General features: G+C 47.8%; 1 protein-coding gene across 1 annotated transcript; it reads right to left on the bottom strand.

The window, feature by feature from the left end:
• Positions 1 to 1903: 1903 nt before the first annotated feature.
• Positions 1904 to 100338, bottom strand: LOC146832976 (phospholipid phosphatase 3-like). The gene is made up of 6 exons (XM_085600520.1): positions 98665 to 100338; positions 75108 to 75265; positions 72684 to 72964; positions 69679 to 69736; positions 16421 to 16597; positions 1904 to 7240 (listed from the first exon to the last, which is right to left on the bottom strand). The coding sequence occupies exons 1-6, from the start codon at positions 98861 to 98863 to the stop codon at positions 7139 to 7141; spliced, it is 975 nt and encodes a 324-aa protein (XP_085456646.1). The 5' UTR covers positions 98864 to 100338; the 3' UTR covers positions 1904 to 7138.
• Between the last annotated feature and the right edge of the window lie 24133 nt (positions 100339 to 124471).

A 124471-nucleotide genomic window follows, 5' to 3' on the forward strand; every position in this document is an offset into this window, starting at 1 on the left:
CCTTGTGGCCAACCACAGGGACGGTCCCTCGCGGAGCACCCTTACCCCCATTAGTTTTGCCCCCCCCTCAAGGGGTGTGGAATTCCTTAGCTCTGCGGGACATGGGGACAATGGGGGCGTGGGGGGAGGGGGCTGCCATGTGTGTGACCATGAATACACACATGGGACCGGCTGTCCTGAGCACAGAGTTGGATGCGGGAACTCGTTTATGGCCCGGCCCTGTGCTCATAAATGAAAACCTGATGCATTTCCCTGAGGAATAAAGCGAACCGTGCCCTGATGTAAGTTCTCACTCGACAATTCCCACAAAAACCCTGAGATCTCTTGTGGAAGCTACTTATTCAAGTATAAAAAGCAGAGTGCTGAAACTGAAGTCTAGAGGCCTTGAGACCACAGTATCAGAGCATTACACAACGAAGCCGGGACTCAAGACGACATGAGTCTAGAGAGCCATGCCCATACACTGTGAGAGACTAGGGCGCCAGGCCAAGGTCAAGCAAGGTCAAGATGAAGGAGGCTAGTGCTTGAGAATTCTCGACTAGGGGAAGTGTTCTTGTTACTAGAAAAGCGAGCTGGGCCTTTGGGTACTAGGAGACTAGGAAACCCGGCTTCAAAACAACAGGAATCTGGGGCGCATGGCCTTTAGATCCCAAAAGACTAGGAGGGCAGATCCTAAAACTGCAAGAACATGGATTCAGGTCTTGAGAATACTAAAGTAGAGAGTCAGTTATAGTAAAGACGAAAGGGGACCAGATCATTAGATCATAGGAGACCAGGAAGACCAACACAGCAAGAGTCCAGGAAGGCGGGCATCTGGATACCAGGAGACTAGGAAGACCGAGCTTAAACTAAAAGATAAGAGATCCAGATCTTGAGACTACTAGACTAGACAACCAGTTCTTGCAACTACAAGAAAAGGGAGCCAGGAGCTTTGATCCCAAGAATATAAGTGTTTAGGGAACCAGGCCTTTAGATCCCAGGAGATTAGGAAGCCAGGACTTGATCTGCAGTACTTGGGAGGAAGGTCTTGAGATTACATGACTAGGACAGCAGGTCTTGAAACTGCAGAACTTGCGACCCCTTATTTTAGACACAAAGAGACTAGGGCGTCAGGCCTCCAGAGTACAAGTATAGTCACAATGTCTTTAGACCAGGAGACCAAGGAGCTAGACATTCAAATTCTAGGAGATCAGAGTTAGGGCGTAAAACTTCAAAAATCTAGGGAGCCTGGCCATAAAACCAATAGACTAGAAAGTCAAACTTGAGACTAAAAGAGAAAGTGGGGCCGCTCGAAAACTCTGTGAACTAAATAGCCACATCTTGAGATTCCAGGATCGAGATATGAACAAGAGGCCGTGACCCAAGTTTTATGTCACAAGAAGACTAGTCTGAACATTAATTTAGAACCACAAGGAGCAAAACTGCAGAGTCTTTAGGCCTATTGAGACCAGGAGGTAGAGAGTTTAGATTCAAATAAAATGGGAAAATAAGTCTTGTGATCCAGAGAAACTCTGTAGGTGGGAATTGAGGTCAAAAGAGTCAAGGGCGCTTGATCTGGGAAAAACCCAAGGACACTAGGGAGCACAGCCTTGAGAATATAAATCAATTGGAAATGCCAACTGACCTTTCTTAGTTCCAAGATCTTGGCCAGCTACTGTTCTTACTTTACCACAATCTCTTCCAACCACCACTAAGACATTGACCCTATCAACCTTCCTGAACCCACCCATCACTAACCACTCTCAGCCTCCAAATATTCACCAGCCACAGTGGATCCCCTAATCCCAACCACCCACTCTTAGTCCCAGACTTACCAACACAACATCAAAATCCCAATGAACGCTAAAATACAAGGACCTGCATCAACCTGCAATGCTCAGTTCTAAAAAATACACACCACATCATAAAATATAGGTGTTTATTGTTGCTTACTTCATGATAATGTAGTGGTTAGACACACATAAGTCAGACACACGAACACCCACACACACACACACACACATTGATTTATTGAAGAGCTTTTCCCGTGGCTCAGTCTTCACGAGGCATCTTTATAATAAGAAGTCGTCCCATTATGAAATATGGCCATATGAACATGGTGCCAAATACGGCCAAGAAGCACCAGTTTTGATCATCAGTCTGAAAACAGAGCAGGTCAGTCTTCGATTGTCCCCAAGAGCCCCGACAGAGCCACTGGTCAGAAATCGGAAATTGTAACTCACCGTTGTCACAAGCTCAAGAGGAGGAAGTAGTGCAGGTGCCAAGAATCAATTGGTCATGGTTTGCTATGTGTATGACTTACAAGAGGATGACCTAGTGATACATAACACATAGATTCAACTAGACATTGAAGATCTCACAGAATTACAACACGTGTGGGTGCAACTGTGCTGGTGGTAAAGCGTGGGCGTTGTGGCATTGCTGTACTAGTAGACATACAGGCCTGTCCCCTGACCAGTGGTCATGCAGGGATAGATGGTGTTCATGGCTTATGAAAAGTATTACGAAGAGTTGTTTTGCAGTAGATCTTGGAGTGCGGGGTTAGTGGGGTTGGTATTTGTGTTGAGCTGCTGGATTTGTGACCCTAGAAGGCTGTTATGAGGAGGGATAATCTCTCTGGTGCTTGTGAGTCCATCAGTGCTAGTGGATGGGTGTGCTGCTCTGTTGGGCATGACTAATTACATGTTGGAGTGAGATTAGGCCTCAACTCTTTCCACGCATATGGTCCTGTTGTTGGGCATGTGGTTTCTTTAGAGCCTATACGCACTACTGTCTACTTTAGGAGAGGTGAAGCACATGGGTTGTTCCTAATGACATCAATAGATTTAGTCCCTCCCCCAGAGTACCTAGGTTCCTACACTGACATTAAATGGGGGGAGGGGGTTCTGCTGTTCAAACATCCCCCAATTTCCCTCTACCTGGGACTTTCTCAGAGCCCGTGGCAGCTTTCTGGCAAGGTACTGACCACATGGAGAGAGGTCTCTCCCAGGCAAGGTCATTGACCTAATGGAAAGGGGTCCTTCTTCCATGTGATTAGGAGTGGGGACCTTTTTCCCTGAAGAAAGCAGCACCCCAAGAGCTTCTCCTCGGTTGAGGCTCTCCTGTGCAATGAGTGGTACTGGTCAAGAGTTTGCCTGTCTCTTTCTGAGCCTAAGCACGCTATGGTGTGGCTGCAGCTCATTTGTCCTGTTAGTACAATAGGGCCAATAAACCTCCCACTAGTGATATGACGTTCAATTAAAAAAAAAATGTAGTTTAAGACATTTTCAGTAGTTTTCTAATCGATATATGATACATGTTTTTGGTTCCTCATCTAGTCTGAAGTTTAATATATATATATATCTGCATTTTCGTACGTAAGATTTCCTGTCCCATTGATGGCACCCAGACTCTGTGCTATGTATGCATAATTTGTGTTTGTCAGCAGTTTCATTCACATTACAAGCCGGTTACTGCTCCACTAGCATCTTAAACGAGTTGCCGAGGCCAATGGATCGCCTGAGGCTACTAGGTTTAGAGTCGGCTTCTACCGGTTCTCTAGCAAGTGCTTTGCATTTTGAGAGTCCTCCAGCACATAAAACACACTGGAAATCTGCAAAACACAGCCACATTCCCAGCTCTCTCTGAAGGACCCACCAACTTAACTGAGTCAAAATATCCTTGGAGTGGACATAACCCCCTTGGTTTGGATACTCTCTCTAGAGCTGACACAAAGATCCCTGGAGCAGATCCTGTCCTCCCTAGAAGAGGTAGAAGCTCATTCAAGTATGCATAAGAGGGTGGGATGGACGTGGGAGGGTAGAGCGACTTTTGGAAGTAAAATTGGTACACAGGGTGACTTTTGGAAAGGAGATGAGAAAATCAGCCTGATCTAGAAAATGTCCACTTAAGGTCAACTTGGAGGGATAGAGCAAATCTTGAAGAAGACTGGGAAGGAATGGGTGGCCAATAGGGCCAACTGGAAGGAGTTGAGTGGCTCTTGGAGTGAACCTGTGGTGCTCTCAGAACACACCTTAAAGAATGTCATGGGCATCTTGGAGAAGTTGCAGGAGGACAGGGCAGTACCTCAGGCGGATCTGGAAGGGCAGGATGACTTTGGAGAAGGCTATGGGTGGAAAAGAGGGTACTTGGAGCAAACCTTTTTTGGCGAAACGACTCTTGAAGCTGAACTGGAGCATTGGGCAGTTATAGGTAAAGACTGAGAGGGACAGGCTAGAACCGGGCCTGGAGGAAAGAATGTTTCTTAGAGCACACTTGGAGGCTTCGGGATTTTGGAGGAGGTCAGAGAAAAGTGGGCGACTCGTGGAGCAGAAATTAGAGAATAGGATGATTCACGGAGCCAACCTGGAGCCCTAGATGGTTGTGGCAGCAGACTAAAGGGGACAGAGTGGCTCTTGGAATGGACCTGGGAGGAGAGGTTCGTGTTTAAAGCACAAGCTGGAAAATTAGAAAACCGGAAAGAGGGTTGAGGAAGAGGAAGGGCTGAAGGGGACTTGGAGTACAAGAGGGAAGACAAGTGAGCTGCTGGAGCAAAACAGGGAAGACCAGGCAGCTCTTCGCTTAAGTTAGATCTGAGCTACCGAATGATTGCCTGCTAGGGTCACATGGTGTGTGTGTGTCTCTGTGGCAGCACCGAATCAAGGTGATGGGCACGTTTATATTCCCATCATTCCCATGCTTTGTCTTTCCACTCCTGGCACATTCATGCCACATGTACCATTTAGTGTAAGAGTGTAGAGTGAGGATGCACATGTTACACTTAAGCCGCACACAGGGAGCAGAAGTCGGAGCAAGAGAGAGCGCCTAGCTGAAGAGGGTCTCCGAAAGTTTACAAAGAAGGGATCAGTGAAGGGGACATTAAAGGGCAGGGTGACCTCATAAGGCAGGAGGGAATCAGAAACGGAGATGCCATATGACATCAGAGAGGGAAAGAGCCCTTGAGAAGAAAGAATGGGTGTGTCTACAAAAAGAGATGGCAGGTTGAATCTTGAGAGAGCAGCATGGCATCAGAGAGTGAAGAATCCATCAGGGGTTGTGAAGGGAAGATGTGAAGAGCAGGAGTAAGAGAGTGCTGGGGTCTGCAGAGACGGAGGAAAGAGAGGAATACATGAGTGCCAGGGCTCCCGGTGGCGGCTAGGCCATGCGGGCATCAGAAGAGGGATCAGAAAAGAAAGTGGGAAATCAGAGAAGGGAGATGCCAAGAGGGCAAAGTGGCATTAGAACGGGAAGGGCAAAGGGGGAATCAGAATCGGAGAGTGCAAGAGAGCATACCCCAAATGAAGAAAGCACAATGCATATTGAGAGAGGACGATGGACAAGTAGGCACCTAAGAGAGGAGAGGGCACAAGGGCATAATAGAAAAAGAGGCTGGGAGAGAGGAAAGAGAGCTGGCATGTGCCTATCATAAATGGAAGCTCTGGATAGACGGGAGATGCCAGGAGGGCATCAGAAATGACATGGGACAACAGAGAATCAGTGAGGAGAAGGGGCACCAGGGCATCAGAGGAGAGGAGTGAACTGAAGCATAGGGGCACAGGAGAGAGAGGAGGGCATGATGCCCTCAGAGAGGGAAGAGAGCCTCAGGGCATCAGGTGGAGGGCATCAGTTTGGGTATAGGGTGAGGTAGCGAGGATGGTAATTGGAACAGTTTCTGGAGAGGGGAAGCAGATTTCACGAGAAAGGGAAGGTTGAGAAGCAATGCCACCGCATGAGAAGGTAACCCCAGCAGAGGGCCTGATCCCAGATATTAGGAGGGCAAATCAAGGTGGGCAGGTAAAAGAGATAAAGGCATTCTGAGACAGGGTGGCAGTAGTTCCTAGAAGGGGCAAAACCCCTGGACTGTAAGGCCCCAAATCGAGGACAGTATAAACCCAAATGCATGCAGAAGACACTAGGCCGCGAGCTACAACAGTGCACCCCACCCGCACGAAGGCAGCAGAGCGAGGACAGTGCTGTGCTCCAGGGCAGGCTGAGGGCCTCCCCACCCATACACCAGTGCACCCCACTCATACAAAAGCCCCAGAACGAGGACAGTGCAGTGCTCCAGGGCAAGCAGAATACACTCCCATGAATACAGCAATACACCCACTTACAGGCAGGTCCCCGGTCGAGGACCTTCCCTCCACCCATACAGGAACTGCTTTGACTGTCCATCCAGACACATGCAGGTCAGAGTTCACACAAAGCACGTGGCCGTGGGACTTCCTTCCGAGGAAGCGCCTGACATGTCCAGGAAGAGATAAGTGCCCAGGGTGTCCGGGCTGAAAAGTCAGTGGTATAGGACCTTTAGTGAAATGAAGGACTGTCTAATATCCGCCAAAATTGGCGCTTGCAAAGGCACAGGGCGGTATCATCCCTCTGAGCAGAGGCAAGGATTTCCTTCCTGAAGAGCTGGTGTCCCTCGCGAAGAAGGTGAGGCTTCCTTCCAGAAGGCATGGTGCCTCAAGTGAAGAAGGCGAGGCTTCCGCCCTGAAGAAGCGCTGGTTTCCCATGTGAAGAAGGAGAAACGTCTGCCCCGAGAGTGGTTCTTTCCCATCCTTCTCCTGGACGGAGAATTCATCGATCAGGACACCTCTGAGTGTCAAAGGACCCAGGCGGCTTTGCCAGCTAGTGGTCATCTATGATCTTGAAATTTCGAACTCCAGAGGAGGCCTTAAAGTGCTTGAAAAAGAAATGATGGACATTCGCAGTGGATCTGGGCGTCCTCCCGAAAGTCGGCTTGGCACCCTAGATAAGGCACATTGGCAGTGAAGGCTTTGAAATTGTCTGTCGCAGGGTCAAGTTGTTCGAGATTGGGGATACTATTCACAGTTGTCTCTGAAAGCCGTCATGTTTCGCGGATTCTTTGATACAAGAGTTTCTCATCCTATAAGAGAACAGTGGCACAGAGCGGAACAGATACACTTACAACATGGCCGCTGATGGCGCGGAGCCTCTTGTCTTCTGGTGAATCCCAGTACTTCTCTGGACACTGGCGCCCATGAGTGATACATTCACCGTCTCTGTGCAGCCAATCAGCACAGCAGACAACACATCACGTATAACACAAGTGATAGCTGTGAAAGAGCTCTCTTTCTGCGAGTTCACAGTGCTGGATCTGAAATGGCAGACCCCCGAGGGTCTTGGGGTGCCACAACATCTAGCAGTTGGTATGCGAGTTCGAGTCTGGGCTTTCTGGGCAAGGCGGTGGACTAGAAGTCTTGCAGGTCTTGTATCGGAACATGCCAGAAATGTGGAAGGCCTGAAAGAAACAGAAATGGAAGCAGTGAGAACAATTGTAATATGATTTTTTTGCCATGCTTGGAGCTCACATGAAGATCTGCGTCCTCTGTAACTCGGTCATGGGGAGCCCAAACAGGGCCCAAGACTTCAAAGGGTGAGGTCCAACAGTTAACATCTTAAAACATAAATAGTTTACTTACCATGTGTAACAATCCACTAAATTCGACAACACTGCTGAGACTGACCGAAGATGAGGCTATTCTGAAGGGAGGCAACGCCCTTTGAGTGAGGCTTGAAGTGTTTTCTTCCCCTTCCAATGACTGTGAGAGCCCAGCGTCTGGATTGGCATCCTCGTTGGCAGGTCAACCTCGGCTAGGGGTCTTGGAACTCTTCCAAAGGGCGTCCTCACAGAGCCTCGCCATTGTATGGCCTGCTCTGATTTCACTACTGGAACCCATCCCTCATTCCTTAATGTCATGGCATATTCCTCTCTGACCTCACTGCAATGGCCCACTCCACTTATCTCAGAGCCATGGCCTGTTTCTCTGTTACATGTTTGCCTTGTCCCATCAGCCTGCCCACCCCAGTGCCATGACCCAGTCCCCTCCCCCATTTCCCCGCCATGGCTGGTCCCTCTTTGCCTTAATGCCATGACCCACCTCTTCTCACCTCACAGCCATGACTCACCCCTCTCCTTCCTGTCTGCCATGGCCACGCCCCACCCTCTCACTGCCCAGCTGGACCATCACCCACTGCTCTGCAGGGGCCCAACCCACATCCTCTCACTGCCATGCTCTGTCACCATCAACATCAGTGCCTCGCTCCATGCCTCATTCATCTCACTGACATTACAGATCCATCTGTCACCTACCTCCCTGCCTTTCACAGGTAGCTTTCCCAGCCTAACCCCGAGACCCCTCAATGCCACGCTTTCAACCTCTGCCAAAAAGAGCTCCTCACTCTCCCTTACCTCCGTTCGCTGTACTCGCTTGGACTCACCCTCCCCACTGTCCTACCTCTTACCCTCCTGTATGGAGCTCGTTCTGTTTTGTACTCACAGAAGGGGTGGTAGGGTGAGAATGCCACTCATTCTCGCCTGTCCAATAACCACTTTCGGGTGTAGACGTGGAGAAGTCCCTTCTAGGTGGCCTGATGATACTCTTGGGTCCCTGAGAATAGAGCCAGGGTGGCGAGGGAGAGATGGGCCCTGAGATAGATCTGTAGGGACAAGCCTTTGAGATACAAGTGTCACAGAGCATTCATGTACAGGTCTAGAATACATGTCCTCTCAGAAAGGTCCTGCGAGACAGGCCTATGAGATACAGATCCTAAGGGACAGGACCTTCAAATGGATGTCCTAAGAGACACATTCCTAAAAACAGGTTCTAAAGGCTAGGCACCTGATAGTGAAATCCTAAGGGCAAAACACACAAGATGATGGACGGAATGTTGCACATTGGCCAAACCTTCACCCCCAGTCACAGATTTGGGTTTAATCCATCGTTATTTTGCTCACCACGCCACCCCAGTTCAGACATGGCCATATGCAAAACAGTCTTGACCCTGTGCCTCATGGGAACAGTCCAGCCCGAACTGCCAAGCCATGTCTTCCCTGGACCGGAATCAAGCATCCTAGGACCGGTTTCGGGGTTTCACCCCTTTTCAGCCAGGAAAGCTTGACTCCAGTGGCATAGTGAGCACGGGACCCACGTCTGGGCATACCCTTCCCACAAAGGGCGAACAGCAAAAACACAAGATGATGGACGGAATGTTGCACATTGGCAAAACATTCACCCCCACTCACAGATCTGGGTTTAATCCAACTGGCTTGACAGTTCGGGCTGGACTGTACCCATGAGGCACAGGGTCAAGACTGATTTGCATATAGCTGGGTTCAAACTGGAACGGCATGGTGAGCAAAAAATCGATGGATTTAGGCCCAGGTCTCTGTACTGGGGTGAATGTATGACATTGTTCTGCATTCTGTCCATCAACTGTTGTTTTTGCAGTGAAATCCTAAGGGACAGGCCATTGAAAGGCAAGTTCCGGGAGGCAGGCCAATAAGATACAGGTCCTAACAGAGAGGCCCTTGAAAGGCATGCTCTAAGGGACACATTCTAAATGAGAAGATTCTATGGGACAGGTGCCTTATAGGTTCTAAGGGACAGACCCTTGTGATACACGTTCTGGGGACAAGTCCCTTAAAGTACGTCTTTGTGGAGATATACTTGAGATTTATCCGTAGGGCAAGCCCTTCAGAGTCAGGTCTAAATGGACAGGCTTTGAGATACAATTTCTAAGGGCCATGCGGTTGAGAGGCAAGTCCTGCGGGACAGGTCCTTGCGATACAAACTCTAAGGGACTGTAAGGCATATCTTACGGGATATATTTTTTTGAGTGACAGGCCCTGACAATCTGGCTCTGAGGGTCAGGCTCTTATTAAACACGTTATAAGGGACAAGCCCTTTAGCGACAGATCCTGAGGAGCGGGTTGTTAGAGATACATTTATAAGATTCAGACCCCCAAATGGGCAGGCCATTGAGCTACATTTCTTGAGGGTCAAGCCTTTAAGATATTATTGATGCGAGGAACTCTTTTCTTCATCGCGCGCGGGATGGCCCCGATAATCAATAAATATAAAAAGCCCGAGGCTGCCTGTCCATTCGCTCTAGTGAGTGGCTTTATTTGAGATGCCACCCTGTAACATTGGGGGCCTCGGCTGCTGCAGCCTAGCGTGAATAGAGCAGTGCGCGCGGCCTGTCACGTCTTTCGCATTAAGCTGGGGAGGCGGGGCATGCGCAGCAGGGGCTTAACACAGGCCCCGGCATCCCCCGCGGTGCGGGGGGGCCCCCAAGCTCCAGGGGCCCCCTCAGCACAATGCTCCGGCCCGGGAGCTCCTGATTGAGCCACGAGGGGGCCCCTCCACATACCTTGCAGGGGGGCCCACTCAAGTTTCGTTACGCCACTGATGCGCAGAGCATGTGCACGTGTTATGCCTGCGTATATGCCTGCCTGGGCACTGTCGCTATCCTGGCTCGTTTTCATGTCTGCTGTTTTGAGGCGCAGACCCGGAGCCTGCACTTCGAAGTTTTCACTCTCCAGCACAGGGAAAACTATTCAGGAGAAAAACAGGTGGTGCCCACTGGCCGTCATTTGGGGAATGGGCTCATATTTTTCTCCATCATGCTTTGACCCAGAGCAAGCGAGGGAAAACATACAAGGCGACTGAAAAAAAGCAAGAGAAGTATGGAGAAACCGTGACAAAAAGAACAGAGACTCGCAGGAGTGAGACAGTGTCCATGAGTGTCCAGTGGTGGGCGAAAGAGGCCTGAGGTGGAATCAAGACTGTGCAGCCTTTGGATTCGGCCCGAGAACATTCAATAGCACCGGCTGCAGAACTTTGACCAAACTAGCTCCGGCTCTTATGCTTTCACAAGTTAAGCACTGGTTGCACCACCCATGTGTGCAGGTGCTGCTAACGGAGACGTCTTCCGAGAACCCCCAATCCCTCCCTCCCTCCCTGATCTGAACTCAAAGAGCTGAATATCCCTGTGATTGGGCATATTACTGCTGGAACCAACTCAAGAAGTTTACTTTAGGTTATTTCTTGTCAAACATTTTTTTCTTCAAGCCCCAAAACATTAAATAAATGAGACTGGCTAGGTGACCTACATAGTCATTCGTACCGTATTGAACACATAAAGCCAATTTTATATTTTCACAGTAATGGTATTTCGAAAGTGGACTTCGCTAATCTAAAGTAGTGTCATACAGGTACCTCTGCACAGTGGAGAGGCTGACTGTATGCAGCCTAACTTGATTCTATTAGTACACCCAATAATTAAACTCATAATGGCCACAGGTTCTGGGATGTGGCAACATCCTGTACCAAAAGTCCTTACAGACGCTGCAGTTTCGGATATATAATGTCACGGGAAGTCATAGGAGATGATAGCTTCGATGATACCAGCCAGACCTTCCAGGGCGGGCCTTGCTTTGAGATTGAAACCACCAGGATTAAGCACATCTTGCTAATCACTGCTTGGTGCAGTTTGTTGTGTAAATGTGTCTTCAGTAGCAAAGGCCTGCATGAAAAGCGGAGCTCTGCTAGCATCAGCATTCTCAACAAGAAATACCAAAAGCTACAAGGAAACTGCAAATTTTGTTCTGACTTTTTTTTTGTCTCAGTCCTGTGGTTGGTGCACCTCTGTGCATTTAGTGTGATAGTGATAACATTAAGGTTATGTGTGTAGTATTCCACAATTTGGATTGGGAAGAGGTGTGGCGACTGACTCTGGAGTCTGGGGATCACAGTTCAATCCCTGGCACTGGCGGCAGGTCAGCCCAGCACCATGTGACCCTGGGCATTAGCTTGCTTAATCTTCCCGACGGCCCCCAGCGCCTAGAGACCCTTACAGATGATTGTTCGCTCTTTACAAATGCGGATTTAATTGTCTCTTGACATTAAGATAATTATTGTAGTTTTACTTTTTCCAGTAATCTTTACATAAATGTGCTCAGTCCACTCCAGTATACAGTGTTGCCGAAGAAGTGTGGAAAAAGAGAAAGGCGGGGCCAGCATAGGCCCCGCCGCCATTATGGTGGTCGGCCGTGCCCCCGGATATTTCTCGTTCCAGTGGCCCCCGCATTGGCTGGGGGCCGTACTCCGCCGCGCCCCGGAAGTGATCGGATCGCTTCCGGGGCGCGGGTGACCCCCCCCAGCAAGAACCAGTTTCAGCTGGTGAAGTGAGGTAGTTTAAAGCCGGGGGGAGCGCGAAGAGCAGTCTCTTCGCTCTCCGCTCCCCTCGGCAGCACACCCGTCGTGTGTGCCTCCTCCCTCGGGAGGACCTTTAACCTTTTTTCCCCACCCACCATCCCTGAGATAGATGTTTGTTGAAGTGAAATATGTTAGTGTGTTTTTTCCCACAGGATATCAATTACGAAGACAATTTGTATGTAAATGCCTTTTTTGTCGTGTTTTAGGCGGTATTTCTGGTCAGGCGGTAAGGTCATCGGTTGGACAGACTAAATTGACTAATCTTTTGGGGCGCCTTATTAAATGGGGCGCCCAGAGGGGAGGGACATGTGGCTCTCACCTGACTCCAGGGGCAGTTACAACCGGTTGGTTGCAATGGTGCGGGGACAAACGGGGGTTACGCTTTCCATTGGCTGGTTGGCCACCCCGCACGCGGGCGTAAGTAAGCTGCGCTGTCTGCATGGCCCCTTTATGGAGAAAGTCTTGAACGCATGGGGGTTGCCTGGAAGGAACTACTTCCCGGTCAGCGGGGCCCCCTGCGCATGCGCACCCTGGTTGGGGGGCGCGGGACAAATTTGGAGAAAACTACTTCCGGGTCAACTGGGCTCCCTGCGCATGCGCACTCTGGTTAGGGTGCGCGGGACAATTTGGATAAAAGGGGGAGGGGCCAGCGTGTTGACCTTGCCGTAGGCCCAATAGGAATACGCAGAAATGTCATCAGCAATATGTTTAGACTAGGATAGGAACATTATGTATTAGAACTTGGTTAAGGCTAGGAATGAATCAAATGTACCAAATCCTGTCTTATCATTTCATTTCTGCGTAAATATATATTTGTGTGAAAATATGTTTGTTTGTTAATAAATACGATCGGGGGTCAACGACCCCCTATTCCAAAAACAAAATTGATTGTATTGGTGTCTGTCACAATAGAAGGGAGGAGGGGGCGGTAGGCCGTACCGGACCATATGTGCCCACGTCACCAGTAGGTATTCAGGGAGGTGTCAAGAAGTTCTAATCCATTCATAAGGTAGTGACTAATTTTTATTTAAACTTTTTTTGTAAGCTCTGCCCAGTCGGCCTCAGACCTTAATCAGTGATATCGATCAAAACTGTGCCCAGTCCACCCTCCCAAGACTTAGGGCCTAATTATGATGTCGGGCAGATCATCACCGACAGGCTGTTGGTGGCGGTCCATCTGACATCTGAGGCAGCAGTCCGACCACCGGATTGGGATACTGGCAGTCAGAGTGTATCGGGCAGGGGAAAAAAATCTGCCTCCAACAGGCTCAAGGAGCCCGTCGGGGCAGCGGTCGGAGCCTAATCCATATAATGGAGACAGTGCCTGCGGAGGTATAGTCGTAAGGATTAGGATGTCAGTTTCGGACAGCCTTTTCATGCTAGTCTGACTGCCATGAAAAGGCTGTCGGAAAGTGACTTTAGGGGCCCCCAGCAGGGCCCCATTACCCGTGGGCCTCCGCTATGTGGTCCAGGTGGCCCCGAAAACATCCATGCACTGTGTGCCAGGCACCACATGGTGCCTAGCACAGGGTGCATGGATGTTTAAAACATGCCATTTTCTACTGCGGCTTGTGATGAGGGCTTTTTCCGGGCCGCAGCACAAACCACAATTGAAAACGGCATGTTTACGACTGCCTGCACAGCAGTCCGATCGTAATTAAGCTGTCGGGATCGCCGACTCCTTGTGGGACGGTCTTGAGTCCAAAACAATGGCGGTCGGACGCTCGCCCGACTGCCATCGTATTCAGGCCATTAGTAGCAAAGTGTCCTAATTTGCAATTTATATTGAACTGCCAGATCAATTAATGTTCTAACCTAAATTAGTCTCCAGCTGAGATTACGAGCCCTTCATCCGCTAGAGAATGAAAATTCTCGAGTTGAGTTCCCTTTACCGGGCTCTAAACCCGTAACGTACAGGTGACACATATCTACACAGCCACAGCTCCGCCCAGTGATCTATTTTACTGTTATCTTGCCTGCCCATGTCACTTCCTCTTCAGTGAGTTTGTAATACCTTTGTCTCCAGTCGATAATGTCTCCTTCAGCTCTTCCTCCTTAGTGTGAGATATTTCTTCCAACTCTCCTCTCCATCCTCCGTGTTAATACTTCCATCCCTCCCCGCTGTGGCATTTCTTCCACCACTTCAGCTTGATATTCTTTGAATCTCTCTTCTCCCTACTCACTATAGGCTCCTTGGTCCATATAGCATCACTGAACGTATAATTCCCAGTCCTATGAGTTTCCGTAATTCAACTCCTGTGTGAACTCCTTATAGTGGGCTGGCTTTTTAATGCTAATTCCCCATGGGGTTCTCCTCTGTGATTAGAGGGTGTCCCTTTGCCTTTTTAAACTGGTCTCTCACCTCTGCCAGTACTTTATGTGCATCTTTGAAACTTCTTTGTCTCAAGTGTTGTGTGTTTGCTGAGTTCTACTGTTTTTGACTGACTGCACCTACCATTAGAACTTTATGAATAGCTTTTATGACAGTTTTGTGCCACTGACATACCTTGTACCATTTTTTGCAGGAAATCAGTGCAGTCATGCATCATCAGTTATGTAGGTTCCCCATAGTTTGCAACCTCACTTACAGATGCACCAGTACTCGAGATGCATTTTGTTGTCTTTGTATTGGGGAGGATGTTAGAGCGCACCGATCTATCACTGATTTATAGTGCCAAAAGCAGCTGCTGGAGTAGGAGGTGGGATCCAGCTAGTAATGCCATGCGGTCCCAGGTGCCAGGCCATGCATGTGTGGTTTACTTCTCAAACCCTTGCTTTACACCGTTAATATAGGCACTGTTATGGGTGCGCGTATTGACAGTGGGCAGTGCCAGTGATTGAAGTGGACAGTCCCTGCAGTAGTGGTGGCTGATGCCAGTCTAAGATTTTTTTCTAATAGCTTTTATTCAAGCCTAATAAAAATGTTAGCCCCTCAAACTCTTTTAACAAGTTAATCAACATTATTGGTATATTTCATTAGTGCCTCTTCAGAACTTCAGGATTACTGGTTCATATATTCAAAACTTGAGCTATAACATTCAGCATTTGGTATTATCTTTTTCAAAATGCTCTCAATGAATGGAGAAGCACATTCCACGCACACAGTCCACCGCTGAACGGTTTCCGAGCATCATGTCTTCAGAGTCAGGCCTTGAGAGACAGATTTTTGGATTCCAAGTCTTCATTGGATGACATTCAGAAACAGGTCAGGATGGAAAGGCCTTGGATGTACAGGTGCAGTGAGACAGATCCCATAGGTGGAGAGCCTGTGTGATGGTTACTTAAGTAGGGATTCTGAGGGAAACACCACTGAAGTACTGATCCTGAGGTACAGATTGCTAAGGTAATGGCCCTGAGGGAAGGAAAACTGAGGTACAGATCTGAGGGATAGGGCAGTGAGGTACAGGTGCTCAGGCAATGACCACTGAGGTACAGATCCAGAGTGAGGAGCAGACCGTTGATGTACACGCCCCCAAAGACAGTCCCATGAGGTACTGATCCTGAAAGACAGATATTTGAGGCACATGCCCTGAGGGACAGCCTTTGGAGTGCAGATCCCAAGAATGTCATGTGCAGCAGGCCCATGAGAGGTAGTCGTGAGTTACACTTCCCAGTGGGAAGTTCTGGGTGCAAAGAGCCTGGAGTTATGATATACCTGCCAGGCTTCTGAAGTTCATCAACCTGAACACCCACAAGTCAGAGCAATAGGCATATTTTCCATCTAGTACTGTCTGCATGTGCAACATTAGCATCAACAACTTCTACCCGAAGCAATAGACAGAGTTACCACCCAATACTGTCTGCAAGTGCTCTGCAATCGTAGTAAATGGGTACTACCCAAATCACTGGACCGCAGAGACCGCACTACACATTACGTTCTGGGATGCTTCAAATACCTAAGTGGTGCAAAACATTTAATTCTAAACTTTGCATTCAGAAGCTGTTAAGGCTTGCCTTGAAAAAGCCCTTGGCCCGCTGACCCTTTGGGCGAAACACGTGTCAGCTGTTCTTGTGTTCACTTGCATTTGAATAAAGAAAAAATACTTAGAACACAGTATTCTACTTCCTGTATCCACAACGCCAATCCAGAATTTGGGATTTCCATACCCTAGGATTTTACGTACTTACCTCTGGCACAAACCTATCACATTTTCGGAAGACTATCCAAAGCAGTAGACTGACATACCACTCAGCCCTGCCACCATGGACAGTTACCACCCAGCAGTTTAACCACCCAATATTCCCCCCGCCACCATAAAGGGGCCCTATCAGGAGCAACAGACTTTCCAATTAGTATGCTCTGCACATGCCCTGCCAAATTAAACACTCACCACCCACAGCAACAGAGCAACACCCAGTATTGACCTGACCATACGGTGCCAACAAGAAAACCCACTACGTGGAGTAATAGAAAGACTTACCACCCAATATGCCACAAGAAGGCCCTGGATGTACCCCATCACCACATCAGAAGGGTGGTGTCTATAGTCGGACACCCGCGTGAACCCGGTGTAGAGCGCCAACATCACCAGGATAAACTGCACCAGGGGCCGAAGAATCCGAGCCCCGCGCCAGGTGAAACGGGCCTGTAGGTAGAACTGCAAAATAGAAGAGAATAAAGGCTGTTAGAACAGGGCACAACGGGGCAGAGGAGAGAGAAGAAACAAGGTGAGAAGGGTAGCGGATGAGTGAAGGAGGAATAAAGGATCTAAGGTAGGATAGAGAACAAGTCTGCGTACGATTGAGACAGTGTAAAGAGTATGACTAGGGTGAAATAAAGTGTGTTAGAAGAGAGAATGCGGGGGGGTGGGCAGGGAGAATGAACAATATAAAAAGGTGAGAGACCAATAAAGAGTGAGGGAAGGATAAAGGACTTGGAAAGCAGGAGAGAGAATAATGGGAGTTCAGATGAGACCGTGTGACAGATATGAGTTTAGGGATAGAATTAAGGATCGGTAGAGAGAATAAAGGCACTGAATGTAGAGAAAATAAAGAGGTGGGAAGTGAGGAGAACGAGGAACAAAAAAGGATGTGTAATTCATGGAAAACATAAAATATTGTAAGAGAGGAGGGCAGAGGGTGAAGCCTGTAAACACTGCACTACTTGATGTACAGATAGACTGGCTGCAGACACTGCACTGCTTGTAGCACTCAGTGCAGCCGGACAGAAAAACAGGCTGTAAACAGTGACTTGATTATACCACCACGGGCTTGGGGTAGACAGACAAGCTCTAATAAACTGCTTATCTCCTGTGCTTAGAAAAGGGAGACACACAGCCATGGAAGAGAGCTATATCTCAGGATTTCCTGTTGTGCGAAACGTTTCCTTCCAGGGCTTCCAGTCACGTGACAGTCCTCCTTCTTTTTTAGTCCCTTCTTATTGCCTTAACATTAGATGATGGAATATCAGCCCTCCTCCTAGCTCGACCTAAAAGTAATTTCACAAATTTTATCTATTTATTGGAAAGATTTTATATTATCAAGTGATTGTGATATTTTATAACTGTGTAATTGTTTGTGTCTTGTATGAATTACTTTTAATTCGAATAAAGACTATGATGATGTAATTTCATACACAACTGAGCGCCACGAGTGAACCAGGCCCCTCCAACCACAGAGGTACCACAGAGGCTGGGCTGAGGCTGCAGAGTGAAGAAAGGGGCTGAGGTAGTACTCTTAACAATGTGGGGTGCTCGAGAGACGTGAAGGCGGCAAGAAGACCACCACGAGGCACATGAGACGGTCCAAGACAGCGCCGACACTCCTGAGAAATGAGATGGGCTGAAGTAGCGCTCTAATTAAAGGGACACGCTCGAGAGACGTGAAGGCGGCAAGAAGACCACCACGAGGCACATGAGACGGTCCAAGACAGGGCCGACACTCATAAGAGATGAGATGGGCTGAAGTCGCGCTCTAATTAAAGGGACACGCTGGAGAAGGGTGGAAGAGGCAGGGAGACCACCACACCGAGGCGCATGAGACGGTCCAAGACAGCGCCGACACTAATAAGAGATAAGATGGGCTGAAGTAGCGCTCTAATTAAAGGGACACGCTCGAGAGACGTGAAGGCGGCAAGAAGACCACCACGAGGCACATGAGACGGTCCAAGACAGGGCCGACACTCATAAGAGATGAGATGGGCTGAAGTCGCGCTCTAATTAAAGGGACACGCTGGAGAAGGGTGGAAGAGGCAGGGAGACCACCACACCGAGGCGCATGAGACGGTCCAAGACAGCGCCGACACTAATAAGAGATAAGATGGGCTGAAGTAGCGCTCTAATTAAAGGGACACGCTCGAGAGACGTGAAGGCGGCAAGAAGACCACCACGAGGCACATGAGACGGTCCAAGACAGCGCCGACACTCCTAAGAGATAAGATGGGCTGAAGTCGCGCTCTAATTAAAGGGACACGCTGGAGAAGGGTGGAAGAGGCAGGGAGACCACCACGAGGCACATGAGACGGTCCAAGACAGCGCCGACACTCCTAAGAGATAAGATGGGCTGAAGTCGCGCTCTAATTAAAGGGACACGCTCGAGAAGGGTGGAAGAGGCAGGGAGACCACCACACCGAGGCGCATGTGATGAGCCGAGACGGCGCTGGCCCCACAGTGAGATGAGATTAGGCAGTCAGAGACAAGCTGCGTGGGCTGAAAAGGCCCCAGGGCAGAGCTAAGCAGGTGAGACGGACTGAGAACTACTGTCTGACATGGGAGATCGCCTGAAACAGCCCAGAGCACAGATAAGCGACTTGAGCTGAGAGAGCCCAAGATCACTGCTAGACAGGCAGGTGGTCTGAGAAAGCCCAAGAGCAGAGTTAGACATGCAAGATGAGCTGGGACAGGCCCGGACTACTGCCAGGCATGCGAGGTAGGGAGAGATAGCCGCAGGCCATAGCTGGACCAGTAAAACCTGAGAAAGAAGGCGCTTTACTTTCTGTGAAAGGGGCAGAGAAAACGTACCATTCACGTAAGACACGGGGCAGAGGCGTTGTAGCTTCCAGGGAGATCCTGTCTTATCGAGTGAAGGCTTCCTTCAGTTCATGCAGGGAGTGTCCTCGTGCAAGTGTGAAGCCCCTTTCTCAGTGACGTAACCGTTTAAAATGATGTCCCCCCACAGAATGTGATGAGGGGCTTAGGTTCAATGGCCTTCGGCTAACTGCTCCCCCCACGCGCTTGGGGGGCTCTGAAGGCTGGACTTCCCATTGCACCGCGGGGCTGCACGCAGGGCAGAAGTGGGGAAACAAAAACAGCTTTGGCAAAAATACTCAAACCCAGGGCCGGCTTTAGTGCTGGTGGCGCCCGGTGCGACAATGTTTGTTGGCGCCCTCAATGACCACCTTCACCACGGATTCTCTCACCAGCACCCTTTACCAGTGACCAAGTCTCCATAACCACACTCTCTCAGATGCATTGAATTAGTTATATAGCGCCACTCATACCAGTGTAGGGTGTCCGAGCACTTTGCATCACACGCACTTTACACAGAGACAATCAATCATACCTGTGTAAATCAGTGTATAGGAAATGTTACATAAGCCAAAGGACTAAAAGTGTAGGAGTCACATGTCATCCATACTGGTAGGCAGTATAGTTTAAGAGTGCTTGGTGTGGAGAAGCACAAACGCAGAGTCGAAAAAGAAACCGCATAGTTGGGAGTTTTCTTTAAAAATAAGAATCGATTTCTAGCCAAATTAACCCATTTTAAAACATTAATGAATGTTCTAATAATGTATACTTTGCAGTGTGCATGCAGTGCAGGATGAAAGTTAATAGCTCACTCTTCTATATTAGGACTTTAAGGTATAAATTGCAAGTAACCTGCTGATCTCTTCACATCATACGCACTCTGTAATCAACTTGGTACACGTTCTTTGCAACAGGCACATTAACCCTCTGCACTAACTTCACCTAAGTCAAAACCTCAACTATACAAAATTCTGATCTCTCTCCAGGAAGATAATTAATCACACGAGTTATCTAGACATTTATGTGAGGCCTGGTAATTGCGGGGGAAAGAAACGCTGCAGCAGGTGCTTCTTTCCCTGCGCAACCTCCCACTTTCCAACCATCCACCCGTTCTCCCTCTCTTATTTCCTCCTCTATCCCTCTCTGATAGATTTCTCTCCCCCCCTTACTGTCTCTCTTGAAGCCTCCTCTGCCTGCTGCAGTTAATCTCGGGGAGCAGGGAAAGGTGACAGAGGCACCAGAGGGGCCCCGGGCCTTCAACACCGGCCTCCAAGGGCTCCAGACCACCGGGGAAATAAAATACCCGATAGAATAAAAGGAGTGTCTGGCCCTGTCTCCATGGGCCATCGCTACGAATCTGCCCAGCCCTCACCGGAGGCGCTTTGGTTCTAGGGCTCCTTGCGCCCTTGAAGGCAACCTTGCAGATGCGTCATTCTGAGGGTTCCTCCATTGCACGCGGGGGTGGCCTGCTGTCCAGACCCTGCCTGACCTTCAGCGCCATGGTCTTGGGCTTCCAGCCAGAGGGACAAGTGTCTGCAAAGGTATCCTCCTCCCCACGCCGCATAAAGCGCATATTGTTACACGCTGCGCCCAAAGTCCTGTCCCTGACGCCGCATAGCCCGCCCCAAAGCAGCACAAAAGCGGCTTCAGTGCCTCTGCCCATGGCCTGGCCGGGGGCCTCAGGGAGCTAAATGGGTTCGCCTCCATGGCAGACCGCCCCTCTCTGCCCACCGTCTTCATTGATAATTCCAGAACAAGCGCCTCCCAGGGCCTCTGTGCCAAACAAAGGCCTGACTGTTCCAGAGGACACCAGGGGGTGCCCTGCCCCCATCTTAAGACAATAGCTCTCATTCTCCAGATAGCGACAGGCGGCCTGCTCCGAATAGCAGAGTCCTGCCATGGACGGGTGGGCACCGCTCCAGGGAGACTTGAGGGAAATGCCAAGGGGGTCGGGCGAGGCCAGCACTGAGGGAGCCGCTCCAGCACTGACTTGTTTTCCTGAGGCATCGCGCGCACCCAGATACAGCACCATACTCATTCTCGACTCTAGACACCGGCACTCTACCCACCCGTGACTCTATGGTATAGGATAGGGCTCAGGGCTCCCCCTTCTTAAGGCCCAGGGCCTGCGGCACTCTACTCACCCTTAACTCTAGAATACGGGAAAAGAGCTCAGTGCTGCCTCTCTTGAGGCCACACAAATACCAACACCTGACTTTACCCTCCCTCACCATCATAGCGATGGTTAGAGCTCAGGGATGCCCTAACCACCCCTCTGAGGGTCTACGCTCACCTGAACACCAACACCTGACTCTACCCATCCTCAGCATCACAGCGATGGCTAGAGCTCAGGGATGCCCTACCCAACCCTATGAGGGTCTACGCTCACCCGAATACCATCACCTGACTCTACCCACCTTCAGCATCATAGCGATGGTTAGAGCTCAGGGATGCCCTAACCAACCCTCTGAGGGGCTACGCTCATCCGAATACCAACACTTGACTCTACACACCCTCAGCATCATAGCAATGGTTAGAGCTCAGGGATGCCCTAACCAACCCTCTGAGAGTCTACGCTCACCCGAACACCAACACCTGACTCTACCCTCCCATAGCAACATAGCGATGGTTAGAGGTCAGGGATGCCGTAACTAACCCTCTGAGGGCCTACGCTCACCCGAACACCAACACCTGACTCTACCCACCCTCAGCATCATAGCGATAATCTGAGCTCAGGGATGCCTTAACCAACCCTCTGAGGGTCTATGCTCACCCGAACACCAACACCTGACTCTACCTACCCTCAGCATCATAGCGATGGCTAGAGCTCAAGGATGCCCTAATCAACCCTCTGAGGGACTACGCTCACCCGAATACCAACACCTGACTATACCCACCCTCACCCTCACCCTCAGCATCACAGTGATGGCTAGAGCTCAAGGATGCCCAAACCAACCCTCTGAGGGACTACGCTCACCCGAACACTAACACCTGACTCTACCCACCCTCAGCATCATAGCGATGGCTAGAGCTCGGGGATGCCCTAATCAACCCTCTGAGGGACTACGCTCACCCGAATACCAACACCTGACTCTACCCACCCTCAGCATCATAGCGATGGCTAGAGCTCAGGGATGCCCTAACCAGCCCTCTGAGGGTCTACGCTCACCCGAATACCAACACCTGACTCTACCCACTCTAAAGCATCATAGCGATGGTTAAAGCTCACGGATGCCCTAACTAACCCTCTGAGGGTCTACGCTCACCCGAATACCAACACCTGACTCTACCCAAACACCAGCATCTTACCCACTCTCAGATCGCAGGAGTGAGCTGTACGACCCTTACTGAGGATCTCCGCTCACCCAGATCCCAGCACTCTACCCACCTCAGTCCCAGAGTGAAGGGCAGATCTGAAAGCTGCACTGCCCATTCTGAGGCTCTCCGCCCACCTGTGCAACAGCATCCTCCACCTCCTGAGCCCTGGGGTGAAAGCCACCTCAACTCCGCACTGTAATTGTGTCACACAATAGCGGAATTTATTTTTATATGGAATAGTGCTCAAGGTTTTGAGTGCATAGTCAATATGGAGCAAGACTCTTTTAATGTCTTCTGTATCTTCTCAGAGTGTAATGGGGTTTGGGCTGAGGTACTACAGCGAAAACCTTTGAGTGAAACAGTATCCTCGGGTGGGACACCACCCCACCCATGAATACCGGCCAGATCTTCCTACCCCCAGATTTCCTGGGTGTGGGAACACTGGCCTAGATTTAGGATTTGGCTGCAAGTAAAACCCAGCCCTGGTCCCAGATCTCTACCCAACTCCTTTCCAAGTTATGGGGGAGGTTGGCAAAGGGAATGGGAGGACGTGGCATGGCAGGGTGAGCCCCCACTCCACCCTCATGCCTGCATTAGTCCCCACATCTTCTTTAACATCTGTTAAGAGCAGTTAGCAAACAAGAGCATGAATCTTTGCAAAAGATGGAATACCGTGCGGAATCTCCCCAATGAAAAAACAAGTCTGTAAGATTATTCCAAATTCAGTGGGGATTAATTTATAATAGGTGGATTTAGGTGCTGAGATACTAGTTGAAATTGCAAATTCCGGCCACCTTGTAAACCCACCATACTCGTAATCGCGGCCTACATATTTCCAACCATCCAGACCACAGCGCACAGCAACCAACTGAAAGATACAGGTCTCCAAGGAGGAAAGTGCTTGTCTTGGAGGTTAATGTCAATCTACAGAAGCGAGTCAGTTATCTGATATAAGTCACTGCTGACTTATATCAGATGTAAATAGGACCACCTTGAATTACGCCAGGAGATAGAAGACCCTTTGTTGTGGGCTTCATATAACTTGGAATAGTTCTATCTGTGGACACCTGGAAACGGCAGCTGAATTGATTTCCAGCAGAAAGTCTCCCTTTTACAGAAAAAACACTTTTATGTTACTTTGCATTACACTACTCGAAGCTCTGTATATATGCATGTGTATGTATTTCTACACCGCAAAGCTATCCGGAAGGCTAAGAAAAGCTGTATTTAGCAGGGAAGATGGCATAGGATCTGTGTGGAAGAAAGTGGTGGAATGATTTGAATTTTATGCGCTATTATATCTGGGGGACTCCTCTCTTTATCACTGCTTGATGAGGTGGTTATCTCTTCCGAATCCCAAAAGTGAGATGAAAGCCTTATGAGTAGAGGGGTGGTATTCCAGGTCCCTGATGACTAGATGAGAAAAAAAGTCATCTACATTCTCTCTTTCATTCTCAATTTTGTCTCAAGCCCGGGAAGTCCTTTCCTCCTTGTGTTACACTGGCTTTCAAAAAAGTTCTTTTTTTTCAGGAGGCTGCTGCCTTTTTGACGATTTAGCAGGTTTTGAAGATGATGCAGGCTTGGAATGGAGGCATCTCAGAATATGCAGAAAGTGCTGTAACGTCTCATGGAGTGTAAGGAGTTTTAAGGTAGCCGGGAAGAAGGGTCAGTCTATTCACATTTACTGCTGACATGTGATCGATCTTCAGGTCACTAGTCTGAATCACAGTAAATACCAACTCATCCTTGCCTCCTTATAGTAACACCTTTTATTTATAGAACTCAGCAATGGGAAAAGTGCAGGATGAAGGGCTGCTGAGGATGGAACTTTTGTATCGAAACGTGTTGGATTACTCTGCTTGTTAATGTCGAAGCCTATAGAGAACAAAATGCACGATAAACACGAAGGAAACTGTAAAATGGAACTGATGAATACAAATGATCCGAAATCAGAAAACTAAAAAAATGATTTAAAATATTTAGGGGCAGATTTATGTTCCCTGGCGCATCCCTGCAAATCAGCATGGATGCGCCATGGAAGGTGCGTCACGCAAGTTTGCCCTTGCGCCACCGCAGATGCGCCGCATTTACAATGTGGTGCATCGTGGCGCAAGGACAAGCAGATACGTGACGCATCTGCCGGCGTAAGGTTGGCGCAGTGCTGAAGTTGCGTCGCAAGCGCGATGCCACTCCAGCACTGTTCCAACCTTTCCTATCCCTAACATGGTGCGTCAAGCCTTACGCCTGCTTCAAGCAGGCGCAGGGTTGTGACGCATCAGCGTTGGGAAAGTGACTCAGTGAAATCTTATAGATTTCACTGAGTCACTTTTCAGGGGCGCTCCTGCGACGGAACACCCCCCCTGAGTAGAAACGCCCACATGAAACCTGACGCAGGTTTCATGTGGCGCAGGGCTTTACACCGTGACGCATCTCCATAGATGCGTCACGATGTAAATGGGGCGCAACATGGCACAGGGTTTACGCCGCCGCTGCATCACAAAAGTGACGCAACAGCGGCGTAAAAGTGGCGCAAGTCCGATATAAATCTGCCCCTTACAGTTTAAAAAAAAGATGACCTCGGTAGGCTCCCATCTTAAGGGGAAAGGTCACCCGAGGTGAAGCATATGGTGTGATTGTTTCAAGTGATGCGGAAATACAAAGGGAGCACGGATAAGATATTTTGAAACTGAATTAAAGACGAGGAGCAGCAGGATAGGTTGTCATAGTGAGTGCCATTAAATTGGGTAATAGTAACATCTGTTGTTTGCAGGGCTAAGCAATAAAGGAAGCGCGGTAGGATCTGCTTCTGGGAAACATGAACCTCCTCCAATCCCCTCTAGCCTTGAAACAATCTGTCGCTGTAATTCACTCCTGTCTCTACCAAGCTCCCAACCCAATATCTTATCACTCAGGATATTGCTGAAAACTCTTTTTTTTTCAACCTCCTCCTCTCTTAAACCTGCTCTCACAGAGGTCATTTCACCAAGGGCCTCTGCACTGGGAACTGCCACAAACCAATATTTAAGTATAATTCATCCTTAATTTAAATTTTTACAGTTATTACACTTAATACATGCATTCCCCAGCGACTTTATATTTATTTATTTATTTGAAAAGTTTTATATAGCGTGAACATGACCCGTAAGGGTATCAGAGCACTGTACATAGAAGCAGACAAGATAAGCAGGTAAACGCATAAATACTAAACATATAAGAAGTTAAACATGCAAAATACGAAAAAACAAAACGTTCAACCGCTCCTCACAGTTAGGCTTAGTTGTCATATGGAACCCCTCAATTGTTCTGTTTAAAATGCGTGAGCCTTTACTGTACGGCTGCACCACAGGTAAATATTAAATAAATGATATACAACTCGTCATTGGTAATGTGAGTCCCTGGATATGAGGTGTCGATTTATGTGATTTATTATGTTATTTAAGAAGTGTTTACATTTCTCATTATAAACGAGACGTCTCTCATGAAATACGAGGGACCGTCTCACACTGGATGCAATATATCATGTGCTGTGAGGGATGTTACTCGAGTAGTTAAGGATGCATCTCACTCTGGTCTTAAATCAGTACTGAGCCTTCGGTGGTCTTAGGTGAACCCACAGTGGATCCCGTGTTACTTTACGGTGGCAGGACCCAATAATAGATCGCAGAGCTCCAATTAGGTCCAAGTGAACTATGGGGTTCCAGGTACCCTCTGTACATCACAACTTGAACTAATGTTTCACACATCAGGGCTTGATTCGAGGGCCCTACGAGTGTAAATCTCCACCTCTCCTATCTTTTCCATGCGAAGATTCTCACACATGTAAGTTTACTACTTAGGGCCTCATTAAGATGAGGCTCGGAAAGCTTTCTGAGCCTCATCGCGGTTTCAAAACTGACAGCCTAATTACAATGGAGGTTGTTTTGGAACTGGTTGGACATTCCGGGTGGCTTCCGATGGGCTCAAGGGGCCCATCTGCCAGTTGAAACCAGCACGTAATCCCTATGGACTGCGTTTTATGTTGTCCAGATTACGACGTCGGTTTCCGACAGGGTTTCCATGCTGGGCTTTCCGACATGGAAACCCTGTCTGAAAGGAACTTTGGGGTCCCCTAGCAGGGCCCCCTTCAGCCAGCGGCCTCCGGTTGGGGTCCGAGGTGGCTCCTATGGTGCCCCCCTGTCCATCCCTCCAACTTGCGGTGCTCGCCACGCGGTGCAGGGATGAATGCAAACTCCCTTTTCGGTATGTAGGCTTGTGCTGCGGCTGGATTCCGACTGCAGCACAAGGTCCCATACAGAAAAGGGAGCTTGCAACCACACCATGTGCGGTCGCATCAAAATTCAGCGGTCGGGACTGCCGACCGGAGGTCGGCCAGACCTGTATCAGCAATGGTGTCGGGCGGAGACATGTCCGCCCGACATCGAAATAAGGCCCAAAGTAGTAAATGTGAAGGGGCCAGGGAGAGTGGTTGGAAAAGGGGGATCACCTACTACTAAATGTGAGGGGTTTAAGGAGGAGTAAGGAGCGGTTTAGGGAGGGCCGTGAACCTACCCCCAAAAGAATAAGTCGATTACAAACTGCACATCTAAAAATGCTAAAGTCAAAAAGGACTCAAAACACTGGTAAATGTACTCTATCTCAGAGCTGGAGTAAGTGCAACATGACACATGGCAAACACTGATACTGAAGTGTCATCCCATAAAAAAAAATAGAGAAAGGGCCTGGGAAGAAAATGCAATTGCAAATATTGTTAAATTAAATTTGATTATTAAAACTAGTTAAACATATACATACATTTAAAATAATACTAAAATGTTTTAAAAAAAATAAAACATGTATTATTTTATTTTAAAATATTGTAATGAACCTTTTTGAATTTCAAAACTAATATAACATTAATTTGTATTAAAATATTTAACTTATTTAATTAACTCTATACAACTCTATACATCTCATATAATAATTATTAACAGACAACCAGATAACAAATATATATCAATATTACATATATGTGTGTGCGCCCAGGGTCTGTAATTCAAATGCTACTGGTAGGCCTGCAGCACTGACTGTGCCAACCACATGAGTAGCCCTGCAACCATGTCTGGGACATGCCATTGTCACTGCAGTGTCTGTTTATGCAGTTTTAAACTGTTATGTCGACCTGGCAAGTGCACCCACTTGCCAGGCCCAAACCTTCCTTTTTACTACATATAAGGCACCACTATGGTAGGCCCAAGGTAGCTCCATGGCCGGGAGCAGTGTATTTAAAAGGTAGGACATGTACTGATGTGTTTTATATTTCCTGATAGTGAAATACTGCTCATTTCGGATTTTACTATTTCAAGGACTATCTCTCCTATAAGTTATCATTGGAGCTGCCTTGTAACCCCTTGCAAAGGGAACTTCCAATTGGGGAGCAATAGAGATTTGGAGTTTAGAGTCCCTGAACACACAATATAAAAATACATGTTGTAATAAAGTTGGTTTTTAAATTGCATGTGTGAAAATGCTACTTTCAGAAAGTGGGCATTTTCTTACTTTACCATTCTGTGCCTCCGCCTCTGCCTATGGAATCCACATCTGAGGGAGGATGACAGTTGGGCTGTTTGTGCATCCACTGTAGACAGTCACACAAAGGAAGCTGAGGTGTGCCCTGCATATCCTGATGGCCCATCACCAGGCTAATGGGTCTTCCTGAGCTAGAGTAGTGTGAGGAGTTGTCACTGACACTAGGGTTGTGCCTGCTCTTGCACAAATTTTATTTATTTATTTATTTAACGATTTGTAGAGCGCCTGGTGACCCGAAGGCATCCCCGCGCTATATTGATTGTATTATCCAGAGGAGAGGGGAAGAAAGAGAAGGGACTTTATTTTGGGAATAAAAGCGTTTTCAGTTTTTTTCTGAAGATCAGATAACTGGGCTCCAGTCTAAGGGTGCGGGGGAGGGAGTTCCACCCGGCAGATGCCTTCACGGAGAAGCGTCGGCCTCCAGTCCGTGTCTTTCTGTATTTGGGGATGTTGGCCAGTCGCTCATACTCAGACCGAAGGGATCTGGGGGCCTTATAAGGAGTCACCAGGTCGCTGAGGATCATAGGGCCAACTCCATTCATCAGTTTTTGTGCAGTGCACATGGCCTTAAATTCCACCCTTTGGCGCACTGGCAGCCAGTGCAGGGCCCTGATTGCTGGTCTGGCTGATACTCTGGAGGGAAGGTTCATAAGTAGTCGGGCTGCTGCATTCTGTGTGCGTTGAAGTTTAGCCATGGTGGCCTCTGGGGCTCCCAGATAAACCATGTTGCTGTAGTCCAACCGTGCCAGTATTAAACCTTGGACTAGGAGTTTTCTAGATGTGGGCGGGAGTAAGGGGAGAATCTTGCGGGTGGTGCGCATAAGCCCGAAGCAGGTACCTGCTGTTTTGGACGCTTGCGTTTTCATTGAAAGCTCGGGTTCCAGCCAGACTCCAAGGGTCTTGATTTCTTGTTTCGGGGTGGGAATTTCCCCGAACACGTCTGGCCAGACCGATGGGGGGATAGTCGCCCATTGCTTTCCCATGAGCATAACTTCTGTCTTTGACCCGTTTAATTTAAGTGATGATTCACACATCCAACTGTGAATTTCCGTGAGGCAATTTGCCAGATTGTCCGGGTGGTCGTCCAGTTGGGATAGAGAGACGACCAGCTGTGTGTCATCAGCATAACTCACTATTTTGATCCCGAAGGGGGTCACCACATCTTCGAGAGGGGCCACATAGGCATTAAAAAGCGTGGGGCTTAAAGACGACCCCTGGGGAACCCCGCTCGTGAGGGGGAGGATGGTCGAGCGGTGATTGCCATCCCATACCTGGAACGAACGCCCAGCAAGGAAGGACTCTATCCACCTGAGCGCCGCCCCAGTGAGCCCTGCTGCCGCCAACCGATGGAGAAGGACACGATGGTTGACTGTGTCGAAGGCTGCACTAAGATCCAGGAGGATCACTGCCACTGACCCTCCTGAATCCAAAATGCGCCTTGCCTCTTCGATGACGGCAAGAAGGGCGGTGTCTGTGCCATGGCCAGGGCGAAACCCAGTTTGGGATTGCCATAAGATGTTGTTTACCTCGAGAAAATGTGACAGTTGTCCATTGACCAGTTTCTCGGCTAGTTTGCTAATGCAAGGGAGGAGTGAGATTGGCCGGTAGTTTGCCATATCTGCTGGGTCCAGCTGGGGTTTTTTTAGGAGTGCTTTAACTACTGCACTCTTCCAGCTAGCGGGTACAGAGCCTTGGGCGAGCGAACTGTTTATAAGCTCCGTGATCGTTGGTACGATGACTGGGGCTACGGTTTTGAGAAATCTGATAGGTGCGGGATCCAGAGGTGATCCGCTTTTCATTTTGGCCATGGTTACACCTACCTCGTTACTGGTTACTGCCCTAAACGTCGCTAGTTGGGGGCGCAAGCTGTTTCCTGTCTGACTGATGGGGGTTTCATTGTCCATGTGGCTTGATAGACAGGGAGGGGGAAGGGATGCTAAAATGCGAGCGATTTTGTCATTAAAGTAGGTAGCTAGTTCATTGCTTCGGTCTACCGGGGGGGTGTTAGAGGATGGAGCAGCTGGTATTTTCAGTAGCTCTTTTACGATAAGGAAGGATTCCCTTGTTGAGTTGGTGGAGTCTTTTATCCGAGTATCGTAATGGGAGGCTTTGGTGCGTTTAAGGGCAGATTTGTATATTCTCACTGATTTCTGGTAATCTTCCTTGCTATCGTACTGCCAGTCTTTCCTCCATAGCCGCTCAGCTTTCTTGCAATTTTTGCGTAGCATCCGAAGTTCCGGGGTGTACCATGGGGCGGATCCTGGTTTCCCGTTTTTATCCTCCCGGGTTCTAAAAGGGAGTATGGAGTCTAGGGATGTGACAATCCACTCTCTGAAATTACTGTCAGCGATAACAGGGTCTTCGGAATAGGAAGGGGTAGTTGCCTTCAGGGCCCTGGCCCAGTCTTCTGTGGGGAGCTTGGACCATGCCCTGTCCCTGGTATAAGTGGGAGGTTTGTGAGGTTTACTGAAGACTCCTGGTAGCTGGAAGGAGACTAAAAAATGGTCCGTCCAAGGGAGGGGGAGGGACTCACTAGTTTGCATGGTGGGGGTGCTCGTGAACACCGGGTCCAGCAAGTGACCTTTGTTATGTGTAGCTCCGGAGTTTAGGAGGTAGAGGTCGTAGGCCGCCAGGTCTGTGATCAGGTCGGCTGCCCCTGTATCTAGAGGGTCATCAAAATGAATATTCAGGTCTCCTAGTATCATAAAGTTGGTGGTGGAGTGTGCCTGTGATGCTACCGTATCCAGGAGAGCATTGGAAAAAGAGCCTGGATGACCGGGGGGGCGGTAGACTAGGAGGCCTGATAGTGAGTTCGTCGGGTCCAACTTGATCGTGAACTGAAGGCTTTCAGAATCAAGGACGTGCGCATCGTTAGTTTTGCAGGGGAAATGATCCCGATGGATGATGGCAACACCACCACCCCTACCGGAGGGACGAGGTAGGGACTGAATAAGAAAGCCCGGGGGAGTAGCTAGGACCATATCTGAGTCTGAGTGAGAGGAGAGCCACGTTTCTGTCAGGAACAGAGCGTCGATCTCATGGTCTTCTATGAGATGGTTAATTAACAGCACGTGTTTGGGGAGAGAGCGACAGTTCAGGGTGGCGAGTTTAAGGGTTGAGGGCCTATAAGGTCGGTTAAGGAGTTTGAGCTGGACTGGGTGGCAAAAGGTGCAGCTGGTGAATGGACCTTCAAGATCATGAACGTACTTACAAGAAGTAGCGGTGGTGGGTCTGAGACTTAAGAGGTCCCGACGTGAGTAGCTTACCTTAAAGGCAGCTTTGTCCGACAGGGGTTCTGGCCCTAGGCCCGGCCGTGCGCGGACGGGCGCAGACGGGCGTGCCTTAGGCGCGCCTTCGGCGCGCAAACGGCGCTCCCGCTGCGCTCGTCCGCTGCGCTGGTATGGTCGACACATTTGTAGTGAGTGTTATGGGCGTGTCCTCGCAGTGGGCGTGGCTCCGCCTTCGGACCGCGATGGCGGTATGGGCGTTTACCCTGTGTCAGCGCTGGATGTCGCTGTATCAGGGGAGGTCTAGGAGGGCTGCTTTAGCGCGTGTGAGCCGTCGCTTTCAATGCAGGTGAGGTCAATGCTTTTTGTAAATCAAAAACAGTGAAGTACAAGTTTTAAAAACAAGGAGCAAAATGCAGTCCTCCGGCTTTCCGCCTCAGAGGATAAACAAAACAATAGTGCGTCGCGCTTTCAGTCAGCGTTTTGTAGGTGTCCTGGTGGGCGTGTCCTCACAGTGGGCGTGGCTCCGCCTTCGGACCGCGATGGCGGTATGGGCGTTTACCCTGTGTCAGCGCTGGATGTCGCTGTATCAGGGGAGGTCTAGGAGGGCTGCTTTAGCGCGTGTGAGCCGGCGCTTTCAATGCAGGTGAGGTCAATGCTTTTTGTAAATCAAAAACAGTGAAGTACAAGTTTTAAAAACAAGGAGCAAAATGCAGTCCTCCGGCTTTCCGCCTCAGAGGATAAACAAAACAATAGTGCGTCGCGCTTTCAGTCAGCGTTTTGTAGGTGTCCTGGTGGGCGTGTCCTCGCAGTGGGCGTGGCTCCGCCTTCGGACCGCGATGGCGGTATGGGCGTTTACCCTGTGTCAGCGCTGGATGTCGCTGTATCAGGGGAGGTCTAGGAGGGCTGCTTTAGCGCGTGTGAGCCGGCGCTTTCAATGCAGGTGAGGTCAATGCTTTTTGTAAATCAAAAACAGGGAAGTACAAGTTTTAAAAACAATCTCCATGCACCTTTAGTGTGGCTGGAGGCAGGTCAGGGGAAGGCAGTGTCTTGTGCACTACAACACTTTCCTTTGAAGTTTGCCTACATCAAAAGCAGTAAGGGGTATAAGTTGCAGAGAGGTGGTCCAGGCCATGCCCCTTTTTACACCACTCTGCAATGCAGTTCTGAGGCGCTTACCGGAAGCACCTGGTGGGCTAGTTGTCCCCCAGGCTCCCTCAGGATTGAAGGGGAATTAATTACCCAACTTAAAATGCACCACAGGGCGTGTTTGCACACATCACCTCAGGCCCCCTCCCCTCCCTTCACCACTGTGTAAGCACACCCTGTGGCCGTTTTAAGTTGGGAGATTAAGTCCCCTTGAATCCTGAGGGTCCCTGGGGTCCAACTAGCTCACTAGGTACCTCCAGTAAGCACCACAGAGCTGCGTTGCAGAGAGGTGTAAAAAAGAGCGTGGACTGGACCACCTCTCTGCAACGCAGACCTGTGGCGCTTACTGGAGGTACCTGGTGGGCTAGTTGGCCTCCAGGGGCCATCAGGATTTAAGGGGAATTAATTCCCCAACTTAAAATGCACCACAGGGCGTGTTTGCGCACATGTCACCTGAGGCCCCGCCCAATCCCTTCACCACAGTGCAAACGCGCGCTGTGGCGTGTTTCAAGTTGGCGGATAAAGTCCCCTTGAATCCTGAGGGTCCCTGGTGTCCAACTAGCCACAGAGCTGCGTTGCAGAGAGGTGTAAAGAGGGTTGTGGCCTGGACCACCCCTCTGCAACGCAGCCCTGTGGCGCTTACTGGAGGTACCTGGTGGGCTAGTTGGCCCCCAGGGACTCGCAGTATTGGAGGGGGATTAATTCCCCAATTTAAAACGCGCCACAGGGCGTGCTTGCAGAGTGTTGCTCAGAGGGGGCAGGGCCTCTGGCACGATGGCGGTCCTTTTTTTTGAAGGGGGGCTGTGTGGCCCCCCTTCTTTTCCCTTTTTTTGGGCCCTGGAGACCACATCCCCCAGGGCCTGACCCCTTACGGGAAGGGGGCCCTGTCCCATGGCCAATTCTGTGTTTGCTACGACGCCCTGTCATAGCAAACAGCAGTGTTCCGGGGGTGGGCACCCTGGGACACTGCAGGAGCCGGCCCTGGGGGGTGGCGGTCCCCAGGGCCATCATAGGCTCCAGGAGGGGGGCCGTGCGGCCGTCCTCCCAATCTGTACACAGCCCCGGGGAGGTGGTGGTCACCCCCTAATTTACATATTAGTGCCCCGGGGCGTGTGGAGGGGCTTGAGCCCCCCACACAGGTATTTTTTTTTTAAAAGAAGCCCTGGGGGGTGGCGGTCCCCGGGGCTGCGGAGGGGGGGGCGTGCACCCCCCGCAAATAATTATTCAAGGTCCCGGGGTGTGGCAGTACCCGGGGCTTGGGGGTCCTTTGAGGCCCCCCATACATTAAAAAAAGAAGCCCCGGAGGGTGGCGGTCCCCGGGGCTGCGGGGGTCCCCCTGGGCCCCCGCAATTCTTCTTTTTGCAGTGCCCCCGGGACTTGCCCACCCGGGGACTAATTAATAATGAATCGTGGGAGCCCGCGCTTCGTTAAAAAAATTTTTTCGTCCGGATCCACGGATCCTCAGCACATCTCACGATTTACAAAAAATAAATACTTTTTTTGAGGCCCTGGGGGACCTTGTGGGACCCCTGAGCAGGCCTAGGGGGTCAGGGTGTTTCTACCCTGCCCCCTCTTGTGCCTTGGTTCTACCGATCCACAAGATGGCTGCCAACACTTCCTGGTTTGGAGTGTTGACAGCCAATTAGCATGAAGCTCGTGATCGGGAGGGTGCGCGGATCCACCGCGGCCATAGATATCACTATCTTTATTTCTTAATTTCTCAAAAACTACTGAACGGATGTACACCATTTTTAAAAAGGTCGCTTTCTGAACCAAGCAGTACTTTTTTGCCAAATGTGGTGTAATTCCGTTCAGCAGTTTTTGCTATAACCGTGTCTAAACTTTCCTATGGGAAATTGATTTTTTGACCTCTACTTTTTGATATTCTCAGGAACTACTGAACGGATTTACACCATTTAAAAACAAGCATTTGCAATGCAATAGGTCTCGCATTTACGCGACTAAGCTATTGCCATTGTAAATGACAATGCCTTTTATGTATTTTTTGAAAACAAAAACTTAATTTACAATAGCTCAAACTCACGTAAATGTGAGACCTTTTCTTTAGAAGGTCAAAACAGCCAATGTGGGAAGCTCTCTGATTCGTTAATGGTGGCCCACTTTTATTTTGGTGCCAGAGACTACTTTCTGTCCCAGTCTGACCCTGACTGGATGGCCCATTTAAACCGCATGCAGACCGCTAAAAGTATTTTACTAATGCCCACCCATTGACACATTCAGGTATTTACCTGAATGTTTATACAGCGCGTCCTACCTTGAATCTTTAAAGGTCACAACATTAGGTGTGACTATTACCCCCCAACTTAGACGTATTAGCAACTCGGCCAATCACCCGGGTTTCTAAGTTATGAACTACATGTATTCTTCGGCAGAGGCAACCTGGCGTGAAAAACCATTTAATCAGCAGTATTTTAGAAACTCAGCAGACTGGGAGATTTTAAAACGGCGGAAAATGCAACACGGCATTCAATGTGCAGACTTCGAGGGCACCTCTCAGCGTGGAACTGCAACCACCGCCATTATGGGATCAAGAGACAAGGTTTTATTAAAGCCACAGAAGAAACTGCAGTCAAAACTGGATACTGACAATATTTTAATGTTTGAGGAACCACAGGCCTCACAGTGGCGATAGATGAGGTGTTTTAGTGTCTCTTTTGAACGCCTGATTGATGTTTTGCAAAAAGAAGCACTGGCCTCAAGGTGTGTGTGTGTAGAATCCAGGGGATAGTAGGATCAGACCCCTGAGACATGGTGGACAGGGATATCAGTCTCCACTCTCAAGAGATCATAGGTCAAAGAAAAACAATAACATTCTAGAGTTGACCCTGCGCTAAATTAAGCGCCAGGCATTGGACTCTGTGGTTATTTTCTACACTCTAAAATGATATAGGTTTCAGGGTGCACTGCACCTTGTAAATATACCAGTGTGCAGTAACACTCCATTGCATAGGTGTAAAAAGCTATATTTGTAGACCAAACACTGGAAAACCCGAGAAATGCAAATTACACTGAGGCCCAATGGGTCCTAGATATGAAATCTGGCCCGTGCTTCCCAGTGCGTTTTTGATTTATAAATGACTCCAACCCTAATCCGTTCGGCCGGTGTCTAACATCCTCTTCATTTATTTACACCTCCACCTGACACGCTCCGCGCCACCATGTCCCACAGAAGGGCGATTGAAGTCGCGGACAACATCCGTCAGCAGGTGCAGCGCAATAACGATGTACAGGGCTATTCGAGGACAACCGGGATCTTTGAGACAAAAGACTTCAACAAGCCAAAGAGCAAACATGAACACAAGTTCAGCCTCTACTATCACTGGGCTGGCTCTGTGGCTGCTGCTAGCCCAGACTTCTGAAGCCACAGAAAAATCAGGTGTGACCCCGATAACCTTTAAATCGCTGCTTCATGAGTGCGCTGTCAGAGCTATGGCTTTTAGAAAAAGTAAGAGAAAGCTTAGCGGGTGCCGCTCGTGGGCTGTGACTTTGTACTCACCGGAGCAGAACTGTCCCTTTGCCAGTATCTCCAAACTAGTGGGAAGGTTGGAGTCGCCACTACAAGACGACTCGCGGCCCCCGCTTCGCGGGAGCCGCTCGTGGGCTGTGACTTTGTACTCACCGGAGCAGAACTGTCCCTTTGCCAGTATCGCCAAACTAGTGGAAAGGTTGGAGTCGCGCTGGACGCTGTGGGGGCCTGATTGCCGGGACTGCGAGGACCAGGGTTCTCTCTGCGGATATCATCGAGCACACCTGGTTGCTCTTCTCGGCCCCGCCTCCCGCCACTACAAGACGACTCGCGGCCCCCGCTTCGCGGGAGCCGCTCGTGGGCTGTGACTTTGTACTCACCGGAGCAGAACTGTCCCTTTGCCAGTATCGCCAAACTAGTGGGAAGGTTGGAGTCGCGCTGGACGCTGTGGGGGCCTGATTGCCGGGACTGCGAGGACCAGGGTTCTCTCTGCGGATATCATCGAGCACACCTGGTTGCTCCTCTCGGCCCCGCCTCCTCACGGCAATAACTATTGTCGCAAACACCCGCCCACACGCGCTAGCGGGACGCGCACGGGACGCAGCCCGGGGCGAAGACCGGGCAAAGAGCGGGCCGTTTGAGGACGTTCGAGGACGGTAGAGGTCGGTTTCGGTCAGTGACTCTGCTACTGTGCCCTCCCGTGCCCCCTGCCGTCTGCCCGAGGACAGCCTCGGAATAATGGCCAGGGAGGGAGACACGAAGTAAGACTCAGAGCGCTGCTGGGAATTCCCAATGCACCTTGGATTCGTACTTTGCCAAAGCTGGTACATTATTAATCGAGGACATTACCACATTGGAACGACGTATCTCCCAAGAAATCGAATGGGTAAGGAGATCATCGTTGGGCCCTCTAGCCGCAGCAATAACCCCGACCCAGAGACTTGATGTCAGTCAACTAATGGATGGGAGTGAGGGTCCAAAAGGAATGTCTGTGCCGGCTAGATTGTCATCCCCCATTTTATCAGGCACTCCCAACTCTGAATGTACTAGCTCATTTCAGGCTGACCTTAGCATACTGCCCCTCCCCCTCCCCCAACCTAAACCTCCACCTTCTAAGACTATTTCTAACACTTTTGAGCAACGTAGGGAGGAAAATAGCTTGGGGTCTACGTTGTCTGATCGTAACGGGGCAGGGGTGAGGGAAGGAGCCATTTCTAAAAATAGCAAGAAGCCCCAGACGTCACGGGGGAAAAAACGTAAAAATATCAAATTGCTAACTGTACCACAGACCGAGAAACCTGAGGCTACTAACAAACGCCAAACACCATTACGATCTAAAGGGCCTTTGTCATCTAATCTGCTGTTGAATAAACCAGACAATACCGGTCTAATTTCGGGGGAGGAGGACATTACACTCTCAGACATCCACAATTTGATGAAGCGACTACTTAATCCACTGGAAGTACGATTGGGGATAATTGAAACTTCTTTAAATCGTATTGCTAATGAATTGACCAAATTAACAACTGCCTGCGTTCAAGACACTATAGCCCTAGATACTGTCGCGAGTGGTGTGATGAACAAGCTACCCCCTCCAGCCTCAAACCTGAATCCTCTTACCCTTCCCTCTAAAACTCATATCCCGCCTTTTCCATGCAAATTACCAACTACCAATTGAACACCAAATAGAAGCCCAAAAAAGAACTCGCCTGTATGCGGCACTAAGGGTCTGAATAAGAGCATTAGTGGGGAACCAATGATCATTAACTTACCGCCTGAGGCTAGCCCATATACTATAATCCTAGCAGGTATTCCTGCCCTAAAAGAACCAACCCAAGAGTCAGTTGAATCGCTCAAAAATAAGGTTATCAATTGGATCACAATTAATAGACCACTCCCCGTAGGAATAAGAAGCCAGGTTCTGATGGTAAGAAGAGTCCAATGGTTGGGTGGCCTAAAGAAATCTATACAGGGAGATTGTGTCTTGGTCAATTTTAGGGACCCCAGGACAGTCTCCCACATATCTAACTGGCCATACCGTGACAGGGGAACCACAATCCAAGCTCTTCCGTTATCTTTCTTTTATCCACCTCTAGAACAAGTGCAGGGAGAAGGCGATTGGGAACTTGTACGCAGTAGAGGTTGTAGGCGGAGCTATGAGAATAGGGGTATCCCCTATACGAATGGCCAGTCACACCTTGACTACTTCCCCACGCAGAATAGATTCGGGAGTTTGGATTGGGTGGACTGACTGATTTGGACAAACAGTAAAGAGGATTGCGCCCTACTAGCCCTAATAAAGGAACCTAACCCTCCGAAGGTTGAGGCTAGGAACTGGGTAGACCACAACTCTTTATATCCGGATATCTCGCCAGTCGAGGTGGTGATCCCCATAGCTCCTGTCTCTCCTATGAGTACACCTCCAACACATGAGATGGGTAGTATCCTAGTTACAAATGAATCCATTGGCAATACTAACCCCCCTGTTTTAAAAGTGCTATCGTGGAATGTGGCGGGCCTGGTAAATAAGTTGCATTGCCCAGAATGGAACACATTCATCAGGAGCAAGGACATCTGTATGTTCCAGGAAACCTGGGCTTGTGATGAGGTGACGTATCAAGGATACGCATCATTTACCATGAAAGCAAAATGGGGAGGAAAAGGACGTCCCTCGGGCGGATTGGCAATATGGTTAGCAGCAGACTTGGGTTGTAGTGCTGTCTTACATTCACTTTCCACAGAGGATATCCTTGTGGTATTATTGGAATGGCCCAATTCTAATAGACTCATGCTGGTAAATGTCTATTCCCGCCCAGTACTCAACGGACTTGAATCCCGTACTATAGAGGAACTCGCCCTAGTTTTAAGCGAAATTCCTGTTGATACGCCTTACTTAATTGGTGGCGATTTTAACTGTCATTACGAGCCCCTTTTTGGTCTATCAGAGGGTTTAGCCGAAGAAGAGGATGCGCTTTGGTCCATACCCCCTCTGGAGGCGCCTAGACCAAAAGCATGGACACCTCTTGCGGTTCAAATTACATCACTAACCTTAAAATTCGGTTTACGGGCCTGTAATGGTCGGAAAAAATCCGATATCCCACCAAAACACACATTCAATAGGGGTGGGAGGGAATCAAAATTGGACTATATTCTTGTCCCCTTAGCATCTTGGTCTTCTAGTAAAGACTTTAGGGTTTTGCCAGGTGTGGATAGTGACCACCGCGCCCTTGAAGCAGAATATATTCTCCCCGATTGCGCGGTCATGAGGGAGCAGACCATGTCCCATCGGACGGGTCTAACACTAGTTAACAATAGACGGAGAGTGAGATGGGAAAGACTACTTCTAAACCCAGACAATCTCCCCAGACTTTATGCCCGGGCGATTCCCATATTGACTAAGGCCCTGGAAATTACTGACCGAGATGATCGCCCCGATAACTGGATTGAGTGGGGGACACTCCATACAGACCTAACCTTGGCACTATCTGATATCCTTTTTACAATACAGGAAGGACCCGCCAAACGTTTACCCATTCCCAACTGGTATAACTCTGCATGCCGCAAGGCTAAACTAAACCTCCTGGCGGCATTGAAAGAGGGTCTAGGGATTGAGGTTATCAGGGCTAGACGCTCAGCCTATAAACGTATGATTGGCTTTGCACAAAAGGAATGGGAGCACAATAGGTGGGAGAAAATAAAAATGACATTAGCTAAAGGAGATTCCCGCTTATTTTGGCGCCTTGTAAACACAGGGTCAGATACACTACCTGATGCAATTGAACCAAATATCTCAGCTATTGCATGGCGCAATCATTTTAAATCCTTATATAGTACATCAAACATACCGGAGATACCCAATTTTAATATAGATGAAATTAAAGGGCATCCCTTTACCCTAAGAGAGGTACACGAGGCGATAGATAGACTAGCACCAGGTAAGGCACCTGGCCTAGATGGTTTGCCTGGTGACTTATTTAAACATGAACCAGTCGTCTGGGCACCATACCTGCTGTGCTTATTTAATTCTATTATGGGCGGCATGGAGGTTCCTAATACTTGGTTGGGAGCAGAGATTGTCCCAATATTCAAAAAGGGGTCTCCTCTGCTCCCTTCCAACTATAGACCAATAAGCCTAATAGACGTCCCACAAAAGTTGTTTGGTAGACTGCTATTGAACCGTCTCCAAGCATGGATTGCAGAGAGGGACATATTGAGCCCATACCAGGTCGGGTTTAGAGAAGGCGTATCTACAATAGACCAGATTTTCCGATTTAATTATTTAGATTGGAAAACTGTGACTGTGGGCAGAGGCACGCTGTATACGGTCTTCGTTGACCTGCGGGCAGCATTCGACTTGGTGCCCCGTGTTAAACTATGGACAGTACTTAAAGATCTAGATTTTCCTGGCGACATCTTAACTATGCTGATGAGGCTCCATCAGGGCAATTATGCCAAAGTTAGGTGTGGTAAGGGAGGTGCTCTGACAGAGGATTTTCCTGTGGACACGGGGGTCAGACAGGGCTGCGTGCTCGCACCGACCCTGTTCTGCCTCTTCGTGAATGGTGTTATAGACTTCCTGACAGGGCTAAGTTACATTGACGCCCCAGTGTTGAATGGCAGGAGGATACCCGCAATTATGTTTGCGGATGATACCCTCCTGCTTTCAAAATCACCAATGGGCCTCCAGAGAATCTTGGATGGATTCATCAACTTCTGCGACCTCCGTGGTTTGGAGGTGAACGCGACTAAAACTAAGTTTATGACCTTCAACCCACCCCCTTCAACCCGCCCAAATCCCACTATTGGACAAGAAAGTCTGGACCGAGTCTCTACATTTGAATATCTAGGTGTCACCCTGAATGAATCTCTGACCTGGGACACGCATATTACCAGAGTAAATCTGAAACTCGCCCAACTTGCAGGTGGTATAAGCAGGATGATATCTAGGTCCACCTACAAGCCACTTGGTCCGCCTCTCCACATTTACAAAATTCAGGCTAGAGGGGCAGTAACCTATGGGGGTGAGATATGGGGACATGCAGCGTGTCAGAAGTTGCAGATAACCGAGAACAACTTCATTAGACAACTGACCGCCTTACCGTCAAATACCCCGCTCCTTCCGCTGAGATTGGACCTCGGCCTAAGACCAATCACAGAAGAATTGGGACTCAGGCCCTTGTTGTATTGGCGCAGAGTCTGGAGTTCCCTAGAGCTATCTAGTTATAGAGCAGAACTAGAAGAAATTCTGCGCTTCCCCAAGGTGCTGCAAATATCCTGGTTTAAATACATCAAGAACACCTTCGAAGTGATGGGGAAGCCAGAGTTGTGGCTTGACCCGCGGAGTGCCTGCCCAAGGATCTCTCGTAGATCACTGGCGGATGCATACCGCGAGTACAAGTTGCAGGCAGCAATTGAATCTCTCTGCCAAGACTCGCTGTCCATACATTTCATTGCCCTCAAGGACCATTACCAATTGGAGCTGGTCCTTGACGATGTTGGTCCACCTCTAACACGTAAACTGTACTTGCAGTGGCGCTATGGAACACTCCCGCTGAGGGCCCACACAGAGCACTGGCACAAAACGCAGATTACACCTAATTGCCAGGTTTGCCCTCTCATGCGAGAAGACGATTTACATATGATCTTTTTCTGTCCTGCATATGATAAACCACGTAAATACTGGCTTGCCCCACTTCTTAGGAACCTAGGCTTTAGGGAACATCGTCCTGCATACAGAATTCTAAAATCGGACCTGTCTGCCCCTATTGTATGTGCTGTAGCTAAATTTCTAACCACAGCATGGTTTATTCGTAATCGCCTCATGTCTAGATAATACTACATTTTAATGTTTTTAAGATTATTTTTATGTGTATTTTATTGCTTATGTTATGTAGATAACATACATCTAAAATGTCTTTTTTATTATGAAATGATATGGTTCATGTTTTATTGCCAATGATATTGTATTTCTTTGTATCTTTTATGGTCCATAGTGACCGAAATAAAGACTTGATGATGATGATGAAAGCTTAGCTGCAAAATGTGTGGGTGATGACACAGGGTTTATCCCGGAGAGCACAAAAAATAAGGCAAGAGCGCGGAATCTGATCCTAACAATAAACACAGAGGAGCGGGGGCAAGGGAGCTGCGCGCGCACTACAGAGCAGCGGGGGCGAGGAAGCGCAGCAGCGAGACGAACACGCGCTGCTGCGCGTGCTAGCCACTGTCAGGAATGGGCGGAGCAAAGGTGGGACATGTACCCGCCTTTGCCCAATTGCGTGCTGGCTTTCTTTTAAAAAGCACGCAAAAGCCAATGGCATCCACGGAAAGCAAAACCACAAGCACAAGCGTGTGAGCAGCTTTCAGAACCCCATACAAAGGGCTCTCGCTGCACGAGCAGTGCTACGCACTGCAACGCAGGCTCGAGCCCTAAAAAGGTCTCTTTCTGAGCCAAGGGCTACCTTTTTGCAAAATTTGGTGTAATTCTGTTCAGCAGTTCGGGCTGTAGCCTGTTCCAAAATTTCCTATGGGAAATAACATGGAGAAAACACGTTTTGGGACCCCCCTTTTTTCTTGACCCCGCTTGACGAATCACACCCAAACTTTCAGGATAGGAGCTGACTGGAGCACCCCACCAGTTTTAAAAATTTCACGAAGATTCGTCATCCGGCGCCAAAGTTATTGGGAAAAGAATGTTACGAATTTCCTATGGATAATAGGTCCTAACTATAACTACCTACTGGCGGCCGCCAGTGGGTTATATATGTATATATATACACATTCATTGAAAATAACAAAGGTTACAGGGACATTATAGTTAGGCTCAGTTTTCACTTGTACAAGACCATTGAAATTCAGCAGTACTAGTTACTTAAGCTCTTTAACTTACGCCCCCGAAATGCACTACTTATGACCTCACATATTACATCACTTATGACATGGTCATTGACATCACTGGTGACATCATTGATGAAATCTCAATTTACATCACTGATGACATCATCCAGTGAGTGTAAGTGTTTCGTAAAAGTTTCTGAGGGATACAAATATATACTAAGCTACTGAATAAGTCCAATTACGATTCGTTTTGTGCTGCTAATGAGTGATACTGTTTTTAATATATGTCATCTCAGTGGCTGTCTGTATCAGTGTGGGAGTGGGTGTCTGAGTGGTTGTTTTGGTATGTGAGTGGGTGTGTGAGTGGCTGCATAGGTGAATAAGTGGCTATGCTCACTCCTGACTTTTATTCTGCCTCTTGCTGCTAGTTTCTGACCCCTATTTTGCCTCTTGCTGCTCGTTTGTCACCTTTATTTTGCCTCTTTCTGCTTGTGGCTGACCTTTATTTTGAATTTTTTGCTCGTTTCTGCCCTTTATTCTCTCTCTTTCTGCTTATTTCTGACCTTCGTTCTGTCTCTTCCTGTTGTTTCTGACCACTATTTTCCCTCTTTCTGGTAGTTTCTGACTTTTATTCTGCCTCTTTCTGCTAGTTTCTCATCTTTATTATGCCTCCTTGCTCGTTTCTCACCTTTATTTTGCCTCTTTCTGCTCGTTCCTTACCTTTATTCTGCCTTTTCCTGCTATTGCTGACCTTTATTCTGCCTCTTTCTGCTAGTTTCTCATCTTCATTCTGCCTCCTTCTGCTCGTTTCTCACCTTTATTCTGCCTGTTTCTCACCTTTATTCTGCCTTTTCCTGCTATTGCTGACCTTTATTCTGCCTCTTTCTGCTTGTTTCTGACCTTTATTCTGCCTCTTTCTGCTCATTTATCACCTTTATCTTGCCTCTTTTTGCTCATTTGTGACCTTTCTTCCGCCTCTTTTTTCTCATTGCGGACCTTTATTTTGCCTCTTTCTGCTAGTTGCTGACCTTTAATCTGCCTCTTTCTGCTCATATCTGACATTTATTTTGCCTCTTTCTGCTTGTTCCTGACCTTTATTCTGCCTCTTTATGCTCGTTTCTGACCTTTGTCTTGCCTCTTTCTGCTCATTGCTGATCATTATTCTGCCTCTTACTGCTCAATTCTGACATTTATTTTGCCTCTTTCTGCTAGTTTCTGATCTCTTTTTTGCCATCTTTCAGCTCTTTTCTGACCTTTATTCTACTTCTGTTTGCTCGTTTCTGACCTTTATTCTGCTTCTTTCTGCTAGTTTCCGATTTTTATCAGGCCTCTTTCTACTCGTTGCTACCCTTTATTTTGCCTCTTCTGCTCATTTCTAACTTTCATTCTGCCTCTTTCTGCTAGTTTCTGACCTTTATTTAGCCTCTTTCTGCTCGTTTCTTACCTTTATCTTGCCTCTTTCTGCTCATTGCTGACCTTTGTTCTGCCTCTTTCTGCTTCTTTCTAACCTTAATCTTGCGTCTTTCTGCTAATTTCTGACCTTAATTCCTCCTCTTTCTGCTTCCTTCTGACCTTCCCCCGGGACCACGGGGGAGCCTCAAGGCCCCTGCGGTACCAGCCAGCGCCCCTCCTCCTGTGGGAGCCAGCATTGCTGCTGCATGCAGAGAGCCTCTGGAAATGCAGCTCCCTGCGTGCAGGAACAATACTTTAATCTCTTTTCAAAGAGATGAAACCTCTGCTTCCAGCTGGCGGGAGCACTCTGACAGCTCCCACCCATGGGAACCAGAGAGTTTGAATTTGCTCGGCGGGAGCTGTCAGCTCCCACCAAGCAAAAGCAAACAGCTATGTCTCAGGGGTGGGGACCCAGGACATAGCAGGAGCCAGCCCTGGGATGGGTGGTCTCCAGGGCCAATAATGGCTCCGGAATAGGGGACGCACAGACCCCCTCCTTCTCATTTCATGGGCCAGCCCCGGCAAGGTGGTGGTCCCCGGGGATGTATATGGCCTGGGATGAGGGCTTTACAGCCCCCTACCACATGTATTTTACTTGCTGCCCTGGGGAGGTGATGGTCACTGGGGCCTGGGGGTTCCATTTGACCCCAGCTAAGTATTCATATTAAGCCCCTGGGAGGTGGGGGCCCCGGGGCTCAAGAGAGCCCATTGAGGGTGGTCCGTGCGGCCCCTATCCAATACGTAAAGAAAGCCCCAGGGAGGTGTTGTTCCCGGGCTCTAAGAGCCTTAGGATGGGGGACCTGTGCACACCCTCTTAAATTTAATAAATGCCCCGGGACCGAGCCAACTCGGGGACTCTAATCACAAAAAGCACGGGAGCCTGTGCTTTTAAAACACATTTTTTTACTGTGGATTCGTGGCTCCACCACATTTATGCAGCAATTTCTTTTAATGTGCTGTTTGTACTGTGGGGTCACAGGGTAGCCCCAGGACCACAGTTAGTGGGTCAGGGTGATCCTACCCTGCCCCCTTTTATTTTAAAAAAATGTTTTTTGTGGGACTCGGCTGAAGCCAAGCCCCTAGATGGCTGCCAACACTTTCTAATTGAAGTGTTGGCAGCCAATCAGATTTCAGCACATGGACTGTCACATCCTCAGAGGATCTGCATCCTTATACATTTAAATTTGGATTTCTTTTGATATCTCAAAAACTACTGAACGGATTTACCTTTACACCAATTCACAAAAGGTCACTTTCTGAACCAACAGCTACCTTTCTGCCAAATTTGGTGTAATTCCGATCTGCAGTTCGGGCTGTAGTTGTGTTTAAAATCCCTATGGGAATTTGCATGGGGTAAACGCACTATAGAACCCCCCCCTTTTTCTCGGCCCCCGCTTGATGGATCACCCCGAAGCTTTCAAGACAGCAGCTGAAGGGAGCATCGTACTAATTTTGAAAATTTTGCAAGGATTTGTGAAATGGTGCCAAAGTTATTGCCAAAACAAAAACTGATTTTCCTGTGGAAAGAAGGTCCTAACTATAACTACCTACTGGTGACCACCAGTAGTTAATATTACACAATGGTGATTGACACTGGGTAGTTACAGTTAGGTCAGCTGTTCCATAGGAAAAATCTTTTTTGTGTTGCTAATAACTTTGGTCCCGTTTGATGAATTTCCATGTAACTTTTGAAAAAGCTGTTACTTTTTGACTAATTTGTGCATGGAAAGTTTCGGGGTGATCCGTCAAGAGGCAATTGCTGAACGGAATTATACCAGATTTGGTCCGATTGTGATTTTTGTGATGTGGTGTAAATCCGTTCAGTAGTTTTCTTTAGAAATTAAGGGTAAAAAATTATTGTATAACTGAATGGTTGAGTCCGCAAGAGGCTCGAAAGACTTTCGCGGGACCGACAATTTAAAAACAGAGCATTCTGATTGGCCCTTTATTTCCTTCAAGCAAATTTGCTCCTGCAGAAGTCAAACTCGAGGACTTAGTACCCTGTCCTGAAGTTGTAAATTATAAAAAAAATACAAGGGGGCAGTGTAGGAACACTCTGCCTCCCTAGGCCCCATGGGGGGGACCCAGAGGAGCCCCTTTTGGGACCAAATTGAATAAAGAAAAATTGGCAACTGGGGCCTTCATCTTTCATTATTTGAAGGGGCCTCCTCCTCGAGTCGTAAAAGGCCCCCGGGAGCTCATCCCTGGGGCCAATTCAATAAGGGGAGGAGTGCGTGTCGCCCCTCCCCGAGCCAATAAAAGCCCTGGGGAGCATAACCCCAAGATTGAAATTTGCATAAAAGGTGAGGGGGCGCGCAGCCCCACTCCTGAACCTCCAGAGGCCCCAGGGATCCCATACCCTGGGGGTGACTTCATTAATATACGGGGAGGGAAGGTATGTGTCCCCCCTCCCCCAGTCATTATAGGCCCTGGGAAGACCATCCCTGGGGCCAAAATGCTCCAAAAAGGGGTGGGAGACATTTAAAAGGCTCTGAGGTCTCACCCCCCAGGGCCACTATCTATAATTTACAGTGAGGGGGGCCCCTTCCTGAGTTATTAATTGCCTTGGGGACCCCATCACCCCAGGCTGGGGTTCTCACACCAGAGACACAGGGGCAGGAAAACTTGTGTTTGCTCTCGTCTCGTGGGAGCATTTTTTAATCTTGTACCACACGGGAACAAACACAAAGTCTGCTCTCAGCAGGCAGGAGGTTTAAAAATGCTTACACTGACTGGGAGAAGACTATTGATCTGTGTCCCTGCCTGCACTGATGTGGGCAGGGAAACAGATCAACAGATTCTCCCGCCCAGAGGTATCGGCACAAATAGCTGTTCCCTGCAAGTGGGAGCAATGTCGGCTCCCGCAGAGCGGAGAGCTGGCTGGGACTGCAGTGGCCTTGGGCCTTCGCCTGCAGCCCCAACAAGTGTATGGTGGGTGCTCTGGGTAAGCACCAGGACATTCCTCTTTAATTAGTGCGTGACCCGGGATCGGGCTCCCGGGGCTGTAGAAGGCTGGTGGGGGGCCATGCGGCCCCCCGCCCCTTAAAAAAATATGGCCCTGGAGGATGGGGTCCCTAGGGAGTTTTCAAGGCTTGGGGAGCGGGGCTGTGTGCCCCTCCTTAATTTTCACATTGAGCCCTAGCCAATATGGTTCCCTGGGACAAAATAGGCTTGGGAGGGTGGGCTGTGTGACCCCTCTCCCCTTAAATTAAAATAATTAATGGCCCTGAATGATGGTATCCCCAGGGCCAAATAAGCCCATTTGGTCCCCTCATCTAGTAAAAAAGGCCATGGGTGATAGGGTTCCCAGTGGCTAATAAGGGTTGGATTTGCCCCCTCCCATTTAAAAACATAAGGCCCGAGGAATGGGGTGCCCAGGGCCTAATGGGCTTAATGAGGCTTGGAGAAGAGGGTCAAGTTCGCCCTCTTCGCTTCAAACAAATTTGCAGGCCAGGCCCTGTGTCATTTGTGATGTCATAAATAATTTCATTGAACATGTCATGAGTGATGTAGTATGTGAGCCCATAAGCAGTGCATGGCGGGGCGTAATTTATAGTTAGCTCTGGTGAATTTCTGTGTTTTATTTAGTTCACTGACATATTCATCTAACTATAACGTTACTTTAACCTTTGTTTTTTTTCAGTGAATTTCTACAGACTTTTTTTTTTATTTAAAAAAAAAAGAAGATCTTTTTATGGCACCTAACTATAACAGTACTTTAAACATACACACATATATACTTTAGGAAGAACTTTTATAATTTAAACTTCAGAAAAATAACTTCAATGTCATTTTAAATTAATAGTGGTGTAGCTTTTTTATTTTGTTCTACATGTAAAATAAATGTATAAAATGGATTTGAATTGATATTTAACATACATTTGTTATAAAGTTTCATAAACTTTTTTCCTTTCATCTCTACATCAACATAATGAGATCACTGCCTATCGGGCAGAGAGCTCCCTATTGTAAAGTATAGGGAAAATATAAAAAGATGTATTTCTTAGTAAAATTGTGGTTATGTAACTATTATTGTAATTTAATTAATTAATTATGTGTGTATTTTAAATGCAGAACAACATAAAAAATGATGCAACACTATTAATTTAGTATCCTAGATAACTGCACCACTGGCTATAGAGCCCAGAAAACAGAATCCTAGACTTACAGCCCACAAAATGCAAACAACTCAACCCTGGAAACTGCTTTAGATATGCAGGTAAACTAGAGAGGGCTGACCTATGGTTCTCCATGGAAATATATAATTAGGTCCGTGCATATATAACAATTATGGCCCACAATAATGCTAAAACTGTAATATGTAGCAGTCAGCAACAAATTGTAACTTATTCCTCTTAAATCCACAAAGGACATATCTGCTATGAGGGTTTTCCATCATCAGCACCGCACAGACGAAAAAAACAGCCATCATCAAATGAAAAGGAATAACAAAGATATCTGTCACACATTGCTGGAAATCTGGAGGACTTTAGTATAGTCCATAACTGCAGATCTAAAATGTCTGTACAATCTGACATCTTCTTTACGTCTCACACAGACACTCAGATATGGGATTATAAGAGAAATACCCACCCTAACAGATCTCTTATTTTATTTTAATTTTAATTTTATTTTATGAGTTTTATAGAGCGCGAACTTGACCCATTAGGGTATCAGAGCGCTTTACAGGAAAATATAACAATAAACAGAACAGATTTAACATCAACCAGTTACGGATCGAGTAGTAGGGGACAAGGTGCCGGATACATGAGGGAGATAGGGGCATGTATTTGCAGGTTACATATCCAAATACTCATGACACAATAACATATTACAGATTACATTTACAAATGTACAAGACAAGGCTCCAAGTTTCTGATGGGGTAACTAGATAATCCGAAGGGAGGCAATAGACGGCCATAGATCAGGGCCATAGTGATGGAAGAGGTCAAGTTTAAGCTAGAAATTTACCCATAAGGAAGGTTTTGGCCTCCCTTTTGAAGCGAGTCAGAGAGGGGATACTTCTGATGTCGGGTGGGAGAGAGTTCCATATTCTTGGAGCAGCCCCAGAGAAAGCCTGATTCTAAGTTTTTTTTTCCGAAAGCACGCAGGTTGGAGCAGGAGGTCTCTGGCAGATAGGGAGTTTCTGATTCCTCCAGAGATCACAAGTTTCTGCGCCAGATATGCAGGGGATTGAGAGTATAAGGCTGTGTGCGTGATGCAAGCTGTATTCTTGCCTCCAGGGGAAGCCAGTTGAGAGCTTTCAGGTGTGGGGAAATATGGTCGTATTTCCTCGTGCCAGTGAATAGTCTGGCCATCGCATTGAGACAGGCTCTTAGAGGTGCCAGGGAGATCTTGGGTAACCCCGAGAGGTTAGAACAACCATATTCCAGTCTGGAGATGACAAGTGCTTGGACTGCCATTTTTAGGTCTGGAGCATCGAGGAAGGGTTTCAATTTCCTACGGTAGCTTGGGTGGAATCTGGCTGATTTGGCCATCGAATTGATGTGGTCCTGCATGTTCAGGTTGCTGTCGAGGGTGATTCCCAAGGATTTGGCTGAATCCACGATGGTTAGTGGGCAGTTTAAAGCTGTGATAGATTTGATCCATGATTGAATCTCAAGGTTGGTATTGGGCGGATGAGATCAGGAGAATTTTTGTTTTCTTTGCGTTGAGTTTGAGTTGATTGGATGTGAGCCATTGGACAGTGAGTTTCTAGGCTTCGTTCAGGGAGAGAATCTCTTTGATGTAGATCTGGGTGTCATCAGCGTACATATGATAGGAGAGATTAGCAGTGCGTAATACCTTGGTAAGCGGTTTCAGGTAGAGGTTAAAGAGGGTGGCGGACAGGGTTGATCCTTGAGGGACTCCAACAGTGACAGGGGATGATGCCGATAGGTTGCCATTGATAAGGAATCTTTGGGACCGGTTTTGGAGGAAGGACCTAAACCATTCAAGAATAGTGCCTTCCAATGCCATCCTGCATTTGAGGCGTTTGAGTCGTTTTTCATGGTTGACCGTGTCGAAGGCCGAAGATAGGTCCAGGAGTATTAGGAGGCAGGTTTTGCCTTGGTCAAGGGCTTGGAGAGCATCATCAACAATGTGGAGCTTGGTGGTTTCGGTGCTGTGCCCTGGTCTAAATCCGGATTGGAAGTCATCGAGCAGGTGGAAGTTGTTGATGTGTTGACCTAGCTGCTGCTGCACACATTTCTCCATCACTTTGGCTAAGAGCCGGATGTTGGAGATTGGTCAGAAGTTGTCAGGGAAGGCTGGATCCAGCGACGATTTTTTCAGAATGAGGAGGACTTGGCCGGCTTTTAGAGCGTCCGGCATCGTTCCCTGCCGGAGAGAGCCATTAAGTATTGCAGTCCAGCTAGGAATAATGGATTGGCGACGGCAGCTAGGCAGTTGGAAAGGAGCGGATCATTAAAATGGTTAATAGGGGTTTAAGGTAGATTGGATTTTAGAAACTGAGTTTTCGTCATAGACTTTGAAGTCAGTCCTGTGAGCATGGTTTTTGGGTGGAGCCTGTGGGGCGACGTGGCTGGAGGAGGAGGGTCAGGAAGTGTTTGAGGGTATGTGATGGAACTGAGTTCTTTTCCAAGAGCTGAGATTTTGTCGGCGAAGAAAGATGAAAATTCCTCTGAGGAAATAAGAGACTTGGGGGATTCTTTTGAGGTTTTGGCCAGTTTATTAGATTGGTGTTTGACCAGTTCAAAGAGCTTGTGGGGTCTGTTCATGGCCTTCTCTAGTTTAGTTCTGAACAATTCTTTTTTAGACTTGAGTATGTTCCTGTTGTAGACATTTCTGGCCTGGCGCAGGAGTTTTAAGTGTGCGGCAGAGGGGTGCTGCTTCCAAGATCTTTCAGCTTGCCGGAGGGCTCTCCTCTCATTATTGAGGGATCCCGTGAACCAGGGGTTTCTGTCCTTGATTTGGATTCTTTTCAGTTTTAGTGGGGCTAGCTCATCCAGGATGTTCGATATAGTCGCAGAGTAGTGATCGTTGAGGCCACTGACTGTTGTGATATGCGAGGGGGGGGTCGGATTTGCAGCGAGACTCAAGTTACCTGCGGTCCAGGTTCTTGGTGTCTCTGATCCAGTGTTTAGGGATCACAGGTTGCAGTGCCCTTGTCTTGTGGGTGCCAGGTAGAAGGAAGGTGATGGCATGGTGGTCAGACCAGTCGCATGGGTCTATAGAGATAAGTTTGACTGTTGATTCTTTGGAGAGGATCCAGTCAAGAGTGGCCCCTTTTGAGTGAGTTGGTACAGTGCAGGCTTGGGTCAAGGCTTGATCGGCCAGGAGGTCTTTGATGGTGTTGACATGTGAGTCCTTAGGGTCGTTTCAGTGCAAGTTAAAGTCACCCAGGAAAATATCTTTGGCATTGTTGGAACTCTTGGCTGTGATGATTTCCATCATGTGTTCATTGAGGGAGTCGTTCATGCCTGGGGGGTGGTAAAAGATGTGCAGATTGCACAGTTGGGTGGAGTTACTGTGAATAGTGAGGGCGAGGTATTCACAGGATTCGGAGGTGTCCTCCAGAAGTTCCATCACCAGAAGGCTAGAGCAGTAGATGCAAGCAATGCCTCCTCCTTTCTGGTTCGATTGTCTGTCCAGCCTTGCGATGTTGTAGGTAGGAGGGACTAGGAGGTCCAGGCATGGGGATGAAGAGTCGTTGAGCCATGATTCTGTAAGGATCGCTAAGTTGAAATTTTTGTAAAGGATGAGATCAGGAATATCTGCGGCGTGCTTAGCTGCCAATCGGCAATTGTTTAAAAGACCAGACAGAGAAGATTTGGAAGGGGATTCGAGAGTCTGGGCGGACAGGTGAACAGGCGCTAGATTACTCTTGACCACAATTCTGTTGCGGAGGGTAGCTGGGCTGTTGGGGTTGATAGTGACCATGCGAATGGCATGTTCGGCCTTTACGTCGAAAGGATAAGGGGTAGCTGGGGTAGAGTCGTAGTCCTGGAGGATGGCAAGGATTTCCATTTCAGTGAGGTCTAGTGGACTTGGGGTGGCAAAGGTAGAGTTGTAGGATAGGACAAGAGCCCAGGTTTCTTCCTCAGAGAGGCCACATGGGTGCTTGCGGGGGTGGAGATTTCTCAAGGATAGCGGAAGTGGTTGTTTAGGGAGCTCTGTCAAATGTGGGGGTGGCGTTAGGCAGGGGCATGAGGTTGGCGAGGGAGAGTTCAGCGAGGTGAAGGAGGTTCATTAGCTCCAAGATGGAAATATGAATGCTCTGGGTGAGATTGGTAGCTCTGGCGTGCAGGGATTCGATGTCCCTATAAGAGGGAGGTGCTGGAGGGCAAGAGGCCAGGGGTTCGGAAGCAGTTCTGACAGTGTGTATAGGTGATAGGGGGGAAGGACTAGTACGACCAGTGTTGTGAGCCATTGGATCTAGGATGGAGCCCCTTTGCGGGTTGGATTGAGGGCTTGAAGGGCAAGCGCGACCTTTGTTGTAGGTCATGGGGGGCGTACCGGTGATATAGTCTACTTGGGGAGCTAATAGGGAGGGGACCAAAGGTCTAGGGGTGATTCTGTTGGCAAGGCCGGGAGACGTACTGGAGTGGATAGGGTGGTCAGTGTTGGGAGACCTAAGAAGTGTTTGTGAGAGGCTAGCCACGCTGGAATGGCTGGATGAGGACACATTAGTGCGGAAAGGGCAAGCCCGACCTGTATCACAGTTCTTTAGGGTAGTACCGGTGGCATGGTCTACTTGGGGAGCTGGTAGGGAGGGGACCAGAGGTCTAGGGGTGACTCTATTGGCAAGGCCAGGAGATGTACTGGGGTGGATAGAGTGGTCAGTGTTGGGAGACCTTAGAGGCGTTTGTGCGTGACTAGCCATGCTGGATGGGCTGGATGAGGACTCATCCAGACAGGAAGGGCAAGCGCGACCTGCATCATAGTATCTAGGGGGCGTATCGGTGGCATGGTCTACTTGGGGAGCTAGTAGGGTGGAGATCGAAGATCTAGAGGTGATTGTGCTGACAAGGCTGAGAGACGTGCTGGAGTGATTAGGGTGGCCTGTGTTGGAGGACCTTAGTGGGGTTTGAGGGAGGTTAGCCGCGTTGGATGGGCTGGATGAGGACTCATCAGGGTGGGAGTTAGTTACCCTGCCAGTGTCGTGCACGTGGGTTTTATTTCTCTCTCTCTCCTACCATGCCAGCGCAGTACCACAACTTTACATTAAGTAATCTCAAGATTGGACAGCCTAGTGCAGTAATCAGTTAAGTAGACTATATCATATGAAACACCGTAAAGGAGCATGCAGAGCTCTTCAAAGCTAACAGCATGCTGAAAGCCATAAAGCTGCATGTCTGTCTCTCACACTTCACCATCCAACACAGTGCTACGTGCTGCATCCAATAACATGATCATCGTACCTCGGTGGCCATCACGCACCAGATGAGAACATCTCACACATAGGTTTAAAGCATACTACTGCAATACAATACAATAACATTAGTTTAAATATAGTAGCTAAGACCAACATTACTTTTTAAGATTTAAAAATCCCATCTAAAGCAATCTGTTTAAATGTATTATAAAGTATTACAAAATTACCTGAAATTATGAATTAATTGAAGTTAATTTTTTTTAAACTAAAGTTACATTTATTTTAAAATATTAAGTGCTTTATTCAAATATTTTGTTTATTATTTTTCTATTTTATTTACAATTTTTAACATCAAATTCAATATAAATATAGTGGTTGGCCATAAGCGGTGCTGGACTTACTACTGCTTCTTTTAGGCTTTAGTAACTTACATTTGTAAATTTATCTCCACCCCCTCTTTTAGGGGATAGACATGTAAGTTTACACTTTTGAATAACATTACTTCCGTAAATGGCGAATAGCCAAAAGTATTAAAGTTATTCAAAAATGTAAGAGTAAACATGTGTAACCTACTCACAGGTGTAAGTTACCTTTGTGATTACCCCCTAATGTTCCTGCACTGTACATATACTTGCGAGATTTAGCAAATCCTGATAGCAGGACACGTGTGGAAATGACTGAACTTTGAGATCAACTACACATCTTCTCAAACAGTGATTTTGGCTACATACCTGTAGTCAGGGCCGGCTCTAGGGTGGTGTGATCGGTGCCACCGTACTGGGCACTGACCTGGGGTGGGGGGGTCATTTTTGCAAGTATATTCTCATTTTGAAAGCACCTGTTACTGGTTCCTAACCTCCAGCAATTTTCAGGCATCAATTAAAATGTCAAGATAACTCCTGTGATTCATTGTCTTCCTGGAAAGACACTGGATGTTTGTCTTGTGGAAGTTTTGACTCATCCTAAGGTAACGCAGAGGTTAAAATGTCTGCTGCTAAGAACGTGTACCATGCAGATAACAAAGTATATATAATGTAAATATGTCAGTGGACTACTGCTTCTGTAAGAGAGCTCCTTTTGTTACTTGTCGTTTATAGGTCAAAATCCTAATATAGAACATTGAGCCATTAACTGTCATCAAAGAGCTGCATGTAAACTGCAAAGTATATGTTAGACCTATATGTTTTTTTGCCCAGTCTTTCATTATCCTAATCTTGCCAAAAGGGTTCATTTGGGTGGAAAACAATTCTTATTATTAAAGAGAACCCCTAAATATGATGTTACGTTTAAAAAACTGAATTTATGCTTTTCCAGAATAAGGACTCAAACTATATTGCCTATAAGTATCGCTGACATGTCACTCCTACACTACACCTTGCAGTCGTGTCTGATGTAACATTGCCTATATACTGATTATACACATATGATTGTCTCTGTGCAATGTGTGTGTGGTGTAAAGCACTCAGACACCTCACATTGGTACAAGTGGTGCTATAAAGCAAAATTAATCTGAGAGACAGTGGTTATGGAGACTTGAGAGGAACCGTTAAAGGGTGCTAGCGAGGGAATCCGCGGCAGAGGTGGTCATGTGGGGAGGGGCACTAACAGACATTGTCGCACAGGAAGCCACCAGTGTTAAAGCCGGCCCTGCCTGTAGTTGTCCAATATATTCTTCTAGCATATGTCTCAAATTGTTCACCACGGGCTTCCACGTATGTACTACATAATAAGACATGATGTAGAATGAGGGCTCTAACTTGAAGCCCAGTAGACCATCTGCTGGACGTTGATTGGGTAGCTGCCATCCAAGCAGCAAATCCTCTCGACAATGATGTCTTGTTCACACACTGGCCAAAATAAAGCAATCATTTGAAAGCAGTAGGTTCTGCAGACCCTAGGAGGTGTTTTCTGCTCAATGCCTGTGAGAAGTTGGCCTGGCATATGCTGGTCACTAGTTATAGTGGACACCTTGCACCAGTCCAATTCGACTCTTATGGTAGATAGGTTTAAGACAACCTTTTAAAGAAAGCTATCCTAGTGGTAGCTGTGGAGAGCAGCCTTCAGGCTAAGTCTCTGAGGAATGTAAAGCAGCTGGTTTTACCTTATAATCTCTTGAATTACCAAATGAAAGGACACCACACAGGTATATATATCAAATATATATGTATTTATTTCTAGACAAACTCTACTAATCTCTTTATGAGATTAGAAGCCAGGTACACATTCAAATGTCAACGTTTCACAATAAATTAAGCACAAATATGGCTCGAGCCCTAGGGGCGTACCAGACCATATACTAAAAAAATGGTTTAACAAAGTCGACTTGCAAAATGACAAGGCCTAGGGCCTGGGGAATCGCTGGGGCTTCACTACGGCAGTGTTAGCAGGTAAGTAACAAGCCCACAAGAGACGCGTGCAGTGTGTGAACACAGCCGCGGGTTCCCTATTGGTATCAATGGAGCAAGTCGTGGTTTGAATTTTAAAGTTCTAGGGCACTTCGAGGAAGTCTACAAGCAAGCCACTTACAAGGTAAGTACTTTGAGGGCCAAAACACACTAGGGCACCGGAGTGCTCGAATTACCTCACCCAGGGAAGCCGGGTGCATAGGTGTCTTTTGGTGTCGGGTCGAGGCGCTGTTTTCAATGGAGACCAAAGAAGACTTGCTGCTTGCGACGACTGGAGAAGTGTCCGCTGGAATCCGAAGATGGTTTGAAGATGAAGAGGGCCTGAAAATTGAAGGGACTGTGTTCCACTTGCCAGTGACCGGTGGCCAGCAAGATGGATGAACACAGATGTCGCGTTGATTCAGGTCATCGATGGTGTTTTGACTCTTCGCTCACAAGGACCAGGAAGGATCGATGATGACCACCAGCTGGATTCAGAGTGTCCCACAAAGTCTACAGCTGATGGCGGTGTCGCCAACTGGATTGGAGCCAACGAGCCTTGGCAACTGCAAGTCTTGTGTGAACTGAAGAAAGTCGATGATGCAGACCAGCAAGGTCTGATAGACTCACCCAGCAAAGGTAAGTGAGGGCAGGCCTGGAGCAACCAGGAGAGCCCTTTGAGTCGATGAGAAAGTCTTCAGGGGACCCACTAGCCAATGGGCAAGTGATCGCAAAGACGCTACCTCAGGAAATGCTTCACAGGAGCCCACGGTCACTCGGGATGGGGTAGGCAGCTGATTTTTGGTGCAAGACCTGCTGGAGGCTTGGGCCACAGATGGTCCAATGCACAAGTTCATAGAATGTTGTTTAGGGTTTGCACTCGACAATAGTGCATGGTCCCCGGGTATTGCTGTTCCTCATCACTCGTGGGGTCCACTCACCACAGCTTCGCTGGGGACTCACAGGGGCAGTCGAGAAGTCAGGAAATCCACTTCCGGGGCAGCAGGGACTTCGAACTTTGCCGGGAGCGGGAAAGTTTGCAACCATTGATTAAGGTTTTTGGTGCCTGCCAAGCAGGGGAGTCACTCCTTGACTCCAAGGGAGATTCTTCTGTCTTCCAAAGGTAGTAGAACTTCGAAGGGCCAGGATTCTTCTTTGTAGAGCGCCGTCCAGGGTTATCTGAATTGCATTGGCAATGCTTGCTGTCTTATAGTAAAGATAGGGGAGGGACTAGCTCCATGACCACTCCTCTAGGAGGGTCAGGGTAGTGGGTGGTTACACCCACTTCCCTTTGTCCAGTTTTGCACCAGAGCAGGGGCAGGTAGCCCCTGAACCGGTTTGAGCTGGCATATGCACAGAGGAGCCTACTGCTCCCCCAGTGCAGGACTTCAAAGCACTCTAAGAGTGCACCCACCCAGCTCCAATACACTAAATCCTGTCTGGAAGGTGGTGACACCTCCCTGTGACAGGATGCCTTTTGTTGGGCTTCCTCCACTGCGTGTTTCGGTCAGCAGCAGGAGGGCAGCCCAGTGTCTGTGCTGGTGGCATCCATTTTGTGATGCCAGGGCTCTTTTAGATTTCTACCGTTTAGTACAGTGGGTACATGTCATCCCCTCTAGAAGGGTGGGATCATACTCCCACACCAGTTACTGGTGTGGGGGTATGATTCCAAGTTGTTTGACACCAAACACGACATGTTTTGATGCAGTCATTCCAAAGTTAGCATTTACCGCGAGATTAAAATACACTTAAGAGTATATGGTTTAACCGCATCCACAAACAGCAGCAGAGAATAGACTCTGCCAGCTGCAGAGGGGTCCTGCTCAGGCAGAAGCACCCCCTCACATAGTAAACCAAGCACCCTGCCCTCAGGATTGATAGGGCCTGCTATAGGGGTGGCTGATAGGTTTATATGTGTGTGTATGGTGAGATATAGGAACCTATACCTCAGTGAGGAGTGCTAACACTACCTCACACAGGGTGCAGTAGCAGGCCTGTGGTGTCAAATTGAGAATGCTTCCCAGGGGTGGCATAATACATGCTGCAGCCCCTGGTAGCCATGTGAAGTACCAATGCCCTAGGTACCTAAGGTACCACATACTAGGGGCTCATAAGGTACCACAGTATCCAATCACTAGCGCATCTAATATGCACACCAAGTTGTTTAGAGAGAACAGAGAGACTGGGGCCCTGATTAGCAGGGACCCAGCCAGACTATAGCCAGAAACCAGTGTATACATCAGAAACCAAGTGGGGGCAACATAAGTGCAGATCCTACTCTCCTACACAACCCCCCCCAAACGCAGGGACATTAAACTAACCTTGACCAGTTGAGTCTTCATGTTCTAAGTGGAAATACCTTGAGAGTCCATCTGCATTTGCATGTTGGGTCCCAGGTCTATGTTCCACTGTATAGTCCATCCCCTGTAGGGAAATGGACCACCTGAGCAGTTTAGGATTTTCACCTTTCATCTGTTTGAGCCATAGGAGGGGCTTATGGTCAGTCTGAACTATGAAGTGAGTGCCAAACAAGTATGGCCTCAGCTTCTTCAGGGCCCACACAACAGGAAAGGCCTCTCTCTCAATAGCTGACCAACGTTTCTCTCTAGGGGTCAGCCTTCTGCTTATGAAAGCTACTGGCTGGTCTTGACCTTCATCATTAAGTTGAGACAGTACAGCTGCCACACCCAGCTCTGAAGCATCTGTTTGAACAATGAACTTCTTTTTGTAATCTGGACTCTGTAAGATGGGGGCAGTGCACATTGCGTGCTTGAGGTCATCAAATGCCTTTTGACAGCTAGCTGTCCAATGAACCTTTTTTGGCATCTTCTTGGAGGTCAGATCATTTAAGGGGGTCACTATAGATCCATATCCCTTAACAAACCTCCTGTAATACCCAGTCAGCCCTAAGAAGGCTCTCACCTGTGTCTGGGTGGTTGGAGCTACCCATTCCATTATGGTCTGGATTTTGCTCTGCAATGGTTGAACCTGGCCTCCACCTACAAGGTGGCCCCGGTACACAACCTGACTCTGCCCTATCTGGCACTTAGTAGCCTTCATAGTGAGGCCTTCTTTTTGCAGGGCCTCCGGTACATTTCTGAGGTGGACCAGGTGATCCTGCTAGGTGGAACTAAAGACAGCAATATCATCCAGATAAGCTGAGCAATAGGTTTCCATACCAGTCAGAACTTTATTCACCAACCTCTGAAAAGTGGCAGGTGCATTTTTCAAACCAAAGGGCATTACCACAAAGTGATAGTGCCCACCAGGGGTTGAAAATGCTGTTTTGGCCTTGGCATCATCAGCTAACTTGATTTGCCAGTAGCCAGCTGTAAGGTCAAATGTACTGAGATATTTGGCTGAGGCCAAAGTGTCTATTAGTTCATCTGCCCTTGGTATTGGGTAGGCATCAGTCCTGGTGACTGCATTGAGGCCTCTGTAGTCAACACAAAACCTCATCTCTTTCTTAGCACCCTGGGTATGAGGTTTTGGCACAGGGACTACTGGGCTAGCCCAAAGGGTACCTGAAGGCTCAATAACACCTAGCTCCAACATTTTCTGGACTTCAGTCCTGATACAATCCCTGACATGGCCAGGTTGCCTGTATATTTTATTCTTGGCAGGCAGACTGTCTCCAGTGTCCACCTCATGGGTGCACCAGGAAGTCTGACTTGGGGTCAGGCTAAACATATGTCGAAACTGTTGCAGGACGTGCCGGCATTCAGTTTGTTGATGATCAGTGAGGCTGCATGCCAAAGCAACACCATCAACTGACCCATCATCAGGGTTCTGTGAGAGTAGGTCAGGGAGAGGGTCACTCTCCTCCTCCTGGTCCTCATCAGTTGCCATGAGCAAGCCCATGTCAGCCCTGTCCACATATGGCTTAAATCTGTTGACATGGAGCACCCTAAGGGGGCTCCTGGGAGTGCCAAGATCTACCAAGTAGGTGACCTCTCCCTTTTTCTCAACAATTGTATGGGGGCCACTCCATTTGTCCTGGAGAGCTGCTGGGGCCACAGGCTCCAACACCCACACTTTCTGGCCTGGCTGATAAACTGTCAGGACAGCCTTTTGGTCATGCCAAGCTTTTTGTAATTCTTGGCTTGCCTCAAGGTTTTTAGTGACCTTCTTCATATACTCTGCCATACGGGAGCGGAGACCAAGTACATAGTCCATCACATCCTGTTTGGGAGGTTTGAGAGGTAATTCCCATCCCTCCTTCACCAAACATAATGGTCCTCTAACAGGGTGCCTAAACAGAAGTTCAAAAGGGCTGTAGCCAACCCCCTTCTGTGGAACCTCCCTGTATGTAAACAGAAGGCAGGGAAGTAAAAGGTCCCATTTTCGCCTAAGCTTTTCTGGGAGGCCTTTAATAATTCCCTTTTGGGTTTTGTTGAATCTCTCAACTAACCCATTGTATTGTGGGTGCTAGGGAGTAGTGAATTTGTAGTTAACACCACACTCCTTCCACATTACAGTTAGATATCCTGATATAAAGTTAGAACCTCTGTCAGAGATGACCTCCTTAGGGAAACCCACTCTGGAGAAAACTCCAATGAGGGCTCTTGCTACCACAGGAGCTGTGGCTGTGGTAGTCCTTAGGGGTATAGCTTCTGGATACCTGGTGGCATGATCCACTACCACCAGTATAAATCTGTGCCCAGATGCAGTTGGTGGGTCAAGGGGACCAATAATGTCAATCCCTACCCTTTCAAAGGGAACCCCCTCCACAGGTAGTGGTATCAGGGGGGCCTTTGTTGTGCCACCTGACTTGCCACTGGCTTGGCAAGTGACACAGGAGCAACAAAACTCCTTGGTGTCCTCAGACATATGTGGACAATGAAAATGTGGTACAAGCCTGTCCCAGGTCTTGTTTTGGCCTAAGTGTCCTGCTAATGGGATATCATGTGCTAGGGTCAAGAGGAACCCCCTAAACGTCTGAGGTATTACCAACCTCCTGGTGGCTCCAGGGGTAGGAACTCGAGCCTCAGAATATAGGAGCCGCTCATCCCAATAATCTTTATGGGACCCACTAGCACTCCCAGCAGCCTCAGCAGCAGCCTGCTGTCTGAGGGGTTCAAGAGTGGGGCAGCACTGTTGCTCTTTGCTCAGATCTTCCCTGGAAGGTCCCCCTGCCCCCAATAACTCAACCTGACCAGGCTCAAGTTCCTCTGGGGCAGTTTCTTCTTCAGGATCTGCTTCTCCTCCATCAGGAGGGGAATCTGAGATCTGAGGCAGAGGGGAAGGCCCAGCCTTAACCCTACTGCTCCTCCTCTTGGGTAGCATCTGGTCCATAGTTTCAGGATACAGAGCTGGTTCAGCTTTATGCATTTTGGCTTGTGACCTGGTCACAGCAAATACCTCTGCAGGTATGCCCAACATCTCAGCATGAGTCCATAATTCTACTTCAGACCAGGCTGAAGTCTCCAGATCATTGCCCAACAAAGATTCGACAGGGAGGTCTGCACTGACTATTACCTTTTTGAGGCCAGTTACCCATCCCCAGGAGAAATTCACAACTGCCAGACTATGGTTGGTCCTGGCATTGCTTGCAATGGTTACCTGGTACATTTCACCCAGGATGATCTGTGCAGGGTCCACTAGATCCTCTGCCACCATGGTGACACTAGCACCTGTGTCCCTGAATGCCAAAGCCTGTTTGCCATTTATGGTAGGCCGCTGTTTGTACTTGCCCAGAATACTGGGGCTCACTAGGAAGGACATATCAAGGTCTCCCTCACAAACTAGCAATGCCTGTGTTGGTACTCTGACTAGGCCAGAGTCCACATCAGAACCCAGGGTCAACCCTACTACACCCTTATTCTGAGTATTACCTCCACCAATGACTGCACTAGGGGGTACAGTTGCCTTAGGGTCTGGAGTGGTGGTGGTTTGGTCTTTGGACTTGGTACAATCAGAAGTCCAGTGCCCTTTCTGTTTACAGAATTTGCACCAGGGCTTCTTTTGGCCGTTTCCCTTTGCAGATTGTGACTCCCCACCAGATGCAGATTTGTGGGGCCCTTCTGAAGACTTCTGGTCTTTTGACTTATCCCCACCTTTATCTGAGCCTTTATGATCTTGCTTCTTAGTGTCACCACCTTGGTTCTGGGTTTTCTGCCTCACCCTGGTTCTGACCCATTTGTCTGCCTTATTTCCCAATTCTTGGGGAGAGGTCAGATCAGAGTCCACCAGGTACTGATGCAACAACTGGTTTTGGCAATTATTAAGGATCTGTTCTCTCATTATAAGATTATACAATCCCTTAAAATCAGTTACTCTACTACCAACCAGCCAACCTTCTAGAGCCTTGGTTGCACAATCAACAAAGTCAATCCAATCCTGAGTCTGTGCGTTCTGGGTATCTCTGAACTTCAACCTGTACTGTTCAGTGGTTAAGGCAAACCCATCTATCAAAGCACTCTTCAGGGCTTCATAATCATTAGCATCCTCCTCTCTAACAGTGAGGAGCTTGTCTCTACCTTTATCTGAAAAGGAGAGCCACAAGATTGCTGCCCACTGTGTCTGGGGGGCCTGTTGAACTTTACAGGCCCTCTCCATAGCAGTTATCCATTTGTGGATATCATCCCCACTCTGGTAGGGAGGAACAACCTTGGACAGGTTCCTATGGTCTGGAATGTAATCTCTGCCTCTAGGGACACTGTTGCTGCCACCAGGGGTATCTAACCCCTCTTTCTTAGAAGCTCTTTGGAGCTCCAAGGCTTCTCTATCTAAGGCCAATTGCTTGGTTCTGAGGGTAAGCCTAGCTTCCTCATACTGGAGCAACTTGTACCTTCTGTCAGAGGAGGTCTCTCTGGGATAGTATGAGTTCCTCTGCTGAACAGATTCTCTTCCAGAGTGATATGAATGGTCTGAGTCCCTTGAGGGGGACCTAGGCCTTTCTTCCACTCTGTCAGCTCTCTTAAGGAGAATTCCTCTGTTCTGTTCAGACTTTTCTGGGTCTGGCCCTTCAACCAAAGACTCCAGGTCAGTGGTTCCCAAACTTTTGACTCCTGAGTACCCCCATTGAGTCACCACTGGAAGCCGGGGCCCCCCAAGCAATTTGTATGATTTAAATTTCAAACATTAAAACAGTAATTCTAAGACAATGAACACACGTGTGCACACAAAACAAATACTCAAATTACTAGGGATTTTAGTGTTTTATATTGAAAGAATTTGCAAAAAATGGGAAGGTTAGTGCTGCATCTCCATGACTAAATTTTAAATGGTTTGTTTTATTTCGCAGTACAAGGCTCCTGCCACGGCCAGACTGGAAACCCAAATCAGCCCTGGCAAATGTTTTCAGACCAGTCCCCATACAGTGCACACCATCTGACCACTACAAAGGGGGCTTTGGGAGGCTCTCCTCCCAAGAAAAGTTAGGAAACAATGGTGCATTCTACAACAAATTTATCATTATTGTATCAGCTTTTAAAGAATAGTAAATGATGACCTTACTATGCACCAGTATACGACAATCTTTGTTGTGGTTCTTCAATGATTCCCTTATTATCACCCTTCAACAGTGCCTCTCATCTCTCCATAGCCCCTCTGTCACATGTATTTCATTTGTTTTATAGCATCTATCATACCATTGTAGGATGTCAGAGCACTTTACATCACACACATATAGTGGCAGATTTACAAGCCCCTTGTGCCACGGGTGTGTCACAAAAAGTGACGAACCGGTGGCGTATTTTAGTGCCCCACCCTGCGTGACTTTTCCTGGTTTTGAAAATATGGCCCAAATTGCACACAGCACTTTGCGTGAAAGGCGCGTTCCATGGGTGTTGCTGTGGGTGTTCCGACGCAACACCCATGAAACCAGACACATTTCCAGATTTACTAGAAATCGTAAATCTGGAAATGTGTCTGAATACTACGCCTCCCCAGCGGAGGCATAGCGAGGCGCAACAAGGAGAAATTTATTTATTTCTCCTAGTTTTTTTCCTCTTTCTATGCGTGTTGCGTTCTGCAGCATGCATAGAAAGAGGAAATCACCTCTGGTGATTGTTTATGTACAGGAAGGTGTCCCTTTCCTGCACATAAACAATCAGTAAAACAATTACGTTTTGCAAGTTCTATGTGTGCTAATGCAGCACACTTAAAGTTGAAAAACGCGATTTCTGGTTGTTTAGGGTTCCCTTCCGGCACATAAACAATCTCCCCACGACGCAGGCATCCTTGCACCATGGTGCAAGGGTGCCTGTGCAGGCGCATGGCAGCAGCTTGTGCTCCAGCGCAGGGGGAAGCACAGAAATGCGACATATTGTTGTAAATATGTCGCATCCCTGTGCTTTGACAGTGGCTCAGTGCGGTGCAGCCAAATGGCTTGCGGCACACACTGAGTCACTTTCCTTGTAAATCTGCCCCATAGAGACAATGATTCATACGTGTAAATCAGTGTATAGAAAATGTTACATAAGGCAAATGCGACTACAAGGTGTAGGATTCACATGTCATTCATACTGGTAGGCATTTTTAAGGAGTGCTTGGTCTGGAGAAGCACAAATTCAGGATTCAGAACATAACACAGTGGTTAGCATTGACTTTAACAATAAAAATGTATTTCCACCCAAATAAACCTTTTTAGCAGCATCAGGATAATGAAAGACTTAGAAAAAACATATGTTTCTAACTTGTATCATGCAGTTTGCTAGCAGCTCTGTGATGAAAGTTAATAGGTCACTGTGCTAGATTACGGTTGTCACTTATGAACTGCACAGTAACAAAGTTTTCTCTGACAAAAGCAATAACCAACTAACCTATGCACATGAAACACTTTTTTTAAATGCATGGTACACGTTCTTTGCAGTAGGCATATTAACCCTCTGTGCTACATTAGATAAGTCAAAGCTTCCACTGAACAAAACGCTCATCTCTCTCCAGCAGGTACATTAATCACTGAGGTTATCTTGACACTTTTATTGTTGCTGGAAAACTGCTAATTCTACAAGGAACTTTGTTGTGCTTTTAAAATTGCTGCCTGAGGACCCCCTGGGAATGTGTCACGGACCCCTGGGGGTCCGCGGACCACAGTTTGGGAAACCCTGCTCCAGGTCATCTTGATTTTCATCATCAGACTCAGAGACTATGGTTGACCCACCCCCTGATCCAGATCCACTAGCTCCTATAGCTAGTCTAAGATCATCTGCTACTAACAGATCTATCAGGTGTTGTGAGGAGGGACTCCTGCCTACCCTCAGATGTCTTTCAAAGCACAAGGCCTTCAGGTCAGTGTAGGCCATGTCTTTGTACTGAGATGGGGTGGACCCACTTGCTCCACCTTGGTAGGACATACTAGTGTTGTGCAGTGTTATACTACCTACACTAGTTGGGGCCTACTGAACATAGCTTGAGCTGTAGCAAGGGTGTGTTTAGCCCTTCACAAACAGCTCTAAGTTCAGTAGAACTTATTGATACTAAGCTTGACTTTATATGTACCTTAAGTACCTTTAGTGGTTTTCAGTTAATAATTCAAATAGAGATTTTCTGGTAAAACAATGGCAAGCTGGAATCCCACACGCTGCCCACCAATGTGAGAAGTTGACCTGGCATATGCTGGCTACTAGTTATAGTGGCCACCTTGCACCAGTCCAATTCGACTCTTATGGTAGATAGGTTTAAGACAACCTTTTAAAGAAAGCTATCCTAGTGGTATCTGTGGAGAGCAGCCTTCAGGCTAAGTCTCTGAGGAATGTAAAGCAGCTTGTTTTACCTTATAATCTCTTGAATTACCAAATGAAAGGACACCACACAGCTATATATATCAAATATATATGTATTTATTTTTAGACACACTCTACTAATCTCTTTATAAGATTAGAAGCCAGGTACACATTCAAATGTCAACGTTTCACAATAAATTAAGCACAAATATGGCTGGAGCCCTAGGGGCGTACCAGACCATATACTAAAAAAATGGGTTAACAAAGTCGACTTGCAAAATGACAAGGCCTAGGGCCTGGGGAATCGCTGGGGATTCACTACTGTAGTGTTAGCAGGTAAGTAACAGGCCCACGGGAGACGCGTGCAGTGTGTGAACACAGCCGTGGGTTCCCTATTGGTTTCAATGGAGCAAGTCGCGGTTTGAATTTTAAAGTTCTAGGGCACTTCGAGGAAGTCTACAAGCAAGCCACTTACAAGATAAGTACTTCGAGGCCCAACACACACTAGGGCACTGGAGTGCTCAAGTTAGCTCACCCAAGGAAGCCGGGTGCATGGGTGTCTTTTGGTGTCGGGTCGAGGCGCTGTTTTCAATGGAGACCAAAGAAGACTTGCTGCTTGCGACGACTGGAGAAGTGTCCGCTGGAATCCGAAAATGGATTGAAGATGAAGAGGACCTGAAAATTGAAGGGACAGTGTTCAAGGTCACTTGCCAGTGACCGGTGGCCAGCAAGATGGACGACCACAGATGTCGCGTTGATTCAGGCCATCGATGGTGTTTTGACTCTTCGCTCACGAGGTCCAGGAAGGATCGACGATGACCAGCAGCTGGATTCGGAGTGTCCCCGACGTCTGCAGCTGATGACGGTGTCGGCAACCGGATTGGAGCCAACAAGCCTTGGCAACTGCAAGTCTTGTGTGAACTGAAGAAAGTCGATGATGTAGATCAGCAAGGTCTGATAGACTCACCCAGCAAGGGTAAGTGAGGGCAGGCCTGGAGCAACCAGGAGAGCCCTTTGAGTTGATGAGAAAGTCTTTGGGGGACCCACTAGCCAACGGGCAAGTGATCGCGAAGACGCCGCCTCAGGAAATGCTTCACAGGAGCCCACGGTCACTCGGGACGGGGTAGGCAGCTGAGTTTTGGTGCAAGACCTGCTGGAGGCTTGGGCCACAGATGGTCAAATGCACAAGTTCGTAGAACGTTGTTTAGGGTTTGCACTCGACAATAGTTCACGTCCCCGGGTATTGCTGTTCCTCGTCACTCCGGTGCCCTAGTGTGTGTTGGCCCTTGAAGTACTTACCTTGTAAGTGGCTTGCTTGTAGACTTCCTCGAAGTACCCTGGAACTTTAAAAATCAAACCGCGACTTGCTCCATTGAAACCAATAGGGAACCCGCGGCTGTGTTCACACACTGCACGCGTCTCCCGTGGGCTTGTTACTTACATGCTAACACTGTAGTAGTGAAGCCCCAGCGATTCCCCAGGCCCTAGGCCTTGTCATTTTTTAAGTCGACATCCTTATACCATTTTTTTAGTATATGGTCTGGTACGCCCCTAGGGCTCCAGCCATATTTGTGCTTAATTTATTGTGAAACGTTGACATTTGAATTTGTACCTGGCTTCTAATCTCATAAAGAGATTAGTAGAGTGTGTCAAGAAATAAATACATATATATTTGATATATATACCTGTGTGGTGTCCTTTCATTTGGTAATTCAAGAGATTATAAGGTAAAACAAGCTGCTTTACATTCCTCAGAGACTTAGCCTGAAGGCTGCTCTCCACAGCTACCACTAGGATAGCTTTCTTTAAAAGGTTGTCTTAAACCTATCTACCATAAGAGTCGAATTGGACTGGTGCAAGGTGGCCACTATAACTAGTGACCAGCATATGCCAGGCCCACTTCTCACAATGCCTCTTCACACCCATCCAGCTTACAATGGTCCAGTTTTTCACGGGAGGTTCCCAGTGGTTTATATGGATAGCATTGTGCAGCAACAACAAATGGGACTATTTACAAAGCATGAGAACTCTGCAAGCTTGCTTATGGGAAGCTAAGCTCTCAGGCGCTTTGCCGAGCAAAGAAGCATTGAAACAGCAGGACATTCATTTCTGTAACCCCCAGCAAGCTGTGCTTCAGGTAGATAAGACGGAAAGACAACAGATTAAAAAAAAATAAGACAGGATAAGCAAAGTGTCAATGTCCGTCAAATAGTTACTAAGAATTTATATCAGAGTGCCCTGATCTGATTGTAAATGAGATAAAAACTGACAATTATTGATGAACTATTTAAAGTAATTTCAAATTAACTCTTTTTGTCCTGGGATATAACACTTCACAGGTCGTCATAACGAGTGGCCACCAAAATGAGCCTGATTTTCCCCACTCTCTAAGTTATCGATATTGGAAGTTCAGGTAACTGACCCATTATGAGTTAGCCCCTAGGGGTCCACTAAGAAATGAGGAATTACTAGGGGATTCCGTAATTCTAGATCCAAGTCCTCTGGTAATTCATCATTTCCCCCCAGACTTTCACACTTAGAATTTGGCTGTTTTCTCGCAGCTGAAATCTTCGTGTGAAACTAAACAAGCATTTGCAATGTAATAGGTCTCGCATTTACGCGAGTGCTATTGGCATTGTAAATAACAATGCCTTTTTTTTTTGTTTTAAAAACGAAAACAAAAATAAAAGGCATTGTTAATTTCAATGTCAATAGCTCAAACTGGTGTAAATGAGAGACCTATTGCATTGCAAATGCTTGTTAGATAAGTGAGTAGAAACGCTCCCTTTCGGCCCGTGCGGCAAAATAATTAAATAAACAAGCGCAGCTGCTAAAATGAAAGCAGACCACGCTGCAAATTTAAAAAAAAATAGTGCTTACCGACTTATGACGGAGACCGTGTAACACCACAAGTAAAAGATCCAGTCCTCATCTGAAGTAACAAATGGCGACAGGGCGGTAACAAGGAGGGACTAACAAGCCTCATTATCAAACAAAGCCAGCATTTACCAAGGACAATGACACCAGCCAATCAAAAGTATGGGGGGAGAGAATGTGAGGCTTCCACAGCATACTCGACTACTGCATGCCTCACAAAGCGAGCGATGCATGCGCGCTGCCGCTAGGCTCGACCTAAAAACAGTTCAATTACGATGGGGCCTGCAACGGCTGACACTGGCCTAATCGGAATTAAGAGGCCAGTGGTAATTAAGGCTCAAGCAAGGTTGAGTTCTGAAGGCGATACAGAGAGGCTTGTAGGTTATTGGGCCTCTGGCTCAGCAGTGAACAACTTCCACTGGCAAAATTCTAACGGGCCCTTTTCTGCTCAAGTAGGAAAGTTAAGGTGTGTTTTAAGAATGCAGACTTCAACCTTTCAATTTTTACATTGTCTTATAAAGCTTGTGGCTCTTCCATTTTCAACCTCAAGTCTATGCTTTGTAGTCCAGACCGCTTGGAAGTAGGAAACCAAATTAAAGCCCATATTTATGGCCAAGTCACTGAATGCAAGTCACTTGCTGTGCTGCATTGTGTGACAGGGAAACGGCAGGAATGGCAATATTTAAGTCAACACAGTGCATCCCTGCCTTTTACCCTGCGTTGGTGCACTTCTGGCTGCCTAGCACCTATGCAGGCAGCCTTGCACTAGGGTACAAGGGTGCCTCCGTTGTAAGGAGGATTGTTTTTGTGCAGGTTGGGGTACCTTCTGCACAAAAACAATGCCCTGAGGCTTTTTCCTCTTACTATGTGTGCTGCAGAATGCAGCACACATAGAAAGAGGCAAACACAAGGAGAAATAAAGATATTTTTCCTTGTTACATTTCACCTGGGGAGGCATAGGTTTTTGGCACATTCCCAGGTCTACTACTTCTGGTAAATCTGGGAATGCGCTAAAATCCATGGATGTTGCGCGAAAACACCCATGCAACACCCATGGAAGCGCCTCCCTGGTGCAGAGTAATTTAATGCAGCAATTTGCACTGCGTTGCATTACTCAAGGTTTAAGATGCCACTCAGGGCCATGCAAGTTGGCCTTACGTGGCTTCATAAATCTCATTTTTAAGTTGCGTTGCTCCTGCACCATGTTGCGTTTGAAAATGTAATTTGGTGCATTGGAATATCCAACTGGCTTGCAGAAAACTGCTGTTCAGTAGCAGTGGTTCTATCAGTAATCAAGGTGAGACAGAAGATTTAGCCTCTAATTTACTTAGTTAAATTGGGTTTGTACAAGAAATGCTGAGGTGAAACAAGATACTTGGCAGCAGAAAGGTCATGGGAAGGTAGGTAACTTACCACAAGGTACATCATTGTGTACATGGAGAACGATGCGTGGCCAGAGTAAAAGGACTTCCTGCAAGAAACAGAAGATAAAAGGAGTGAGTGTAACTGCACATAAATCGAGTGACACATGATAATGAAGAGTGACTGCTATGCCACAAGGCAGCCAAGACATAACATTATACATTGCTATCCACTGCTGCAACTGATGTGTTATTCCGAGGGATCCTAACATTCTGTTACCGGTCTAATTCCAGGGCTCCTAACATTCTATCATTGGGCTCTAATCCCAGGGCTCCTAATATTCTGTCACCAGGGTCTAATCCCAGGGATCCTAACACTCTGTTACCTTGGTTTATACCAGGGCTCCTAACATTCTGTCACCGGGCTGTAATCCCAGGGCTCCTAACATTCTGTCACCAGGGTCTAATCTTGGGCCTCATAACATTTTGTCACCCAGTCTAATCCCAGGGCTCCTAAACATGCTCCCATTTGGGTCTAATCTCAGGGCTCCTAACATTCTGTTACCAGGGTCCTAATCCCGGGGCTCCTAACATCCTGTCCCTGGGTCTATTCCGAGGGCTCCTAATATGCTGTCATCAGGGTCTAATCCTAGGGCTTCTAACATTCTGTCATTAGGGTCTAACCCAGGGCACCCAATTTTCTGTCACCGGACTTTAATCCCAGGGCTCCTAATATTCTCCCCCTAGGGTCTAATTTCAGGGCTCCTAACATTCTCTCACAGGAGTATAAACTCAGAGCTCCTAACATTCTGCAACCGGGGTCTAATTTCAGGGCTCCAAATATTCTGTCACCAGGGTCTAATCCCAGTGATCCTAACACTCTGTTACCTTGGTTTAAACCTGGACTCCTAACATTCTGTCACCGGACTCTAATCCCAGGGCTCATAACATTCTGTCACCAGAGTCTAATCTCTGGCACCTAACATTCTGTCGCCCGGTCTAATCCCAGGGCTCCTAACAATCTCCCACCAGGGTCTAATCTCAGGACTTCTAATATTCTGTCACTAGGGTCTAATCCCGGGGCTTTTAACATTCTGTCCCTGGCTCTAATCCCAGGGCTCCTAACATTCTGCCATCAAGGTCTAATCCCAGGGTTCCTAACATGATGTCACCTGGGTCCAGTCTCAGGGCTCATAACATTTTGTCCCTCGGTCTGATCCCAGGGCGCTAACATTCTCTCACTAGGGTCTAATCTCACGGCTCCTAACATTCTGTCACTGGGCACAAATCCCTACACTCCTAAAATTAATTCACTGGGCTCTAATCCCAGGGCTCCTAACATTCTGACCCCAGGATCTAATTTCTGGGCTCCTAATATTCTGTCACAGGGTCTAGTCTCAGGGTTCTTAACAATCTCCCACCATGGTCTAATCTCGGGGCTTCTAATATTCTGTCACTAGGGTCTAATCGCCGGGCTCTTAACATTCTGTCCCTGGCTCTAATCCCAGGGCTCATAACATGCTGTCCCTGGGTATAGTCTCAGGGCTCCTAACATTCTGTCATCAAGGTCTAATCCCAGGGCTCTTAACATTCTGTCCCTGGCTCTAATCCCAGGGTTCCTAACATTCTGTCACCTGGGTCCAATCTCAGGGCTCATAACATTTTGTTCCCCGGTCTGATCCCAGGGAGCTAAAATTCTCACACTAGTGTCTAATCTCAGGGGGCCTAACATTCTGTCACTGGGCACTAATCCCTACACCCCTAACATTCATTCACCAGGGTCTAATCTCAGGGATCCTAACATTCTGGCACCAGGTATTAATCCCAGGGATGTTTACATTCTGTCACCAGGGTCTAATTCCAGGAGTCCTATCATCCTGTCACTATGGTCTAATCCAACAGAGACCAAACTCCAACCTGCCAACACTCGGCTCTCACCTGCCAGTCACAGGGCTCCCACCGGCCAGTCACCAGGCTTCCACCTGCCATTCACTAGATTCCCACCTGCCAGTCACTGGGCTCCCACCTGCCATCACTGGGCTCCCACCTGCCAGTCACCGGGCTCCCACCTGCCAGTCACCAGGCTTCCCCCTGCCATTCACTAAATTCCCACCTGCCAGTCACAATACCCCCATTTACCTGTCCTCATTCTCCAATCTACCAGTCACAAGACTTCTACATACTAGTCTCCGGGCTCCTATTTGCCAGTCACCAGTCGCTACTCACAAAGCTCCCATTTGCCAATCCTCAAGCTCCCATCTACCAGAAACCAGGTACCACTCTCAAGCCCACAGGCACCAATTCACCAGTTAGCATACTCACATCTGGCAGCCACCATTGGCTGACTGACTATCTACCAGCCTTCCATTCATGAGCCACCTTCCCTCCATGGCCAGCCACCAGGCCCCCTTCTGCAGTTACAATGATGTCATCCACCAGCCAAAGCAGCAGGCACACCCTCACCATTAACTGGCCTTAAATCCAGCGGCCACCATCATTTAGTAACCAGACTTCCAAACACCATTCACCAAATCTATATCCTTAAACTAAGAGGTTCTAATCTTCCACTGATCAGCCTCCATCCATCCCTCGTTCGCATGACAGCAGCCCCCAAACATTTCTGAACTACATAATTGATCCTAACCGAATCTACATCGAATACACACATCTGTGTTTGACCAGCTGGAGTCCATGTCAACACCTTGATCCTGTAGAGAAGGGACATCTTCTGGAGTATGTGTCCAGCTGGTGTATGTGTGCAATTTATCAAACGCCCACCCGTAAATTGTCTGGGTGCTAATCAGAGTCCCTGTGTGTTCTATGAACAAAGTGCATTGAAACCTTGGCTTAGCGCTACTCAGGTGTCCATGTATATTTAGTGGACTACGTGACGGCAGATATAAGTGTGAGATGTACATGTGCATGCTAAGAATAAAGGCCAGCGACATATGTGTGTCTGCTAAACTGTGGTCCGTGTATACCCTATGAACAAGGAGTGCCTGGCTTGAGTACTAAGTCGGGGTCCATGTATACCCTACAAATAAGAATCTTCCATACCTTGCCTCTTTCACTGCTGAGGGACTTCCGGTGCAGTTGTAATTCTCCACATACCCCACAGAACAGTTTACGAGGGAAAAGTCTGGTTGGCACACTGCCAAGAAGTGTGGGCGGAGGCGCCCGATGGAGAGCTTGGCGATGTTGGTGAGGGACTGGCCCGCAGCGCACCCGAATAGGAAGGCGCCAACCTCTTTATACAGGATTGCCACATAAGGGTTTGAGACAAAGGACTTCGATCTCTGGTGGAAGAAGCGGATCCGGTAGATCTCTCCCAGGGCGATCTGTGAGGAATATTAAAACAACAAATGTTACTCCCAAAATGACTCTCAGCCAGGGAGATCTTGGAGAAGGAGTGGCATTATTAAGTGAATTGATACTCTCAAAACGACTCTTACCCTTGGAGAAGAAGTGATGTTAATAGGTGAAATCTTGCAATCAAAACAACTCTCTACCAAGGATGTCTTTTAGAAGGAGTATTAATTATAAGAGCTCAAATTTTACTCTCAAAAGGACTGTCACCCACAGTGATGTCTGGGGAAGAGCGCCTACTGCTATTAGCTCTCCAGATTTAAATCCCCAAAACAACTCAGTTCCTACATGATTAATAAGAGAAGGAGTAGTATTGGGAAGAGAAGGGTTCCAATACTCAAACTATGACCTTTCCACACAGAAAAAGGACTCCCTCACAGGGAATCATCACAGAAGGAGGTGGTATTAATATATCAAATGTCAGTGCCAATCAATGGGGAGTCATGGGCATTAATACTTCAACTGATCAAGGGCTCCTTTATATATTGATGAGTGACAAAGGGAGCATTAGTATTGTAACGGTTGTTGCCAAAAGAACCTTCTCACAGGCTTATCTTAGAGCGAAAGAGGGTACCAAACTACCACTGTTCCTGAAAAGGAGTATCATATGGCAATATGCGGGAGAGAGTTATTCATACTCCAGCCCTTACCCCAAAGGATTCTGTCAGAGGGTCATTTTCAGTGAAGAAAGGGTATTAATACACAAGCCATTAGTGCAAAATGGACTCTCACATACTCTTCCGTGGGGGGATGAGTTATTAAAGCTCCGCCTTCAGGGTAAAGATAGTGATCTGTCTGACACTACATGTATTCAGATTCAAAATTCTGCTCCCGAAAGAATGTCACTTGGGCAATGTGCATTAAAAGGCGGGTGTGAGGTTTCTTACCTCCAACTCTCAAACAGGGCAATCTTTGATGAAGGAGTGGTATTAATATATCGATGATTGATACTGCTGAAAAACTCTCTTAACATGCAGACTATGGAGAAGTGGGGATAGTAAAACTTCTATTGTTTCTGCCAAAAAATGTTGTCACATTGCGGTCTGCAGGGGAAGGAGGATTGTTAATACTCCAACTGTTTCTGCAACCATTTTTTCCCACAGGCGGGGCATTAATTAAGGAAAAGCCGGGCATTAATACTCTCTTATTCTGTCTAATAAATTGTATCAAAGGCCAATGTAAGGTGAGTCATTAAACCTTGGTAGTACTTACAAAGATCCCTCCTGTCATGGTGTCGGTATTGCAACTATTACATCCGACAGATCTCGCGACAGTCGTTCACGAAACAGGCATTAATATGAAAAGTATTAACTTCAGTCAGTTGCAATAGCTTTCCATGTGATCTGTGTGTCCTTCAAGAAGGACTCATATCTAGGGTGAACTGTTCCTGGATGAGCAGCATTGATACTCCAGCTGATACTCCTAGTTGGATTTTCTCTGTGCGCAAACTGTGCGGCAAGGACGGGTGTAATACTCAAAATGTGACCGCATAAAGAATGCTTGTACAGAGCGACCTATGTGCTAGGAATGTATTAATTCCCCAACTGTTTCAGCAAAAAGTCTCTTTTTCAGCACAAGGTATGCAGAAATGGTATTGATGCCTCAAGCACTGATGCGAGGAGGACATCCTCGCTGGAACATCTTTGGGAACGAGAAACACTAATACTCTAGTAGTTACTACCAAAATGAGTCCGCAGCAGGACTGACCAATGCATGCCTGAGAATATCAGTCTCAGGGGGGTTTACTCTCAGGGTGGTCAGTGCAGCAAGGGGTTAATAAACTTCCCATTGGAAGGACTCTACCTTTAGCAACCTGTACAAGGAAGAGGTATATTAGTACTCCAATTGTGATTGCCAAAAGGTCTCATGGGGAAAAGTCTTAATACTCGTTTACTCCGATAAATGACTCTTTCCAGGGCAATCTGTTGGAGGATCTAAGGGGCCTGGACACAGGCCTTCAGGCTCATTGGTGGACACATGCCATTACACCAAGCCCTGCCTGGGTATGTGTGGATCATACCCACGGGACAAGTGGTCGCAGACACCGAGTACACAATCCCACACATGGTGTATACAGGATAGAGGGTGCAGGCATATCTAACCATAGTCACTTACCGACACCGATGTCACCAGGATGCCCACGCTGATCAGCATAGTGTCGGACACGGTCTCCTGGCCTAACAGCGGGTACTTGATGCTGTCATCGTGGCAGTAGAACCCCCTGCGCACGGGTTCGATGATCCCCAGCTCACACACGAAGAGAGGGATGGAGGCTGAGACAGAGTACAACATTAGTAAATTCACCTTTTGACATCAGATTGTAATTCAGAAAAACAAGTGTTTATGAACACAGCTGTTGGCCACACACTGACCAGAAAGACACACAGACCACAGGGCCCTTCTTGGCCAGAATCGGACTTCATTGCCCAGTTGAGGAGGACATAAAGTGACCTCTTTGTCTATTTGATGAGGTCACACACTAACCCACTGCAGCACATAAACTGTACAGAGTGTTCATGCAGTAAATACACACCCTGGTCATAGTGTCCTTCTAAGGAGGTCATGTATGATCTCAGTGTCCATCTGATGAGGTCACGGGCAGGGTCGGATCGGGAAGGCGGGCATCCGGGCATTTGGCGATGGGCTGGTGCCTCTGGGTCACATGTGGACCTGTTTTTAGGGATCTGTAAACCGGCCTAAAAGACTTACTTTGTTCCCCAGTCCCCTCCAGGCAACTTTAATGTGGCACCAGTATCTTGGTCACTCCCCTGCCATGCAGTAAATTAAGGATGGAGGCAGGCGTTGCTTTAGCCTGTGGGGCATTCTCACCTCTGCGCCCTGCCTCTAATGGCCTGCCCTGCCAGTAGTAGTCATCCATTGTCAGGCCATCACGTTTAGGCCATAGTGGATGTGGGGAGGGAGGGAGTATGCAGGGACATCATAGTGGGGTGCAGGTGATGTTGTGCTATTGGCCATTCTCACCTAAGCCCTGCCTGGATCAGCAGCAATGTGCTTTTTTGACACATCCTTTGCCGAGTCATCGCCCCGAGTCTATAGTGGGCTGGGATGGGGGTGATCAAGAGAAGTGGACTCCTTAACCCGTTGAGTGCTCATGACGAGCGAAGCTCGTCATGAGTCACAGTGGAGATGTGCTAATGACAAGCTGAGCTTGTCATAACGGCCGCGGCATGCCCACGCGCGATTAATTCCTCGCCTGTGCGGGAGAATTAATCAGTGGGCGGGGTCGTGACGAGCTCAGCTCGTCATGAGCACAGCTCCACTGTGAGTCATGACGAGCTGAGCTCGTCACGAGCACAGCGGCGCCGCGGCCAACCCACCCCTCCACACTGCGGGGGAATTACCCCCGCATGGAAGGGGTTAACTGGACAGGTGTTGACACCGGAACCACAGTGTATTTTAGGCCTTGTTGGGGGAGAGGAGAGGGTTGCATAAAAATGGATGTATCGCTATGGTGAGAGCTGCAGACGGTGGAAGTAGGTTCGAGCCCCAGCGTCAGCTCAACATACTGTGATTCTGCACAAATTACTTAATCACCATACTGAAAATAAAAATGAATTAGATCTTGTGTAATGTAACTGGAGTTCATGTACATTTCTCCAATGACTTTGGGGCGAGTTCACATTGTATAAAACTAAAAAAACACATAACAAAAAATAACCGGCCAGACTCCAGTGAAACCAACCAAATGGTGATCCTCGAAATGGATGATCAGGGAATGTGGGCCACTTTTTGGGGATTGCCCGGGCCTAATTGTGATCCCACTCCGACCCTGGTTACGAGGAGACATAAGTATCTTCCTGAGAAGGGTGAAATCAGTTACTGCCTGAGAGGTGACACAGACCCAAAGTACATCTGACAAGGACACACACTGTCCCACTGTTCCTCACAGGCACCCACAAACTAACCATAGTGTCAATCAAGTCCCGCTCCTCTTTTATGGAACATGAAATCATCCATTTTCCAAGGTGATTTCAGGAGCACCATAAAAGGCACTCACCCTCTCACGCGTAAAATGGGAAATGCCTTACTTGCTGGTCTACCAATAATGCTCTAGCAGCAAACAGAGCTTTTTAAATGCAGATGCATGGCTTGTTAGAAGGGCAAAGAAATCAAACCTCATCCTGAGAGTCTGCTACTTGTTGTCCCTGAAGTCCAGAATACAATTTAAGATAACATGCTTAACCTATAAGAGCTTTTCACCTGGGCGGCCCCACCAAAAATCACAAACTGTTATTCATTACAGGAAGAAGAAGCACAAGGAACAAAGCTCATCTGATGCGGGAAATCTCAAAAGAGGGGAAAATTGAATCTATAAATCAAGTTTCTTGTCTGGCGTCTCAACTATGGAAGAATCTGCCTGAACACATCCAATCGAATGATGACCTGCTTCGTTTCCATAGAAATCTGAAGACCTATCCTATAGAATTGCATCTTTAAGAATAAAATGCTTTGCAATTGTAAAGTGACCCATTGCCCATGTGCTTGGGACTGTGCTCGTTAAATATGTGTAATAAAAACTAATAGTTAAAATAAAGACTGAGGAACATACACACTGTCCACATTGTCCATCTAAGGGCACTCACTCCTGTGAGGTTACTGGTTGGACTATCTCTTCCAGTTTGTAAAAAACTGACCCAATACCCAACTCTGGAACTCATTATTTTAATCTCGATCCACTTCCTAAGCAAGGTTGGACTGGCCTATAGGGCAATCAGGAAGTGTGGGTGAGGTAGGCTGGTCTAGTGTGTCAGCGTGTGGGCCTTTATTTAGCAGTTTGTGGGCCTGTTTTATCGGCAAGTGGGAAGGGTTTTTCTATTGATTTCTCTGATATTACAAGAAGCATTGCCTGCAGAAAACCAGAATGGATACAGGCTTCCCTACCTTAAAAAACACCCATACAGCGTGCCTTTACAAGTTCAAAACTGGTCTGATATGCAAACATGGGCCTGTTTTTCAGCTCTCTGGCATGCTAATGGGAAACACTATTATTTTGGTGCCCGAGATGATTTTTTTGACCCAGTTCGACCCCGTTCCTAAGGTCACAGACTGACCCAGAGTCCATACCAGTAGGTCACAGGCTTGACCCAGTGTTTATGTAGGAGGTCACAAGCTCTACTCATGATCCTTTTATGAGGATCACAGGAGGACCATAATTCCATCCCTGGAAGATAGACTCTGATATTAGCTCCTGTCTGAGGAGCTAAGAGGCTGTCCCTCATCCATTGAGGTCACAGACTGACTCAGTGTCCATCACGAGGTTGCACACTGACCCGAGGTCCATCTTATACATCCGGACGGTGACTGTCTAACCTCCGAGACTAAAGAAGGACGTCACTGACTGACCGCTTGACCTCATGAGATAGCAAACTGAATGCCCATCTGAAAAGTTCACACAATGGCTGCCACATCATTCCCATGTGCATACTGAATGAACCCAAGGGTCTCTCTTAGTAAGAGAACGACAGACCCAAATGTGACACCCGGACTTGCACTTGTCCATGACCATATGAGCCTGACCTACAAATTTCCAAGTGGGCACGACACACAGTAATGCCCTAGTGCCCAGCTGCCCGCATTCCATGGAGCGTCGTGTGCAGTAGTACAGTGATGGTGTTATTTATAACAAGATATTATGGGAACAATCGCGGCGGCTTCTGTGGTAAATCCCTGTGTGACTATAGTGCCTGGCAGTCCTTATCTGAGGGAACTTATGGCTAGCTCCTGAGTCTGTTTCGACACCAGAAGCCGAGAAGTGCAGGAAATATCCCAACTTGAAGCTGATCTGCAGTCGGATCGGGCCTTTTCTGAAGCCCGAGGCGGACTGTCGTCACGTTAACATCAATACCTCAGGTCGTCTCTCAACAGCTGTCGCAAACGGACAAGATTTCACATGCCTGGCAGAGTTCAGCCGAAGTGTGCAGCGCATGCGCAGTGTCCAAGTACGTCATTGGACGGGTTCCTAGCGCTAACTAGTGGAGCTGTATCACCAAATGTGCTGCCACTCACGATCCTTAAGCTCTGCTTCCCTACGTAACATCCAATCAAGTGAAATCTCCAGGGCGGTAAGAGTTAACAAACTGTATAGAACTTATCTTTTAATCTCACAAAAAAAGTATGTTTACATTTCTTCATGTGTGAGTGAACATGAAAGCGGCTGATTGTGCAAAGGATTATGGGTATGTAAATATCCCATTCTAAAGCGGTGCCCTAGTTCTCCTTGAGTTCACAGCCAGGATGATTTATACCGAATTTCAGCTCCCTTTAAACAGAGAGCAAATTGGTCCGGCAGAAAGTGTTGTTTTCTTTTTTTTTTTTTTACATCAAATCGGCCTTCGGTGGCAGTTGAATTGTACCCCAGCCCAGCACAGCAACTCCTTGAAGGGAGGAGGGTTGTGGTGTGCGTGTAATGCGAGGAGAATCATTACCGACTCGGCTAACGTCCCTCCACGTGCTGCTTAAGCCTCGGGCAGGGAATATGCCGCTAATGACCGAGTGCATACCAAGTTATTTGTTTACCGCTGTGATTTGCTACAAACCAGGAGGCGTCGCATCATCAGAATTGTTTAACCAGCCTTTCATCCTTCAGAGATTGATACATTGAGTACAACAACATCTTATAGTTGTTACACCTGTTATTGCGAGATAGATCAACTGAATAGAGTTACATCTTGCAATAATAACACCTGCTGTTTACGGTGCTTAGAAACGACAAAACAGCGGCATTGTCATAGATAGATAAGTTACTTTTGAAACCAGCCCTCCAGCAACTCGGACCCTCCAGGGACCCTCTGGGTTTCATCCATGCCTCGAGGCGTTTGTGTCTCCTGGCTCGTCCTTGCACTGTGTGGAGTCAGGGCGGCCGAGAGGTGGCAGGAGAAGCGAGCCAGGCACCAACCGCCTTCGCGCAATAATCACTCCACGCAAGGTAACTTAGCGTAAAAGGCCATTTATTAGGACAGGGTTGGACAACCATAACCAAACATCACAAAAACCCCCCAACAATCCCCAACAACATAACTTCTCATTCTTCCATTCTCTCCCATACTCCACCTACTCCATCCCACTTCACACAGCAACCGCCTCACTTATCCCATTCGCCTGAACAACCTAAGGGGGGGTCGGGGGGGGGGGGGGGGGAATCTCCCCCAAGAATTGTTTTTAAAAAGAGCAGGCAAATGGTGCATTTTCAAGCAAATTTGACAAAGCAAGAAGGTTAATAAAGTAATTCAACTGTTCGTCTGCATTAGAAGCCACAAAGCTGCAAAAGTTTACTTATTTTATTCTGCTTTTTTCAAAAGCACTACTAGAATAAAGAGCATATTAACATGAACAAATACTTAAACACAAAAAACCATAAAATTAAATAGAAAGTAAAGGACATCTGTCATCGTCTCGGGGCCCAAACAAGGGCAGAGTGGCGCTATATAAAAGCAAAGTATTATGGCTTCATATTTTGCTTCCCGATATCTGTACATTTCTCATTTTTCTCAATCCCACCTCGCCTCTTCCTCCCACTATCTCCTTTCAGTTCACTTCTTTATTTTACCCGTGCCCAGTCCCCCTCTCCATTTTCCTCACCCCATACTCCCTCTCCTCTACCAGCTCAAGCCCACGGGAGTTTGGTGTCAATCGGTAAACCCAAGGGTAGGCTTATTTGAGAAGCTTCACCATTTCCAACCCGAAGATGGTTCGCTGCATTAAATAAGTCAAATGCAAACTCATCACAATCCCCAGACCGCAAGGGCAAACACAGAATCACAACTGCTAACAGTTAAATCAAGTGCAGAACCACCGCAGCCCCAACAATTTAAACAAGCGTGCACAAACACCACATGCACAAAGGCAGAATGACCACTGCTAATAGTTCAAACGTGCACAGAACCACGTGACATACACCAGCGACGGCCCGGGTCACAGTCAGGAAACCTTAACCACCCCAAAATAAATTAAAAAACACTTACCTGACTGGTGACCGCCTCGTCTTCTCCTGGCCCGCGTTGGCGCCTCTCTGCTCCTTCAAACGGTCCGGAACACCGTGACGCAAGTGACTGGCAACCCGGCCCTCAGCCAATCCTGGCGTTGCAGCAGCGCCAGGATTGGCTGACGACACCGCCTACTCCTCGCCCGCCGCCTGCCCATTAGGAGACCGAGGGGCTCCTAATGGGCATGCGCAAGGCAGCAAAAACACAAGTACGCATGACTGGGCACGGAGTAAAAATTAAGCTCCATGCCCACTCATGCGCACTTGTGCTGCCTTTCCCCAAAGGCGTCTGACAATGATGTCAATCAACATGACGCCGGACCGCCCACGGTCCGACGTCATGCTGACTGACATTCACAGAGGAGGGAGAGCTGCGGGCGTGAGGCGCGGGCTTCACAGAGGAGAGGGAGAGCTGCGGGCGTGAGGCGCGGGCGGGGGGGCTACGCCCCCACGCCCCAATGGACGCACCGCGCCTGCTTCCAACCTCCTCCATCATCTCCATTCGTCGTAAACTGGTATGACCCACCCCCACCTTTCACCAGTATCTCCCTCCCCGGAAGGGTGAGTATGCCCGTCATGGACTCCTCCCCCCTCCCAAATCCGCTCCAAGCACTCACAACCCGTCCTAAACTTGCACGCTTATAGAAAAACTTAGCAACCCTCAATCGAATCAATCGAACGTAGGGTGGGCGGGTGGCCAAAACAACCTATCTAACCCACCCTGAGGCGCTGGGGAAAGGAAGAGGAAGGACTTCCTCTCCCAGCCCCCTTTATCCTCACCTAACGACCCCACCCCTTATCCCACCCCTTCCTTCCCTGTCCCTCCCTTGCGCAAAATCCCCGGGGGGAAGACTAGTCTGCTGACCTTTCTTCCCCCGGGGGCGCATTGTCAGGGAGGCATATGAACTGCCATCCCTGAACAACTGTCCTCCCAAGTTAGGGTGACCAGAATGTTATAGCCAAACACGGGGACAATTCCCAAAACTAGAAGAAGGAATACAATTTTACTTCAACGGAAACGCACGGAATGACAGTTCTCCTCAGCACAAAATTACAGACGAGGCACTGAGAACATAAATAAAATTCCATTTAAAAAGCTAGGAGCATGTCTGCTAATTAAATTGCCTTCTTATGACAGCTGCTAACTATCCCTGCTTTGCAAAGCATAAAAAGATACCTCCCGCCGTTTTCAGTCGGCCTTCTCTAAAAGCCGGGACATGAGCTAAATTTCCTGGGACGGCTGGCGAAAAAAACGGGACTGTCCCGGCACACCAGGGACGCCGGGTCACCCTATCCCAAGCACGCGTGGCTCTACCAAAGCAGCACGTGCCGCCCCTGTTCTGTCTCCTCTGTGCACAGCATTGTGGGCACATTCAATGCTCCCTCTGCAGCAGGCTGCCCGGACGCTCCCTCGACCCCCACACGAAGCCTACACAGCACCCGGGCTCATAGGGAAGGACCACCCTTTTGTGTGAGTTGTGTCAAGCCTGGGAACAGGGGTGTGTGGAAGTCCAGGGCCACACCCTGTCTCGAGACCCAAGAGCCTCAGCGGAAACGACGAAGCACTCACTCCCCAGGGCCCCTTCAGAGAGAAGCCAAGAGGAAACCCAGCAATGAAAACGGTTTACAGGATCAGAGGTGTCCAATGAAAAGGAAGAAAATTAGATATGTAATGTCTTGCACTTCATTGGTTCGATTGTGTGTGTAATTACACCAATAATCACCATTTATTGAACATACAAAACTGACTGAACTCATATTTTGGCACTTACTAATTGATGTTAAGTGGGACTGAAAACAATGGCGCACATTTTATTAACAAAGGGGAATGAAATATTTTGTAAGTACCTGCATGGGTATAAACATATGCCCTCTGTGTTGCTTACAAATGTTTGCAGTGGGTACACTATGCACTGAGCTATCTTACTAGGATAGAAACGCGTACCTGCAAATCAGGTTACACAAGGATCGCGACAACAAACACATCAAGCCGCTAAGTTATTTTATGATGATACACACCTGTAACTTATCACACAGCTCTCTGTAGTAAGTGCATTAACTTTCTCAGTTATCCGGCCAGTATTGCACCCTAAGACTCGATAAATACACATACATCTCTGAAGCAAGCGACTCAGCACCGCGTTATTAAAATATGGACTGTTTGTGGCCAATAAAGTATGTATTATTATTACACAGCCATGGGCCAGATACAAAAAGGTTTGTATTCAGCACTTTATGGCACAGATTTACAAATTTTTCAATGCACACCCAAATTTGTTGCATTCTGTTGTGCAAGGAGGTGCTCAGCGCAGAGCCATGTCTACTGTGATTGGCCTAATGCCGATGTCATCCCCTGCACCGGTGCTCAAACATGGTTCTCTTGTGTAATGCCATACTCACACCATAGTGCAAAGGTGAATGTTCATTGTCTAGCATAGGATTTGTACTGGAAGCATGCCCATCTATTGCAAATTCCAATTGGAAGACAAACTCTTAAGTTTCCCACGCGCTGGATATGTGCCGTGCACTGCAGCACATATGACATGCGTTGTTCTTTTTCGAGAATTTACTACATTTCTTTTTTGTTTGCTCCTACTTCAAGTAGGCGTTGGTTTTTGACAGGTAGCCCAGTCTGGCTATCTTAGAAGAGTGGGTTTTGTGTCACAACCTGCAGGATTTATCTCTGAAATGCCCCGGCAACGCCCCCTTGATGCAAAGTGATACAAGGCAGGGCAAAGTTGGATCTGTGCTCACAAAAAGGGCACCTTTCCAACATAAAACACTTCTTTTCACTGGATTTTAATAGCATTTGCCGCTTTGCGCTGCTTAACCTCGCTTTGTGTTGATGCATAATCCTTAGTTCATCTGGGCCACTATGTCCAGAGCAATAAAAAGCACAATCTGTGGTGAAAAAACGTTTTACCACTATATCACAAAAAATGGTTCACAAGAGAGGCATTGTGAGGCAGTGATATCATACCACAAAAGCAACACAGAAAAGCAGAGCCACATAAAAACACAGCATCAAAACACAAAATCATGGGGGAGGAGCCTAGCGCGCAACCAAGATGGCCGCGTAGGCTTGTGGCTCCCGAGGGCCTCCGCAACCTCCCACGTCTATCCTGTCATAATCCTGATTTTTTCGATGGGCTTCTGTCTATGATCTTGCGCTGAGGTGCCACTCGTTTTCCGAATCGAAATTGGACTCCGGGAACGTGTTTTTTGGCGATCTGAAGTTTGTGGCCTTCTCCGGCCTTGGTGCCGAACTTGGGTTGGTGAGGTGCCCGGCTGCGAATTGAACAACAGCGGCATGCCAGGCTGGGCCTGCCCCGGGCCCCGTGCTTTCACTTTCGGTTTCGAGTTGAGCCACTGAAACTGAAGCGTGGGACGTTGGGAGAGCTGCGCGGGGTACGGAGTGCAAGGCCTAGTCTTGGGCTGTAAACGGACCTCTCTCAGCTAGCGGCCCGGATCTTTTGGCCCTCCTCCGGGTGCTGGAGGGTGCTGAAGTTGCTGATCGCTGACGATGGCGACGAGAGTGGACGGCGACAAATCCAAATCCAAATCTACCCGGAGGGGAGCCTATTCCCAGGCCAACAATATGGACCGCTATGCACAGCCAAAGGGATCCCCCAGTGGTTCGAGCAAGTCGCCTGAGCCGCCCAAGGAGGCCTCGGGCGCCTCATCCGAATTGACCCTGCTGGATGTCATGGGGGCCATTGAGGAGATGAAGGTGACTGTGAACCAGCAATTGGACACTCTGGATAACAAATTGGACTCGGTGCTGATCGATGTCACCTTGGTCAGAGCGGACCTGTCGAAAACCAATGACCGGGTCGACTCATTGACCCAAGCGGCCTCGAGCCTAACGGTAGATGTGGCCGCCTTGCAGACGACGGTGCGACGGCTGCAGCTCGCCAGTGACCTGACCGATCGTCGCCTTGAGGACTCCGAAGGCAGGGCCAGACGGAACAACGTCCGCATTATCGGCGTGCCCGAACGGTCGGAGGAATCTGCTGTGGATCTTTTTGTGGAGGATCTGGTGGTGACTCATCTAGCACCCAAAGGGCTGAGCAAGTTCTTTGCTGTGGAACGGGCCCACAGGACTCCGGGGGGTGCGCCCAAGGTGGGTGCCCCCCCGCGGCCTATCATTGCCCGACTTTTTAATTTTCGGGATAGAGACGCTATCCTGCAGGCGTCGAGGGTGGCTGGGCCACTCCGATTTGAGAACTCTAATGTCAGCTTTTACCCAGACTTTACACAAGCGGTTCAAAGGCAACGGATGGGGTTCTCGGCCATCAAACGGTGCTTGAGAGACATGGAGTTCAAGTATGCGATGCTCTTCCCGGCTAGGCTGCGGGTCGAGTTGGATAGTCGCTCCCACTTCTTCGACCGTCCGGAGGCGGTGGTAGAGTGGCTGGATGCCCTGCCCAAGAGTCGGGATCGGGAGGGTCGGATGGCGGAGAGCGGAGAAGGTTGACGGAGAGGAATGGAACTGTGATCCTGGTGATGGACGATATCGGTAACGTTTTGCGCCTGTGGCTGCACTGGACTCCAGTTTGTAACGATTTACCCCGTGGTATTTGGAGGTTGCGGGGGGCTTGCTGGGGCCCTTTCCTCCTTCTGGGGTTATTTTTGTGTCTTTACTCATATTGGGGCGACAGGCACACTGCAGGTTGGGGGGGCTGTTTGGGCTCACGCAGGGGTGCAGGGAGGGGGGAGTTTTGTTGGGGTTGATGGGGGGGGGTTGGGGTTTGTTTGTTTGTTTCACAAGGCGGGGTAATATTTTTTGCTGTGCTATTATGATTGTGCTCCCCTGGAGGCGAATATTTTGTGCTGGGAGGGATGGGGGGTAGGGGACTGAGACTTCTTTCCTGGAATGTGAACGGGCTGGGGGATAGGATTAAGCGGGGGGTAGTCCTGCAGTTCCTGAAACGTATCTCGCCTGACATAGTGTTCTTGCAGGAAACGCACCTCATAGGGAACTCTTTTCATGCCATGAACAGACGAGGATATCGCCTCCTGGCCCATTCTGGTTTCACCTCTGGCTCGAGGGGAGTGGGCATCTTAGTCAGGACCTCTCTCCCGCTGGTGGTGGATGAGGTGCTCCATGACGACAGAGGGCGCTACACCGCGCTGGTGGGGAGGTGGGAGGGTAGATTGATTTCGCTGGTCGCGGTCTACGTGCCGCCGGGCCTGCAGACGGCCACCTACGCTGATTTGGGGCGCCTGCTGCTTGGGCTCCCGGGGGGGGGGGTGTTGGTACTGGGGGGGGACTTTAACGCGGTGGTTTCCGGTGTTGAGGATCGCTACCCCCCTAGGGACCTCCCTCGGGCCCAGAACTGGCTGGGGGGCTTTCTGGATACCCTAGGGCTGATAGATTGCTAGCGGTTGAAACACCCTGGACAAGCGCAATATACCTTCCACTCCGGGGCCCACGGTAGTCTTTCGAGGCTTGACTATATGCTAGTGCCTGCGGCCCAGGCGGGGATGATCGGAGAGGTGCGACACTTGGCGCGCGGTATATCTGATCACTCCCCCCTTTTGCTACACCTAGATATCGCCCTGGGGGCGGAGGGGAGGGTGGCCCCGATCAACCCCTGGTACCTCCGGAACCCCACGATTCGTGCAGACCTAGTCAAGTCTTTGGAACACTATTTTGATGATAACGTGGGATCGGTGTCTTCCGCCATCTCCCTTTGGGAGGCCTTTAAGACAGTGCTCCGGGGCCAGGCCCTATCTCTCATTTCCCACACCAAAAAATGCGAGGCGCAGGAGGTTGTTCGGCTAGAAAATGAGATCACCGAGTTGGAGAGTGATTTGGAGCAAGGTGTTACGGATGACGAATTGCATGTGCTGGAGCTTAAGCAGGCCGATTATAAGGCGCTGGTGACTGAATCTGCTAAGAGTATGAGCAGGGAGCAACAGGGGCGGTTGTACGACATGGGTGATACGGCCGGGAAGTTGATTGCCTGGTTGGATAAGAAGGAGAGAGCGAGTCGAGTGGTGCCGGAGATTGAGAGGGTGGATGGTGTGCGTGTGACGGACCCCGGTGACATTGTTGATTGCTTTGCGGAGCATTTTCACGGGGTCTACTCTTCGGTCTCAGAGCGATCGGAGGAAGACTCTCGACTGCTGCTTCGAGATATCGCTCTGCCTTCCCTCTCTGATGAGGATAAAGTATTGATGGATGCGGCCCTATCGCCAGATGAGATTGCTTTGGCCATTCGCTCCATTGCCTCGGGAAAAGCCATGGGTCCTAACGGACTTCCTATTGAATTGTATAAGCTGCGTCCAGATGCGATCGCCCCGTATCTCCGGGACATGTTCCTTGAGGCTCAGGAGGCGGGCTCCCTCCCTTCTGATCAACTTCTTGCTACTATTGTTGTTATCTATAAGGAAGGGAAGCCGCGGGATCAGTGTACTTCTTACAGGCCTATCTCTTTGTTAAACGCGGAGCCCAAAATCCTAGCCAAGGTACCGGCCAATCGTCTGATCCGGGTGGTGGGCGACCTGATTCATCAGGATCAATCCGGTTTTATACCCCATCGCAATACCGCTTTGAACCTGCGGCGATTGCATGGCGTTCTTGCTCGCACCCCGTTCATTCGAGAACCGGCCATCTTGGCGTCCTTGGACGCTACCATGGCGTTCGACACCTTGGAATGGCCATACATCTGGGCGGCGTTGGCGAAGTTTGGGTTTGGCCCGGGGTTTATCGGTTGGGTGAAATTGCTTTATGATAACCCACTGGCACAGGTAGTGGTCAACGGACGGGTGTCGGCTCCCTTTGTTTTGGGTAGGGGCACCCGACAGGGATGTCCACTGTCGCCCCTTCTCTTTGCGCTTTGTTTGGAGCCCCTTGCGGAATGGTTGCGGTGGCACCCCTCGATACGTGGCCTTAGATGGACGCCGGAATACGAGGATCGTGTTTCCCTATATGCGGACGATATCCTCTTGTATCTTGCATCTCCGCGCAAATCGCTCATTGTATTGGTGGATGTGTTGAGCTCCTTTGGGCGCAATTCCGGACTGGTAATTAACTGGGCTAAGTCTTGTGTCTACGTTCTCTCCGGGGAGGCCCCCCACCTTCCGCGGGGGTGCCCTATCCAGATTGCGGAGTCGGGGTTCACGTATTTGGGTATCTTTATAACCCTGGATCCGGTGGCCCGGTATGAACGGAATCTTCTCCCCCCCTTCAGCGCCTACGGGCGGATGTGGCGGGTTGGTGGCGGCTGCCGCTCTCGCCGCTTGGCCGGGCAGCATTGTTCAAAATGATGTCGCTACCACGCTTTTTGTACGCCCTGCAGAACACTATGGACATAGTGCCGGCCCGTTATTTTCGGGAGGTGGATTGTCTCCAGCGTCGATTGTTCTGGGATGGGCGGCCGCGGATTGCTCTCGCCAAACTGACTCTACCGTGGTATGATGGGGGGGTCGCCCTCCCTGACATTAAGCGATATTATTGGGCCTCTCAGTTGGCTGCCGTTAATCACGGGATGTATGGCCCTGCTTTGAACCCGGCTTTTGAGATGGACAAATTGCTACTGCTAGGCGGAGACTATAATCGAGCACTATACTCGAGATCCCTGGATGTGCGGTTGACGGGCCCAACGCGGGTCGCGGTGCAGGTGTGGCATGCAGCAAATGCGGCGATGGGGTGGAGGGATCGCTTGACCCGGGCTACGCCATTGTATGCGTCCCAGCGTTTGGGTTGTCTGTATACTACGAAAGGCTTCGAGAAGTGGGATACGATTGGTATCAGCACAGTAGGGGATCTCTCGAAGAAAGGGAAATTTAAGACGTTCGAGATGCTGAAAACGGAATACCAGTTGAATGATAGGGAATACTATCGGTATGTTCAAGTTCATCATGCCTTGTGTTCCGTGTTTTCAGACGTTGCGTCTATTCCGGAGCATTCCCCGTTGGAAGACAGAGTATTGGACGGCTATGTGCCGGATAGCACCATTTCGTTGATTTATAAAAAGCTTATCAATGACCGAATGGGTTTGCTGGCCTCATTGCGGGAGGCATGGACTGCCGACGGTATAGAGCTGGACGACGAGGATTGGGTGTCAGCGGTGGCCTCCCCGAAAGAGGTGGCTATCCCGGCCCGATTGCGGTTCGTCCAGCTTAAGATACTGCATAGAGTGTACGTCACGGGGCCTGGTTTGATGCGTATGGGGTATTCGGTGGATGGTTTGTGTAAGCGAGGCTGTGGGCTATTGGGGACTTTTCTCCATACCTTGTGGGAGTGTCCGGAGGTGACTCGGTTTTGGTGTAGAGTGCATGCAGTGTTGGAGGAAGTCACGCATGTTGCCTTGTTGCCGGAGGCACGTAGATGCCTTCTGAATGTCTGGGAACCGACTGATTATAATGTGGCGCAGACGCAATGGGTGACTCTAGGCTATATGATAGCGAAGCGTGACATCGCACAATTGTGGGGCTCACAGAGGCCGCCAACGGTCTCCGAGTGGAAGGAACACATGGACTGGTGTATGTTTAGAGAGAAAACGGTGTATGTGGCGATAGGCAAGCCTGGGAAGTGGATTAAGGTGTGGGGTCCCTGGAACTCCTATCGCGGAGGTATTTGCGCCCTGCCCCTGACGCGTGAGATGGATCCCGCTCTGTCTCCCTAGCCCCCGCATTCCTGTATGCTCCTGCGACATGCGAAGTTGTCGCTTTTGCCTTGCCCCCCTCCCCCCCCCTCTGTCTACCCGGGTTGGTTTACTCCCTCGATAAGAGGAGCACATGTTCCTGCCATTCACCTTCTCTGCCTTGTGTGTTTGATGTTTTCTGTTTTCCAAAAAATATGAAACCTTTCCTGTTTGTTTATGGACTGCGGCTTTGGCTGACTGCGATGATTAGCACTTTAGTAACTCTTTTGTTGCCTCATTGATGTACATATTAAGTCATGCCTAAGTTTACACTGCGTTTAGCGGCCGGCCTGTTGGTTGTAGGCCCATACTTGTATCTTTTCGAAATTGTAATAAAGGTTTAAAAAAAAAAAAAAAAAAAAACACAAAATCATAACACAATGACAATACAACACATCACACCTGCACTGCAACAAAACACAACACAGCTGCATTACACACAACACCTAAATGTAGTACAACACACGTAGACAACAGAGCACACCAACACCTTAAAGCACCAAAACAGTTCAGTACAAAATTAACAATACCATTCAATACCAAGTTAACAAAAGACTTCAGCACAACAATACAGCACAACTGCAAAGCAGCAACAATACTACCGTACAATGCTACAGTATTGTATAACAGCACAATACAAGACCACATCAACACTGCATTTAACAACATAACACACAACAAAGGAGCATGATAACACAACAGTACACCAACACAATAACAACATACAAAACAACAACATAACAGCATAATTAAAGAACACACCTACCCATTAACAAAACCTCAACGCAAAACAGCTGGACAATTAAACACTACATTACAACTAACAGCATGATCAAACCAACAACAAAGCATGCAAATGCAAAAACAGCACATAACTAAGTAGAACGCATCGTTACAAAAACAACACAAATAAACATATTCATGTACTTGTGTTGCTGTATTAAGTTGGGTTGGTGTGTTGTGTTTTTGTGTTAGGTTGTGGTATGCTTTGTGCTGACATTGTTTTGTGTTGTGGTTGTGTTGTAGTCTGTTTTCGTTTTTGTGTTATTTTGCTTGTTGTGATTGTATTGTGGTTGCTTTTCTGCTATGTTTTGTTCTGTATTTCAATTCTGTTGCATTTTGATTGTGTAATGGGGCTATTGTGTTTGTGGTTATGTTATTGTTTTGTCCTTTCGTTGTTCTGTTGTCCCATTACTGGGGTGTGGGAAAGCATCGGTATGTGAGTACTTGCCATCACTCACTCGGTTTAAAATTTTGCACGTGAGTACTAGCACTTTCTAAGATGCATTTTCCATAATAAATACATTTTTCATTGTTGCTTTAAACATGGAACTTTTAACTTGATGGTTTGAGTTGAGCCTAGGAGGGCCTGGAAGTGATCGCATTTGGCAGTCTTCTGCTTGTCCTTGCATGTTTGTGGTGTTATGTGTGTGTTATGAGCATGGCAGACTCATTTCCAAACGTAAACAGTAGATACAGCCTAGGGCAAATTTTATTAGTCCCGGCGAAAAACAGATATATACTAACTCCATATGTGACAGCATACTACTGCACTAACACTTCGGGACCCCAACCAAGCCTACACCCACATGTGTTACAGTAGCACTACCCAAACTCACTTTATGTGATGAAGCCATATATTTTTTATTTCTTTTATTTTATAAAGTTTTATATAGCGCAAACCAGATCCCGAGGGATATCAGAGCGCTTTACAAAAGGAAGGAAGGGAGAGTACTATTCCAGTAACAATATCAAGTACGAATGCCTACCAGTATTAGTCACACAAGAGAAAAAAAAAGCCATCTGGCACAGCAGTGTCCTCAAGACAGACACACACATTACTCCATCACTTTAAAATATGCATGCATCCCACGTCGGTGATCATGCGCCCTTCTCTGCTGTGTGAGAGGCACTTTTCAACCAATCTACTGAGGACCAGAGACACTCAAGGCAAGGCATTTTTGCATGCATATTCTGATCAAATCTTTGAAAGTTTGTGCCCAGATAAAGTGCAACCGTGAAATGAGCCTGTTCCTCCAATAGCAAACGTGGAAGGATCATCAGGGGCGGTCAGGTTGAAGAGGGAAATGGTTCTCATACTAAATGCGCATTCCTGCCCTTCAGAGGCAGGGTTAATGGTTAACAAATGCAGAGTGGTTCTAAAACTCAGTGCTAAGTGTCTGTAATTTATTCATGCACACAGTCATTGATTTGAGGCATGCCATGTAAAAGATTTGCAATATGGGGTGTGTTGGACCTGACCTTTTCTGGAGGGTTATCCCCAACTTTTTTTTGCCTTCACTCCTCATGTTTTTGCTGAATTTGTTTTTGTTGGCCATAGAACTCTGCACTTTACCACTGCAAATCACTGCTAAAGTGCTTGTACTCAATGCTTAAAACATGGTAACATTGGCTTACACCCAATTGCCATATTTAATTTACTTGTAAGTCCCTAGTAAAGTGGCACTACATGTGCCCAGGGCCTGTAAACTAAATGCTACTAGTGTGAGTGCAGTACTGTTTGTGCTGTCCCAGTCCTGCTCCTGCAGAGACTGGGCATGCAATTTTAAACTTCCATTTCGCCAGGCCCAAACCTTCCTTTTTAATACATGTAAGTCACTCAGAGGGTAGGCTCTGGACAGTCTAGATGGCAGGGTGCAATGTATTCGCATAGTAGGACATATACTCAAGTTTTACATGTACTGGTGGTAAAATAATTCATTTTTCACAACTGCAAGGCCTATCTCTAATATTGGAGTTGCCTTATTAGATTTCATAAGTGTAATTTCCAAATATGAAGAGATAATCAATTTATGTTTGGTGTCTGCTGGACTACTGCTCTGAATGAACGACTGCCCTGCTGTGCTAACCTGCTGCCCTCTTGCCTGGGGAAGAACTGGACCTGCAGCTTCTTTGTGAACCCAAGACCCCAGAGTGACTCAAAGGGCTAGTCTGTTGGTCTCCTGAACTGAGCCTTAGGGACAGAAGAGCTCCTGGACCCAATTACACCGAGTTCTTGACCCCGAAGTGGTGCTGCTTATGTCCTGGACCCGTGGTGTGGCTGATAAGCTCTGTAAGTTATGCTTTGGGACTCTTCACGACTGTAAACATGTCCTTTCGCACTGGAACCACACTGCTCGCCCCAAAAATCAATGAAGTCACAACTAGTCCATCTCTTCACACAGCAAGTATCAATCACCTGCAGAGGACTGCCAACACAAAGCTCCAGCCAGCCCGCCCGCAACACCTGGCGTGCTCTTTCTGCCATGCCGACCACTGCCAGTGATGCTCTCCTTGCTCCACGGGTCCCTCTCAAACATGGCACAAAACTTGAAAAGGTAAAACTTCAGCGGGACTAATCTGGGACAGTATCTGACCCGCACTCCATCATGGTCGGCCTGCACGTTTGACGTTGACGTGGTCCAACACGACCAGGAACCCTCAGTTGGCACTCTATGCTTTCAGGCGCTATTTTGCAGTGTATTCTCTAAAAAATCATTATTCTGATTCTACTGATTGGATTTCTGTTGTTTTGGTCTTCTTTAATTTATTAAATTAACCTCTAGTTTTCAAACCTAAAGTGGGATCTTTTGTGTGGTGTTTTCACTGTTTTATTGTTTGAAGAGTTTCACAAATACTTTATACATTGCTCCTAAATTAAGCCAGACTGCTCTGTGCCAAGCTACCCGGGGGTTGAGCACAGGTTACTTTGGGGTTTGCTTGTACATCACCCTGACCAGGATTGTGGTTGCTGCCTGACCGGGCTCTCACCCCAGTCAATCAACAACCAAATTCTAACAGGATGGGTTTGGTTTGTCCAAGTGTTGGGCAAAGGCTAGTGCTTATAATCACGATATTGGCGCTCCAATGAGTGCGGGCACTGTCCCATTACAGATAGAGTAGAATCATTGTCAAAAGCTGGTACAATCCAATTAAACGTACCGCAGCAATACAGCCAAGGGCTGGCACTCTCCATGTAAACCTATAACAGACCTGCTCAATATCTGCATTGAGAGTCTGACGTTATTTCAATCATTGGTCAGTGAATGTGCTTCCTCTTCCAAAGACAACACTTCCTGTGATGTCAGGGCTTTGAAGATCTCATGATGTCACTCAAGTACCTTTGAAGGTTTTGGTGAGTTACCGCCTTAGCTGACACGGAAGCTGATGTGGTGCACTTTGATATACACTGTGTAGGTGTTTTTTAATGGATTTGACCAATCGTGGGAGGCCAGGCTTGGCTCTGAGTCTGCAGCTGGCCCATCGCACTAAGCCCAATGGTTAGATCTGACAAATCAGGCTAGGTTCGGAGTCTGGTGCTGGCCTGTCAGACAAGGACTGAGGTTGAAGGTCAGTCAATACCTAGGGTCTGGAGTGGATCAGTTAGGCTGGGACAAGAATTTTCAGCCTGCTGGTGAGATTATAGTCAAATGCGGTACCCGCCGGTTAGGCTAGGCTAAGAATCTGGCATTAGCTAGTAAGACTAGACCCAGAGGCTAGGTTGATGAAAAATGAGACTGTATTTCCTATGACATTTTTTTTTTTTTTTAATTGAAACATGCTTGGTTCAAAAATAAAACAAGGCTCTCTGGAAGATACACTACGTCGAATAGATTCAGATATAAAGTAAGTCATGTGGAAATGGGGTGAAATTTATAGGCACACGTGACTTCTATAGACACATGACTGCCCCAAATGGAGCAGACACGAGCGATGCACCCTTCAGTGCTCAGAATCAGTGCTGTCGGTCTGCCGCGCCCTACAGTCACCCATCCTGTTGTAGGCTGTATGATGACACTATTGGAACAGCGCCATCAACTATAGCATCCAGACCCATACATACATGCCTCAGCCCCAATAACCAGAAACTGTAGGATATGAAGAGATAATAAACCTCAGAGACTGAAGGGTCCAGACAATTGGCCAACTGGTGACTAATGGAGAGTTTGGGGACTTCCAGGACCTGAAGCGAGATAATGGGGTAGCACTGCACTTCTTGGAGGCCAATTGGGCAGTCTGTTGTATATTCTCCTCAATTCCCTACTCCCTATTTGACTCCTTTTGGAAGAATGGAGGGTTGCTTCCATCCTCTAAGGGAAGTTAGTAAAACTACAATACTCTAACCCAACAGAGACTGTGTACAGACAGCAGTGCAGACAAATCTGAAGAAAGATTACCCAGACTGGGCGAAACTGCTGGAGAAACAGAGTCTTATGGGAGGCAACAACAACATGTTTGCTCTGCTGTTCTGCAACTATGGTATTGGAATTCACAGAACTGACATAAAAGTGGGCAAGTCCCACATGCACCCACTGGCCATGTGCCCAATGCTAAAGCGACCTAGCCCATATGTTGTGCCCTGGGAATGCTTTAGCCCACTATTGGCCGGATATATGGCCAGACCTATCTGCCAGGACTTAGGTTCAGGACCGCCGGCACAATTGGTTCTGTTTCATGATGTGGCAGGCCTTCCTGCCCTAGATATACATTTGCACGGATGGTTGGCGCTGGCACAGGCCATTTCTAAAATTTGCATCCCCCATTCTTGGAGGCACGGAACTATACCCACAAAAGACCGTTGATCACTCATAAGCAGACCATATAAGAATTTAACAATAAGATGACAGGATTTTACCAAATATGGGATCCCTTTCTCCACAGAGTGGAGCAATCCTAGCTACACATGTACTTCCCAATGCTTTGCACATAGGGTACTTTTCTGGTCCTTGGAGGAGAAGGTGGTACCACCATGGACGATCTTGACATTTATTTACTTCCAGACTGGTGTTAAGACTGAGTCTGCCTGTACAACTGCACAGAGTAGTGTGACCACGGGTGCACTCTTGCACCATGTGATGCAAATAAAGATCATATTAACCTATTTATGCTCTACTTTCTAAACCACATAGAAATGACCACCTCTGGAAGTGGCACAGAGAGAATCAACCATTGAGGTTTCTGGTTGACTAGGATAGCGGGTTAACGAAACATTTAGCACCTGAAGGAGAAGTCCTGTACTGAGTACAACATAGGCAATTTTAAAGTCTTACTGTGTTCTTAACAATAGCATAAGGAGCTTTGAGCCCATCATCTGGTGATACTGGAAATCTGTTTATTCAAGTTTGCTTCCCGATAATAGGACTTTCTCATAATCCTACTCTTTCTCATATCCTTTGCCCACCTCCCCTAGCCTCCTCTCCCTTTCTTCTTCCTTTCATTTATTTTTTATGTCTCGTGAACATCCACCACTAAGTATATTTTATTTAGAAGCTGGAAGACTTATAAGTTATGAACATTTTCATTGGGATAATGCAATGTGTTCAGATAATGCTACAGTGATCTCACATCTCACCAAAACCTTCAATTTGATTGAGCCCAATATGTTTTCACACCTAGGTTTGTACTCGTTCACATGTAGCATCTCAAGGACTATTTCAGTTAAAATGGTATATGTTCTTTACTTACTTAACTCGCTTACTGCTGCTTAATCAGATGTACATCATGTAAAATTTTTGTTAATACCAACAGACCCAATAAAAATGTGTCAAAAATATAATGATACAGTGATGGCCTTTTATTTTCTTTAAAAAAAAAAGAAATAAAGAATTATTAGGGAAAAATCAATAATAAGGTCAGACAATCTTTAGCTACAGCTAGGTTTTCAGGAGAAAAGGTCAGAAAAAACAACTTTCAGTGAAAGAATTCACTAAGCTCAAGAATGGGTTTAACCCTTCAGACTCTGCTTGGATTCTGGAACCGGCGTTCCCAACTAGACTCAGATATTAGGGCCTGCAGGCCGCGCCAGACTCAGGGACTGCTGCTGGTTTGCTGAACTAGGATGAGACACTGGGGCTTCATGGAGGCTCAGATGCTAGATGTAGCAGGACCGAGACCAGAGCCGCCAGGTCAGTCACTGCCGACTGCCTGGAGCTATCAGGTCAACCTTAGCTCAGGTACCAGAGTAGGCAGGCCTGGCTACACTCTGATGCAAGAGCCGCCAGCTCAGTCCAGGCTCATATAATGGTCACGGCAGGTCATACGTGGCACTGACCCTACAGCTCAGAGTAAACCTAGATACTAGAGCCAGCAGGACAGACTAGGCTCGAATACAGACACGGATGTTCAGCCAGGACCCCCTACCATGCTCCAGTTGAGGAAAGAGCTGAAGACGCCCTTCGATAAAGACCACCACACCATGGTGCAGCGACAATCCACCTTTGCTCTAGAAACCTGCTACCCGTCCAATCACACAATGATTGCGTCTTCGTCTTGCACTGTGTGCAGGGTAGGTTCGTGCTGTATAAATTCTGCACCTATACATAATGCGTACATACATATAAACATACATACATATACACATATAGGCTCACGCAATGGAGACAACAGGTGACATTCTGCTCAGACACTGGAGTCTGTTGGTCAAACCCAATGTCACAAAGCCCCTGTACTGGAGATCACATCTGGATGGTGCTCAGCTCTAGAGGCCACATCTAGAACACTGTCTTCACCTTTACGATTAAAGCACTGTGTTCAGTTAAAGAGTGATATCCTATGCGTTGTGTAAAGTTCTACTATATACAACTGAGATACGTATTCTAGAGGCTAAAACTGGGACATGTCTATTTCTAGAGTCCACAATAGCGATATAGGGTCCAGTTCTAGAGCCTATAATAGGCACATGGGCCAATTTATAGTGGCTACAACTTGGGACATTGTGTAAAATAACATAAAAAACAGGTGTATTTTGTAAAGCGCACGATTACCCGTAGGTGTCCTGGCGCTGAATAACAGATGTTTATTGTTACCCAACTCAATGGTACTCATTTTATCAACCTCAGATGGATGAAAGGCTGAGTGGACCAGTCGGGGTGTAGAACCTGTGACCATGAGGTCGAACACGGGTCCCTGCAGAGGCTGCTTGAGTCCACTGAGCCACCAGACTCAGTGGACTAAGGCTCTAGAGGCTTCATCTGGAACACTGTGTACACCTGAAGCACTGTGTTTAGTTGGAGGATGGCAGCGTGAGCACTGTGTACAGATGCAGAGGCTGCAATGGGAACATGTGTTTTGTTCTATAGGGTACGGCTGGGACATTCTGCTGAGCTCTAGGGGCTACTTATTAAGTACCGTGCGCAGTTCTCCAACCCTGATCTCCAGATCAATGAGAACATAATGGAGACAGCCCAGTGGCGTAGCAATAGACCCCGCCGTGCAGGGGGGGTGGTGAATAATGCACAAAAAGATGGGGATCAAAGCATATATACCCGCACCAGTCTTAACATCTTTATAGTTTAATCACAAGCCAAGGTGCTATAGAGCATGGGACACAATCCCCCTAGGTCCCAATAGAGAAACCAGAGGAAACCTAACTGGTTCTACTAATACCATGAAACAAAAAAGCTCAGCACACTTGTAAAGGTTGCATATGGATAATCCACAATAAAGGTGTCGACAGCACAATTCTTGTTTCAGAAAGAAGTCGATATGTTCTGTTGATATGATGTTAAGTCTTTGGTGAATAATGTACGACCAAGATGGTACCTGGTCTAAATCAAAAGGTCTGTGGAAGGGGCAAGGGAATGTACACAGTTTCACAGTGGAGGAAGGGAAGGAGAGGAGACAGAGATATTAATATTTATAGCAGGATTAAGGCGGTACAAGGGACTGTATTGTTCAGTGGCAGGCGTCGAGTATGGGAGAGGTCACAAAATTTGGCAGGAGGAGCGAGGATCAGGAGTGACATCATAAAAAAGTTATTCATGGACAGGATTTTGAAGGCACTAAATCGACAATTTTAAGCAGAAGAGATGGGGAGATAAACATGAAATGAATCGAAACTGCAATGTGCTGAGAGAAGAAGGGTAAAGGTGGAGACCGCGTAGATTACAGAGTTTAGGGGTGCGAGTGCATGTTTATGGCTTACAGCATGGCAGTGACACTCAGTCATGGCCCTACAACTGGCATCTCATCCATCCTTCATACACCCCAGGTCTCACTCCTGGTATGCAATACTCACTCAACAATAGGCAGACAATGTCGGTGAAGACAAGGGTCTTCCTCAGCCGGGGGGTCTTTTTATCGTGGTCCTCGGTCTTCTTTCCATGACCCCCAATTGTGACCTTCACATCCCTGTAGTCCCTTTGCCAGTCCGGCTTCTCTACAGGATGCTCCAGCTTTTCCAACAAAGGGGCAGCTTTGGCCTTCTGCATGTCCATCGAACACTCAAGAGCGGGACACTGGAACTCCTCTGCTTCCCGGACACGGCAGGGCTAGATCTGCTCTCCTGGCTGCTTCCAGAGACGTCTACCCTGGAAGAGATAGCGCAGCTCCTCTCTGTTCTTGGAGAGAAAACTATGCCAAGAGGTGCAAAGCGGGCTCAAGATTCGAGGAAGTTGCACCAAACCAAACCTTAACCAAGATGCTTAGAAGAAAATCAACACTTAACAAAGAGATGCGGAAGAGCCTCAATATCCACAGGTGAGGAAGCAAAACCTCTCGAGGCCCAATGGAATGTTTGGAAGAAACTCGACATCTCTAAATGAGCGATGATCAAGGAAGTCAACATCCAACTTAGAGGAGCTAGAGAAACTCAACATCCAAAGGGAAGCACCCGAAGAAAACCAACATCCAACTTAGAGGTGGTCAATACGACCCTCAACACCTCACCGGCCGACAAGTGCCAAATAACTGCTCATCCAGTTGAGTTTTTCCAAAGTGCAACATCCTCGGAATAGATGCCACAAGGTCTTGAGATGCAGCTGAGAAATGCCAAAGAGAATCACCATCCAACGAAGAATGACAAAGAGTAAAAATCCAATCAACCTCAAATGTCATCTAAGTGATACCAAGGTCTGCTCTCCGCACAGCATATCTTTGTCCAGGCTCAATGAAGGCAGTCCCCTCTCGCCCAGTGTTCTCGCTTCTTGCCCAGTTTGTCTTCTTTTCCAAGTTGTACTTTTATTGCCCCACTCCACTCTCCTCAGCCTGGTTCTTCTCGTCTTTCCCCAATTCTTCGCTTTTGCCACCAACTCCTGCTTTCTTGCCCTGGGACACCTTTTATTTGCTTAGTTCCTTTCTTATTGCCCTGACTACTCTCGTACTCTCATGCTGTCACAGCCCCTCCTTTTTGCCCGAACCCCCTCTTCTTTCCCCAGTCCCACCGGTTAGGTTGTCTTACCCGTCTCCTTTGTTTTTGCCCCAGCTCCTCTTCACTTTGCCCCTGTACCCTTTTCGTGTCCCAAAGCTCAGTCTTTCGTTTTGCTCCAGTTCCTCTGGCCCCGTCCCGGTTCCTCTCCTCTCTTCATTCAAGGGGTTACACAATTGGCCCTGAAATGCCCCCACCCCTCCCTCTTCCTGTGGCTCCCGAGGCGCTATGGCGCTGTCACATGTCACACCCCCTCCAGGGACTCCCAGAAAGCGTGGGCAGGCGCAGGTAGCGACAGGGACCTCCAGGAGCCGGCAGCACGACAGGCAGCCGCAGCGGGGCTCCGAGGGGGCAGTTTCTGGGCAGCGGAGGACTCTCCTTGCAGCGGAGCACTGGCTGGGAGGCAGGAGGTTCCCAGGGCGACAGGCGTCTCGTGCTCGCCCCTTAACCTCTCTGACGGGCAGGGGCCTCAGGTGGCAAAGTTCGTGAGCGCCCTGCCCTCCTCAGCATGCTCTGCCTACTGTCCCGCAGCGAGTGCGCTGCAGCTCGAGAGAGCAGAGTTTCGAGCTGCGTCCCTCCCTCCTTCCATCCCGAGCCCTCCCCTGCGCCCTCCCTCCGCCTCCCGTTCCATGTGCTCAACTTAGGAAAAGCTGCCCTCGGGCTCCAGTGCACAGCAGGTCCCGAACAGGGAGCGAAGGAGAGGGAGGGCACGGCGAGAGGGCATGGGCAGAAGGCTGGGGTAGAGGGCGTTGGAAGGTGGCATGGGCAGGATTGCTGGGTGTAGAGGGTACTGGATAAAGGCGCACGCAGGGGCGTTGGAAGAAGCACCGGGTGAGAGCAGGTAGGAGGGCACGAGGGATGGGGACAGGGCAGAAGGCGAGAAGGAGAGGACGTGTAAGGATGGGCAGAGGGCACGCGACGAGGGCTCGTGTAAAGTGAAATGGGTTAGGGACAAGGAGAAGGCTTGGGAAGAAGTATGAGGAGAAGGCATGGGCAGCTGGTTTTGGGAATAGGGCATTAAAGGAGTGCATGGGGAGGCAGTGCTTTAAATGGGCCGGTACTGTCCGGTACGGAGTACCGGCACTTTTTTATTTTGAGAGGGTGAGTACCGGCACTTCTCAAGACAGACTTAATACTTTTAATTGGAGAGTACTGGCACTTCTCTGAAACAAGCAGGCACTCTGCTACAGAGTACCTGCACTTCTGTTTTCCCCATTGCAAGCACTGTGGGGAGGAGGAGTAGAGTCTAGAGGGCAAAAGGAGTGACAGGGGAAGACGGCATGGGCACAGTAGACGAGAAGAGGGCACAGGAAGAGGAGATAAAAGAGGACATGCTTCTGGCAGAAACAGTGGACATTGGAAGAAGGCATGGACAGACAGAGCGTGGGGCAAGGTTGGGCGTTTACAGGTGGCATCGGAAGATGGTGGTAGAAAGGCCAGGGGGATAAGTAATAGGTAAGGATATGGGCAGAGTTGTTCAGACGAGGGCATGTCAGAGGTGGGCGAGCCAAAACATTAACGAGGAAAGCATAGCCGGAGCCGAGCTAAGGGTCTGGCTCCCATCTTAGAGCCCGTGCACGAGCCGAGCCCTGAAAATATTTGCCATGCAAAACATACAGCAGACATCACGTAAAATATAATAAACATTTTTGTGAGTGTATTTCTTTGACTTATGCAAGCTATGACATTATTAAGGCATTTTATAGCATTGCTCTGAAAAGTGCTGATTTTGTACCACTGGTAGTCTGAATTCACACGTTTGAAAGTGCCTTCATACGCCATAATGAGACAAAAGAGTTTTGGTGAAATAAAATATTTGCTTAAGATCACACAATTTAAGTGGGGAAGTCACTATTTATCCAGGATTTCTGGTTTCACTTTGGACAAATCAACCAGTAAAGGGGTATTCATTTAACTTTCCTTATGGTAAGGCTTTGTTTTTACCTTTTAGTGCACTTTTCTGAAGTTTTTTAAAATATAGAGAAACCTCTCCATATGCACCAGGTACAGTGAGTGCACAAGATCACATGCATTGTTAATAGTCAAGTAGTGATTACAAGATTTGCCCAAAATCACAGGATGTTGAGCTGACGGTGAGACTCAAACCTGGCTCCCCAGTTCCACAGTCGGCAGCTCTGACCATAAGGCCACATCTTGGGAAGAGGGAGTCAGACAGGCACAAGCCAAATGAAAGCTCAGCTCGTTATGGGCTCGTGGTTGCAACAGGACCTCGACCTGAGGCAGAGCCAGGATGGAGCCTGGCTCAAACTTTCAGTGGCTTGCCCACCTCTAGGGCATGCACATGGCTTAGACACAAATGACAGAAAATACTTATAAGGTCCCAAAAGCGAGACCTATTGGCTATGGAAAGTGAAAGTAATCGCGGTAAAAGCGACGCGCGCGCCCGCGCACATGCACTGTAGCTCTAGGCTGGCCTGGTAGCACTTTGTGGAGCCCTCTCAATAAGTCTTGCCAGACCAGCGCATGCGCTGGGTCAGACGAGACCTAAAAATGACATGGTCAGTGGTAAAGGGCATATCCACAACTCATTGGTGAGGAAAGATAGTACTGGCAGTGGGCACTGAAAAGAGCATGTTCATGCCTTTGGAAGAGGGCACAGTCATGTGCACTGAGCATAGGAAAGGGTATGGCCAGAGGGTTTTGGATGAAGGCCTGGACACAGTGCTTAATTTGTGCCGGTGTTAGGTCACCTAGTATATTTCAAGTTGGCAAATTTGTAGGACTGAAATGGTAAGTAGGTGTCATTGGTACTAATATTTGGCAGCACTGGTAGGGGGGACTGTAAGTGATGCAAACTGCCATGACACAGGACATAGGAAGGGGCCTGGCAAAAAGACTTGTGAAACGGCAAGGACCGAGATCTTGGGAAGAGGGCACGAGGAGGCATATGATGAGCAAACCAGAGCAAAGCGGTACGGATGAGATGAGGACAAGTGGAAGCAGCAGGGCAGGTGGAATAGAGTGTGTATACCATGGCCCTCGAGAACAAAGTAAATGAACCTGCAAGTCTCTAGATCATTTTATGCCACTTTGCCCTCAATCCGATACGTAAATAAGCACTTCCACCTGCCACACCCACTACATGCTGCTCCGCCCCCTCTGCCAGACCCTTCCACCCACCACATGCGCCATCCATTATCAAACGTCTCCCCATTCACTCTGTACTACCTCATCTCCCACCGCATGTCCATGTGAGGTGGCCTTGTGGCCACATATGTGAGGCAGGCCTTCGTAAACACACTACTTAAGAAGCCAACAGATGATCCCAAGGTCCTAGCCAGTTACAGACCTGTCTCAAAACTCCTCTAAGCCAGCAAAATCCTGGAAAGGCAAGGAACAAGATACATTTTAGAACACACAGAACCCAATAATCCACTCCTTGAGCTCCAGTTAGGATTCAGAGGTACGAGAGGGCCAGAAACCATGGTTACGACATCAGAAAACCCTTCATCGTTTCTCTAGGCTGGAGGTGTCTCCTGTAGGTCCTGGAGGGCCTGATCCAAATGAAAGTCCAGGATATCTATAGCCAATACAGAACCTCTAACATTTTTCTTGGAGAAAACTCAGCACGTGAAATCATTCCCAAAAGCACTCCAGTTACTCCCAGTGGAAGACAGGATTAAGGACAAGGCACTCTGGGATGGAGCCCACGAAAGATACTGCTAAAAACCAATCAACTACTGTGTCTCAGCAAGGAGTCTGCCATCAACTCTGGCACCATTTACCTCTATCCAAAGTTCAAAAGTCACTTATACCCAACTCTACGCAAAATGAAGCACAAACAATCACATTAACAAGGCAGACCCCTTAATCCCACTCTTTATGACCCCACAATGTATCGAACACTTCCCCTATCACACTCACTGTACAATCCCTGTACCCGCTGCAATCACTGCGCACAACCCATACACCATTAAACAATTCCACCCACCACACTACCAGCAACATCCTCCACTATGGAGTACTTCCACCCGCCGACCTCCCCGCTTTTTCTCACATGCACAATCAAATTCTACCCCATCAAGCTCCCCTATCTACTACCGAGCCCCTCTATCTACCACAACCACTGCCCGCCACATCATCCAGTACGAAATCCATTCACTTGTTACTTACAACCCACCCACAGTCCACCCAGCCGAATCACTGCCCTCAGCCTCATCCACCATGAACCCTACAGGAAGTAAGACCCAGTAGTAAATGGGCTTATACAAGCCTTGTGCAGATAAAGAGGGGGGGGGGGGGGCGGCAGCACAGGTGCAACAAAAGTATCTATGGAAACTTGGGGTTTAGATCAGGTCTAACAGCCAGCATTCCCGACTCACCCGCAGACCCTAAAATTAGACACCGGTATCACTGCAAAAATGTTACAGCCCGGCTGCCCAGCAGGCAGTGTCTCCATGCGTGCTTTCTATATCTGTGATGTCACACGGCACACATTACAAACCGACAGCCTTTCAACCACACACATCTTGTGGAGTAGAGAAAGCGCCTCACCAGGGATGTGAAGCGCTACATAAATGCAGCTGCAACCCATTGCAGTTTGTCATGTGTCTGTGATACATATGGACTTTTATCATCTTGTAGTCATGTGTTCTGCTTTGTGAAGTGTGTATGCACTTTGTCACCTTGGTGTCACGTGTACTGCTCTCTGGATATCCTGCTGACGTCATATTTCCTACACTGTTGTAAAAGCTTAGTTTCTGTCACCCTCAAGTCACACGTTCTGCTCTGGAGGAGGAAGTATGCACTGTATTTCATCTCGGTGACATTCGTCGCGCTCTGCTGTGTGTGTGTGTTTTCCTGTTATCATCTGTTCTGCTTTGAAAGTGTGTGTCCGTTTGACAACTCTGTTGGCATTTTACCTGCTCAGTGTATTTTTTTTATGTCTACTACCGTGATGCGTGTATCCTTCTCTGGCGCACATGTGCTCTGTCTGTCATTCTGATTGCATTTGTTCTGCTATCAGCTGTGTGATTCGATTTATTTTACTTCTAATGTGCACACTGCAGAACAACATTGCTTCTAGGCGCAGATGCTTGATAACAGACATTGCGATTAATATAGTTTTCTATAAGTACACACATATATCCGATACAGAGAAGAACGAGCACTGCCAATGCCAATAGGTCTGGTTTGTATAGAGAATGGCTCTCCAGTCACTGGTGAGTTTATGCACTCAGTAAGTCATGAGACAGTCACACTGTCACCCATCCCAATCCTCATGCATCCATTCATTCACGCACTCACTCACTTTTGCATTCACTCACCTATCCACAGTAAAATACACACACAGAAACTTTGAAGGCATATGCAAGATGAGATAAAGAACAAAATAAAATTAAAACATGTTGCCTCCTTAACATTGTGAAGCATACAAAAAGCGATGGATGGAATTCTTGAATTAATCTCCGCCACTGGTAATTACGCAAGCCGCACCCCATTCCGTCATTATTTTGCACACCGCGCCCCCTCGGTTTGGACCCAGCCATAAATAAATCAGCCTTGACCCTGCTCCAGTGGGAGCAGTCCAGCCCCAACTGGCAGGCCAGGTCTTCCCTGAACTTGAACCGGTTTCGCCCTTATTAGGGCTCATCAGTCTATTATATCCAGGTTCCGGTGGCGCAGCGTGCACGGGAACCACATCTGGGCTGACCCATCCTACTTAGGTTGTCACATTAACGTATCCAAAAAAAGCTTTAATTAACCTCAGCCACTGGTAATTACTCGATGTCGCATCCCATTCCATCGTTATTATGCACATCATGCCAGCTTAGTTTAGAACCGCCCATGTACGAATCAGTCTTGATACTGCTCCAGAGAGAATAGTTCAGCCCAACCCGCCAGGTCAGGTCCTCCCTGAACCGGAACCCAAGAAACCCAAGACAGGTTTCACCCTTATTAGGGCTCATCAGTCGGGTATAGCTTGGTTCCAGGGGCACAGTGTGCATGGGGCGCACATCTGGGCATACCCATCCCCCTTAGGGTGTCATACTAAAGTATATAAAGAAGTGATGGATTGAATGCTTGAATCAATCTCATCTGCTGGTGATTACTTGGACTATATCCCAGCCCATCATTATTTTGCACACCTTCCCTCCTCATTTTGGACCCAGCCATATGCAATTCAGTCTTGACCAATCTCAACTCGGAACAGTGAAGCCCGAACTGCCAGGTCACCCAGAAAACAAGCAACCCAAGACCGGTTTTGTTCTTATTAGGGCTCATCAGTCGGGTATAGCTTGGTTCCATTTGCACAGTGTGCATGGGACTCCCATCTGGACATACCCGTCCGCTTAGGGTGCCACTGTAAAGGATACAAAGCAGTGATGTATGGAATGCTTGAATTAATCTCAGCCACTGGTTATTACTTGGACGGCATTCAAGTCCATCATTATTTTGCAGAACATAACACCTCAGATTGGTCCCAGCTTTGGCAGTTTGGGGCAGACAGTACCCATGAGAAGCAGGGTTAGTACTGATTTGCACACAGTGGGCCTCTGTCTAGAGTGGCATGGGGGGGTGAAAAATGATGGACTGGAGTGCAGCCCGATCGATTGTCAGTAGCTGAGATTATTTCAAGCATTCCATCTATTACCTTGTTGTTTTTGCAGTTTATGCGCTAAGTGCGATGGGTATACCCAGACATGGGTCCCATGTTCACTGTGCCATGGGACTCAAGCTGTACTTCACTGATGAGACCTAGTTAGGTTGAAACCGGTCTGGGTGCTTGTGGTCCCTTCTGGAGGGTGCCTCGCCCAGCAGTTCGGGACAGATTGTTCCCATTAAGAGCAGGATCTGCACTGATTTGCATCAGGTGCGCCTTTATTTAGAGTGGCATGGTGGGTGAAAAATGATGGACTAGAATGTGTACCAAGTGATTGCCAGTAGCTGAGATTAATTCAAGCATTTTCTCCATTACCTTTTTGTTGTTGGTCAGGACCAAGGAGGGTTTAAGGCTTCTAAAGAAACACATCAGACCTATGACAGGCGGCTAACTTTCCTTGATGAACAATTGGCTGTAGCCTTTGTCATTGGCTTGTCACCATAACCAACTGAGTTCTACTACAGTGAGACTAAGCCTTCCCACAAGGCTATCATCAAATATTCATCGGAAATGACAAATCTGTCCAAAATGACAGTTGCGGAGAATATACACCCCTTCCTAAAAGGATCAACAAAGATTCTCACAATGCAAATCTCCTCAGCCCGAAGCTTTTGAGGTGAGAGGGAGTAACTAACACTAAAATCTCCATGCCTAGTGTGGTAATCTGTGCGATTTCATGTAACAAAATATTTGTCTACATGCTTTAACAGTGTGTAATAACAACCATCCCTCAAATGTGCATAAGCTTTAACATATGCTGCCTTTGTCGTAAATGTTCATAATAAATAGATCAGGCACATGGCATCTGACATAACTTTCCTCAGTGAAGAAATCACGCCCATAGCCTTTATCACCCACTTGTCACAGTAACCAAGAAAAGTCTACAGCATTGAGCGTAAGCATTCCTACATGGCAATCATCAGGCATGCAGCCCTACAATTACAATTATGTTCAAGGTAATATACATTCTCTACTCAGAGGGTCTAACAAGGATTATAACTGATAATCTTCTACCCCAAAGGTTCATCTGATGGGGTGACCAACACCAACATCCTTGCCCTGCTAAAATAATCTGCGAGATTCCATGTAACACAATACCTTTTTACAGGCGTTAACACAGTGTTGTAAAACCCCACCTTAAGAAGCGTATTGCCTTTATCTCATGGTTTTTACAATAATGAATCTGCCCACTGTTCTCTTTTTACATCTTTTCATTATAAACAGATTGAATCTTTGATGTGTGCCGTAACTTTTTTCCAATGAACCTATCAAGCGAATCACCTTTATCCTCAGCTTGTCACCATCATCTGCTCAATCTTGCTCTATTGAGCATACACTTCCACACAAGGCAATGTATACAAAGTGATAGTTCACAAAATAATATGCAAGCTCACCTAAGAGGGCCTAACAAGGATACTCATAGTGCAAATATTCTATTACCGGAGTTTGTCAGAGGGGGTAACCAACACCAAATAGTTTCACCTACCTGATTCCATGCAACAAAATACCTATCTTCAGACTTTATCACAGTGTAATAACAATCACTTTTGAAATATATATTGGGCCCGATACGCAAAGGTAAACAAACCTTTGGTCTAAACTTAGACCAAACGCCTAAGTTTACAACTTTGGGAATTCGCAAAGGGCATTTACGAGTACTATCTTTATGGCCGCACTCGGGCCGGATTTCCGCCCTGAGTGGGGATATAAAGATAATACTCGTAAATGCCCTTTGTGAATTCCCAAAGTCGTAAACTTCGACGTTTGGCCTAAGTTTAGACCAAACGTTCAAGTTTACATTTGTGAATTGGGCCCGTTGACTTTAACATGGGCTTTTCACAATACATACATCAGCCCTGCTGCTTTTGTCATAAATGTTCATAATAAAGTGATCTGAACTATTGTCTTGAACATTTGTTTGTCGCCATAAACAACTGAACCCTGCTGTTCTGAGGATAAACTTTCCTACAATGTGCTAAACAAGCACTCTTTTACAGAGGAAGCTCACAATATCTGCCCAATGAAATGTAGTATTCTAGAAAGAGCCTCTGAGTAGTGCTTCTAAAGCTTTTTAGGTCTCGCCTGACCCAGCGCATGCGCTGGTCTGGCGAGACTTATTGAGAGGGCTCCAAAAAGTGCTACCAGGCCAGCCTAGAGCTACAGTGCATGTGCGCGGGCGCGCGCGCCGCGCTTTACCTTGATTACTTTCACTTTCACGGCCACTTTGATGTTTGATCGTGATCGCGATCGTGATCACTTTCACTTTCGCGGCCGCTTTGCATAGCCAATAGGTCTCGCTTTTGGGACCTTATAAGTATTTAGTTATGCAACTGTTGCATAGCTAAACACTTATAAGGTCCCAAAGGCGAGACCTATTGGCTATGCCAATGCTTGTTTTCTGTTGATCACATAACATCTAGTGACAGCTGCGCCATAAAGCCTGGCCTAAAAAGCAAGCCTATTGAGCAGCAGGTGAAATAATGAAATAGTAAATAAATTGTGATGGTACAAAGCTGGCTGGAGGTTACAAAAGCTGAGTCATGAGTCTCTAGCTAAGACGGGTTAGAACAGCTGGGTATTGTCTTTCCAGTAAGCTTGAGCGAAAATTTGTGAATTTTCTTGAAATTTCACATCACACAATTTTGCATAGCTTTTTCAAGCTTAAAATGTCTTGAGATATCAGCAGGAGATGAGTTCACATAGAAAATATGTTGCTAAGAGAGATTGTCTGCTTGAACCAGTCTCCTGCTGGTGTTTAGTGAGACTGTTTTATGTGGGGTGCGCGCTCACAGAAAAAACTCATGTGAAATACGAGCAAACCACATTTCACTATGAAAGTATCATTTCAGAGTCATCTTGCAAAATTTCCATGGTATTTTTCAAGAAAAAATTAGGCGGTTTTGCACACCTCTAATCAGGGCGAACCTGCAGCACACCTAACAGATAAGGTTACTTTAAAAACAGGGAGCCACCACAGAAAATAGTTTTAGATCAATTTTTTTTCATGTAATTTCTGGTGTGATTAGGTGATGTTCCCAAGCTGACTATAAAATTGAGGAAGGGTGTACTGCATGATTCTGTCCTGCAGGTACTTGAAGACCACATATTCCATGAAATTGTAAGTACGTTAGAGGGTCTTCCATGAGATTCTCTCCTTGGCTGGGAGACAGTGTAGGCCTGTGGGGTATGCTGCTACTGGTTTGTATTTTTAGATCATTTTTAGGTAAAAGAAGTCTACCTTCAGCATTTTTAGCCCTCTAAAGCCTTTTAGTTTGGTAATATGGAAGTTCGAGGTACAGGATGTTGGAGTAGTCAAGCTTTGAGTTGACTCAGGCCCAGGGCTGGACTGGGAACCCAAAGCAGCCCGGATTAATTGTGTCAGATTAGCCCTCACCCATTGGGGTTGGGGGGGCAAGCGTGAAGTTCTGCTGCTCAACAAAACCGCCCCCCAGCACTGCTTCTTTTGTAACTGGGGGCTGATATTGCAGCAAAACTAGCTCTCATTAACAAAACCAGCCCTCACCGCTCCAAAACCAGCCGGTACTGCTTCAAAACCAGCCCTACTGCTACGAAACCAGGCCCTACCCTTCCAGCCTCCTGGGAAAATGCCCGATGCCCACTACGGCCAGTCCGGCCCTGCTCAGGTCTCATCAACCCTAAGGGGGTATTGGTTAGGGATGGAAAGGAGAGTCTTCCGTACAAATCTGATTTTGTGGCTTGATGTTCTGACCACTGCAGCTACCTGTGAATTCATTTTGATGCAGGCATACCGCATCACTTTGTGAACTTTAGAATTATTGGGGAAGGTGGGTGGGCAGTGGACACAGAGAACCAATGGCCCAATCGGACTCTCTGGGAGTGCTCTTCCAAGAAGGATTAGAACCATCTGGCCACCTTATTGGAGGCTGCAGGCTGTGGAGGAAGGTGCAATGGACAGGCGTCAAAAACTGCTGAAAGGTCAGTTACAACCACCACGCAAAGTGTACCAAAGTGTGCAGGTCGTGGCAGGTCTTCCCACACACCAACAAGGTATGTATGCACTTCCTTTCATCCTGATGTCATGTCCTGCTTCCGGATGTATGCCAACATTCTGTCACCCTGATCTCACGTGTCCTGCTCTATATACAAGGTAATTGGAATTCTGCGGTATGCATTCCTAATATATGTAGCAGGGATGGATACATTATCAGGCAGGAAACGCAAAAAATATGGCAATGTCTTTGGCAGCATTATCTCACAGCTTGGCAATTTTCACATGCATTGATACAAAGGTATTCAAACACTATTCAAAATACAAAAGTTTGGTGAAAAAAAAAAATCCACACACATTCACCCCATCCAGCTGAAAATCTTACTCATCAACAAATAATGGTTTCATTGTGCAGATGAGCACCGGAACACTATTATGTTAACGCCCTTGTAACTCCCAGAGTAAAATAATTTATGTAAAATATTCGTTGGCAAACTCTGCAGACAACAAGATTACACATGCGTGCTTCTGGTAATAAAATATAAGCCTCTTTTATACTACATCCCCGTGTTGTGTTTTAGAACCGGTCTTCGGATTTTTTGTCACTGTGTGTCTACGCTATGGGCTTCTATAGGCACCTCCTTCCACTGAAAAAGACCCTGCAGTAAATGTCATTACATTATAATCAAAGGAGTCTATTCTAAAAGGTAAATTCAGTTATAAACATACATTTATGACGAAATGTAACTTTTTTTACACGTGCCAGGAGTTCACATAGTGAAGGTGATCTCGGAATCGTAAATCCCACCTAAGGAGTGGCTGTTACATGGCATGGTTTACCTTGGAAGATTGAGAGCCCCATGCCTACAAAAAATAAATGTGTCCTTGTGTAAAGCGCTCCAATACCTTCGAGTCGAGTTCGTGCTATATAAATCTGCAAAAAAAATAAGAAAAACAATCACCTGGAAATAGTGGAAAATGTACTCCAGTATAAGGCTCGGAAGGGTAACAAATCATCCCCATATTTGGTTGTGGGTGTAGCGAGAAGACTTAACTCTGCAAAAAAATCAAAAATATGTTCTTTTGCACAAGAGGCTCTATGCCCTGTGTGGCCTTCCCTGCTATGGAGAATTCTGCACAGTGATAATAGGAGCTTATGGGAAAGTCACCCAAACTTCCTTTCAGCACACCTAGAAACCCAGGCCTCTTGCAGCTGTCCAGTCATACTGCCAATATGGCCAGGTACGGCCTAAACCCCCTCCTCCCTTATCCATACTAAGACAGTAACACATTTACCACAAGGACTTTTGGATTAGGGAGTCGTTAAACCCCCTGCCGTATTTATTAACATTAAAATTAAAACAAAATTTGTTATACACATTATTTACATAATACGCAGAAAACCATTGCATTATATTGATTACATTGATAGGTGCATATGTCATATGGCTAACCTTAACATATCTCTAATACAAAGTCATTCCTATCCGAATCTAAACATAACATAATCAATATATAATAACGTTTACTTTTCTGCGTATCCCTATTTGAGCCTACGGCACGGTCAATAACTGGCGCCAGATCCTGATCAAATTGTGCCCGCCCTCCAACCGGAGTGCGCATGCGCAGAGGGCCCATTCACCGTGAGGGTACTTCCCCCCGGTCACCCCAGTACACCCTGTAGATTATCTCCATAAGGGGCCCTTGCAGTTATGCACCGTTTACTTGTGCCATTGTGCACGTGCGGGGTGGCCCACCAGCCTACTGGAAAGCGTAACTCCCACTCCCCTGCACCCATCCAGCCAACCGGCTGTAACTGCCCCTGGAGTTCTATGAGAGACCATTTGTCCCTCCCCCTTGGGCGACCCCATTCAAGAATGGCGCCGCCCTCTAAGGACCTTAAATTTAATGCTCACCAATCATGACCTTACTGCCTGACCAAGGAATAGCACTAAAAATACGACAGTAAAACACAACCTGTAAAAGAAACAATAACCTCCTAGAACAAAGGGAGAAAAAAGCATAACACACATGATAAACATAACCATGTAAACCTGAAAATAAAATTTCACAACAATACACTCTGTAAGCCCTGCTTTTTGGGGATGGTGAGTCGGGAAATTAAAATGCAGCCTCCTAGCGAGGCTGGCGTTTCCTATGGCGGGCTGTGGGAGCGGCGAGCAAAGAAGCAGACTCCGCCGCTCCCCAGCCTTTTATCGCCCCCAGACAGTCCAGGCTAGGCCGGTTCTAACCAACCCGGCATTCGGGCGACGCGCACCTCGGAAGTGACCCAACTGACTAATTAATGGCGAGGCGCACCCGTTGCGTCATCATTGCGCGCAACAGGCCCGCCCCTGTGTGGTCATCGGCGGTCGGCACGACCGCCATACATGTGGCGTGTCCGATGCCGGCCCCGCCTTTCTAGAATGTTAGTGACTAGGGAATAAATGTACAAGTTGTTCGGGCAGAGGCAGTAACCTCCCCCTGTATTTTTAAATTTATTTTCGTCTACTAGCCCCAGAGGGTCTCACTATGAGGCGGTGTGAGATTCACGACATCAGATATTATAAAGAGAAGTCAAATGTTTGGGATATCCCTGTACTTTGAGTGCCTTCTTGAAATAAACATTTTTAGGTCCCGGCTCGAAGGCTGCGCTTGCGCAGTCTCGCTCCGAGATTTAATGACTTGGAGAAGAGGGGCTTGAGCCCGCCCCTCTTCTCCCCTCTTCTCCATTGGCTGGCCTCTTGAATGCTGGCCAGCCATTGGAGAAGAGGTTCGTCTCTCCGAACAGGCCCCGTCCTTTTCGGATTCGGAGGCGTGTTTTTTGCTACTTTTCTAATTATCTCCTCCAGCCAATGGCAAGAGGAGAACACGCCCCCGAATCCGAAACCGCCGCTGCCTTTCTCCGAGGCATTTCTGCTTTGCCTCGGAGAAAGGCGGTGGCGTGCTCGTCCTCTCCCTCTAATTCTCCACCCACAGTTCTTCTTCCAGTTCTTCAGACCTCCTACATCGGTGACTACAGGAGCACGCCCGAAAATTCAAGCATCTACAAAAAGCTAAATGTGTGTAAATCAGAGTCGCAACTCTAAGACGTGTGGGTTTTTCCACACAGGACGAGGAACCATGAGGCAGATAAATAGAAAGAAGAGCAGCGAAAAATACAGCGAGAACTTAAATTGAGGACTTCTATTGAAGAGTTACAAAATGGTGTTCAAAGCTGTTGGTGGTAGCCAGCTGCTACACACTGCGCTGTCGGAATTCACCAGACTATGTGGCCCCAGCTCACACATTCAACTAGCCACCTCCATGTAAGTGCCTTTTCTCCTCGCACGTACTTGCAATTTCGCTCCCCCTTTGTGCGGATATATAACATTATTGCTCCTTCCTAGATGGTTTCTATCCATTGCAACCCCTTCTAAAGCATGCTTCCCCTCCCACACCTGATACATGCACGCCCCCCCGTCATTATACGTCCTCCGCCTCCCCCCGCCTCTATGAGCCCCCCCCCCCCAAATCCCCCTCAGTCAGGCTACAACAGGAGGCGAGCAGAGGCAGGAAGTTCCCCCTGCATGGACAGAGCTCAGTTGAAGCGCCCCTGAGTCCCGGGAGACGTCATTAAAGAGTCATGTATGAGGAGTCTGCCGACGTCACACCTGCCAGGGCGCTCTGACGTCAGACAGGAGTTGGGAGGGGTTTGGAGGGAAGAACCAAGCGCTGCAAATGGAGCTGTGACAGGGAACAGAGTAAAGCAAAGCATGCCAAGAGCACAAGCTTATTGGCGTAATTACAGCCCCCCCCCCAGCAGTGTCTGAGGCTCCCAACATCAGGGACTTTGTTAGACGCACCTCGAACGTTCCATGGACTTCGACGAACTTTAAAAACAGTATGTGGATTCATCGGACCTTAGGCCTGAAGTGATATTGTAAAATTCACAGAGGAGGTCACGGTGTGTGCGTGTTGTGGTGAGCGAGGTTCCGTGAAGAGAGCTCAGCGGGTTGATGCGTCTGCTGTCGAGAGCCGCGTTTGGTTGTGAGAAGCAACTGACTTACCCCAGACAGTGTTTCCATTGCTATTCACGGTTAGGTATGTACAGCTACAGGTTTATGAGGGGTGCATAAGACTAGAATATAACAAGCATTAGCAAAACCAAAGTTTCGCGTCTTTTGGGTTTACAATTGTCTTTGCTAATGCTGTTTAGTATCGGCAAAAAGAAAAAAATCCCCAGAGCGATGATGTATATGCATGTGTCATCACACATGTGCAGGTATGTTTTATGATGCTGCACGGGCCTTTGTTCTTTTTAGTTTAGTGTTCCAAGATTGTAGACGTTCATCTTCATTAAAAAATATAAATAGAGAGTAAAACTGCATGACTCGGGAGCATGTGTCAGAAAAAAGAAAGCTTTGGAAAAGTTTGTTGAACAAACGTCCAAACCGAGAGCAGCCGTTCAATAAAACTTTTTGTACATTGAAAGGAGCCACAGTGACCGGGGGTCTTTTCAATGTACAGAGATACACATTTGATGGACGGTTGTACGTCAGTGTGGCGGTGTTAACGTCCTCCGCCACCTGATGGGCGTAGCGCCTTTCATTAAACTATAAACCCGGCCCTTGGGGAGCTATGAACTGGCATCGAGGAGCTGCACGCAAACTGCCAGGCTTGAGTTTAAAACCATCCTGATGTTCTTCCAATGTTTGGTCATTTTATGCTGCTGAAAAGGCTCTTCTATAGTAATGAGCACTAGTAGAAAGCGCTATATAAAAGGGTATCGGTGCAGCTACTCACATTGACAGACACAGATGACAGTCCAACAGTTGTACATATTTGTTACATGAAGAGCTTTGAAAAGTCAAACCCATGTCTCCAGATCATAGCTTATCTCACACACTTGAGCAGTGACAAGCCGAGTGTGTTTGTTTGCCTGGTGGCATTGGCATCGGGGTGTTAAGCTACAGATACCCACAGCCAGGATGAGACTCAGACAAAAGGAGTGCTGATGGCCCTTTATATGAGGCATTAGCATTGGGCATGGATGGACATGAAAGTGAGAGAGCTCCATCGCCTCCTGCAGGAAGTGTAGATGCTGCTGAGTGTGTCCTGCAGTCGACAAATTGACAAAAGAGGGCATTTCACTGGGGCCAACGTGAATCTGGCTCAGTATTAGCTTCTGGATTCAGGATCTGTCGGGATCCCTCTCTGTTCCAGCTCTAGGTGCTTGTGTGGGGGAGCAGATGAACCCCCATCAATGAAAGCAAGTGAGCCCCGAAGGCCCTGGGGGGCTGGCGGTGTCCGGGGTTACTTGATCTACACACAGTCGCTCTGAGAACCATTGCAGCTTGAAGTCACGTCGCGAGAGTCTCTCACAACGGCTGAGGCTAGCAAGGCTCTTGTATCACACTCGAATGCCCGTATGACAGAGGGTGGGTGTATCATGTGTGGAGCCGCAGATAGCGCACCAGTCGCTGCGCCAGGTAGTCACCAGCAACCAGGGGTGGACTGGTCATAGTGGGCACCAGGTGTTTTCCTGGTAGGCCGGAAGGGTAAGAGACGGTTTTGGAGCTGTGGGGGACGTTGTTAGGTCTCGGCTCGAAGGCTGCGCTTGCGCAGTCTCGCTCCGAGATTTAACGTTTTGGAGAAGAGGGGCTTGAACCCGCCCCTCTTCTCTTCTCTCCTCTTCTCCATTGGCTGGCCTCTTAAATGCTGGCCAGCCATTGGAGAAGAGGTTCGTCTCGCAAAACAAGCCCCGTCATTTTCGGATTCGGGGGCGTGTTTTTTGCGAGGTTTTCTCTGGGCGTGTTTTTCTCTCCTCTAGCCAATGGCAAGAGGAGAGAAAAAGAAAAACACGCCCCCAAAAACGCCACTGCGTTTCTCCGAGGCATTTCTGCTTCACCTCGGAGAAAGGCAGTGGTGTGCTTGTTTTTTAAAGCGGTAGCCAATCTCTAAAAACATGCTTTCACCCAATTCGAGACTGCACTGTTCCCCAGGGGCGGGTTAAAGAACAGCGGCGGTGCCTATAAGCTCCGGTTGTGCTCGTGCTCAGTCGTCTGTCTCCCCGAGGTTCGCCGTGGACTTGGTGGGCAGCATTCTTGTTTTTTAAAGCGGTAGCAAATCTCTAAAAACATGCTTTCACCCAATTCGAGACTGCGCTGTTCCCCAGGGGCGGGTTAAAGAACAGCGGTGGTGCCTGTAAGCTCCAGTTGTGCTCGTGCTCAGTCGTTTGTCTTCCCGAGGTTCGCCGTGGACTTCGTGGGCAGCATTCTTGTGCAGGGCAGGACGCAAGAGTAGCGCTGTCATTCCCCTGGTGTGAGCTTCTAGCCGCTTGCGGTCAGTTTTCCCCCATCTTCTGCTACTATTGTCAGGTTGCCAGATAAGCAAAGCTGCGCTGGGATTTTCCTTCTGCCGTAGAGACCACGTGTTCCATTGCACACTGCTCTTTTGTTTTTCAGTTTTCGATAAGGCGTGTGAAACCAGAACATAGTAACAGTGGCAGTTCTGTTCTTGGTTAGTCAGGCGACGAGCATTTGAAAAGATGGGGCTAATGGGGTGGTGGCGTTATGGTGAGCCAATAGATTTTTATTTTTTGCTTTATTTGAGAGTAGGTTTGCTGGTGAGGGTTGTTGAGCACGCGTGTTGCAATATGTTAAACTATGTGGAGACTTCTTTAAGATTCCTAAATTTAAGATTGACTTTGCAGTACCACTAATTGGGAGTGCTTCTGAAGATGTAACATTCATTTTCCGTCTTCTCCATTAACTTGCAGCACCTCCATGTTTTACTTTTTATTTTTTTTGGTTTGTTTTTGTAGTGTTTATATATCGCGAACTCGACCCGAATGTATCAGAGAACTTTCCTGCTTATTGGTCCATCCCCCTTATCTGTGTGGATGTGCAGTTCATACCTTTTGGGGGTTGCTCTGAACATGCTTGCGAGTTGGGGTGTACTGGCGGCCTTCGCGGGGTAGGACTTTCAACACGTGTTTTGTTGAAGGCGGGGCACATTTCGCAGAGATTTGAACCAGGTAAGATTGTGCTCTGCTCTCGAGAAAAGCTTGTGCAATATATATTCAGAATTCTTTCTCTTCAAGCGCACTCGGCATACTCCTGCAAATCACGGGATGTTTAAGAGATGCAGCTAGAGGTCCTATTTCGCGCTGCTACCCAAGTCCTAAGTATGCTTGAATCGCTTAATATTGTCACTGACTCGTTTCTGGACCCCCGCTTTATTCCCAAGATGGCTACCTTGTAGACCAACGAACGAAATCTTCAGCTTGTCGTCCGTTGTCTATTTCCACTCGATCTCCGCTCTCAAACCACTAGATCTCTATGCTCTTTTGTTTTCATTTCGTGTCACACGAGGCCAGACTAGAACGCTCCCGGGGGAAGGGGGGAGGGAGAGCAAGAGGGCAGTCGGGGAAGAGCGTCACCGCAACCTGTGCTGCTTTTGCTGCCTCTTTCGGTGCATTGTGGGATCGCGGCGGGCTCCTCCGGATGCTCGAGCCTGGTCGCCCCCCTCCTTCCCCAGCAGGTCCATGATGGCGGCCGCGGAGGCAGCGGCGGAGACGCAGGCGCCCGTGGAAGAAGACACCTGCCCGGGCTCCTTGCCGGATTTCGCGGTGGTCTGCTCATTCCTGGAGCGGTACGGGACGCTGCTGGAGCTGCCCGAATTTACCTTCCCGCAGCTGGAGCGAGTGTTGCGGGATACCGGCCCAGGTGAGCGGTATTTAGTCTTTCATGTCTTTAGTCCCTGATTTCCCCAACAGCCACTCTAAGATCTGTGTGTGTGTGTGGTAGGCTCTATGTGTGTGTGTATGTGTGTGCCTCTGTGTGGGTGGCTTTTTTTGTAGGTGGCTCTATGCGTGGGTGGCTCTGTCTGTGTGTGGGTAACTGTGTGTGTGTAGGTGGCTCTGTGTGGGTGGCTCTATTTGTGTGCAGGTGGCTCTATGTGAATAGCTCTGTGTAGGTGGCTCTGTGTGGGTGGCTCTGTGTGTGTGGGTGGCTCTGTGTGTGGGTGCAAATGCGATAGGTGTCGCATTTGAGAGAGATTAAGCTATTGACATTGTAAATAACAATGCCGTTTCTTTAAATGTTTTAAAACCAAAAACATGAACAAAAATAATGTCATGAGCAATGCCAAAAGCTCTAACTTTAACTTTTGCATTGTAAATGCTTGTTTAGAGCAGTGTCTGTGACTGTGATGCAACATGACTTTGAACAAAAGACAAAGCAAAACATTTTAGTCACAAGCAAGGAGTCATTATTCCTACCCTGTTTAAATTGCTTTTAAGTATGTCAAAGTTTTTGTCAGGATGCAGAGAAAAGCCCACCCCAGTCCATCCGCTGGGGACATTAATATTGTCTGGCAAAAGTTTCACCTCTTTAATACCAAGTTACCTGGATAGAGAACTCAGCAACCGAAAGGTGACCAGTTAGCCTCTGCAAAGTGTCTGCCACTGTGCTGCACCGCCGCACTTCTTCCAGTACCTTCCATTCCGTTTGAGCTTAAAAACAATGTTTTGTAGACATTTGCTTATTATGCAGCCGATTGTGCAATATGTGGCAAGAGCAGTAAAACCCTAATTACACAGAAGATGCATCGACTGCATAATTCATCAGGCCGTTGCCTTATGCCTGCACTTGGGATGGTGAAGCGTCTGCTTCACGGCTCTTGAAAGCATGCACCCCCCACGCCTCAAGTACATCAGAGAATCAGACGGGGATTTCCGACCTCACTCCACCCCCAGCACACACCGCAATCTTCTATCTGCCCCTCCGGGACATTTCAGAGATCCTCTGTAGTGGGTTTGGTCTCCTACCCTTTCCTGCCTCACTGTTTACTGGAGGTGCTGCCTCACAACCGGAAGTTAGGTGGGATAGCCTCCCTCTCTATTGTCTCATTGGTTTGACCCTTGCCTGTTAGGCAACTCCCAGCTTCTCCCAACTCTCCTGGTAACATCGCAAAGACCACGGCTGGACCAGTCTGAGTGGGAAGAACAAGTGTAGGAAATGTCGGGAACCTGTCTCTGTACTCTAAGGTTGGGGTAACTATTGCTAAGTTATTTATTTTGTTTTGATTTGGGACCAGAAACCTGGGAACTTCAACCAAGACTGCCTGGGGGGCTGTCGTGTCCCTGTCTGGGAGAGAGGGCTCATGCACTTCCGGGTCAAGTGGCTTGGTAGACTGATGTGTCCACTGTAGAGGCCTGTGTTTGACCTCATGGTCACATGTTCAAATCCTGGCGGGTCCACTCAGCCTTTCATCCTTCTGAGGTTGATAAAATGAGAACCATTGAGTTGGATAACAATATTCATCTGTTGTCCAGCGCCAAGAGACCTCCGGGTGAACGTGCACTTTACAAATACACATGTAATGTTGTGAGGGACATAAGAGGTGCCTGGCACGAAGGGAGACACTGCTCAGAATGAGGATATCCTTGGTGGAATGAATCGAAGCCTACCACTGCAGACAGTGGACGGACACGCACCGATCTGTGAATTTTCCACAGGGTGGACTGAATCGCATTCCTTTTGGATCGGAGTTTGCCATAGAACGCAAAGACATTGATATAAGCGCATTGGAAAATCCTTACCACAATCTGCGGACTTCTTGCAAAAGATCCAGATTGCCAGAAGAAGTGCGGCATCGACAGAGAGGCCTGCCGCAGTCTGAAGACTTCTCGCTACGACCAGGGGTGGGCACCAAGCTTGATTGGCTGGTGGGTTTTGGGACTGCGCCTGAGATGGAATCCAAGCTGCAGAGTCCACTGGACTGGAGTCGGCTGAGTCCTCCTCTTGGACCAGTAGTAGGGCTGCCAGTGCTTACTTGACCCAGCGCATGCTGGCAAGTTAGTCACGGACTGTGGCCATGTTAGCTTGGCTAAGACAAGGACGCTGCCATCCTCGCTCAGCGGACTGTCCTAGGTGTACACCACTCTGAGCAGCACTTTCTGCCGACCAAAGGATATTCAGGTGCTGCCTGCACTGCTGAAAAACTGAACCCATAGCTGCCAACGTTTGAAAAAAATCCCGGGACACTTTGCAGCACAGGCCTGCTGCAGATAGACAGTTCTTGTTTGCGTACCTGTGCGTAATAAAGAGGAACAGTTTCTGCAACAATAATACCCGGGACAGTCTCCAACTTGCCGGGCCTGTACCTGCAAAAGCAGGACAGTTGGTAACTATGCTGAAACAGGCATTAGGGTACAGTGCCACCAAGGGAGATATTAAAGGTGTGGGGGGTGAGGGGGGGAGGTTGGACGAAACCCATACTAGCGGGAGAATTGGCAAGCAGTGGCTCAGGCCATGCTGGACCCTCCCTTAGACATGATTTTTGCATCAAAGGTACAATAGAGAGTTGTCCAATAGAAGCTGCCCAGGTTGTCCCCCAATAGCCGTTAAGAGTGTAACAGAAATATAGAGTAATAACTGTCGCCCTCTGCAAAATGTGTCTATTGTATTGCGTTGTATGTGAGTAGCAACAGTGACTGCCTCGGCACTAATTAAAAACGTTCTGACACATGGGGCCTGAGTCATAATGGGCCTCCACATTGGTGGGGGAGCCTCCTCACTCAGGGCGAAATCTCTGCCATGGGAATTCTCATGCAGTGATTCCGTCCCAAGTGCGGAGGCTCTCCATCAACTGAGGGGCACCACCACGAGTGCAGATACCATTTGTGAATCAGGCCCTTAGGGGTTCATTATGATGGCGATCAGACGAGTGTCCAACCACCATCGTTGTCGGATTGGTACTGGCAGACAAGTAGTTGGCGACCCCATCTGCCATATTAGGATGTAGGCGGTCATAAACATTTCTATTTCAATTGCAGCTTATGCTGCAGCCCGGAAAAGGGCCACAGCACAAGCCGCAATTGACAATGGGATGCTTTTAAACATCCATTCTCCATGTGCCAGGCATCATGTGGTGCCTTGCACACAGTGAATAGATGCTTGGAAGGGCACCACCTGTGCCCCCTGGGCAACTTAGCGGAGTTCAAGGGGGGACGGGAACCCTGCTAGGGGCCCCCGGCCCAAACTCCCTTTCCGACTACCTGTTCACGGCAGTGGGAGCACCATGAACAGACAGTCGGAAAGGCATTTGCTAATACGCTACAGTAGTACCTGCACAGGCACCACCACCATTGCAGGGATTAGGAAGCCAACCACCCTCCAGACGTGATCCTTGATCCTGCCGGAGGCAGCGGTCCTACCCCCCACCTCTGCGGTCCGACCAGCTTCATTGTAATGCAGTGGTTGGTCCGATGCCCTAGATGGAGGGCGGACCACCACCGACGGCCTGTAGGTCGCTGTCCCCCCACCATTGTAATGAGGGCCTTCATTTCTATTAACTTTACTTCACGCCTCCTGCTCTGTGATGTATGCATACTTTCTATTACTCTGATGTTATTTGACCTTCTGTGTAGTATGTGATTACTGTCCACACCTAATTTCATTTCTTGCTGTTTTTCAGGAGTTCTCTCTCTTTCTGTGATGTCGTGTATCCTGCCTGCAGTATCTGCGCCATGTCTACCACCCTGATGTCTTGTATCTTGTTCTGCGTAACATGTGTTCTTTCTAAGTAATGCACACAGGCTTAGTACAGAGACCCGGCAGTTACTTGATAACATGATTTTTAAATGGCAAGGACCAGAAACATGGAGCCCTGCCTGCGTGCACTGATTTGTCGTATCTACCACCAAGGTTTCTTGTAGCAGAGATGGAGAAGAGTGTGAATACACTTACAATATGTAATCCTAGTGCAGGGACTCCAGGGCATTGAGTTGTAGATGAACATAACAGAACACAACTACGGCTGACCCCGGGTTCAGCACCTCAATCCCTGTACAAAAACATATAAAAAAAATATAAAAAGTCCTGTGCACAATTCTTCCGGAGTCCGCCGTAGAAGGGCTTCGCTGGAATCCAGATGAGAAGATTGAAACAGAAAAGGAAGGTGTACCAGCAAAGAGTCCAAGCTCAAGATAAAGTCCTTTATATTTCTTTTACTCTTGTAATATTTAAATATATGATAAAACCTCAGCCAACGCATTTCGTTCTTAACACAAGAACTTCTTCAGGGCAAATTGAGATAATCGTAACAGTCAGCGAAAGTCATATAGTGTAAATAGTCCCATAGAGCATTCCAGAAACAAACTGTTAATAAGATGATCAGTAATGATGGTAAAGGTCACGAGTAAATAAGTTTCAGCTCAACAAGTGCGTCTTAATAATATCCAAAGATTCTCGTTTGGTGACTCAATGATAAGAGTCCACAAACCCAAAAACACGGGATCCAGATATCTAGGAAATCCCGAGGAAACAACGGGCAGTTTGGTGCTGCCAGTTGTTTCCTCGGGACCTCCTAGATATCTGGATCCCGTGTTTGTGGGTTTGTTGACTCTTATCATTGAGTCACCAAACGAGAATCTTTGGATATTATTAAGATGCACTTGTTGAGCTGAAACGTATTTACTTGTGACCTTTACCATCATTACTGATCATCTTATTAACAGTTTGTTTCTGGAATGCTCTATGGGACTATTTACACTATATGACTTTCGCTGACTGTAACGATTATCTCAATTTGCCCTGAAGAAGTTCTTGTGTTAAGAACGAAACGCGTTGGCTGAGGTTTTATCATATATTTTTATATTATAAGAATAAAAGAAATATAAAGGACTTCATCTTGAGCTTGAACTCTTTGCTGGTACACCTTCCTTTTCTGTTTCAATCTTCTCTTGTAGATGAACATAGTCATGAGTTCCCGGGGAGAATTACCAAGTCCGTGTGGGATGGACAGGTGCGTAGCCTCAGGGGGCGGTGTTGCATCATTGCGAGATAGCTTTGTCTGGGACCTCTGAGTCAGGTCTGCTATGACGATGTGGCTTTTCCTGCTCTGCAGTATATGCGCACTGTCTGAGAGCCTGACAAAGTTGAACCTGCTCTGTAGCATATCTATACTGTACATGAGCCTGATATAATTGGACCTGCTCTGCAGTATACGTGCACTGTTTGTGAGCCTGATATAACTGGATTGGCTCTGCAGTATACGTGCACTGTTCGTGAGCCTGACATAATTGAATCGCTATGCAGTATATGCGCAGTGTCCGTGACCCTGATATAATTGGATCGGCTCTGCAGTATACGTGCACTGTCTGTGAGCCTGATATAATTGGATCGACTCTGCAGTATGTATGCACTGACCATGATTGTCCATGAGCCTGATATAATTAGACCTGCTCTGCAGCAGACGTGCACTGTCCATGAGCCTGATATAATTGGAATGGCTCTGCAGTATACGTGCACTGTCCGTGAGCCTGACATAATTGAATTGGCTCTGCAGTATACGCGCAGTGTTTGTGAGCTTGATATAATTGAATCAGCTCTGCAGTATAGGTGCACTGTCCGAGAGCCTGATATAATTGGACCTACTCTGCAGTTGTATGTGCACTGTCTGTGAGCCTGATACAATTAGATCAGCTCTGCAGTATACGCGCAGTGTCCGTGATCCTGACATAGTTAAATCGGCTCTGCTGTATATGTGCACTGTCCGAGAGCGTGGTATAATTGGACCTGCTCTGCAGTTGTATGTGCACTGTCCGTGAGCCTGATATAATGTGACCTGCTCTGCAGTGTTTGTGCACTGTCCATGAGCCTGATATAATTGGATCGGCTCTGCAGTATACGTGCACTGTCCGTGACCCTGATATAATTGGATCAGCTCTGCAGTATACGTGCACTGTCCCTGAGCCTGATATATTTGAATCGGCTCTGGAGTATACGTGCACTGTCCGTGAGTCTGACATAATTGAATCGGCTCTGCAGTATACGCTCAGTGTCCGTGAGCCTGACATAATTGAATCAGCTCTGCAGTATATGTGCACAGTCCGAGAGCCTGATATAATTGGACCTGCTCTGCAGTTGGATGTGCACTATCTGTGAGCCTGATATAATTGGATCAGCTCTGCAGTATACACGCAGTGTCCTTGAGTCTGACATAGTTGAATCGGCTCTGCAGTATATGCGCACTGTCAGAGAGTGTGGTATAATTGGACCTCCTCTGCAGTTGTATATGCACTATCCGTGAGCCTG

The sequence above is a fragment of the Triturus cristatus genome, chromosome 4_2 (genome assembly GCF_964204655.1).
Source record: "Triturus cristatus chromosome 4_2, aTriCri1.1, whole genome shotgun sequence".
Lineage (NCBI taxonomy): Eukaryota > Metazoa > Chordata > Amphibia > Caudata > Salamandridae > Triturus > Triturus cristatus.

Excerpts from the sequence above, each read along its gene's own strand:
- LOC146832976 (XM_085600520.1), bottom strand. The coding sequence starts at position 98,863 with ATGGACATGCAGAAGGCCAAAGCTGCCCCTTTGTTGGAAAAGCTGGAG. Across the intron at positions 75,266-98,664 it reads CATTGTCTGCCTATTGTTGA|CCTCCATCCCTCTCTTCGTG; the intron begins GTGAGTATTGCA and ends ACTCTGTCTCAG. Across the intron at positions 7,241-16,420 it reads TTCTTGTGGCATATTGGGTG|GCCTTCCACATTTCTGGCAT; the intron begins GTAAGTCTTTCT and ends TGTTTCTTTCAG.